This window comes from Malania oleifera, chromosome 4, assembly GCF_029873635.1.
Source record: "Malania oleifera isolate guangnan ecotype guangnan chromosome 4, ASM2987363v1, whole genome shotgun sequence".
In the NCBI taxonomy this organism is placed as follows: domain Eukaryota; kingdom Viridiplantae; phylum Streptophyta; class Magnoliopsida; order Santalales; family Ximeniaceae; genus Malania; species Malania oleifera.
The window spans coordinates 108351440-108477324 of NC_080420.1; the positions used below are offsets into that span (position 1 = coordinate 108351440).

General features: G+C 36.3%; 2 protein-coding genes across 5 annotated transcripts; both read left to right on the forward strand.

The window, feature by feature from the left end:
* Positions 1-50559: 50559 nt before the first annotated feature.
* Positions 50560-56436, forward strand: LOC131152833 (probable nucleolar protein 5-2). 3 transcript variants are annotated; one of them, XM_058104719.1, is made up of 9 exons: positions 50560-50687; positions 51121-51217; positions 51334-51375; positions 52381-52560; positions 52643-52807; positions 54356-54556; positions 54954-55451; positions 55528-55662; positions 55754-56436. In XM_058104719.1, exons 2-9 carry the CDS (start codon positions 51140-51142, stop codon positions 56150-56152), a joined length of 1698 nt encoding a protein of 565 aa, XP_057960702.1. In that variant the 5' UTR covers positions 50560-50687; positions 51121-51139; the 3' UTR covers positions 56153-56436. The 3 variants fall into 3 exon arrangements, with proteins under 3 accessions (XP_057960702.1, XP_057960703.1, XP_057960701.1); XM_058104718.1 differs by lacking the exon at positions 50560-50687 and adding an exon at positions 50703-50861; XM_058104720.1 differs by lacking the exon at positions 51334-51375 and having other exon boundaries at positions 50614-50687; positions 51121-51244; positions 52355-52560.
* Positions 56437-59916: 3480 nt separating this feature from the next.
* LOC131152832 (probable serine/threonine-protein kinase At1g54610) lies at positions 59917-117449 on the forward strand. Of its 2 annotated transcripts, none has more exons than XM_058104715.1 (8): positions 59917-60158; positions 60335-60891; positions 61163-61447; positions 61566-61883; positions 62526-62753; positions 71852-71952; positions 93224-93341; positions 116890-117449. In XM_058104715.1, exons 2-8 carry the CDS (start codon positions 60514-60516, stop codon positions 117214-117216), a joined length of 1755 nt encoding a protein of 584 aa, XP_057960698.1. In that variant the 5' UTR covers positions 59917-60158; positions 60335-60513; the 3' UTR covers positions 117217-117449. The 2 variants fall into 2 exon arrangements, with proteins under 2 accessions (XP_057960698.1, XP_057960699.1); XM_058104716.1 differs by having other exon boundaries at positions 60471-60891.
* Positions 117450-125885: the final 8436 nt, after the last annotated feature.

The window sequence follows — 125885 nt, forward strand, 5'->3', positions numbered from 1 at the left end:
TGGAGGAGTTAGGATTACAAGCTTGCCAAGGTGGAGAATTGTTGGAATGACAATCTTGTGCTGTAAGTTTACTAGAGCAAAAATCTGAGCCATCCATGCTGCTGGAAATCCAATGGTTGCTGTTGGTTTTGTATTAAGGGCATTTATGTATTTTTATAAGTCCTGTATTTTATGTATAAATAAAATTAGCAGTGCTGAGGTGAGTACATAGCAGAATAAATTATAAAATCCTAGGGTCTAGTTTCTTATTTTTTATGCTGGGACACGCGTAGACAGAAAATAGAGGAGATTAGATCGAGGGAGGCTAGGCTTGTAAACTAATAGAACAGATCTAAGATTTGGGGGGATTTTGGGAGAGTCGGGGAAACAAAAGTAAGAGGTCGAGAGCTCTTGGCGGGTGCGAAGAGGGATTTCTTAAGGTTGTTCTTGGGATGATTCTTGGAGGATATCAGTAAGCCTAAAAGGTAGATCTGTGTGTATTTGTATTCATTTCCACCATTATTAATAAAGTATCTCCGAAGGTGAGTTCCTGCGATGGATGTAGGCCAATATTTGGGCCGAACCACGTAAATGTGTTCTTGTGTTTGATCTTGCATGTTTATGGTTTGTTGCTGTATATTTCCTTAAATCTTGTGATTGTTCAGTGGAGAGAAATTTTTCTTAATCAGATTTGGCAAAAGTTGGCTTCAATTGTGTTGTTTGTGCTGATCTGATTTCTGTAAAAGATTTGTTTAGAATCTATAAATAAATAATCTGCTATCAGGTTATATCACAACAAAAGGTATGTTTTAACTCATTTAAGTTTATTTATCTAAACTTTAAGCACAAAAGACCCGTACACACACACACATATATATAAGGCTTTGTTGTGGCCAAGAATGCCATACCTCCACATAGTAGCCTCTTGCTTGTTGAAAGTTCAGTCAGGAGAACCATAAAATAATATGAGTTTGTATACACTAATACACTTCTTATCCTATTTTTAGTTAGGTAGTGGAGGCCATCTTTAAATGGTAAACAACTTATAATTGCATGCATGGGCCAACCATAATAAAAACTTTTTACTTTCTTTGATATAAAATAAAATATTTTTATCAATGTAAATTAGTTGGAAAAAATAAATCTCAATCCTAGTGGTATAAGTATTAAGATGGGTGAACCCATATAGCAATTTTAGATAATTGCTTGTGCATATTATGATTAACCTAGAAAATTCAGTGCCTAGAGATCAACATAATTTATGTGCCACAATTTTATCAGGGAGTTATAGAGCGTGCATTTGGATTTTATAATCTATTTGATTTGAACATGTTTGAAATTTTTGTGTAGGCAAAAAACAACAATAACAACAACGACGACGACGGCATCAACAACAACAACAATAATAATAATAATGATAATAATAATAATAATAATAATAATAATAATAATTATAATACTTCTCCCTATGCCGCATTTGGTACTAGTGAAGAAGAGTTGACCTATAATCTAGAACTTATAAGTGGGTGGTGTACCCTTTTGCGCAATTCTAGATTCACTTAAAAGTGTAGTTGTTCCCATACATTAATATTTTTTATAAACCTTAAAAATTATGTACAAGCGGCTTATTACATCCCTCACATACACTTAATTACATCAATCAATTTTATGGTTGTAACACACCTTATAATACCAACAAGTTAATAGAACCAATACACTTGCATGAATAAGCAATAGCAAATGGACATAGAAATTACATATTGAAAATAACAAATGCAAATAAAAAAGTTATTGATAAATACATGTTGCTAAAAACAACATTGTGTATTTTAACGTTGTTAATAGTCAAATATTATGATAATGCAATTTTCTTCTTTAGCAATTCATGTACTGAAAAATTATACCAAGGAGGAGGTTTAGCCTACAAGGTCATGAAGTACAAAGAGCCAAATAGGCTCGCTAATAGAATGATCAAGAGTAAAAGGTTAATATGCCTACTCGGCAAAATGGCAAAGTACATATTGGCTCTACTTATAAATTGATAAATGACTTCTACTCATAATTGACAAATGAGTATTGCTCATAAATTTAAAAATAAACTCTACGTATAAAACATAAATGAGTTCTACTCATAACTCTACTTATAAAATTACAAATGAGTTCTACTCATAATTGATGGATGACATTTGCTTATAATTGATAGATGAGTTATGTTTATAAATGACAAATAAATTCTTATCATAACTGACAAATGAATATGAGATATGCTCATATTTAACAAATGAACTATTTTCATAATTAACATAATAACTTTGCTCATTAACAGATGAACTCTATTCATAATTGATAGATGAGTTTCTCTCTAAATTGACATATAATGTCCGTTCATAATCAATAGTCGAGCAAAAAAATGTGACTTAAAGTGCCTTTCAAGACTCAGTAATGGGATCATTTGACATGGGTAAAGGTATCCTGTGCTCCACATTACTTAAAGTTATTGATTAAAGGAGACCATTGGGTTTCCTTATATTAAAAAGTAATATTAAGTTGTGTAACTTATATACCTCCTAATACATATAGCTCGTACTGGTGGGGCTTGTAATTTTATGGGACATTGTGAGATTCATAAAATTAATTTATAAAAATAAACATTTCGTTAGAATAATTAAAAGTAATTCCTTCACTCATACAATTAATGACCATTAAGAATTATGGATGCACATACATCAAACTCTTTAACACATATCAAATTAATTACGAAAACTCATATCACAAATAAAAAGACCCCTAGAATTTCTTATACACAATACTAAATATGAAAACTCATATAATAAATGTAGTAACCTGAACCAAAAAAATAATAAATAAATAAAAGAAAAGGGAAAGGGGAAGAAATGAGGGAAATTGGTTTGGTAAAGGACCAAACCATCAACGGTTTTCCTGCAAGGGCAAACAACCGAGAGCATTACACGGGCAAAACAGGTTTGGTAAGTGGCCAAACCGTCGACAATTTTCTTGCAAGCTGGGCTACTTAAGGGCTAAGTAACATAAATTTTTTCATAACTCTCATTTGCTCTCCCTCTCTAATTAGGGTTTTGAAGACTCTCTCATCTCTCTCTCTCTCTCTCCACTAGGCCTCCCGAATCACTCACGAGTGCTCCTCGATTCTCTCTCCCTCCTTCCGACACGAAGGTCGTTGATCCTCAACTGATTTGAATAGTTAGATTTCGTGATTTTGAAGGTTTTAGACAGTTTTTTCATGAACAAGTAAGGGGATTAGATTATGTCAGTTATATTTAAAATATGAACCGATTGCAGTACATGTTTACAGAAGCAGTATATATGATTTTATAAACGAATCAGACATATGAAAATGGTTGTTTTGACTTTTATACATTTTGGGGGGGGGGGAACTAAAGTAAATGGTTTAAACATCTCCTATTTTCAGTAAAATATAAAGTTTGAGTTAAATTAAACCCTAAAGATGCTCATGCCCCTATTTTCAACAACTTGTATGTTTTTCATAACAGTTTATTATATTTATGATTTATCAGATAAAAATTGTGTGGCATGAGAATGGTTTATAATGACATAAATAAATAGAATGTTTATATAGTTATGATACAGTATGATATGATAGTTATATGCCGAGATGTGATATGACGGCTATAAGCCGATATGTGTTATGACGACTAGATGTCGAGTTTTGATAGCCGATTTTATACCGAGATAGTATATGACAGATATTTTACAAAATTATGAACGGCTTATGTTTTATATAGTTTTATGAAAGTGAATTCATGACTACAATTTTTATTACGTAAATTGTCATATATGATTTCAGAACCCTGAGGATCAAATGTGATATTATGAGCACGGTACCGTAGCTATGTTTTGGCCAGTAAGTGCAATCACACGAGGATGGAAGTGTGATGCGGGATAGTCGATTTGTGGCTAGTACTACTCCCGATGTAGTTCCAGGTGATCCTCCCGATGTAGTTTTAGGTATAAGGTAGGCACAATCGTACTTACCATCTTTTTCTGAATTAGCTATGATCGGTCGGCCATATGCTTAGCCCAGTCTTCGTGCCACACAACCCATCGTGGGGTGAAGCATGTTGATGGGAAAGCATGGCGATGCTACTTTAGCAGTACAGGGTGATTTCTTTTATGCATATATGGGCAAATTTACTATAAATGGGTTATATTGAGCCAATGGTATATTATTCATAAATTAAATGTATTTTCAGTATTCTAGGACAGTTTTAAAATACCATTTCAGATGCAGTTAAATAATGAAAATACTATGTTCACATGAAAACTCATACTAGCCACACACTGATAATAACTTAATCCACCTTACTGAGAAGTGTCTCGCCCCATTATCCATCTCATTTTTCTGGTCCTACAAGGAACCGTACCTAACTTATTGCAGGGCTGGGATTAGACTTTTGGGAGTGGTAGACAGAGCTGGTGAGCCATTAGTTATTATGCTTGTTATTTTTGGGTTGTAAAATATTGATAAGTAGTTTTATATGTGTATCCGGGGACAATTAGAACTCTAGTAATGTGATTGAGGTGTTTTTCTTCCGCTGTATGGTTTTATTTTTAATTATAACAGAACCACCCGATTTTCCCTTGTTAGGGTAAGTGGTAGTATTATGGTATCAGAGAATTTATTTCAGTACTTTTATTCACAAATAACACCTCGAGCCCACTCTCGGGTTCGGGGCACTACAAGTGGTATCAGAGGGCTTAGGTTGCTAGGTTCTGTAGAATATGTCAGATGATATTACCAGAGTATAGGTTTAAATTAGTACAAGGATAGGAATGGGTAGAATAGGAATTTTGAGTTTGTTTCGTAAGCCTAGAGACAGAATTACCTTGACGGACTTCTGTGATTTTCTGAATCAGTTGATGGGTTCTGAAAACCATAACAATCTATCAACGGTTTTGTTTTCGAGAAAGGAGCTGGAACTTGAAAACTAGAACGGGAATATAAAATTGGCAAAATATGTCGTGATTTAGGGGACATGATTTAGGCTGGTACTTAAAATTTACTAAAGTGAGTCTTTTAGTATTATAATAGCACCAGACATGTAGGATATTAAAATTTTAAAATCATCTCAGTTATCTCTTCAGGATGGATCCCAAGGATAATAATATGAACACCGAAGGAAGTAGTAACGAGGGGATGTTGAATGAGGACGGTAATGGCTCTACATTGGTAATTCTTCTAGAATTTCTTATACACAAGACTAAATATGAAAACTCATATAATAAATTATAAAAAACTTGGTTTATTTCCTACATAGTCTTGCTTAAACCAAGTTATTCAGAAATGATCATACCCATTAATCATTTAAATTTTAGAAAAGCATTCATTTTGAGGGGTTTCATAAAAATACCCACAATTTGATGCTTAGACAAATAAAATACAATTATAATTTATTTATCATGCACCAAGTCCTGGATATCGGAATTCTATGTCAATAAGCTTGCTTCTACCATGAAAAAATGGATCCTTCGTCAAAATACTAGTATATCTATTACCCAAAAAAAAAAAAATTGTAGGACTATCTTGTTGATGTTGTAAGACACCAAATATCCCTTGCAACCAAACTATTTGAGTAGCACTACTAATAATTGTAACATACTATGCCTCGGCCATAGAAAGAGCAACTACTTGTTTTTTTCCTTCAAGACTAAGAAAAAATTTTGGTAGCAAGATGAAAAGCATAACCTGAAGTACTCATTTGGGTTTTAGAGTTCTAACTCAATCATTATCAATGTAACCAACAAGCTCAGCTTTATTAATACATGTACAAAAAATTTCATGAGATTGTGAACCTTTAACGTATTTCGTATATGCTTAACCACTTGCAATGAAAAGTAAATATAATTTAAATTATTTTTTAAAATAAATAAAGATTAATGATATTTAAAATCAAATTTTTATTCATTAATTTATATAAATTTTTTTTCCGTATCTTCCCTAGGCAATCGGGTGATAATATAATAAATGTATTTTTTGTATTTTCTTTTTTTGTTATAATATTCTCTAATTCTCAACAAACCTTAAAGCATTACAATAATCTCATTATACTAATGTTTTTATAAAAATATTAGCCTCAAAATACAAATTCAAATTAAATATCATTCCTTGTTGAATTGTGTTGATACCATATTTGATCTAAATGGTTTATAGATATGCAGCTCATGTTTTTTTGTTTAATTTTACAAATTCATGATTGGAAAATACAATTCATTTCACATTTCTCATTATTTGGTAATTTTCAGTACTTCTTAGTCCCTCAATTCAGTCACACAATTCATTTCATATTTCTCATTATTTTTCTTTATAATTTATTCAATTTTGTGTTGTATCATATTGATGAAGAAAAAAAAAAAAGTAAGAAAAGAAATCAAAATCCATAGATATAAAAATGTCAAAAGTGGAATACTGTATATTTAGCCGGCGCAGATGCTGTGATATTCAACTGATCCAGATGTCGTGATATTCAGAAATATTATTATGATAGATTTTACACAGAATCATGAAACAGTATTATACAGTTACATATGAAATATACTATATGATAGCAGAACCCTAATGGTTTAGTTTAGTTTCAGAATACAGTACCGTAGCTATCAAATCAGGTAGTGCTACCATACGTCTCAGATAGAGTATGGGAGAGGGATAGTCGATTAAGCCCAGTGTAGTAGTGTGTCCTCTTGACAGTCTGAACCAAGTTAGGTAGGCCAATCGTACTTACAGACTAATCAATTTTGGCTTAGCATGGTAGACCAACCATAACTAGGTCTCACCTACGGGCCGCACAACCCAGTCATGTGGAGGTAATACATGACATCAACTAACTATCCATCCAGGGTATAATTTTAGTAATATACAACTATAGCAAATGATTTTTATATATATATATATATATATATATATATATATATATAATGAAATTTAGTATGATACAGTATGTTATGTTGAATTACGATTTATTCAGATTAATACAAAACAATTTTACCTGACTTGTCAAATGCAGTTAAATTATGTACAGATTTTTCTTACTTACCAGATACAATTTATTACGAACAGTATATATTTATAATACAATATTACTCATGTTGCCACACTTTGATATTAATTTATCTTCCTTACTAAGAAATGTCTCACCCCAGCAATACAAACATTTCAAGAAACCCCAACAGACGAGCGGAGCGAGCTCTGAGATAGGGGAGGTTGTTAGTGCTACCCTGGTTGAAGGGTAAGTAGTTGGATTGAGATCAAGATGGATTTTAGGGGTATGACCCTAAGATATTTATGGTCCTTTTTGAGATGTATATGTGTATAAATATGGTCATGGTAGAATTCTAGTATTGTATATAAGGTTGAATAAATCATGTTTTCCGCTGTATAGTTGTCATGTATGTATGGACAGGTATATCCCTGGTTTCCCTTGGGGTCTAGGTTGATTTAGTTTATATTTTATGGTATTAGAGTTATTGTTATTATTATTATTATTATTATTATTATTATTATTATTATGTGGAAAAAATAATAATAGCAGGATTTTCGGGGCATTACATTGTCGGAGCATGAGAATAGGATGTTCATATTTATTGATAACCCTTTCATTCCTAAAAATGTGAACACTAATCTTGCCATGTGTATCAAGTTCCAAATTTAAACAAATGCGAGAATAAGATGTCGTGGGCATCATATTTTCAGGAATCCTAAAAGATTTTGCGGACCAAATAACCTTCTAGGAATCTTTTGAATGACCTAAGGAGAAGTGTTGAATTGGAAAAAAAAAAAAAAAATGTTATAGGTGAACGTTTTTCTATTGTATCAAAAGATATATAAGCGCAAATTTTTTATTTAGATTTAATTGTTATATTATTTTTCAATTTGATAAAACGTATGAATTATATTTTAAATTATTAAAATACATTTATTAAATAATTAGATGACACAAACCGCAATTGAGTTAGAAGAAGACCATTTCCGAAGGAGGATGGCTATCGCTAAAGAAGATAATGGGAAAAGAGTAGTCTAGAGTCCACCTCACACCTATAGGGCTCAAATTAACAACTTGCGTAACCAATTTATAAGTGGCAAAAAGTTATCTTTCTTCACTTATCAAAATCTTTTTTTAAAAATAGATTCATTTTTAATAATATTTTTTTAATAACATGCCAAACAACACTTTTTTACGCAAATATATATATATTTGAAGTGATAAGTGGTGTCAGTATATTTTTAATAAGTGCTTTCAAATGGTATCCTTGCTCTCATGAAAAGCTTATTATGAAAATTATTTATATTAAGTACAGGTATCAATAAGTAATGTTTGGTTTACACTTAAATAAGTATTATTTTAGAAAGTACATTTCTAAACTACTTTTTTTTTTCGGAAAATAAATACTTTCTGAGAAGTAGTATAGGATTATTTATTATAAGTACTTTTTAAAGAAAAGTATTGTTTCAAATAAGTATTTCATCAAATAAGTACTTTTTTTTTTTTTGAAAAGTATTTTTTATAAGTGGTTTCAAAAATAAATATTTTCATTCTTCAGAAAAAGTACTTTTCGGACTAATAGAATTAATGAATTCTAATATCATACCCATTTTAATATGCACATATTATTGCACCACATAGCCTCATAATCATTGTGTAACTAATAAATGTTGGACAAAATGATTTTTTAATTAATTAATAAAAATAATAACATGATTTGAAAACAACAACCAGCTCCACCAAATCTTAAGTCCCACTAATTATATGTTTGACATGCAAATTGAAATAAAATAGAGTAGAATGGATGCAAGTCTACTTGATCTAGTCATTCTCTTTACTTAATTTTTCATTTCATTCTATTTCTATCCCCCAAATCAAAACACTCACAATCATACAAATAATATATAAAAATCATGACTCAATTTTAGAAATCAACCATAACATCATAAGAACAATTAAAAAATATATATTTTAACTTATTTTTATTGACAATGATTGAAAACAAAAAAAATTACAAGATTATGATCCAAACCTAAAAATTGATATTCAAAACTCCTATTTTTGGCATTCAATCATAGATAAATTATGAATATTAGGAAGAAGATTATAATTTTATGATTAGAACCCTGAAATTGATTTTCAAAAAGGAGAAAACCCATTTGATGAAACTACAAAAAAATAAAATAAAATCCTCTTTTAAGAATTTGATATGGCTCTACCATTGTTCAATACTATTATATGAAAATTCTTTTTCAACTATTTGAATGTATAAGATATGAATAGACAACCTAAGTCTAGTCGATGTAATATGTAGTGTTTGTTACAAAATCTATCTTAATTTTGTTTCTTACATGGACAGTTATAGAGAGCAAATCAAATATAGCTTCATAATTTAACTTTACACACATGTTAGGAATATGCATTTGTTAATATTAATTTTATTTTTTTACTTTCATGAAAATTAGATGTATGATTCCATAGGATGGTGGGCCAAACACAAATAGAAAGGGGAATTTCAATAGGAGAAAAAAGTCACATTATCTTTTGTGAGTTCTCTAACAATTACAAAGACCATCCCTAACCATTTTTTTAAATGAACTTTCTTGAGGTTTGATAATGCTATTAGGCCCATATTATGAGTTCCCTAACAATTTTAGATGTATTTCCTAACCTTTTTTGAAAAAAGTTGAATGAAATTTCTTGAGGTTTGCTGATACTATTAGACAACGTATAATTTTTCTTTACTCGCCATCTATGAATGCTATACCTCCAAACATGAAGAAAGGTGACGCCATCTTTATCAAGAAAATGGGAAGATTTATGATATTTGGATTTCTGGGAAGTCTTTTGTTCATTGAAATCTATGCAAAAATTCTCAATGCTTTAACTTAAACTTTAATATGTGAGAAGAGTCGTGGGTGATCAAGATACATTTATTCAATAAATCACCATCGTAATTGCTGACAAACTCAAAACATGTTGAAAATGTGGCTCATAATTGAGTGGAACGCATGCCCTAGGGAAAACATAGTGATGCAAAAAACAAGGACGCTAGTTGTAGGATCAAACCATCGATGGATTGATCGATGGTATGAGATACGGTTCGCTCTTGGTATCAAATTGTCGACGGTTTTAGTCTACAGCAGGAATAGTCTTGGCATCAAACCATCGACGGTTTCGTTTGGCACAAGTCACAGAATTTGAATCGGAAATCAGAAGATTGGGAGATTTTGGAGGATTTTCCCCCGGAGGATTGCTACATAAGTGTTTTAGTTATAGTATAAGTCTTCTATATGCATAGGGTTAGTATTTAATCAATATTTGTAACCCTTATTTGATCAGCTTGATGTAAGCTTCACATGTGATGGTAAAAAATAGCCGCTTGCTCCTGTGGACGTAGGCAAATTACTGAACCACATAAATTCTTACGTCGTGTTTGATTTATTGCTTTCCTTTTATTCATTGTTGTTGATTGTTAATTTCCGTATATTTATCGTTGAGTGCTTGCATTACTTGTTCTGGATTAATTAGAGTTTTTGAGGTCTTCTGCTACGCATTCGCTTCAACAATTGGTATTAGAGCGCCAATTTTCAACAATTGGTATCAGAGCTATTGGTTGCAATAACTGGGATCTATTCCATGAAGTTTGATGTTGGTAAGTTCAATGGAATGGGAAATTTCGGACTTTGGCAGAGGAGGGCTAAGGACTTGTTGGTGCAGCATGGTATGGCGAAGGCACTATAAAGAAAGAAGTTAGAAGGCATGAATGATACGAGTTGGAAGGAATTGGAAGCAAAATTTGTGTCTCTATTAGGTTTTGTTTGGCCGATGACGTGTTGTACCACGTCATGGATGAGAAATCACCAGCAGCGGTTTGATGTGAAGTTTGAGAAAGATGACAAAGCGTTGATGCTACTTAATTCCCTACCTACGTCTCCTACATACTAAAATTTGGTTACAACTCTAACATGGGTGAAAGAAACCATGGAGTTAGAGGATATCACGAGTGCATTGCTGGGGTTCCATCAGAGGAAAAACACCAGCAATGGGAGTTCACAAGGTGAAGGGCTCGTGGCGAAAGGTAATTAGGATTGTGGGAGAGGCAAGCTCTAGAGCGGTTCGAGTGGTAATAAAACTTAGTCATAGTTCAGGAGAAGAAAGGACATTCGCTGTTTTAAGTGCAGAAAAATAGGGCACACAAAACTAGATTGTCTGTAGTGGAGGAAGGGGAATGAAGAAGTTCAAGAGCGTTCGTCAAAATCTACGAATGTAGTAAAAGAAAGAAACTTAGGGAGTAGTGATTGTGATATGCTTTCTATTCCATCGAGTTCAGAATGCCTAGCGGATTCTTGGATCTTAGACTAGAAATGTTCTTTTCACATGACACCCAACGAAGCCTGATTCACCACTTACAAATTGGTAAGTTCCGGTTCCGTTCTAATGGGAAACAATGTTGCACGTAAAGTTGTCAGAATGGGGCATATCAGATTCAAGATGTATGATAGTATGGTAACGATGTTATGTGGTGTAAGGCATGTACCTGATCTATAGAAAAATGTGATATCATTGGGCATGTTGGCCTTATAAGGCTTAAAATCTTGTTTTGATGATAACAAATCAGAGAAACTTATAATATTTGGTTAAGTGATGATATTTCAGGACTCAAGTATGTGAATACAAGGTCAAAGTGCACATAAGGATTATTGAAAGCTTATACTCCAAAGAAAAAAGATCTCATAAATCTTATACTATTAAAGCATGGATTCAAAGATGATTTGATGAAGCTTAAAGTGAATTGAAGTTGGAATTCAAGATAGACTCAAGAGATGGAAAAAAACATGAAGAATTAAGTGCTTAGAATGTCAAAGTCTTAAGAAGTCTTTATGTAAGTGCTTCAAGCGATTTCAATATAGATGCATGAAACTCTTAGGTGAAATACTTAGATCTAGATATCTTTTAAAATACTTGAAAAATATTTTTATAAGGTCAAAAGTTATTTTAAAAAGGTTAAAATTATTTTTAGAATGAAAAGTATCAAAACATGATTTTTCAAATTCTATTATTTTTTCTATATCCACATTGATGTGCATTTTTCTCTATCAAACACTCCTTATCTTAAAAAGTGTTCAACATGAAAGTTGTAGGATTTTCTCTTAGATTTTTTTTATACCAAGAAAGTCTATTTTGGAATTGTATAGAAAAAGTTATGACGAAAATACTGAAGGGTGGTAGAAGTTGTTAGGCGACTGACCCTTGTCTGTTCAGGTGACTGACAAGTAAACAAAACTTGGTTAGGCGACTGACCTCTCAGGATTAGGCGTCTGACTCTATACTATGTTGCAAAAATACACTAAATTAAAGGCTCAGATGACTGATCCAACCCCGCAGATGACTAACCTTCGATTTTTCAAATTTAAAACAGCAAAGGAATGTTTCCAAAAATAGATTTCTTGGGCTCTAAACTCTTTCAATACTTGGGAAACACTCCAAGCAACTTGAGCAACATGAAAATATACTTTTTAACTCTATAAATAAATGTTGATTTCAAGAATTAAAACAACCCAACAAGAAAATCAATCTCAATTCTCATATTTTCAAAGCTCTCTCATTGAATACTCTTGCTCATACTCTTGCTGAGATCTTACTGATTTAAAGGTCATGGTTCTTGTGTTCTTATCTAAGTTTTACAATCTAAGAATGAACCCCAGTGATATCTTCTTGAGTTTCATTTTTCTATGCTGTGATTTTGATTGAAGTATATAGATTTCAATTGTACTAATCTACTCTTTTGAGGGTGTCATTGTACACCAAATTGTTTCTTGTTTCTCTTGTAGTTTTTGACGGTTCAAGGTTGGTTGAATCGTTGTACCGAGCGTGGGGTATCACTTGGAGAAGGGGCTCCACCCTAATTGAAGGAGGGATTGTAACAATTTGCTTCGCTCGTAAAGAAGCATTATAGTGGAATCTTTAGGTGGTCTTGCCATAGGTGAGGACGTAGGCGAGTATAGTCGAACCTCGTAAAATCTCGGTCTCACTCTCTACCCTTACTCTTTAAATTTCTGCATATACATATATAAATTGTGTGGTTATGTATTTGTCGACTTTTTGAGTCCGGTCCCTATGTTGATGCTGACAAAAAACTTGGAACTAATGTGTATGCCTAGTACTTGAACAGGTCAATAATTCAGGACACATACATAAGAGAGGTTTGATAGAGGCCAAAAAAGACCATAAGCACATACCCCTGGTGTACTCCATGCAGATTCAAGAGTAAAGTAAGAAAACATTTGTTTTATATTGAATGCATTTTGTTTTGTATTTGGTCTGTAATAATGCATGACATGCATGGTATGAATTAAAGCTTAGTAATGATTGTAGACAGACCATAGGGAACCATAAGACCCTAGGGATGGTCGACCGACGCCGGATTTTTAGGACTAATTAAAAAGCCTAGGCCATATATCGACACTAGGTCCCTACACAACACTTGGATAAATCCCCTCAATCTTACAAATCATAATTGTAGAGACTTGAACCCGTAAATAAGGAAAATGAATGAAAAAAGGGTAAAAAGGGAACATCAGTAGGGTTCATCGACGAAGCCAGTATATTCGTCGATGAAGTCCCTTCAGTTCTTTATCGCCGAAATTTAGAGCGTCGTCGACGAAAAATATCGAGCGAACCAAAAAAAATATCTGGATGGGGTTCGTTGATGAAGGTAGAGCTTCATCCACGAACTGAATGACTGGTTTGTCGATGAACACCGCTTCGTCGACAAATTTAACTCGGTCAAAGGATCTATAAATATCATTTTTGGTTGCTTAAGGGTTAAGAAAACCCAAAAGCTCTCTCTCTCTCTCTCTAGAACCAGCGAGTTCTCTCTCTCTCTCTACGATCCTTCGTCGTTCGTTGTCTGTTTCTATGATCGAAAGTTTCTGCGTGAATCAAGGGAGGAAACTCTACAGTTATAGCATATCAGATCATCGTTGATTTTCGGGATTTTCCCTAAAATCGAGGTAAGGATCTAAATTCGTTTTCGTTTTGGTAGATCTGTAGTAGATTGAATAATACTAAAGTATTGTTCTTCGATTTTTAGGTTTTGAGGAACCCGTGTCGTAGTTTTGGAGCAATAAGCTTGAGTTTCGATTCCGGGATAAAGGTAAGGGGATTTGTTTACATCAGTCCTTTTTAGAAAACTAAACAGTTAAAAAGTTAGCTTATGTTTATATGTACGTATTGACTGCTTATTTGCAAAGTTTCACCAGGCAAAAATGTCGGTTTTATGATTTTATGATTTTGGTAAAAATAAGAGTTTTGGCGTATAATCTCCAAACTTTTCAAAACTTCTTTATTTGGATTAATTTTAACATAGGAGATGTTTGAACCCCTTGTTTTTCATTTAAATGCTATTTATCGTGTTATATACTATATAGTGAATTTTTTTATCAAACGAGTGTGAAATATGATATGGAATGGAATATGTAAATCTGTTTAAATACGTATATGAACTATGGGAACAGAAGTTCCATTTTGTTATTTGAAAAATGTGGAAAACAAGTGTCTATTATATATCGAGCTATATACGTAAAAAGGGTTAAACCGATAGGGTGTGTGCTGGTTTATACCATAGTACGATTGAATGAGTTTGTGAAAAAACTGAAACTGTACATGTGATTTGTGAATGTGAAACAAGTTAATCCGTTTTACTATAAATTGTATATATGATATTTGGAAACCGCAGCTTGTTACTATTAGAGCCTTAAAAAGCTCATTGCTATATTAGAGCCCTAAAAAGCTCATCGTTATAAGAGAGCCTTAAAAAGCTCAACGTTAAGCACAATTGTAGTAATCCTAAAAAAAAATTAAAAAAATTTAAAAATAAAAATAAAAAAAATAAAAAGTATTATTATTAAAAAAATAAATTAAATTAAATTAAATTTTTAAAAATTAAAAATTAAAAATTAAAAAATTAATTTATTAATATTAATTAAATAATATAATATTATAAAGATATAATATATATAGATATACTAAACCTTCCTAAAGGATCAAAAGAACCTTCAGGATTCACGCAGTAGACAGAGTCTCCCCCCCCCCCCCATCTCCTCACTCTCTCTCTCTCCCACTCTCCTTCATCTCATCTCCGTTATTCGGCCGATCAAAAATCCAACAATACCATTGGGCTCTGCTCGCTGCCATCGACATTTCTACTTGAGCGGATATGTCGTGGGAGCAGCGTAGGCATATCTCCTGGGGTAAGGTCAAATCTCAAACTTATCTCAGTTTCTCTTAAACTATAAGCCCCATTAACGAATGAAAATTGTCAAGAGACTCATGGGGAGATTCTCTACAATCTAGCCAGAGCGAGTTTTTGAATCGGAGCTTTGGGGTACCAATCCTAAATCGGGGGTAAATTTGATAATTTAGGATTTTATTAGGCTATTTAGGGTATTCAAAACTTTGAGAAATTTTAGAAAAGTTACTCTAGGAATTATGACGAATAATATGGTGAAATTTGAATTTCAAGATTCAAGGGTTTTTGAACACCAGGGACGTAGGCTGGGGTGTTAACGGGTTTTTTCAGGAATCAGGTAAGGGGATTAAGTTAAGTCAGTAATTTTATAAAATTTGAATCAATTTAATTATTATATTTATATAAATATATTTATTTATTTATTCATTTGGGAATTTAAAGGTTATTTTGAAAACCAACCGTTCGAAATGGATTTTACAAACCTAGGATATATGGTATGGTATTTTTGAATAAAATGAACAATAGAAAGCTTGTTTATTTATATGGATATGTTAAATATGGAAAATCGTGCGGCAGATGATTTAATTTGTATAGATTATTGTATATTTGGATTTGAGAATTCAAAAACTAAATTGTTTGAGAAATATTGGAAATGCTTGTGAAAATATTGAAACTATTTATGAAATGCAGGAATTTGAACTAATGGCCAATGGTCGGGTGTTATTGGATTGGCCATGGGCCAGGATTATTGTTTGATGGCCGAGGGCCGAGTTTTAATTGATAGCTATATGTTGGATTGTGTTTTGTGGATGGGGGCCAGGTTTTTGGAGTAACAAGAAATATATGTGAATTAACGTTTTAAAAGGTGATTTCTATTATCTAAATTGCATGATATGCTTTAGGAACCCTAGGGACCAATGTATTATGAGCACGGTACCGTTGCTAGTTAGACCATGTGCACCCACACTGTCTGGATAGAAGTGTAGGGGGTCCAGCCGACTACCTGCGTGAGGTTGAAGTAAAGGCGTTGCACCTGCAACTTTGATGTGGATGCCTGCAGATGTGTTTGCAAAGAATGTTTTTTTTTTATTTTGTTTGGGCTGATCACCCAAACTTAGTCCAGCTTTCGGGCCGAACAACCTGTGCCTTAGTGATGTAAATGGCGTGTTTGTCACGGGGAGTGTCTTATATACATATCTGTTAATTTATGTGAATACGATTAATTAACAAGATAACTTCGAGGGCTTACTGAAAAAGGTGAGTGCCCTGGTAGCAATAATGATACTAGAGTAGAGGGAAGCTACTTGTATGGGCGGGTAATCTTCCCTATCCTCGGTCAATTGTGTGTGTGTGTGTAAAATAAGAATGTTTTCATAAATGTGTTTATCTGCTTAGTAAACTGGTTATTTTATGTACAATAAATGCATGCTAGCTGCACAGTGACATTAACTTAGTCTTTCCCTTACTGAGTTGTGCCTCACCCCTACTTTACAAACTATCTTTTCAGGAAATCCTAGAGATTGGGTCTAGCGGGCTAGAGGAGCCGGGCTAGAGGTGTAAATTTATGTAGGTAGTGTGTAGATAGAGATTTTATTTTTGTTTAGTTCTATGGGATGTAATTATGTGAGGATGGATATATTTGTGTATAAAGATAATTAGAACTCTGGTAATGTAATTTGGGGGTTTTATATTTTATTTTCGTTGCGTATGTGTGTTTTATATTTGATGAATAAGGTATCAGGTACACTGACATCACTAAAGTAGCACTTCGGGCCCACGTGGCGGGTCGGGGTCGTTACAAGTGGTATCAGAGCCTAGGTTTGTTAGGTTCTGCAGACTTCGAGGATTGATAATTACCAGAGTATAGGTTAAGATAAGATAGGGATATGATTAGGTAGGTTAAAATGGGTTTTGGTCTGGAAGCTTGGAGGCAGAAATCTATTGACGGACTTCTGTGACTTTCTGAATTAGTCGCGAGTTTCAGAAAACCATGGTAAACCCATCGATGGTTTTATTTCTGGGTTGAGAGACTAGAACTCAAAAAAAGAAAAAAGGTTAGAATGTTAGGATGAGTGGTTATGTGTGTGAAGTTAATGTTAGGATGGAGGTTTTCACCTCAATGATTTTTTGATAGAATTGGAGTATGAATTATTAAATTAGAACACGTATATTATATCAATTCCATTATTTCATATTTGCATTAATTATGTTAAAGATGAAAATTTTAAGTCGGGTTATATCCTATTTACATACCGTCAGATAGTGCCATTGAATCAGGTGCAACCCACTCGTTTGTATCTCGGGGATTTGTTAAACTATGTGGGTTAGCGGCTCAATTGTTAGAGACTGAGTTAGGAGTGGGCACACCAACAAGGTCAGTGTTAATATGTAGCAGGAAGATCAGAAATTATCCAGTAGAGATTCAGGGGAGAGTGTTGCCTGCTAGTTTGATAGTCCTTGATATGCATGGTTTTGACATTATTATGGGCATGGACTGGCTAGCATCCAGCTACGTGAGCATTGACTGTCGCAGGAAAGAGGTGGTATTTAGACCCCCTGGGGAGCAGGAGTTTGTGTTTGTCGGGTCGTGTGTGCGTTCGACACCACGGATCCTTTCGGCTATCCAGGAGAAGAGGTTACTTTTAGGGGGATGCCGGGGTTACCTAGCAATGGTGAAGGAAGCGCCAAAGGAGGAACTCAAGTTGGAAGATATCCTAGTGATAAAGGAGTTCTCTAATGTTTTTCCAGAGGATTTACCGAGGTTGCCTCCTGATCGGGAGGTGGGATTTGCAATTGATTTGATCCTAGGGAGAGCACCAATCTCCAAAGCCCCACACATAATGGCTCTAGCAGAATTAAAGGAGTTAAAGAAGCAACTATAGGAGCTTCTAGAAAGAGGGTTTATCAGACCGAGTGTATCGCCCTGGGGTGCACCAGTGTTGTTTGTGAAGAAGAAGGATGGATCGATGAGGATGTGCATCGACTACTGGGAGATTAATAAGGTAAAAGTGAAGAACAAGTATCCATTACCCCGAATTGACGACTTGTTTGATCAGTTTCAAGGTACGCAGATTTGCTCTAAAATTGATTTGCGATTTGGATATCATCAGGTGAAGGTTAGACTAGATGAGGTATCAAAGACTGCTTTTTGAACCCGATACGGTCATTACGAGTTCTTGGTTATGTCATTTGGGTTGACAAATGCTCCAACGGTATTTATGGATATGATGAATAGGGTATTCCACGAGTACTTAGACCAATTTGTTTTTGTGTTCATACATGATATTTTGGTCTATTCTATGAGCCTTAAGGAGCATGAAGCTTATCTGAGACTGGTACTTCAGGTGCTTAGGAAAAAGAAGTTATTTGCTAAACTTAAGAAATATGAATTCTAACTGGAGCAGGTTGCATTTCTGAGTCATATGGTATCCAAGGAAGGGATTTCAGTGGATTTGAGCAAAGTAGAGGTTGTAGTTGATTAGGCAAGGCCGAAGAACGTGCAGAAAGTCAGAAGTTTTCTAAGTCTTGCCGGATACTACTGCTGATTTGTTGAGGGGTTCTCTAGATTATCAAGGTCTTTGACACGACTCACAAGGAGGAGTGTGAAGTTTGACTGGACCGGCGAATGTGAGCAGAGTTTCCAGGAGTTTAAGCAGCGTCTAGTTACTGCCCTAGTGTTGACCCTTCCATTAGGTGAGGGTGGATTTGTTATTTATGGTGACGCATCGCAGAAGGGACTTGGTTGTGTTCTAATGCAGTAGGGGAAATTCATTGCGTATGCGTCTCGCCAGTTGAAGGAGTAAGAAAAAAAAACTATCCTACGCACGACTTGGAGCTGGTAGTAGTTGTGTTTGCATTAAAGATCTGGCGACACTACCTTTATGGTGTAAGGTGTGAGATCTTTACTAACCAAAAAAGCCTCAAGTACTTCTTCACCTAGAAGGAGTTGAATATGAGGCAACGTAGATGGTTTGAGTTGATAAAGGATTGCGACTGCACCATTAGCTATCACCCAAGAAAGGCGAACGTGGTAGCCGATGCATTGAGCGGGAAATCTGGGGGTACGTCAACCTCAGCAGTTATGGCTTCTCACCATATCGTGATGGACTTGGAGAGGTTGGGTGTAGAATTGGTAGAAGGGAATCATCAGGCATTCATTTCCAGTCTGGTGGTTTGACCGACTTTACGGGAGAGAATCAGAACAGCTCAGTTGAAAGATGCAAAGTTGATGGAAATTGTAGAGAAGTTACAGGATGAGCATCACACAGATTTTAATGTTGCTGAGGATGGAGTTCTCAAATTTCACACTCGATTGTGTGTGCCAGATAACGTTGAGATAAAGAAGACAATTCTGGGGGAAGCTCACCGCTCTCTCTATACTGTTCACCCAGGTAGCACGAAGATGTATAGAGACTTGCAAGAATCGTTCTGGTGGAGTAACATGAAAAGGGAAATTGCTAAATTTGTGGGTCAGTGCTTGACATGTCAGCAGGTGAAGGCAGAACACCAGAGGCCAACGAGACCACTTCAACCACTGGAAATCCCTACGTGGAAGTGGGAGCATATCTCGATGGACTTTGTATCGAGATTGCCTCCAGTGTTGCATGGGCAGAATGCCATATGGGTAGTGGTTGACAGATTGACGAAGACTACCCATTTCATTCCGGTTAGCACCAGTTATTCCATGGATAAGCTGGCAGAACTCTATGTTCAGGAGATAGTCAGAATATAGGGCGTGGCCGTGTCCATCGTTTTAGATCGGGATCCGCGGTTCACTTCCCGTTTCTGGAAGAGTTTGCAGGGAGCGTTGGATTCTCAAATCACTTTCAGTACTGCATTTCACCCTCATACGGATGGACAATCCGAATGAACCATTCAGATTTTCGAGGATACGCTACAGGCATATGTGTTAGATTTCAGAGGCAGTTGGATCCGATATCTGCCGTTGGTTGAGTTTGCATATAATAACAGTCACCAGGCCAACATTGGAATGGTACCATATGAGGCTTTGTATGGTCGCCAGTGCCGATCTCCATTGTACTGGGATGAAGTAGGCGAGCGGCAGATTTTGGGACCAGAAATTGTTCAGCATGCCTCTGCAAAGGTCGAGCTTATTAGGGAAAGGATCAAGACAACCAAGAGTCGACAGAAGAGTTATGTGGATACTCACCGATGGGAGCTAGAATTCGAAGTAGGCGATATGATATTCTTGAGGATTGCTCCGATGAAGGGGGTAATGAGGTATGGAAAGAATGGCAAGCTGAGCCCTAGATACATTGGGCCGTTCAAGATTCTAGAGAGGATTGGTTCGGCGGCATACAGGATAACACTACCCCCAGCACTGTCCAGGATACACAACGTGTTCCACGTGTCCATGTTGAGGAGGTATATTCCAGACCCCTCACATGTGATCAGTTATGAGTCGTTGGTGATTGGGGATACTTTAGCTTACGAGGAGGTACTAGTTTAGACTTTGGATCGAAAAATAGAGGAATTGCGTACTAAGGATATTCAGTTAGTGAAGGTGCTGTGGCGAAATCATGCAGTTGAGGAGGCTTCTTAGGAGTTAGAAACGGAAATAAGCCAGAAATATCTACAACTATTCAGCAAGGGCTAGTGCCAGATGGGTAAGGGTATGCTTGTATATGGAGGGATTATAATAGGTTGTGTAATTGGTTGTGTGTAGTTTTATTTATGGATAGTCTTTGGGAAAATTTATTATGGATATTGTAATTTCTCAAAGGCAGTATTGTAACCACGGTATTCTTCTGCCATAAGTGATGATAGTTAATAAACGTGAGGCGGGGCTATTATATCGGTGGCTACCGACTCTTCTATAGACAGGAATTGTGAATTAAGGAGATAATTGGTAATAGTTAATAAATTTCAAGGACGAAATTTTTGTAAGGAGGGGAGAATGTATTAATCCTAAAAAAAAATTAAAAAAAAACTAAAAAAGTATTATTATTAAAAAAATAAAATAAAATAAAATAAATTTAAATTTAAAAAAATTAAAAATTAAAAAAATAATTAGTTAATTAATTATTATTAATTAAATAATATAATATAATAATATAATATTATAAAGATATTATATATATATATATACACTAAACCATCCTAAAGGATCAAAAGATCCTTCAGGATTCACGCAGCAGACAGAGCCTCCCCCCCCCCCCCATCTCCTCATTCTCTCTCTCCCACTCTCCTTCATCTCGTCTCCATTATTCGGCCGATCAAAAATTCAAAAATATCATTGAGTTATGCTCGCCGCCACTGACATTTTTACTGGAGCGGATATGTTGTGGGAGCAGCGTAGGCATATCTCATAGGGTAAGGTCAAATCTCAAACTTACCTCAATTTCTCTTAAACTATAAGCCCCATTAATGAACGAAAATTGTCAGGAGACTCGTGGGGAGATTCTCTACAATCTAGCCGGAGCGAGTTTTTGAATCGGAGTTCTGGGGTACCAATCCTAAATCGAGGGTAAATTTGATAATTTAGGCTTTTATGGCTATTTAGGGTATTCAAAACTTTGAGAAATTTTAGAAAAAGTTACTCTAGGAATTATGACGAATAATATGGTGAAATTTGAATTTCAGGATTCAGGGGTACACCAGGGGCGTAGGCAGGGATGTTAGCGGATTTTTTCAGGAATCAGGTAAGGAGATTAAGTTAAGTCAGTAATTTTATAAAATTTGAATCAATTTAATTGTTATGTTTATATAAATTTATTTATTTATTCATTCATTTGGAAATTTAAAGGTTATTTTGAAAACCAACCGTTCGAAATGGATTTTACAAACTTAGGATATATGGTATGACATTTTTGAATAAAATGAACAATGGAAAGCTTGTTTATTTATATGGATATGTTAAATATGGAAAATCGTGTGGCAGATGATTTAATTTGTATAGATTATTGTATATCTGGATTTGAGAATTTAAAAACTAAATTGTTTGAGAAATACTGGAAATGCTTATGAAAATATTGGAACTGTTAATGAAATGCAGGAATTTGAACTAACGGCCAATGGTCGGGTGTTATTAGATTGGCCAGGGGCCAGGATTATTGTTTGACGGCCAAAGGCCGAGTTTTAATTGATAGCTATATGCCGGATTGTGTTTTGTGGCCGGGGGTCAGGTTTTTGGAATAACAAGAAATATATGTGAATCAACGTTTTAATAGGTGATTTCTATTATTTGAATTGCATAATATGCTTTAGGAACCCTGGGGACCAGTGTTTGTCACAGGGAGTGTCTTATATGCATATCTGTTAATTTATGTGAATTCGGTTAATTAATAAGATAACTTCGAGGGCTCACTGAGAAAAGTGAGTGTCGTGGTAGCAGTAATGATACTAGAGCAGAAGGAAGCTACTTGTATGGGCGGGTAATCTTCCCTATCCTCGGCTAATTGTGTGTGTGAGTGTAAAATAAGAATGTTTTCATAAATGTGTTTATCTACTTAGTAAATTGGTTATTTTCTGTACACTAAATGCATGCTGGCCATACACTGACATTAACTTAGTCTTTTCCTTATTGATCTGTGCCTCACCCCTACTTTACAAACTATCTTTTCAGAAAATTCTAGAGTTCGGGTCTAGCGGGCTAGAGGTGTAAATTTATGTAGGTGGTGTGTAGATAGAGATTTTATTTTTGTTTAGTTATATGGGATGTAATTATGTGAGGATGGATATATTTTTGTATAAAGATAGTTAGAACTCTGGTAATGTAATTTGGGGGTTTTATATTTTATTTCTGTCGCGTATGTGTGTTTTATATTTGATGAATAAGGTATCAGGTACACTAACGTCACTAAAGTAGCACTCCAGGCCCACGTGACGGGTCGGGGTTGTTACAACGGTTTCATTGCTTTATATATATTGGATACAGTGCAACCACACATATGATTTCTAGTGTGGGTATCGAGATAGTTAGCTTGATATTGGAGTGGCCATTGGTGGATTAATGGACCAAGTGGTACTAGTCGGACTACAGTAAATTGCATAACCCAAAGCCAAGGGGTAATGTGTTGGCATTTGTTATTATTGTATCTAAGTTGGACAGTGTTCTAAATATGCATATTTATGATTTGAAAACTAAAATGGGAAAAGTCATAGGTTTGAGTACCGGGCGGAGAGATCTTACAGTGTATGGGCCTGTACCCTACCCTAACCTCGGGAACTCTCGCTTGCAACGATGCTTAATTATCTATCGCAGGGATTTCATCCATATATCTTTTATATTACAGTATTGACAATATGCTATATATGTATCTGCTTTCTACTGGTTTGAATATGTGTGGTCACACACTAATGTAATATCTTCCACCTTACTGAGAAGTGTCTCACCCCAACATACAACTTTTGTTTCAGGTCCTACAATACATCGGTCCAAGTTGTTAGAGGGACTTGAAGGGTCGTTTTTTTTTTTTGCATACATAAGTGTTTGTATATGTAATAGACATAGTTCAAAATGTTTTTTATGGGATTGTAAGAACAAATTATGTTTCAAGTATGGATGTATATATTTGAGGATACAGTTAGAAAACTTTAGTATGTCTTTTAGATTTCCCATATGGATGTTTATGTTTTTCGATGTGCATGAGATTTCAGATCAGTATGAAACAGCCGTATGTCCCTATTCAGGGTGGGTTGTATATGTGTGTTTATTAGAGATAGGTATATTATACAGGTGTAATAGCACTCTGGTTCGTATAACGAGTTGGGGTGTTACAATAATTATGTAAATAGGGAAAAATTATACTCAAAAATAGGATCCATTTTTTAAGTTTGAAAAGGCTTTGGGTGACCGAACCTAGCACGTTGAAAATGCCTCGATCAACCAAATAGGTAAAAATTAAAAAAGGTTGAGTTGGCTTGGTCGATAGAACGCAAAATGAGTGCATTATTCACTGTCGACTGAACCATGAATGCTGACTTTTTCACCTTCTCCGAGCGCCCTAACGTTACATTCAAATATACCTTGGGCGATCGAAATGAGAAGTTCGGCAGACCGAACTATGAACTGGGTGACCAAACGTCGAGCATTTGGAATGTTTGGAAAATTGACTTAGTTCAACCACCCGAATCTGTCCTCGGGCACCCGAAGTTGAAAATTCAACTTTTCCAATTGTGAGTTTTTGGGTGACTGGCCCTAAAGAGCAGGCGACCAATCCTCTCGGGTTGCCATATTTTAACCGTAGTAATTAGGGTTAAAACTTAATTAAACATTTTCTAAAATCCCTAATATGCCCCTAACGTTCAAAAATCCTCCCAACTCTATATATAGCCCCTCATTACCCAAATTTAAATATGAGATTAGATTGAAAATCCTCTGAAAATATTTTTGATTTTTTTTTCATTTCTTTATACTCTCCTATACTTATTACATTGAGAATCTTTCAAGAGAGATTTATTTTAAGCATTCTTTTTGGCATTTATTTACCAATCAAATATCTTTTAACTCTCATATCTTATTTATTTTCATATCATATTTTGAGAGTGTTCTTCAAGTTCCTCCCACATCTTTCTTTGATAATTATTTTTAGTGGAGAAATATTTTCATTACTTATGAATCTTGCACATCCATTGCAAGATTCAAAAGCTCATATACTTGTGCTTGCAAAAATATTTTTTGAGCCAGAAACCTAGGTTCTCCTGTACTTTATTTGATAAATATTTTTGGGAGAAAAACATTTTTATTAGGGTTTGAATATTTGAAGTATTGTATTATATACATCTAACTCAAAGATTGCATAAGGTATTTTGAGAAAATCACATACTCACATGAGCTTATATTTCATATTATGTGTGAGTGTATTTGAGCTTCATATAGTATACATCAGCTTGCATTAGAAGCATTTGTTTGTACAAAAATTATTGATTATCTATTGTATTCCCGACAGGTTGTCAGAAAAGGGAGACTAGCCCTGTGAATAGTCACTGACTGTGTAGTGACCCGAAGAATAATAGCATTTTAATAATAATAAGAGGGAGGAAAATAGAAACAAAAATAGAAGGAGGCTGTAGATTTTGTCGACGAATATAGGGCTTTGTCGACGAGTGTATAAGGAATTTCGTTGACGAATATAGGGTTTCATTGACGAGAAAATACCGAGTGGGATTAGCTGCTCTGAATTTCTTCGACGAATACAGGGTCTTGTCGACGAATTTAATGAAGGACTCGTCGACGAGGTGACGTGTCTTGTCGACGAATCTGGCCCTATAAATAGCTAAAAACCGAATTTTTATCACATTTTAATGCTCCTCTCTCTCCCTACGTCTCTCTCTCCCTTCTCTTTTCGATTTTGGCCTCGCCAGTCGCCGGAGCGAAGATTTGAGGCTACCACGATGCTCCTGGTAAAGTTCTCTACAAGATTGTCGGAGCGGATCGTTGGGGAAACGAAGTAGGATTTCATCCCAAATTTAGGATAAGGCCTTTTATCCTATTTTTGGCCTTATGGTAGTTATAAGAAATGATGTAGGCGATGAAATACTGATATTTTGTTCTGAGGAATATTATTTTCAGGGTGTTGTGTAGGAGGCCCTGCGGGTGTTAGGCTAGTATTCCATAGGGGCTTTCCAGTAGTCAGGTAAGGAAAATATGTTATGTTAGGTATTTTTAAAATGTTATACAGTTTATTAAATTACGAAAATCATGAATTAAAAGTATCGTGTGGCTTGTGAATAAGAATATTGTATAAAGATATGTTTTACGATATTTCCGTATTTTGATTTTATGATATTTTAGTACCATGATTATACGAATATCAATATTATGATTATGCAGTTATAGTGTTATGATTTTACAGTTCTCAGATTATAGTACAATTTATGCAGCATCATGGTTATTACGATTATTTCAGAATCATGGTAAATCATATAGTTGTATATAGAAATACAATATATGGTATCAGACCCTGTTAGACTATGCAGTTACAGAGTACGGTACCATTGCTACGGATATTATGTTACTTTATGAGTGCAACCACCTATTTAGATAATACGTGGTAAGGTCGATCACCTAGGCCCTTGAAGAGGATAGGCTCCCCATCCAGATATGGGTTGAGGTGGGCAGATCGACTGATGGAGTATAGTGATTTATTCCTGGTTGGCCAATCAAGGTAAATCCAGCATACGGGCTGCACAACCCTGTCATGAGGGGGTAAGTCATGATATACAGATATCCACAAGGAACATTTTCAGTTATTATTATTACATATTTTGAGTTTTACAAAAACAGGGAATATACTTATGCATAATAGAAGTATTTTAAATAGTAAACTACGATACTGTAATGTTAAGCAATAGGGAAAGGGGGGTGAATTTTATTACTTATACCGTACTTACATATTCAGTTATACATGTTTATATGAAAACAGATTCCATGATATATAGTAGCTCATTTGCCACATACTAGTAATAGCATATTTCGTCTTACTGAGCGTTGGCTTACCCCAGTGTTGAATCATTTTTCAGGTGATCCAAGTCAGCAACAAGATCAGGCTCGCAGATAGAGGGGCTTTAGTAGTGCCCTATTAGAGAGTGAGTATATTTTTGGGGATGATTGTGTGTACCCTAGCTAGTTGAGGGTATTTTGGAAAAACAGTGATATGTGTATATCTTGGGAAACGTGTAGTACTCTGGTATTGTATGATATTGGTTTTGTATTGTGTATATATTTTCATATGGTTATGTCTATATGATTTATGCTTCTCGCTATATATATATATATGTTAATTAAGCAAGCCGTTACAGTTTGGTATCAAAGCCTAGGTTTGTTAGGTTCTGTAGACTATAGAGTGCAGTAGAAGCAATACCAGAGTATAGGAGAAGGATTTGAGGTTTGTTCGGTTGTCTGGGTATAGGATTTTCGTGGTGGTTTTCGTGTTTTTCCTGGGGTGACGATTTCAGGAAAACCATAGTAAACTATTGTCGGGTCGTGTGTCTAGGTGACAGAACTGGGTATTGAGTTAAGGTCAGGGAAGGTAATTAATTTTGAGTTGGTACAGGATAGGTGCGTAAAGGAGATAAAGTGCTTAAGTGTGTTTCTTGTTTTCAAGATGGACCCAGGAAATAGTGGCACGAATGCTGGGGAGGACAGGCCAGGACCTTCCAACATAGGTGGAGGAGATATAGATGTTGTACTGCGTAGTGTCACTTAGCATGTGATGACTGAGATGGCCAGGAGCACTGGGGAGCGTGGCTATTCGATTGAGCAGTTTATGCGTATGAAACCCCCATTCTTTGCCGGAGGAGATGACCCAATTGTAGTTGAGAATTGGGTCCAGGACATGGAAGAGACATTAGCAGTGCTTCCATGTACGGATGAACAGAAGGTAGCATTTGCCACATTTAAGCTGACAGGGGAGGCGAAGTGCTTGTGGAGAGCAGCACGTCTAATAAAGGAGCAGAGGCCGGTTCTAGTTTTGGTGATGTGGGACCGATTTAAGGATCTGTTCTTCGAGCGGTATTTCCCTACCATCGTTTGAAGTGTGAAGGCAGCAGTGTTTCTGCATTTGGTACAGGGGCAGATAACTGTATCCCAGTACGTGATTCGGTTTGTCGAGTTGTCGCGTTTTGCTCCACATCTAGCACCTGATGAAAAGAAAACAGCAAGGAAATTTGAAAAGGGACTGAGGCAGAATTTGTTTGAGCAGGTGATTGGTTTTAGGGCTCAGACATTCACAGAGGTTGTAGACAGAGCTGCGATTATTGAGAGTGGTATTTAGACGGGTGTAGCAGCTCAGAGTCAGAGGAAGAGGCCTGCACTTCAGGGTTTTCAAGCTGGCTCTAATAGGGCTCCATGGAGAGGAGGTCGCGATAGGGGAGACCAAAGGTAGGTGGCAGGACCTCGTGGGAACCAGGGTGCGCCGACTTACCTAGTGTGTCAGACATGCGGGAGACATCATCTGGGAGAGTGCCGGGTAGGCAAAGGTGTATGTTATCGTTGTGAAAGACCTGGTCACGTGATGCATGAGTGCCCAGGTTAGCAGGACCAGGTCCCAGCATCTAGGCCTTATCAGGCAGTTCGGGGAGGATACCAGGTGCCTCGGGGTGGCTAGTAGAGGAATGTGGCCCCAGCACGAGTATATGCTCTGATGTCAGGAGATACAGAGGTTGCTACGGATGTGGTGACAAGTACATTTACTATTTCATCATATCCAGTTATTGTTCTTTTTAACTCGGGTGCTACTCATTCTTTTATTTCTACATCTTATGTTAAATTATCTGAGAGTGAGACCCAGTCATTAGATATAGCACTGTCAGTAGCTACACCATCAGGGTCAGTGATCAGATGTCAGAGGGTATTCAGAGGCTATCCGATAGAAATTTAAGGGAAAGTACTACCAGCAGATCTAATTGTGTTTGATATGTGTGGGTTCGATATAATACTGGGTATGGACTGGTTGGCTACCAATCACGCTAGCATTGATTGTTTCTAGAAAGAAGTAATTTTCAGACCTCCAAGAGAACAGGAATTCAGATTCGTTGGTTCACGGGTGCATGCTCCAACACAGTTAGTATCCGCCATGCAAGCGGGCAGATTACTCTTGGATGGAAGTCAGGGGTTTATAGCATTTGTGAAAGACGCATCTGAAAATGAGTTGAAGATTGATAGCACCCCAGTGGTACGAGAATTTCTAGATGTTTTTCCAGAGGAGCTACCACTGTTGCCTCATGTGCGTGAGGTAGATTTTCCTATAGATTTACCTCTAAGGACTACGCCGATCTCTAGGATCCCGTATCGTATGGCTCCAGTTGAATTGGGAGAATTAAAGGAGCAATTGCAGGATTTGTTGAATAAGGGGTTTATATGACCCAGTGTATCGCCATGGGGAGCTCCAGTGTTGTTCGTAAAGAAGAAAGACGGGTCCATGAGAATGTGCATTGATTACAGGGAGATAAACAAGGTTACTATTAAGAATAAGTACCCTCTACCCCGTATAGATGATTTGTTTGATCAGCTCCAGGGTACACGGGTATATTCCAAGATTGGCCTCAGATCCGGGTATCATCAAGTGAGAGTAAAAGCAGAGGACGTCGTGAAGACAGCCTTCAGGACCAGGTACGAGTACTATAAATTTCTCGTTATGCCTTTTGGTTTGACGAATGCCCCGACCGTGTTCATGAACTTGATGAACAGAGTTTTTCACCAGTATCTAGATCAGTTTGTAGTAGTTTTCATCGATGATATACTGGTGTACTCGAGGAGTTTTGAGGAGCATAAGGTGCATTTGAGGCAGGTGTTGCAGACACTCAGGGAGGAGAAGCTTTATGCTAAGTGTAGCAAGTGTGAGTTCTGGATTGAGAAGGTGGCATTTTTAGGCCATGTGATCTCAGGGGACGGTATTTCAGTAGATCCCAACAAGATTGACGCGGTGATAAACTAGTCTAGGCTGAGAAATGTGCAGGAAGTCAGGAGCTTCTTAGGACTAGCAGGTTATTATCGTCGTTTTGTTGAGGGGTTTTTAACCTTGTCAGGTCCTCTCACGCGATTGACTAGGAAAAATGTCAAATTTGAGTGGGATGAAGAACACGAGCAGAGTTTCTAGGAATTAAAGTAGCGGCTCTTCACTGCACCAGTTCTGACGATTCCATCGGGAGGCGATGGTTATGTTATCTACAATGACGTGTCCTTGAAAGGGCTCGGTTGTGTGCTGATGTAGCATAGTAGGGTGGTGGCATATGCGTCCAGATAGCTGAAAGAATATGAAAAGAACTACCCTACTCACGATCTAGAATTAGCTGCGGTGGTACATGCACTGAAGATCTGGAGGCATTACCTTTATGGTGAGAGGTGTGAGATATTTTCTGATCATAAGAGCCTAAAATACATCTTTACACGGAAATAATTGAATATGCGGCAGAGGAGGTTGTTGGAACTCATTAAGGATTATAACTGCACCATCAGTTACCACCCAGATAAAGCAAATGTGGTAGTCGATGCACTGAGCCGTAAATTAGGAGACGCAGCACAGCTAGCAGTGGTAGTTCAACATCCGATTCAGATGGACCTAGAGAGACTTGGTGTGGAATTAGTGGAGGATGATCCTCAGGCGCTTGTGGCCAGTTTGGTTGTACAGCCTACGTTATATGAGAAGATTAAAGCTGCTTAGAGAGATGATCCAGACTTAGTGGAGGTGATAGCTAGAGTATAGGATGGTCAAGGGGAAGAGTTCAGTATTTCTGATGATGGGGCCTTGAGATTTCACACCAGATTATATGTGCCTGCAGATGATAGCATCAGGAGGACGATTCTAGAGGAAGCACATAGATCTCTATGCACTGTTCATCTTGGTAGTATGAAAATGTATAGGGATCTACGAGATTATTTTTTATGGAGTGGCATGAAGAGGGAGATAGCAGAATTTGTACTACAGTGTTTGATGTGCCAGTAGGTTAAAGCTGAGCACCAGAGGCCAACTGGTCAGTTGCAGCCACTTTTCATTCCTGAGTGGAAGTGGGATCATATATCCATGGATTTTGTTACTAGGTTGCCGCCAGCATTGCATGGTCAGAATGCCATCTGGGTGATAGTTGATAGATTGACGAAGACATCGCATTTTCTGCCTATTAAGATCAGCTACCCTATGAACCGATTAGCAGAGATTTACATACAAGATATTATTCGATCCTATGGAGTGCCGGTATCCATAGTCTCAGATCGTGATTCATGTTTTACATCACGGTTCTAGAGGAGTTTGCAGGAGGCACTAGGGACTCAGTTAGCATTCAGCACGGCTTCTCACCCTCAGACCGATGGTCAAACTGAGAGAACCATCAAGGTATTGGAAGATATGCTTCGTGCCTATGTGCTAGACTTTGGAGGTAGCTGGATTCAGTTTTTGCCGCTAGTTGAATTTGCTTATAATAACAGTTATCAGGCTAGCATCGGCATGACACCCTATGAGGCATTATATGGTAGGAGATGTAGATCTCCTCTTTTCTGGGATGAAGTAGGTGAAAGGCGAGTTTTGGGTCTAGAGATAATTCAGCAAGCATGTGATAAAATCTGACTTATTCGAGATAGGATCAGCACAGCACAAATTCGGAGGAAAAGTTATGCAGATACTCGCCGCCGGGAACTAGAATTTGGAGTAGGTGATCATGTTTTTCTGAGAATAACTCCACTGAAGGGGATCTTGAGATTTGAGAAGAAGGATAAGTTGAACCCTAGGTTTATTGGCCCTTTTGAGATACTTGAAAAGATTGGGTCAGTAGCCTATCGGCTGGCTTTACTGCCATCTTTATTTCGAGTTCATGACGTATTTCATGTTTCTATGTTGAGGAAATACGTCCCAGATCCTTCCCATGTCATCAGCCATGCAGAATTGGAAGTTAATGAGGCTTTAGCATATGAAGAAACTCCAGTACAGATTTTAGATAGAAAAGAACAAGAATTACGCAACAAAAGGATACCACTAGTGAAAGTTTTATGGAGAAACCACGCGATTGAAGAAGCCTCATGGGAGCTTGAAGATGAAATCAAACGAAAATATCCCCATTTATTTGATGGAATATAGTATTGATGTATATGCTAAGATGGTAATTTTATTTTGTTGAGTCCAGTGTAATTGTAATGTAGAGTATATGTTAGGTAGTATTTTGGTTTTGGGGGAATTCTTTTTTATGATTGTAATCTCCCAAAACTACCTATGTAACCACGGTATTCCTCCGCCATAAGTGAGGGCTAGCAATAAAATAAGTAGATCCTTTTATTTACGGGATGATGTAGAGTATAGATAGAGATTCAAATAGTAAATTTCGAGAATGAAATTTTATAAGGAGGGGAGAATGTAGTGACTTGAAGAATAATAGCATTTTAATAATAATAAAAGGGAGGAAAATAGAAACAGAAACAGAAGGAGGTCGTAGACTTCGTCAACGAACGTAGAGCGTTCGTCAACGACATTACATTTTGCGAATAATAATAGTATTAAGGAATTGCCAGGACTTATCGACGAATACAGGGCTTTTTCGACGAGTGCATAAGGAATTTCGTCGACGAATACAGGGTTTTGTCGATGAGAAAATACCGAGTGATGTTTTTGGCTGCTTTGAATTTCGTCGACGAATACAGGGTCTTGTCAACGAATTTAATGAAGGACTCGTCAACGAGGTGACGTGTCTCGTTGACGAATCTGGCCCTATAAATAACTAAAAATCGGATATTTATCACATTTTAACACTCCTCTCTCTCCCTATGTCTCTCTCTCCCTTCTCTCTTCGATTTTGGCCCCGCCAGTCGCCGAATCGAAGATTTGAGGCTACCACGACGCTTTTGGCAAAGTTCTCTACAAGACTGCCGAAGCGGATCGTTGGGGAAACGAAGTAGGATTTCATCCCAAATTTAGGGTAAGGCCTTTTAGCCTATTTTTGGCCTTATGGTAGTTATAAGAAATGATGTAGGCGATGAAATACTGATATTTTGTTCTGAGAAATATTATTTTCAGGGTGTTGTGTAGGAGGCCCTACGGTTGTTATGCTAGTATTCCATAGGGGCTTTCCAGTAGTCAGGTAAGGGAAATATGTTATGTTAGGTATTTTTAAAATATTATACAGTTTATTAAATTACGAAAATCATGAATTAAAAGTATCGTGTGGCTTGTGAATAAGAATATTGTACGAAGATATGTTTTATGATATTTCCGTATTTTAATTTTATGATATTTCAGTACCATGATTATACGAATATCAGTATTATGATTATGCAGTTACAGTGTTATGATTATACAGTTCTCAGATTATAGTACAATTTATGCAGCATCATGGTTATTACGATTATTTCAGAATCATGGTAAATCATATAGTTGTATATAAAAATATAATATGTGGTATCAGACCCTATTAGACTATGCAGTTACAGAGCACGGTACCATTGCTACAGATATTATATTACTTTATGAGTGCAACCACCTATTTAGATAATACGTGGTAAGGTCGATCACCTAGGCCCTTGAAGAGGATAGGCACCTCATCCAGATATGAGTTGAGGTAGGCAGATCGACTGATGGAGTATAGTGATTTATTCTTGGTTGGCCAGTCAAGGTAAATCTAGCCTACGGGCTGCACAACCTTGTCATGAGGGGGTAAGTCATGACATACATATATCCACAGGGAACATTTTCAGTTATTATTATTACGTATTTACATTTTTACAAAAATAGGGAATATACTTATGCATAATAGAAGTATTTTGAATAGTAAACTACGATACTGTAATGTTAAGCAACAGGGAAAGGGGGGGTGAATTTTACTACTTATACCGTACTTACATATTCAGTTATACATGTTTATATGAAAACAGATTCCATGATATATAGTAGCTCATTTGCCACATACTAGTAATAGCATATTTCGTCTTACTGAGCGTTGGCTTACCCCAGTGTTGAATCATTTTTCAGGTGATTCAGGTAGGCGAGCAGATCAGGCTCGCAGATAGAGGGACTTTAGTAGTGCCCTATCAAAGAGTGAGTATTGTTGGCTTTACAAGGCTTAAAATCTTGTTATCTTGTTTTGATGCTAACAAACAAGTGAAATTTAATGTATTTGTGTGAGTAATGATATTTCAAGATTCATATATGTGAAAGTAAGGTCAAAGTGCTCACAAGGATCAAATATGATGGAAGCAAGGTCAAAGTACTCACAAGGATCAAATGAAGCTTAAATGAGCCAAGACATGAATTACTTGTTGAAGAACATAAGGATATGAATAAGTTGTTGAAAGTCAAGGCATATTAAAGTCAAAAGATCCAAAGAAAGGCAAAGTAAGAAAGTTTAAAGAATATGGAAGCTTGAAGAAAAGATGGATTCAATCCAAAGACAAAGCCTGAAGACTCAAGAACTTAGAATGTTAATATTTTAGAAGTCTCATGTAAGTGCTTTAATGTTTAAAATATCGTCTGAAATATTTTGAAACTCTTAGGTTAACTTTTTAGACTTAGATACTTTTTAAAATACCTGAATAATATTTTTATAAGGTCAAAAATTATTTTAAAAAGGTTAGAATCATTTTTGGAATAAAGAGCACCAAAAAGAGTTTTTTCCCAAATGCTGTCAGTTTTTATAAAGTCGCATTGAGGTAAATTTTTCTCTATGAAAAACTCATTATTTTAAAGCGTGGTAAACATAAAAGTTGTAGGATTTTCTCTTATCTTTCTTTTGACACCAAGAACACCTAATTTGGAGTTATAAAAAAAAGTTATGTCCAAAACACTGAAATAGGGTCACCGTTGTCAGACATCAAAAAACTGTTCAACGGGCAAATTTTTAAATTTCTAATTTTTTAAATTATAGCCGTTTGAACCTTAAATATTCTAATAAATAAGAAAATTCTTTAAGGAAACTTTTGCAAGTTTGAAAGCCTATAAATACATGGTTTTGCAAAAAAAATAAAAAATCCTAAGAATTGAAAAATCTGTTTTAAGAAGCTGAAAGTACTCTTGTTCTTCCTAAGTTCTCTTGCTACTCATTGAAAAATTCTTTTGCTGAGAACTCTGAAGTGTTGATCCTTCTTCCTTTGAATTCCTACTGTTAATCCTCTTCTAAGAAGAATATTGGTGAATTCTACGCTTGAGCTTCATTCTATTTCCTATTGATATTTTACATTTAAGTATATAGTGCTAAAATTGTACTAACTTGCTCTTTGAGAGAGTTTACTTGTACGCAGATTTTATCTTATGTTTCTTGTAGTTCATTGACATTCCAAGGTGTTTGGATCATTGGCTAAGCAAGGGGATATTGCTTAGAGAGGCGGACTCTAGCCTATGTAAGGAGTGACCGAACAAGGGAATATCGTTTGGAGAAGGCAGGCTCTAACCTTAACCAAGGAATATTGTAATCAGTTTTGTTCCACCTGTCAACGGAACAGGTTTAGTGAATCCTTTGGTGGTTTGCCAAAGGCGAGGACGTAGGCTGGGTATAAGCCGAACCTCGTAAAAATCTCCGTCTCACTCTCTCTTTCCCTATTCTTTATTTTCAGTTCATATACAACTGCGTTGATGATTTAAATATCTAAATTATACATACTATGCATATTTGGAAATCAAGTAAACTTAAAATTCAATTTTGATTTGGGTTGCGGAAACCGAAAGGGAGTACGTTGGTTACACCATATCTTGCGAAAACCATACAGGAGTACGTTACTTGGTTAACACCCCAAAGATAAATTTACCAAGAGTTTATTTGAATTCTAAATATTTGGAAAGAGTGATTGGATTTATTTATACAGGGCTTTACTTCAGTAAGCATAGATTATAATTCATAATCACAGGGCTTATATAAACAAACAAACTATCTCAAGATCTTATATTACCAAAGTGCTGAATACTTTATATCTTGGTTTGGTTGTTTGTTGTTTAACTTGTACTTGGCAAATAAATTGATTGTTTGGTTTGAAGATTGTGTTTAATTGATTGGATAAAAGAACTAAGTTCTTGATTGATTAAGGAATTAAAAAACAAGTCAAGAATTGGTTAAAATAAATAGAAAAAGTTTAAGGTATTTTAAAAGGAATCAAAAGAAATTTTTAGAATCCAATTCACCCCGCCCTCTTGGGAAGCTATTCCTAATTTCAAGTATATTTTTGGGGATGATTGTGTGTACCCTTACTAGTTGAGGGTATTTTGGGAAAACAGTGATATGTGTATATCTTGGGAAAAGTGTAGTACTTTGGTATTGTATGGTATTGGTTTTGTATTGTATATATATTTTCATATGGTTATGTCTATATGATTTATGCTTCTCGCTGCTTAGGTTTTTGGTTGGGTTTTCCCTAGTATGGTATCAGAGCATATAGAATGTTATTATATATATATATATATATATATATATATATATATATATGTTAATTAAGCAAGTCATTACAGACTAGTTCAGACCTAGTTAAGAGAACTAGGTGCACCATCTTGTAAGGTGTTGTATTAGGTGCCGCTCCACCTACAAATGAGCAACCATAGTGGAATCCTCTTACTTGTTAGCTTGAGGTGGGGACGTAGGCAGTATTGGCCGAACCCCGTTAACATTTCTTGTGTCTGCTTTTAATTTTCGCAATTTAAATTTCAGCACTTGAATGTTTGTGTTTAATTATTTGAATATTTGATTGGGTTTTTGATTATATAGAAAGATCCTAGGTTTGTGTAATACTATTTTTGGAATCTAAATTGACTTAGGCACAAATTTTTTAATTACCCAATTCGCCTCCCTCTTAGGAATACACCAATTCTAACAGTATCTAAGTGCAGGAAGCTAAAATATTGAGATTAAGAAAACTTTTAATTTAAGGAAGTACGTTGATTGATCTTTTGAGGAAACCTTAAAGCGGGTACGTTGATTAATCGTTTGTGGAAACCTTGGTTAAAAGGAAGTGCATAAAATCCATAAATACAAGGTTTTTATCAAACTCTACACTGAGTTATACAAACGTTGAATCAAGGAAGTATTGTTGAAATTTATATATTGGTTAAATAACTTGTTGATTGGTTGATTGATTGACATTGTTGAAAGCATCTCATTAAGAATCATTGTCTTGTGTTAATATTAAGCGTGGATTGTGGTTGGTTTAATTAAGCATTAAAAATCAAATCATTCTTGTGTGTTTGCTAAGTTTACAAAAGGCTGTGAATTTGTAAAAAGATTTAAAAAAAACTTTAAAAATCCAATTCACCCCCCCCCCTCTTGGACTACACCTTAGTTTTCAAAGCACTTTGGATTGTAACAAGTATAGTTACAAGTCTGAAAGTGGGACAATAAAGTTGTGTAAAGGCATCTTGATGGTGATGAAGAGACAAAGGTTAGCAGGGAATCTTTATACACTGTTGGGTAACACAGTTGTAGGTGGAGTTGCAACTGAAAGTTCTGAGTTAGATAATACCGTTTTGTGTAAAACAACCAAAATGCAAGGTATTCTTACCTACATTATTTTGGATGTTTGAGGACCGGTGAGGGTAGCATCACAGGTTGGACATATGTACTCTTTGAGTTTATCACAAAAGGTCTGGGGTACATCATGCGGCACAAGTTAGAGATGTTTGTCAGGTTTAACTTGTAACTGAGGTGGAATACTAGATCGAGAGAAAGTTCCTCAGGTCAGACATTGGGGCTGATTACACTGGTGTTCAAAGAGTTTTGTGAGCATGAGAGATTGTATGCATGGATTGTAAGAACTCCTTGGTAAAATTAACGAGTATGACGTGTTTCTCGATTAACCAATCGCCAAAGGTATCATTAGATAGGAGAGTTGCAGGAGAGGCTTGGACAGGTAATGTGGTAGACTTCTCTGGTTTGAGAGATTTTGGATGTCTAGCCATGCACGTTTCTAGTGAGGTGGGATCTAAGCTTAGTGCAATGTCTGGACGGTACATCTTTCTAGGGTATAATAAAGATGGGTTCAAACTATGTGATCCAATGGCAAATAGGGTGGTGATCAGTGGAGACATAATTTTTGATATTAAAGCCATGGTGCAGTGTACTCAAATAGATGAAGAGAAATGGGTGCTAGAAAGCTGCAGTAGCAAGGAGCATGTTGTGCAGGTGGAGTTGGAGACTCGGGCATAAAAGCAGGGAGTTCTAACTCAAGAGACCTGCAGTTTCCCAGTATAAACTGAAGCAGAAAGGAGATTGTGATGTAGTTGGAGCAATAGACTCAGGGAAGAGATGACATCGTTCATATTGTAGGGAGTTCTAGCTTGGGAGACTAGCAAGATCACAATGGGCCTATGTGCACTACCAAGCCACCACTTGCAAGTATAAGTTTGATTACCCGATGTCTTATGCATTCATCACTACTAGCAAGGTTCCTATTATTTTTTAAGATGCGGTGCACAACAAAGGAAAAAATAGATGGACAAGTGCTACGGTAGAGGAGATAGAGTTACTTTATAAGAATCAGGTGTGGGAGTTGGCGGAGCTTCTAGAAGGGAAGAGGGTGATTGGATGCAAGTGGGTGATTATTTTGTTGTTTTATGTTAATGGCATGCCAATTATTGGGAAGATTTTGACTGAGGTTAATCAGTCTAAAACTCTGTTAAGAAAGGAATTTGACATGAAGATTTTGGGTGTAGCCAAGAGGATTCTTGGGTTGGAGACTAGCAAGGAGAAAGTTGTAGGGAGATTGGGATTATCTCAGGGTGATTTTGAGAACGAAACTGCAGGGATATTGTGGTTATCTCAGGGTGATTTGTGGAGAAGGTTTTGGAGAGGTTTAACATGGTTAAATCGATCACCGATGCACCGTTGGCGACTCAATTTAAACTATCTACCGCTCAGTACTCAAGGACAGACTACGATGTTCGAGTCATATCAAAGGTCTCCTATGCCAGTATAATGGGATACTTCGGCAGGCAACAAAGCAATCTGTTAGTTGTGATATTCGTGGATGCAGAATACATAGGGGACTTGGATGATAGGAGGTCTACAATAGGGTATGTTGTGGGAAGGCCTAATTGTTGGAAGTCCAAGGTATAGTCTCATGTTACACTTTCAATAACTAAGTCGAAGTACTTGGCAGCAGCGAATGCTGTCAAGATAGCATTGTGGTTTAGAGGATCATTCAAGGAGCTGAGTATTAAGTTAGGTGGAGTTCATGTTATCACTGACAAGTTCAAGCGTCGCTTGTGTAGGAACTCGAACCAAAAAAAAAAGAAAAAAAAAAAAAAAAAGAGAAAGAGAAAGAAAAAGAAAAGAAGGAAAACAGTTTAGGACAGGACCAAACCATCGACGGTTTGAGAAACCTCAGGAAAACCATCGGTGGTTTTAGCAGGGCAACGGTTTGGTAAGACCAAACCATCGACGGTTTCAAAAATCTTAGGAAAACCATAGACGGTTTCCTGCAGACCAAGGGCCTATAAATAGGAAATTTACATTTTTATTTCATTTTAACTCTCTCTCTCTCTCTCTTCTCTCCTAGGGTTTTTCTCTCTCTCACCCTTTCCCTAAACTGAGTCTCTCTCCCTCTCTCTAGCCCAAAGGCACTCCACACGTGCTCTTCGGTCCTCTCTCTCTCTCTCTCCTCCTGGCTTGTCGGTCCTCGTTTCTCAGCCAAGTTTAAGAAGCTAGGGTTTCCTTTGAAGGTTGTTGCCAGATTTTCAGGAACAGGTAAGGGGATTAGATTATCTCAGTCATTTTTGAAATGTGAACCAATTAAACTGAAGTATATGGATACAAGAATAATATGTATGATTTTCTGATTGAATCAGGCATATGAAAATGAGGGTTTTGGTATTATATACGTATTTGAGGAAAACTAAAGTGAGTGGGGTGATCATCTCCTTTTCCTAAAAAACATATGTATCGAGTTAAACTAAATCCTAGAGATGATCATACCTTTATTTGCAGCAAAATATATTTTCCCCAGGTAGTTTATTATATTATGATATATCACTCAAATCGTGTGGCATGAGAATGTTTATTATTATTACATAATTAAACCTGGTGGATTTTATGGTATTATATAGTGAAAGATATGGTTTTATACTAATCTCAGGAAATGTTAAGAATAATGTGGATTTATGAAATGACGATTTTATACTGCGTTATGATATGACGTTTTATACCGAGTTATGATATGACAAGTTCTATATAGAATTATGAATATGACGGTTTATACCGAGATATGATATGACGATTTTATACCGAATTATAATATGATAGGTTTTATACAGAATTATGAATATGACGATTTTATACCGAGTGGTGAGAATGAGATCATGTTACTATTTTTACTATGTAAATTATATATGTGGTTTATGAACCCTGAGGGTCTAGATCTTATGGAAGTTTGGTACCGTAGCTAGTGTGATATGTCAATGCAGCCACACTATTCTGAGAGTATTGGTAATTGGATAGTCGATTTGGCCAGAGAAGGGTTGTGTACCCCCCTGAAGTTCGGACCAGGTTGGGTTGGCAAATCGGACTTATAGACGAGTATATTGACTTAACCTAGTAGTAGGTCAGCCATGGCTAAGTCCAGTCTTCGGACCGCACAACCCGATCATGGGGGTTATTCATGATATAATATGATGGCCCAATAAGGAAGGTTCTTTATTCATATATGTAATTTATGAAAAATGGGCTATATTGAGCCGAAAGTATGGTATCAAGGAAAATGTATGTATTTTCAATCATATAAGTTTGAGTACAGTTTTCAAATGCCATTTCACTTACAGTTAAATATATGAATGTATTACATTCACACTAAAACTCATGTTAGCCACACACACTGATGATAATCTAATCCATCTTACTGAGAAGTGTCTTACCCTAATATCCATCTCATATTTTAGGTCCTATAGGGAATCGAGCTTAGTGTGCGACGGGGCTGGGATTAGATTTTTTTTGTAGTTATTGTAAATGCAAGCAAGACACTAGTTTATCATGTTTTTTTTATTTTGGGATGCAATATATATAACATGGAGACACATATGAGTAACTGGGATGGTTTAGAACCCTGGTAAAGTGTTTAAGGTTTAATTGTCTTCCGCTGCATGTTTTATATGAAGTGTATGGACAGGGGCACCCGAGACCCCCTTTCGAGTTCGGGGTTGCTAACATTACAGTCGTGATATCAAAGATTATTATAGGATTTATTTATGAAATAATAGTACTCCGGACCCCATTGGGTTTGGGGTGCTACAACTTGGACTTGGTCTACTTCACTAGGTGCTAGAAAGGAAGCGGTCCCAATCTACCAGCCTAAGTGGAGCAGCGGGGTTATGCTTTCAGATTTCTCCTAAGTGGTGAATATTCGCCAAGGTGAAGATTATTGGAGATGTGACTCATATTTGAATGAAACACATGCACCAGGAAAAGCATAGTGATACAAAGAACAAGGAGGCTAGTTGTAGGATCAAACCGTTGACAGATTGGTCGATGGTATGAGAGACGGTTTGCTTTTGGTATCAAACTATCAACGGTTTCAGTCTGTAGCAGGAACAATCTTGGCATCAAACAGTCGACAGTTTCGTTCGGCGCAAATCACGAAATTTAAATCGACGATTGGTAGATTGAGAGATTTTGGGATTTTTCTCTAGGGGATTGCTATAGAAGTTATTTAATTATAGTATAAGTCCTCTGCACGCATAGGGTTAGTATTTAATTAATGTATGCAATCCTTGTTTGATGAGCTTGATGTAAGCTTCACATGTGATAGTGAAAAACCGCTGCTTGCTCCCGTGGACGTAGGTAAATTGTCGAACTATGCAAATTATTGTGTCGTGTTTGATTTATTGCTTTCCTTTTATTCATTGTGGTTGATTGTTAATTTCCGTATATTCATCATTGAGTGTTTGTATTACTTATTTTGGATTGATTTTACTTTGCGACGTCTTCCGATGCACATTCGCATCAACAATTGGTATCAGAGCATCAATTTTCAACGATCATTAGAGGCATCAACTTTCCATCTATCAAATAACATAAGAAAAGCCTTCCTAACAAGCCCGTGGACACTCCAACAACATAAAAATAAATAAATTTAAACTTATCAATGATTTTTGCAACACAACTATTTATGCATTAGATCACCGATAAAAAACAATTATGGTTTCTTGAAAACCATATAGGTTAAAGGAAAATGGTTCAAAATTTTGATGAGGAAATGGTGGAGAAAGACTGAAAGACTTAGATGGTTACAAGAAATAGAAAGAGATGGATGGGAGAAGAAAGAGCATTTGGGAAAAATAGAAGGCCAAAAGTAGATTTTATACATTAATTAAGGCATTTTAGGGAATCAAATTTTGTCATAGGAGGACAATCATAAAAAAATATTTTTACTTTTAGAGGATTTAGTTCGTAATACTTTTCAAGATTTTCGAGAATGTAATGTCTATAACATCTCATTTTCACATTTGTTTATGAGATTTTGACATAATGGAAATATTCACATTGTTGAGAATAGAAAAATTCATATGAAACATGTTGTGTCGGGCACCCCACTTGTGTCAAACACCAATACTACAACTATTACTATTGAATATATAAGAAACTGAAGTAATGCAGAAACTAATAATAAAACAGTAAAAAGAACAAGACAAGAAATTAATAAGGTTCGGTATAGAATTACTTACGTCCTTGGGCGCCGACGATCAATCCACTACTTCTTGACAAAGTACAACTTTGAGTATGTTTTTCAAATGAAGATTTGAGCTCTTTATATAGCTTTAACCTCAAGTCCAAAAAACACTTCTCTCCAATGTGGGACAAATAATACAAAAAATTCAAAACAACTTTTTATATCAATGTGGAACTATTCTACCAATGTGGGAAAAAAAAACAACAAATCTCCACCTTGACGATAAATTCAACAAATTTTTCAGTCACCAACATTTTCTGGAGTTCCACATCATCGGCGCCTTCAAAAAATATTCATACTTGCAGGATATTGATCAAGTCCAAACAATGTTTGAATTTGATTGTTGTCACAATCATGGTTAACATATATGCAGGATTTTCAGTTGTAGCAATCTTCTGAAGAAGTATCTTGCCTCCATCAATAATATCCCGCATAAAATGAAACCGAACGTCGATGTGCTTTATTCATGCATGATAGACTTAGTTCTTTGCCAAATGAATAGCACTCTGACTATCACAAAATACAATAATGTACTTCTGAACAACTCCTTTTTCAAGTAAACCTTGCAACCAAATACCTTCCTTAACAGCCTCTGAAGCTGTTATGTACTCTGCTTCTATTGTAGACAAGGCAATGGTAGACTGTAAAGTAGACCTCCAACTCACTGGACCATTAGCAAATGTAAAAACATATCCAGTAGTTGATCGACAATTATCCAAATCACCTACAAAATCAGAATCCACATATCCAACAACACGTTGATCAATAGTACTATTTTTCTCAAATACTATACCAACATCAATCGTATTCATAATGTATCTCAAAATCCATTTCACAGCTTGCTAATGTCCTTTGCCCAGATCATGCATATACCTGCTCACCATACTAACAGCTTGTGAAATATCAGGTTTAGTACAAACCATTGCATACATCAGACTACCAACAACACTTGCATAAGGAACCTGTGACATATACTTATGTTCCTCATATGATTTAGGAGATAAAACTGCACTAAGTTTGAAATGAGGAGCAAGAGGAGTGCTTATTGGTTTTGACTGCTCAGACATGCCAAAACTCTGTACTACCTTCTTCAAATACTATTTCTAATATAAACTAACTCTTCCTCTCATTCCATCTCTGCGAATCTCCATGTCAAGTAACTTCTTTGCTTCACTAAGATCTTTCATCTCAAAGTCTTGATTTAACTGACTTTTCAACTTATTGATTTCTTCCTTATTCTTTGAAACTATCAACATATCATCAATATACAATAGTAAATATATAAAAGATCCATTTTGTAGTGTGCAAAAATAAACACATTGATCATGTTTAATTCTAATGTACTTCTGACCCATCATAAACTGATGAAATCATTTGTACCACTGTCTTGGAGATTGTTTTAAACCATACAACGATTTACCTAATTTACATACCCAATTTTCTTTTCCAACAACCTGAAAATCCATCTAACTGAGTCATGCAGATTTCCTCTTCCAAATCACCATGTAAAAATGCAGTTTTTACATCGAGCTGAACTAGTTCAAGATCAAATTGTGCTACCAAAACCAACAAAATTCGAATGGAAGAATTTTTTAACAACTGGAGAAAATACCTCTTTATAATCAATGCCTTCCTTCTGTGCGTAGCCCTTAACTACCAATTTAGCTTTGAAGCGAACATTATCTGCATCTAGAAATCCTTCTTTCTTTACATAAACCCATTTGCAACCAATTGCTTTCTTACCTTTGGGCAGCTGGGCTAGCTCCCAAGTCTGATTCTGATGAAGAGATTGCGTTTCTTCATCCATTACTCTTTTCTACTTGTCTGATTCAGAGTTCCTCATTGCTTCTTTGAAAGTGTAAGGAACATTATCATCCACAAATGAAAGTGCATAGGCCACCATATTAGTATACCGAGCAGCTTTTCAAATTTCTCATCTTGGTCTCTGAGAAACAATTGATTATTGTTGGTGTGAAGATTCTCGAATTGAAATCTCCTCTTCTTGTACACTATTCCCCACCGTAACTGGAGAGTTACCTTGTGTAGTCTCATTTTTCACTGGGTTTCCCAAAATTGTCTCAACCTCCATTTGTTGATGAGTACCACTGGTCTTCTCTTCAACTCGTGAATCCTTATGTATTGTTTTCTTCATCATCACAAGTTCATCAAAAGTCACATCCCTAATTAAAATCATTTTTTTCGTCTCTATACACCAAAGACTCCTTTGACTCTTGCACTTATCCCCAATAATATTGCTTTCTTGGCTTTTGGATCCAACTTAGATTCTTTAACATGATAATAAGTCATAGTACCAAATACATGTAAAGAATCATAATCACTAGCAGGCTTTCCAGACCATACCTCATAGGGTATTTTTCCCCCTATTGCAGATAATGGTAGACGATTGATGAGATGACACACATATTTAACAGCCTCAGCCCAAAACCTTTTGTCTAACCTAGCATTAGACAACATGCATCAAACTTTCTCCAGTAAAGTCCAATTCATGCGCTCTACCACCCCATTCTGCTGTGGTGTATCTCAAACTGTGAAGTGTCGAGTAATACCTTCATCCTGACATACCTTCATAAACGGGTCACTCGTGTATTCACCACCTTTATCTGATCTAAGCCATTTAATCTTTCTTCCAGTTTGAGTTTCAACTAATTTTTTCCCCTTAAGGAAAATATCACACACGTCATTTTTATGCTTCATAGAATACACCCAAACTCTTCTGGAAAAATCATCAACAAAAGTGACAAAATAATGCATACCACCCAATGAAGCTGTTTTTCCAAACAACTGTATGGATGTAGTCTAAAATACCTTAGTATGGTGGATTGTAGTGCCAAATTTCACTCTAGTCTATTTTCCCAAAATGCAATGCTCACAAAATTCTAGTTTGCATACCTTTGCACCTTTTAACAAACCTCGCTTAGTTAATTGTTACAAAGATTGTTCTCCTGCATGTGCTAATCGCATATGCCATAACCTAGTTGTATCTGAACCTACATCTTTCTTAGAAACAACAGCTGCTGAACTAATAACTGTACTATCTTGTAAATAATACAAGTTATTTTTTCTTATTACTTTCATCGCCACCAGCGCACCTAATTTAATTTTTAAGGTTTCATCTTTCAAAGTGATGGTGAACCCTTTATATTCTAAGGCACCCAATGAAATCATATTCTTCTTTAGGCTTGGAACACACCTAACATCAGTCAAGGTCTTAATAGTTCCATCTTGACATTTCAACTATATAGATCATATTCCAGTTGTTTTACAAGTATTATCATTTCCCATAAAAACAACCCCACCATCTAATTCTTCAAAATTTAAAAATCATTCCCTATTGGGACACATGTGATAAGAATAACAAGAATCCAAAATCCACTCACCAAAATAATGTGACGAAGATGTTCCTACAAGAGAAAAATCTAACTCACTTCCATCATCATTGGCTATATTGGCATTAGAATGTGCTTTGACCTTATTCTTTTGCTATAATTTAGGGCAATCTTTCTTTCAATGCCCTCTCTCATGACAAAACGCGCATTCATCTTTAGCAAGTCTCTCATGAGATTTACTCTTTCTTCCAGGCATACGACTCTGAGAACGTCCCCTTATTGTTAGTGCTTTTGCTATTTTCTTATAAACTCTTTGATCCTTCTTTCTACATTCAGTACTAATCAATGTAGTACAAATAACATCATAAGTAACTTTATCTTCCCCATACAATAAAGTGGTGGTCAAATGTTCATACTCATCAGGGAGAGAATTCAGTAACAATATGACTTTATCCTCATCTTTCACCTTTTCATCCAAATTTAACAAAATCGGCCAAAATTTTATTGAAAGCATTTATGTGGTCATTAATCGAAATACCTAGTTGATACTGAAAGAGAAACAATTTCTTTTTCAAATAGAGCCGATTTTTCAGACTCTTGGTCATAAATGTATCTTTCAATGTCTTCCACAATTTCTTTGTAGATGTCTCCCTTATAACACAATATTTCTGATTTTTAGCGAGACACAGACGAATTGTACCACATGCCTGACGATTGATCGTTTCCCAATCTCTGTCACCCATATCTACTAGTTTATCATCCAAAGTAATATTTAGTTCTTACTGATACAAGACGACCATCACATCACATTGCCACATACCAAAATTTTTGGTACCATCAAATTTCTCCACCTCAAACTGAGCATTAGCTATCGTCTTTAATGATGATGTCGAAACCAAAGGGGCTGGAGTTTGTGTGGACAAAGTTTCTTCTACTGTTGTACTAGTTTCTGTCATCTTCTATATATTCAATAGTAACCAACAAAACAAAAGGCCTAGGATGAATAGTACGTACCAACTATGTCTACTCTGTTTTATCCTATGAAATTTTATTTTGACCAGACCGATCTCTAGGGAGCGATTGAGCCGCAATGGTCTCTAAGCACTCACTTAAATAAGGTCTTTTTTAGGCATCAAACGTGGAATCAAGGATCCTAACAGAGGAACACCTCCATATTGACACTATTCAACCTAACTCTGATACCAATTGTTATGCCGGGCACCCCATGTGACAACCCGAATAATAATGGGATTTAAATAATAAAGAGGAAGGGAAATGGAAATAATAACCAAAGGAGGAAGTCGACTTCGTCGATGAAATTGCACTTTGGAAGGAATAACCAAAGGAAAATTATCAGGGCCTCGTCGAAGAATACAGGGGATTCATCGATGAAGGTATAAGAGGACCTCGTCGACGACAACAAGATTCATCAATGAGAAGATACCGAGAGAGGGTTTTGGGGAAATTTGAAATTCGTCGACGAAGGTGCAAGTTCGTCAATGAACTTTCTACAGGACTTGTCGATGAGGTGACGTGTCTCATCGACGAATCCAGTCCTATAAATATCAAAAACCCGGATTTAAACTTCAAAATTAAGAAATCTCTCACTCTCTCTCTCTCTCTCCCTTCGGCTCCCTTCTCTTCTCCGTTCGATTTTGGGCCAGATTTTTGCCAGTTTGAGGATCTGAAGCCACCACGACGCTCCTAGGGAAGTTCTCTCCAAATCTGCTGGAGCAGATCATCGGTGGAACTCCATTGGAAATCATCCCTGAGTTGAGGTAAGACTTTTTATGCCAAATTTGATCCTACTATAGTTATAGGAAATGATATTCGCATGAAAATACTGAAGTTTAGTACTATGAGTTTTCATTTTCAGAGTATTGATCAGGAAATTCTACAGGTGTGAGTCCAGAATTTATAGGGGCTTTTCTCAGTAGCCAGGTAAGGGAATAAATTAAAGCAGTTATTTTCCATGCAAATTTATTATTATGTATGAGTAAATTTATTTTCAGAAAAGCATGTATTATATCTGAATATTACAAAGGAAATGCACGTTTGGGAAAATACTGCTATTATATTGAAATGTATATATATGTATGAGATGCCAAAAATTATAATTTTTAGAATACAATGTATGGCTTTATATAGCAAATGTGTAACATGAATATTATTTTACGTGAAATGTATTACGATGTGACTTTGTTATGAATGAAGCTTGTTTTCAGGAATATGAAATGTTATAGTACAAATGATGTTGAAAATACATGATAATTGATTTATTTTTAGAATGATATATATGAAATGTTCAGCGTGAGGCCGTATATATGAAATGATTTCGGCGTGAGGCCATATTTATGAAATGTTCGGCGTGAGGCCGTATATATGGAATGATTTCGGCGCGAGGCCGTATTTATGAAATGATAAAAAATGCTATAATATCATTTATTATATGTTATCAGAACCCGGATGTTAGTTTGGTTCAGTTCAGGAGCACGGTACCGTAACTTATAGATCAGATATATATGATCAGATTGGTGCTAACCATCCCATGAGGGGGTGGGAGATGGATAGTCGATGTGACTTTCAGTAGAGTGTGGACGTCCACCTAGAGGTCCGGACCAGGGTGTGGCGGGCCCATCATACTTACAAACATTTTTGACTCGACAGTGGTCGGCCAGCCATTGTTGGGTCCCGCCTTCGGGCTGCACTACCCGTCATGGGGGGTAATACATGACATGAGCTAACTATTCATCTTGGGCGTGCTTTCAGTATTATTAGCTATAACAGACATTTCATGATCAGTATGAATTATTAGAAAATATGAAAGTATATGATTATTCCACCATGTTATAATGTATGTTTTTAGATATATGAAATGTACTGAGTATATATAACTGTAATAAATATTCATGTTGTCACACAACTGTATTTACTTTATTTTCCCTTACTGAGAAGTGTCTCACCCTCGAATTTAATAAATTTTTCAGGAGACCGTGAGAGACTGACGGGGCGTCGCCGCCATTGAGTTTATTGAGTTACCCTATTAGGAGGGAAAGTCTTGTACTAGGATCATGAGATTTTTGTTGTATGATCCTAGGTTTATTTTGACACTTTTGGAGATTGTATATAAACACAGTATTACGGAATTACAGTAGACTCTGGTATTATGTATTCTATGACTTTGAGAATGTGATTTATATTTACTGTTGCTTAGGTTTCCACTGTGATTGACAGGTGTCCTTGTTACCCATGAGTCTGGCTTGACTATTCTATTTAGTATGTTTCATTTTATATTAAGATTTTTGAGGTCATTACACCTAAATTTTGTCAAACACCAATACTACAACTGTTGCTATTGAATATATAAGAAATTAAAGTAATGCAGAAACTAATAATAAAACAGTAAAAAGAACAAGACAAGAAATTAACAAGGTTCAGTATAGAATTACCTATGTCCTCGGGCGTTGACAATCAATCCACTACTTCTTGACAAAGTACAACTTTGAGATATGTTTTTCAAATGAAAATTTGAGCTCTTTATATAGTTTCAATCTCAAGTCCAAAAAAACATTCTCTCCAATGTGGGACCAATAATACAAAAAATTCAAAACAACTTCTTATACTAATGTGAAACTATTCTACCAATGTGGGACCAAAAACAACAAAACATGGTATCCTATTCCTACCATTTGGAAAGGATAAATTTCATGGGAGTTAAATTCCCATTGAAATCATAGTTCTTGAAATTGGACCAAATTATCCTCACTATTTTGATGGTTGGACATCAATGTCCGCTAATATAATATTATCATACTCTATTTTTACATTTAAAATAATAAATTATTATTAAAATATAAATAAAATTATGTGCTATAATATTTAGTAAAATAGTTAGCATTTAGATACTATATTGTATTGCTCTCAATTATTTCAATTAATTGATTATTTAAGTGTTAAATCTTTTAATATCCATGATTGTTAAAATTTTAGGACATGAGTTTAATTAAAGCATGTAGTTTTAGAAGGTTTTTTTTTGTTCAAAATATAATTAATTTTAATTTATAAATTACATACATGTCAAGATGCTCCTTGGATTTTCATGTTGAACTAAACATTGATATTGAAATTATATATACACTTTTGAAAATATTCCAACTAGTCAAACAAAAAATATTTTGACAGTCCATTTCTAAAAATAAAATTCTAGAGAATGTCATGTTATGAAAATATTTTTGATATTATAATCTAAACACCTCTTTAGATTAGTTTAATTTAATTTTGAATTGAAAACCTATTGTTATTATTCACTAAATTGTGAGTTTCATAAACTTGAGTTTTGGCCAGGTGGTTCATATATTGACTCACTACAGGAAGATCGAAAGTTCAATTTCTTTTGAGAAGATCTTGTTATATTTTTTAAATTGAGGTGGGGATTAGGAGGTGTTTGATTATACTATGTCATAATTGTCTTTATTTGCTGGGGTAATAGACACTGATCTCCTTTAAGATTTGGTAAAAAAAACGGGATGTGAGATATTAATCATACACATCTCCTGATGTTTTAAAATTTTCGAATATATTTCTTAAAGCTTGTAAAAAAGGTACAAATCTCTTATTATATTTTACTAAAGAACAAGTTTTTTGAAAGGTGTTCTATATCTCTCTTTTTAAAAAATATCAGAGAAAGTCTGTGACATTATTAAAAGTTTAAAAACAGTTAATAAATTTTTTTAAATTTTAAAGAGTGTCTATCTCTTTTTATAATGTATTTTACCGTTATTTTTTAACGAAAAAGAAAAATGCCCAATGTTTGGATCGGCTAGAATTTTGGACCAACCCGACCCATGAACAGCCCGGTATATCGTTTATGTATCGGGGCGGGTAGCCATCGTCATAAAACCCTCAGGTCTCTGCGCTTTAAACCCTAGTTCCTCATCGCCCCTCCTCTCTCTCTCTCTCTCCCAGTCCCTCTCCTTCTTTAGCAGCGCAGAAAAGAGGTAATCGCTTGGATTTTCAGTAGTGGTGTTCTTTATGTCTTCATTCGCTTTCGAACATCTAATTTCGGTTCGGGGACCTTGAATCTATCTTTTGAACCAGCTGTCGGCATCTGTTTTTCTGTGTGTATTCTTTGCGATTTTCTCTTTGAGTGTTTGTTCAACTAGCTTGATTCTGTAAGTTCGTTTTGAACGGCTGACTTTGAAAAACTACCAATTTGTTCTGTATGATCAGCGTTTTAAAGTCGTGTGCGTGTGTGTGAGAGACAGAGAGAGATTTTGTTCTGCTATTATGTGTTCTGTTGGCTCTGGTATTTCATGAGTTTTTTTTGTATGGTCACTCTTGTGATGGTTTATGAGCAAGTAGATTGAAATGATAAAAAAAATAATTCTGTTGCTTATTTGAGCGGTTGCTGACAAAGGTGTTAACTTGTAGCTGTGCTTGAGGCTTGAAAATGCTTGTGTTATTTGAAACTCCGGCCGGCTTTGCGCTCTTTAAATTGTTGGATGAAGGGAAGTTATCTAAAGTTGAGGTAATAAATATTCAACTTTTAATAGTTGTATTTTATTTCAATTCGCATGAGATTTATTTGCTTAGCTTGGATATGTGTGATATTATTTCTAATCATTCTCGGAATTTGTGTTGCAGGACTTATGGAAAGAGTTTAATACAGCAGACTCAGCTAGACAGGTCAACTTTATGCTTCTTGACTGTCTCTTTCTCTCAATCTCTGTGTTTGTGTAATTATTGAAATAGAATGCATATTCTTGAAATATGTTAAGCGATATCTAGGCTGCAAACTTCGGTGAGGGATAGGATGTTATTTTAATGGAAGGGTTATTTATTTTAAATAAATCATTTTTCTTTATCCCTGGAAAACTGGAAAACGAAAGAAAAAATCATTAAAAGAAAAAAAAACTAAAAGTGTAGGATGCCTATTTAGTGTTTTGCTGCAATAATTGAAAAATTCCAGTGCTTTATTGTCGGAGCAAAAGACAATAGTATGAAAGCAGGAGGTCAAATGGGGAAGGAAGTCACATCCATTTTTTAGCTATTATAGGCATGAGTGTTAGTTTCACTAGCCCATGTAAGTTGGCTGGGTGTTGAACACCAGGATTTCAAGACAACTCTTAACTTTGGTATTATTGTTCTTATGACTTCAAAATAAAGCTAACTTCAATATTGATTATAGTTACAAAGGTGTTTGTAAGTTTTGTACATCCGTGTGTTGAAGCTGATAAGGTTAAATGCATTTTTTAAAATAAAAAAAATATATAGATGTGGAGATGATGGCTTTGGAATATTGAGGCATTAGTTGTGATTATATAATCCTGATAAAAAAAAAAAAGTAAACGGTGCATAACTACAAAGCTGCCTATAAGACACGGGCTATCTTTTCTCTTATTTTTTGTTTGTTGTTTAAAATTGCACATATGTTGTTTAAATTACAATTCACTCACTATGCTTGGCATATGGTTTTGTAATCTTTCCATGTTTATTTTTTCCAAGTTTTCTTGTATGCCCTTATCATGGATTAACATAGGCAATCTGTCATAGCAGTTCTCATTCTTAATTTGCTATTGTCCTGAATTTTCCCGATATAGGAATGATCTAGGAATTTTTAAAAAAAAATTATTGGTTCTAGGTTTAATTCGGCTGTGAATTTTAGAATTGGTTGGTTTCATATCAATGCAGGTAGTGAAGCTGAAAGCTTTTTCTAAATTTGAGAACACCTCAGAAGCTTTATCTGCTGCAACCTTGCTGATTGATAGTAAACCTAGCAAAGGCCTGCGCAAATTTTTGCGTGCTCATTGTGATGGTGAAATGCTAGCGGTGGCTGATTCTAAACTTGGAAATGCAATTAAAGAGAAACTGGTCTGCTAATACTTGTGTGATTTGGTTCACTTTTATTCCTATGTACAGTTTGTTCCATCTAAGATCAATTATCATAATGCAGCAAATTGAATGTGTTCACAACAATGCTGTCATGGAGCTTATGAGGGGGGTGAGAACTCAGTTAACTGAACTCATTTCTGGTCTGGCTGTTCAAGATTTGGCTCCAATGAGCTTGGGCTTATCCCACAGCCTGTCCAGATACAAGTTAAAATTTAGTCCTGATAAGGTTAGTTTTCTTTTTGTACTATTTCATGACCTCTGAGTATATTGTTAATTTTGATTCTGTCAATACTCTTACACCAGTCAGGACAGTTTCTCAGCTTCACTCAGCTCAACTATACCCTTATCCTGTTATCTCTACTCTGTAACCAAATTTCATTTCTCTCTTCCTGGAAAGTGGGCCAGGGAGAAGTATAATGTCTACATTTTGGAAATTCCAATGTAAAAAGCACATAGATGATATAGAGCAATGAAATATCGGTAATTATGTGGGAAATGGACTTCATAGCAGAACTTCACCAACAAAACTTTGTGACCTTTTGGCTGAGAGAATATTCTCATTGCTTCTATAACTTCTTATTTATGATGGACAATAAGAAGAAAGTGAACTGAGCCTTCATGCACACACAAACAGACATCCTTAGTGGTTGATACTTGTCTAAGTTAACATTGTTGCATGATATTAGGGGATTACAGAAACAGCCTCTCCAAATTCTTCGACATGTCCTTCCTGGATCCCTGCTATGACATATTGACACGGAGCTTGTGCGTTGGAGGTTATATATTTATCTAGTCGTTGACCTCTTTTACTTGGTGATTGAATCAAGAAACTCCTTGCAGAGAAAAAAATAAAAAATAAAAATCAAGAAACCCCTCGTTAAAAAAGTGAAGCATTAGGTAACTCTCCTTGATGAGGCCTTGCCAACACAAGAAAAAAAAAGGTTTAAGTTAAGATCAAAATTCATTAATATTTGTTTGAAATTTGAACTAACAGTTTTGCATGATATCTATTAGGGATGCATGTTGATGACCTCTTATTGGTCGCAAAATCATGATAAAGAAACTGCATGTAGAAAATGTGAAACAGTTATCTGTGGTTCCTGATGAGACTACTTTTGCAGGAAAAATAAATAAATAAATAAATAAATAAATTAAGACAAAATTACACTAATCAATTGCTTGATTGGACTTGGTTAATGCTTCATCAATTGCCACATATGTTAGAATGTAACCGTCATCTCTGATTCAGCTGGATTACTGTAGGTGATCATTTGTGGTCGATTTTCCAATTAGTGGAAGCCTCACTTGATGTGATTTGCTTTTTGATGAGAGGAGAGAAATACAAGTTTGGCTTTTTTTCTGCCTTGAATTAGTTATCTACTTCTGTTTGCAATGGTAATTTTTTTTTTGTCTCCCATTTAATTATTCTGTAAACTAGACTTCATGTTATTTTGTTTGCATATTTTACCTATTGGATCTCTATCTCTATTGTGTCTTTCTGGGTAGATAATAGTAGATATTCCAAGATAAATTATATGTTATTTGTCTATTCGAAATCCTTATTCTCTTTTGTTTTTTGTTTTTGGTTTTTTTTTGGGTGGGATTGTATTCTGGCCATCAAGATTTGAAGATAAATGTTTATCAATTTTTTATTCTATTCGTTTTTTTATTTGTTTAATGCATTGTCTTTCTGTTTAAAATTTCCTTGGATTGTTAGTTATGCCATCAGGTTTCCACGGAACCTTGTAATCTAACACTTGCTGTTCTTCTTTAGGTGGATACAATGATCATTCAGGCCATTGGTTTGTTAGATGATCTTGATAAAGAGCTGAACACTTATGCAATGAGGGTACGAGAATGGTATGGTTGGCATTTTCCAGAACTCACAAAGATTATACAAGACAACATCCTGTATGCAAAGGCAGTGAAACTGATGGGTGACAGAGTAAATGCAGCAAATCTTGATTTCTCAGAGGTATTGGCTGTCAACCCTTGGTTACGTCTATTATAATAATAAGAACCAACTTTCTGATATTCCTATCTAATGATTGGGCATGCTTTTGTACCACATGCTGTGAACTTCATAATTCTAAAACCTGGCTAGGCTTAGACCTTGGCTGTGCAGTATCTTCCTGTGCACTAGATTTCAAGTTCCCTACAGTGTATCACTTCTCAGACTTGGAAGATGAGCATTTTTGGCGTGGGACTCATGACCCCCATGGGGCAGCGATTGTATTATTGGTACATAATGTTGATCACATGATCCTGTTTGGAGAAATAAGATGAAGATAATCAACATATATCTTATATTTGTTTAATTTCCTCTTACATGAGTGATCATTTATTCTTTTCCCCTGTTCAAATCTACACAGATATTGCCAGAAGAGGTTGAGACGGAATTGAAAGATGCAGCTGTGATATCCATGGGAACTGAAATCAGTGAGCTAGATTTGATGAATATTAAAGACCTTTGTAACCAAGTTTTGTCTCTTTCAGAGTACAGAGCCCAACTGTATGATTACTTGAAAAGCAGAATGAACACAATTGCCCCGAATCTAACTGCTCTTGTTGGAGAGCTTGTGGGTGCTCGCCTTATTGCCCATGGGGGCAGTTTGTTAAATCTTTCTAAGCAGCCTGGGAGCACAGTTCAGATTCTTGGTGCTGAAAAGGCACTTTTCAGAGCTCTGAAGACAAAGCATGCAACACCCAAATATGGGCTTATCTACCATGCATCCTTAATTGGTCAGGCTGCCCCGAAATTCAAGGGAAAAATTTCGCGTTCTCTTGCTGCTAAAGCTGCATTGGCAATTCGGTATGATGCTCTTGGGGAAAGTGTGGATAACTCTATGGGGTTGGAGAATCGAGCCAAGGTAATTCAGATTAGAGGTTGGATTTACTTGTTTTTCCTCTTATCTTAAGGCTTTTCTCACAAATGAAAATTTGTAGCTGGAAGCACGGTTAAGGAATCTTGAAGGCAGAGAATTGGGTCGTTTTGCTGGTTCAGCTAAAGGCAAACCCAAGATTGAAGTCTATGACAAGGACCGAAAGAAGGGGCCAGGGGCAATGATAACTCCAGCCAAGGTCTGAGGTTCAAACAGTTTATTTCATTTTGTTTTTTAACTGCATTTCCTTTGATAAGGCCCATAAGATTAATACTTCTGCTTCCACGTAGACATACAATCCTGCAGCAGATGCAGTTCTTATGCAATCTGCTGGAACTGCTACTGAGAAAGAGGAAGAAATGGTCGTGGTACAGATGCAGGATGAAGCCCAGCCTTCTCAGGCTGACAGACTAGAAAAGAAGAGAGACAAGAAAAAGAAGAAGAAATCTGATGTCCAAGAGACAGATTTGCCAAACAGTGCAGAACCTGAAGTTGAAGAGGTGGTGAAAAAGGAAAAAAAGAAAAAGAAGAAACATTCGACTGAGAATGCCGATCTACAGGAAGATGGTGAGAATGCTGAAGTTGGGGAGAAGAAGAAAAAGAAAAGAAAGCATGCTGAGCCAGACGAAGCAGAAACTGAAACGCCGAAGAAGAAAGAGAAGAAGAAGAAGAGAAAGAGTGAAGATTGAGAAGTTGGAGTTAAACTGTCAAATTCAACAATTTTGGATTATCTCAGGCACTGGCTGAACACTTATTACCTGTAAAATTTTACCCCGGATGACAGTTTAAAATTTGCCAGTGAGATATGAAGTTGTTTCTAGTGTATTATCTGATCTCTTGCTGAGGACGGTTGCAAGAAGCTTGTTTGGAAGAGGTTACTCATTAACGGAGTTAGGTTTTTTCTTTTTAATGTTTTGGGGTTGATCAATTGGATTTATGTTTTTAATTTATTTTTTAATCTTCATTCCTGGCATTTGATGTTTTTCATTTTATTAGTTTCCTCCACTGGCATGGCCAAAATTACATCCTTCCTTGTAGAGGCTACTTTCCTCCCCACTTCTGCCTAGCCTCTCTGCTCCATCTTTTGCCTCGTAACAAAGAGGAGATTCTTCGGTTCTGAATTTTTTTTCCCCAAACTATGGGTAAGCATGGGCATGTCTTCTGTAGAATTATTATATGTATATAATGCAGGCTCATGATGATATGGGTCTGCTTGCAGGTATTGAGTGAGTGTAATAGTGTGACTTCACTTAGTTACTGTTACAATCACTCGGTGCTTGCCACGTGGGCTCGTGTCATCGCGCCTGTTCTTCAACCTTTTCCATGAGTTTTGAGGTTCAGATTAGGTTATATATCACCTCTGGCCCCCTTGGGATGGGGCATAATGGTTAATCCTCCTTTGAGGGAGAAGGCAGATGGAGTCTGCAACGCACGAAAAACAAGAAAAGGTAGAATTGTAATTTGATTTGCTGATTTTAAGAAAAATAAATTTAAGATTTGAATTTTAACATGTCTGAGAACTTTAGAATGGAATACATTGCAATGAAATATGGATCTTTATGATTTTACATGGTTGTCATTATTTTTCTTTTTGTTTGATTTTGATGTAGTAAACATTGGGTTAACAGTTATAAGCACACATATGAACGTGACCTGTTTCACGACTATATTCTTAAAAATTTTAAGGATATTATAAAATAATATTACTTAGTTACGAAGATATTTTAGAATAACTATGAGCAGTTATAAAGATATATTTGACATAATTATAATGATATTTTGAGATAATAATATGTAGTTATATAGGAATATTTTAGAACTATTATGAATAGTTATAGGAATTAATTTGACATACATATATATATATATATCTATATATATATATGTATATATCAAGTGAGAAATTTCTTTTATAATATTTTCTTTGTCCCTCTGCTCTTTCCACTTAAACACCATCTCAAAAAAACCTCGCAAGACCCGAATCTTGTTCGTTCAATCAAAAGACGACTTTGAGGTTATCATCTGAACCGCCTTTAGAAGACAAAACTCGTTTATGGTAATAGAAGTACAAAATTTGACTGAATTTTATCTAAATTTAAAATAAATTCAAATTAGGATTTGATTATTGGAGAAGATATTATTATTAGGACAACAGAGGAAGCTGGGTATCCCCGACAGCCACGGCATCATACTGTAGTCTGTGGATGTAATGGGGGAGCGTACAGATTAATATATGCGTCTTGTGTAATCAGCAAAACCCTTTTCTTCGAGTCTCAGTTACGCTCAGAAGTGAGGGAAGGGCGTTAGGTGCAAAATCAATTCTCTCCCCCTGTCACTGTTTGCCCGATGCTTAGAGCTCCCAGCAGAATCATCTCTTCCCACTTCTTCTTATTCCAATTCATGATATTTTAAGCCTTTTGACTTCTTAATCAATACAAGTGAAGTGTATGCAAGAAGAAGAACTTGTATTGGCTATAATAACAATGATAATGGTGAGTGTAATTATACCAGTGGGAAGCATATTGGAGTGCCTCAAAATGATGCTGCTCCTGTCCTGCTGCTGCTGGTGATGTTAAGTTTTTAGGTTGTTAACTACTGTTACTATTGCTACTACTCATGTGAACTTTCACCACAAGTCACCATCTTCCCATCTCTATACATTTTACTTTTGTTTTATGCCTTCCTTCAGCTCCTAACTATATTAATATTATGCTAGGGTTTCCTTTTTAAGTAGTAAAATCCCATCATCTTCTCATAATATATATATAATGAAAATTTACCATTTGGGGTCTGTTTGAATCGAGAACTTTGTCTATAAAAAAGAAAAATAAGAAGGAAAACTCGTTCTACTGTATTTTTTTTTTTTTTTGAATATCGCCGTGTGTCCACGTGCGTTTTACGCTACGTGACTAATCCCACATCCTGTGGAGCTAGCCCCACAACACCACAAGGAGAGTAAATTCAGGAGCCCAAGGAAAGAATTGAACCTGGGAGGCTTCATCAGCTGACCGTCAAGCGGCACTCCCAAGAAGCGACCTTGCCACCTAAACCATACCCTAGGGGCGTTCTACTGTATTTTTTGTCTATATCAAATAATGTCAAAAGTGAAGATTTTTTCTAATATGATTCAAAATTAAGAAAAATTAAGTGTTTATGATGTGTAAAATCAAATTTTGTCTATTGGTTTGGTAATTTTTTTTTTAATTTTTTTTTTTCTGAATTTCCAAGATAGCCAAACAAAATTGTTGTCCTTAATGTATTTTAAGTTTCAACACATAGTGTTTATGTCCCACCACAAAATAAAACTAAACTAAAAAAACACGTGAATGAAGTGGGATACTATGTAAGTCAACGCATATATTTTGTAAATTTATAAAAACCGAAATCCAAGGTTTGACTTACATAACGACCCATTTATTTTTGCTAGTGGGGTCCGCATATATGGCACACACTAATTTTTCACAATAATAACAAAAAACAAGGCTAAATAAATATATAATTATTGAAACTAGTTTTCCTAAAATGGGTGCAATGAAAAAAAAAAAAAAAGCCCTTATCTGTGCCAAATAAATATATAATTATTGAAAGTAGCGTCAGGAAAGTCCGTTACTTATTATTATTATTATTATTATTATCATCATCATCATTTCATGTTGACATATTCGTACCTATTTATTATTTTAATGATAAAAAGTCATATTTGAAAAAAAAATAAAAAGTTGTGGGAGGATCAGTCTCTTCCTATGATCATATACCTCTACAAAAAGCTACTAATTCATCTAAGTCAAGTTTTTTGAGTTTGATTTTTAAGAATATGTTTGAGATAATGTAGGTTATTGAAACTTATAACCTTACTTTTATAAGATTTAGGTGCACACATAATGACAATAAATTTTTAGTTTTTAATTAAATTTTATATAAAAGGAGTAGAATCAAATATTATAAGACGAGCACGTAACCCTAGATGTCTTACTATGCAGACAATCGATAACTTTTATAATTTCTTTGTGAAAAAAAAGAAACATCTTTATAAATTGTAAAATCAATGTGGCACTTTAATCCTATCTTCATTTTGCTTTAAAAATATTTATAATGTGATTTGAAATTATTAACGAAAATTAAACAATGTGGCACTTTAATCCTATCTTTATTTTGCTTTAAAAATATTTATAATGTGATTTGAAATTATTAACGAAAATTAAATAAGAAGTCGTTGATTATTTTTACGCATTTATCAAAAAATTAAAGAGAGAGCATTTGAATTGTTTAAAGTAAACTATAAATTCAACAATTAAAGTTAAAAAAATTATATTTCACTATTTAAAAAGCATTGAAAGATTATTAAAATAGTGTTATTTTGATTAGATTAAATCTCATGAACTCTCACAAATTAAAAACTTTAATTAATTATGTAAAATTTGATATAATTAAACGACATGACCTAATAATTATTAATCAAAAAATCCTTACGAGGAGAGGTTTTGACTTGCGGGAACCAGCGGCCATATATAACGGCGATCTGTTGCTTAATCCTTCTCTTGTCGGAAAAGCCCAAAAAGAGCAAAGCAGAGCAGAGAGAGAGAGAGAGAGAGAGAGAGAGAGCGAGCGAGAGCGAGGGAGAGAGTTGAGTAATCTGCTCACACAGAATTCGATTCTCTATCAGAAGCTTACGAATCTCTTCAAGATTCAATTCAAGTAAGTATAATCCCACTTCGCTTTCTCTCTCTCTCTCTCTCTCTCTCAGGCGCTCGCGCAAGCGTGTGTGTGTGTGTGTGTGTGTGTATAGATTCTTTTATGGCTATCTACCGAGTTCTGGATCATCTTTGCTAAATTGGGTTCAATGATTTGCACGCCTTTTTTGGTTGTTTCAGTACAGAGATTGCTCAATTGGGGTGTGAATTCGTGGTTTCTTTGATCACACACAGGGAGAGAGAGAGAGAGAGGGAGAGAGCTGAGTAATTTGCTCATTTAACGGGTTTTTTTACTTGGGTACTGGTTGATTTGTAGCGATTGAATGAACATGTTGAGAGATGAGGTTTAAGAACAACAAATGGGGTGTGTTCTTGGTAGAGAAGCCTCCTCGGGCGTAGCTTCGGAGGCTAAGGAGGAGAGGAGGGAGAAGGAGAATGAAAAGAAGGAGGAGAAGAGGGTGGAATCTGATGGGAAGTTAGATGTTGGTGTGGTGGAGGCTCATGGTAATGCAGAGGTCGCGGAGGCGACCCAGACGGAGGAGAAGCAAGGTGGGAGTCGACGGCCACGGGGCGATAGAAGAAGGTCGAGGACGAATCTGAGGTCAGGTAATCTGCCAAAGCATCTTCATGGAGAGCAGGTTGCAGCCGGTTGGCCATCTTGGCTCTCTGCCGTTGCTGGGGAAGCTATCAATGGTTGGATTCCTCGACGTGCAGACACTTTTGAGAAAATTGATAAGGTAGGTATTCTTGTTTGTGTTAAATGGTAGCCTATGCAAATCTGGCGTTTGAGCAATGGACCATGCTAAATGATGGAGCAGTATGCTTTTAAATTTGCAAGATTATGGTTGAAAAATAAAGAAAATTGGTGAGCAATGTTATTCAGGATGGGGACTCAAGATGGAAGATGTATGGCATTCTTTTTTCCGTCCGCTTGTTGTTTTTCTAGTTAACACATTTGGTTTTCTTTTTTTGTTTTGCTTGTTTGGTTTTTTTTTTTTCCAATGGTAGATTGGGCAAGGAACCTATAGCAATGTGTATAAAGCTAAAGATATGTTGACGGGGAAAATTGTTGCACTAAAAAAGGTCCGCTTTGACAATTTGGAACCTGAGAGTGTGAAATTTATGGCTAGAGAGATTCTCATTCTGCGTCGATTGGATCATCCCAACGTAGTGAAGTTAGAAGGTTTAGTTACTTCGAGGATGTCCTGTAGTTTATATCTGGTGTTTGAGTACATGGAACATGATTTGGCTGGACTAGCTGCAAGCCCCGGTATCAAGTTTACGGAGCCTCAGGTTAGCTTGAAATTGCCTTTACATGAAGAAATCAGGGCATGCTTCAGTGTGCTTTCTTTTGGCAGGACAGGATTTCTGGAAGTTTGATATTTATTCGTAAATATATGTCTCCATACAGGTCAAATGTTATATGCACCAACTTCTATCTGGACTTGAGCATTGTCATAACCGCGGGGTGCTGCACCGTGACATTAAGGGGTCAAATCTTCTTCTTGATAATGGAGGAATACTTAAGATTGCTGATTTTGGATTGGCTTCCTTTTTTGATCCTAACCACAAGCACCCTATGACTAGTCGAGTGGTCACTTTATGGTATCGACCCCCAGAGCTTCTCCTAGGGGCTACTGATTATGGTGTAGGTGTGGACCTCTGGAGTGCAGGCTGCATTTTGGCTGAGTTATTAGCTGGCAAACCTATCATGCCTGGTCGCACAGAGGTAGCTATTATGGTTTATTTTTTTTTGAAATTTCAGGTTTCATTTTGCATGATTTGCAACTCTCTGAATCAATATCCAATTTTCTATTTTTTATTTACTATTGTCTTGCTTATATTTATCATGTATCATCTGTAGTTTATGTTTGTTAAAACTTGAGAACATATTGATTGAGGGATTGATGTTGACCAAGGAGTGTTTGCCTGGGTTAAAAACATGCAAAAGCTAAAATTTCTAGCATAGGAACAATTTCGAGTATGATTCAACTTCAAAAAGGTAAAAAAAGAATGGTCAAGGTACTCAATAATAGAACATAATGTTGGTAATGTATCAGTTATTGAAGGGCATCAGCATTCTGTGTTGGATTCTTTAACCTTATGTCCAATTTATTCATGGAGCGTTGTTGCATTATTGGTTCATTTGTTGTTTTCATGTCAATGGTTCACTTTCTTGAGGTATTCAAAATGATCATTTTCCTCATGCATCTCGGATTAGATATTTGAAGTTTGAATATAGCAGTACATAGCACATCTTGAGCAGACCTGGTAGTTTATGATGTTCCCAGAATTCATGCAAAAGCATGCTATGTATCTCGAGTGCATTTGCATTTTCTATTGATTTTAACCTCAATTTTGTTTCTCTTAGGTGGAGCAACTGCATAAGATATACAAACTATGCGGTTCACCCTCTGATGAGTATTGGAGAAAGTCAAAGTTGCCGAATGCAACCTTATTCAAGCCCCGAGAGCCTTACAAACGTTGCATATCAGAGACATTTAAAGACTTCCCTCCATCATCACTTCCACTTATAGAAACTCTTCTTGCAATTGATCCAGCTGAGCGTTTGACAGCAACTGTTGCATTGAGAAGTGAAGTGAGTTCTTGCATAGTTATGACCATTCTTGTTGTTGTTGCTTTTTTTTTTTCTTTCCCATTAGTGTCATTCATTGACACTAATGTAGTTAGAAAGTCTCTATCCTCGTCCCTGTGTCCTGTTGCATATTCCTTTCTTTAAAATTTAAACAATTCTGAATCTCTCTTGAGGAGATTATTGATCTATGTTGTGTGGTATTTGTTCCTAGTATTATGGTGAAAATTAGCCCATGTTGCTGACACAATAGAGTTAAATATGATCGGAATCTTCTATAAATGAATTATATTCAATCTTCAAAAAGAAGGTGTGGTTGGCTGGTGGAATAATCAAAGGAGTAAAGATTACATCCTATGTGTAGGAAGTGTGAATGTCAATGGAGAAATCTGAAGCCTAGTTGCATTAGCCATGATCTATGGTGAAATTTTATTGAATCAGAAGGTATTAGGTTCAGTATCTACAAAGAAAGAAAAGCCTTTGGGAACAAACTTCTCATGTTTTCTAAAGATTTCAAGTGTCGAACTGTGGGAACAAAGTTCCCCATTCTGTAGGAGAATATCAACTGCCAAACTGTAATGGTAGTCACTGTATTGTCGTTGTAATGTTAGATCTGTGGATGATGAGGGTTAATGAAGAAGTTGGAGCGAAGGGATGCTTAAGATGCTCTTCCCCCCCCCCCCCCCCCCCCCACCCTTTTTTTTACAAGATTTTTGGATAAGTGATGCTTAATATGGTATTAATTGGGAGAGACACAAATCTGCAAGTTATTGACCAACAAAAATTTGCTACAGTCCAAATACTCTTGTGAGGTCCTCATTGTTTTCTCATTTGAAATAGTGATAATTTTGTAATCTTTATGAACATATTTTAAGGATTAGGGACAATGAAATATGCATGCTTGTCCCAAAAGCACTTATCTGTGCTTTGGGGATGGTTTTTATGATGTAGGACAAGAAGCAAGACCGTGGGAAGATCCATGTTGTAGGCTACTTAAGAAGAATTGGATTGATAATTGTTGGGTTTAATTAGTAGTTTATTATGTATTTAGTTTAATTATTATAGTATTATGTGTATTTTGTTGGCTTGTTTGTAATATTTGTGTAAAGTAGGGGTTTGTTTGTAATTCATGTAGTTTTAGGGGTGTGTGTGTAATTTTCCGTGTTTAGGCTTTCCTATAAATAGTGTGTGAAAGCCATGTTGTAAGTTAGATATGCTGAACAATTTGAATTGAAGTGAATGTGGGTTCCCCCCTTGGTATCTCCTCTCTCCTTCCTTCCCCTTCCTCCTCCTCTTCTAATTTCTCCATGGCTGCAGAACCTTGATGCTTGCATCATTGAAAAAATTCGGCCTCAAATGTTGAAGTGTTGGGAGGATCAGAATTAAGAAGCAAACTTGGATTCTTCGAAAGCTAGTGCTTGTATAAGACAAGGAACCATGCTTCATTGGCAGTACCGTAGAATTGATTTGAGAATTAGCAGCAATGAACTCATCAGGGGTGACAAACTCTACAATAGGAATGTTTGAAAGACTTTGGATGTCTTCAAACACGTTCACTGCCTTAGTTGTAGTGTCTTTAAGTTGAGTAACTTTGACATGATCAATAATCTCAGATTCTTTGTCTTGGCTACTTGGTAGAGCAGACTTCAAAACGATTTTCTTCCCATTACAATGGAAGGCATATGTGTTCTCAAGCCCTTGAGTCACACCCAAATCATCCAACCAAGGAGAACCAATGAGTACATGGCTAATCCTCATAGGCATGATATCACACCAAACATAATCAAAATAGTCACTCATTTGGATAGGAACCAAACATCTTTCATAAACATTAATGTTAAGAATTATCAATCCAAGACATCTCATAAGGCTCTGGGTGAGGTTCCGGATGAAGCTGCATTCAAGTGACTTTATTTATGGAAACCACATTCGTTGGACATCTTCCATCAATAATGATTTTGCAAACTTTTTCTCCGCATTTGAGAAAGGTGTCGAAGAGCTTGAGATTGTGCCCAAGGCATGATAAATGGCATTCCTTTGTCCTATAATTTGTCACCATGTTGCTGAATTTATGCATATATATATGTATGCTGCAACTATATATCACAACCCTTTAACACAATTTCCCACAAGCCTTACTCCCAATTTCTCAAAAACAATCTTTAATACACCTTTGAAATTGATTGTCCTGCTGTAATGAAACACATTTACAAAGAATACTCACCAATTACAGCAACAAAACCTGATTCTTAATACTTGAGTGACAGTTTCTAGGGTTTTGAGCTAAAAATTACTGTGCTTTCTTGCAATGTAGTGTCCACAATCAAAATATCTTCTTGCAGATCAAAATATCCTGGAGGAAATCCAAGATCTTGTGGCTGAAGCAATTTTTCGCGAGACTGGAAATTGCAGAAAACTATGGAAGTTTCTCAGTTGCAGGTTGCCGGCATGTGCACCGCTGATGAGGCACTTCCGGTGATGAAACTTTGGTCGAGGGGAGATCAGGGGTGAGGAGTTTATTGGTGATGGTGGTGTGATGAGAAAAACACAAGAGATCAAGGTTTTTGAAGTGCCGACGACCAGAGAAATTTTGGCCTCTGCGTGGGGTTCCTCTGGTGGTTGGACGGCAATGAAATTTTGAGGGTAAGGGTTTCAGGGGGGTTTTGTTTTTGATGGTGTGGGTGGTGTTGCAGGATGGTCATCGGAAAGTGGTGTTCGAAATCTGGGGACATGACTGGAATTTATGAAAAGTTCAGAAACTGCTGAACTGCTTTTTGGTTTTTCTTTTTAACTGAAATTCAGAGAGAGAGAGAGAGAGAATTAAGAAACTGAAGGGGATAAAAGAAGATGGGAGGTTGGAGGAGTTGCTGGGCAGAAACTGCCAAGAGACAGCCACAGAACTCAGAAATGAGAAATAGAATTGAGAGAGGTATGGGAGAGAATTAAAGAGGAGGAAGAAGAGAATGAGAAGAGAAATAGAGAAGAAGCAAGAGGGCAGAAGGCTGCTCAGCAGCAAAGGATAAGGTACAGAGCAGGAGATCAGAACAGAAAACCAGAGAACAAGAAGAGAAGAAAGAAGAAGTAGCAGCATAGAGGGAGCTGAAGTTACAGAACAAAGGAGAGAAGGAAAGAAGAAGAGGAGGAGAAGAAGAAGCAGCAGCAGGGAGGGAGGAAGAAGTTGAGGAGAAGGAAAGAAGAAGTTGCAGCAGAGGGAGATAGGAGTTGCAGAATAGTGGGGGAAAGGAAGAAGAGAAGAAGAGTTGGGGAGAAGAAGATTGAAAAGAAAAGATGGGGGAATTGAAATGGAAGAAAGAGATTGTGGTTGGGCTCTGATACCAAATGATGCAGGGGCGGCATCAAGGTTCTGCAACCATGGAGAAACTAGAAGAGGAAGGGGAATGGAGGAGAGAGGAGATACCCGCGGGGGGACTCACATGTACTTCAATTCAAATACATCAACAATTGACTACAACATGGCTTTCACACACTATTTATAAGAAAGCCTCTTTACATGAATTACATATAAACCCATAAAACTACATTACGTTACAAATATACGCATACTTTACACAATATTACAAACAATCCCCAAATACACATAATCCTATTATAATTAATACTAAACACACATTGAACTACTAATTTAACCCAACAATTATCAATCCAATTCTTCTTAAGTAGCCTACAACATGGATCTTCCCAAGGTCTTGCTTCTTGTCCTACATCCACTTGTTAATGATTATTTTAGTCATTTAGCATTATTAGTGTGTAAGTGGTATGTTTTAAGGGTATTATGTTCATTAAAATGTACTTCATATATGTTATAAATATTAGGAGAGACATATCATTGTGTTAGGTCTTTTGAGTTACCTAAATTTTCAACATGGTATTAGAGCAAGATCCAACCTAAACCCTACCACCACCACCAAACCAATACCAAACCCTAAACCCTACTACCAAACCAAACCCTAAACCTAATCAATCATATAGGAGGATCAACTGCAAGGGTTTAGGGTAGGAGCCTAGAAACCAATCTAAGATTGCCAGGAAACTTATCCATTGCTAGAAAATACCTTGGCCATCTCTGCCTTTCTTAAAAGCATCAAAACCCTTCCATATTTCACAAAACAACCACATAGTTAACAACCACAGCCCCAAAGCTGCTTGAAGCAGTTCTATCCTATATATTTGGTAGTGCAAAGTAGCCATCATTTGTTGATGTTTATTCTTGCATTCTTTGTGCTTCCCCTACCCTTGCATATAGTGCTTTAACCCATGGCTCTGAGAGCACAATAGTTGCCACATAGGGTAATTTTGGTTTTCAACCAAGCAGCCCATAAGTGGCCTTGGTGGAAGAAATGGATAAGGTTGAAGCACTCCTCGCAAGTGCACTCATTGTAGATAAGGATATCATATTATTGAGCAGTGTTGAGATCTCCACTGTAAACCTCCTTGTGTTGCCAATGCAACCACCATAGATTCCACGCCTTTGGGCCCAAATGGGGAGCAACATACTATATCTATTGTGGAGGAAGAGTATTCCAAATTCAGTATCAAGCATTGCAACAAGCTTCTCTTGCCATTGCATCCATTGCTTAGACAACTAACCCTACAACTTGCCTGTCATCTAGTACTTCTCATCGTAGTCCTTAGGTTATAGATTTCGGATGCCACTACTCATATCACTAGTATACCTAATTTATTCTCGACCCCTTGACATCCTGAAAACTTACTGTGTGTTATTCTTGTTGATAGGTCTCCAACATCCTGAAAATTTACCTCGTGTTATACTTGTTACTGGATCCACTAGTGTTGTTAAGGGGATAGGGACTATAAATCCCACGTCCTCTATTTTGGTTTCTTTTGTTTTATATTCCCAAATTACCTTTCAATCTTATATCAGTTAGCAAGATTAGCAAATCCATAAATTGTTTTACATTCTTCCTTGAATCTATGGTCATTTAGGATTTGAAGATGAGAAAGACGATTAGCAGAGGTCATGAAGCTGGTGGAATTTATCACTTTGAATTGCTATCTTCTTCTACTGCTTGCAATGCTGCTACCACACCACTTCAAATCCATTGTCTCCTTGGTCATCCTACATTGGAAAAGTTGAAACCACTAGTTCCTGATTTGAGTCTTGAGTCTTGTGTTTAGTCTTGAATGCATCTTGTCAGTTAGAAAAGCATCATCATGTTCCTTTTTCTTCCCGAGTCAATAAACAGGCAACAAGCCCTTTCATGTTAGTCCATTCTAATGTTTGGGTCCTAGTGGGGCTGTGTCCAAGTTGGGTATTCGATACTTTGTAACCTTTGTTGATGATTATTCAAGGATGACTTGGCTCTATTTAATAAAAGATCATTTTGAATTATTTCTTATACTTTGTGTCTTTTTTTTTGAAATAAAGACTTAATTTGGTTTGCCAATTTGGATACTTCGAAGTGATAATGCTAAAGATTACTTTAGTACACAATTCACTACTTGTATGACTTGGTTTGGTGTTGTTCATTAGTTATTTTGTGCCCACACTCATCAGCAAAATGGTGTTGTAGAAAGGAAAAATAGACATATTCTTGAAGTCACTCGCACCTTGGTTTACCTTCTCATATATTCAGCTCATTAGATTTGTGTCCTTTGTTCCTAAACTAACCACTGGGTGGATAAGTTGGATCCTTGTGCTATAAAATGTCTTTCTAGGTTACTCATGTACTTAAAAGAGATATTGTTGCTATAAACTTATAGTTATACTTTGAATCGCTTTTTTGTTTATGTCTATTGCTGCCAAGAATCATATGGCTTTTGTTAAACCGTCCTTCGACCGCGACCATCTGAAATAAATTAAACAAGAATGGTTTGGAGGACCTAGGGTGTACTCTGGGGGATCACTCCGTTGCCTAAGTTAGGGAATTGGAGGTTCGGATTGCAACAGTAAGTGAAGAGTGAGTGAGAATGAGATGCTTACCTCCTCTTGGAGTCCCTTTTTATAGTGGTGGAGGTTGACCCTCCATCAATTCGGCATTGATGGGCACATTATTGTGCTTGTGGGGGTTATAAAAGTTTTATGGGTATTTATGTGGAGGTTTTAAGTGCTGTTTTGTAATCGTTCCCGCTCATGAATAAGTGTATTGAATTTTGCGTGTCAGCTATGCAGAGGTGTTAATGGTGGTTTCATAATTATTCGTCCTTATGAGTGTGGATATTTTGGGTATATCAATGTCGATGTTACCTTGTTTGAGTCACACCATACTGCTCATAGTCTTTGAGTGCTTTTGACCTTAAATAAGTCTCTTCCTTTGCCAAATCGTCGAGATTCTAGTTTATTGTCGCTACCCAATAGTTTGAGTCCTTATCGTGTTGATCATTCTAATATGTAGGTGTATTCATGACGGCGGCTCTGAGGAAGAGAGTTCCCTCTAGATTTTACTGCTGTGTTGTTGGCTTCCTTGTTTGATGATCATATTTCCCATGATGTTGATCCTCCCATTGTTATCCAAAAGGATGAACGCACATGTACATGACATCCCTTCAACTTTGTTTGCTATGATTTCTTGTCACTTTTCTATTATTGTTTTGTTACTACTCTATCCTATGTTGTCCTTCTTAAATCTATTTCTGAAATCTTAGCCCACTGTAGGTGGAGGAATGCAATGGTTGAAGAGATGAGTGCATTACAGGACAATGATATTTGGGAGTTAGGGAATTGGCAACTCTTCCTCCTAATAAATCTTTGATTGGTTTCCATTGGGTATATATTGTGAAAGTCAACCTTGATGGTTTTGTGTGTTGCTTGAAGGCACGTATTGTTGTTGAGGGATATACTCAGGGGTATGGTTTGAATTATTTAGACACGTTTTTCTTGGTTATTGAACCTACCTCAGTATGTTTATTCACCTCCTTGGCCTCCACTTGTCAATGGCCTCTGTATCAACTTGATATGAAGAATGCCTTCTTGCATGGTGATCTTGAGGAGGAGGTCTATACGGAGCAAGTGCTTGGGTTTCTTGCTCAGGGGGAGTCACGCTTAGTGTGTTGGCTAAAGAAGGCATTACATAGCTTAAAAAAGTCCCCCAAAATATGGTTTGGTTGATTTAGTGTTGTAGTATTTGAGTTTAACCTTCGATAGGTGTAGTGGATCACTATATGTTTTATCCTTACACTCCATCGGGTTGGATTCTTCGTATTGTGTTTTTGGATGATTTTGTAATTACAGGTGATGATGATCAAGATATTCAGAGCCTAAAACATTTTCGATAGATTAAGTTTCATACTAATTATTTGGGACTATTAAAATACTTATTGGGTATAAAAGTATCCAAATATCGTATGGAAATTGTTTTGTCACAAAGGAAGTATGTTCTTGATCATTTGGATGAGATTGGGTTGTTGGGATCCAAACCTGTTGATTCACCCAACGATCCTACCAACACATTAGTGTTGGATATGGGTGATTTGTTGCTTTACCCAAGAAGGTATTGGAGACTTGTTGGAAAGTTGAATTATCTTACAGTCATTTGATTGAAATTATCTTTAGCAACACGGGGTGTGAAGTCAATTTCTGGATTCTTCAGGACAAGTCATTGGGATGTAGTAATTTGCATCTTAAGATATTAAAAGGTGCACCTGGGGAGGTCTCTCATATTGAGATCAATGCTTCACTTATTTTAGGGACATGTTGATGAAAATTGGGCTGGATCACCTTCAGAAAGAAGATCCACAATTGGGTACTGTATCTTTGTTGTTGGTAAATGGTAATTTGGTTTTAGGGGGAGTAAGAAACAAACTATAGTGGCTATATCAACTTCTGAGTTAGAGTATAGGGCTATGGTTCACACTACATATGAGCTTGTTGGGTCGAAAAATGTGTTGGAAGAATTGGGTTTTCCACATTCTCGGTCTATGGAGTTTGTGTGATACTCAAGCTGCCATTCATATTGCATCCAACCTAGTCTTCCATGAGCAAATCAAACACATTGAAGTTGATTGTCACTTTCTTCAAGAGAAACTTGTGCAAAAGCTCATTACAACCACTTCTAAAGTCCAATATTCAGCTTGCTGGTTTGTTTACTAAAGCTTTGGGGGATGCTTGTGTTCAATTCATTTGTAACAAACTAGGAGAATATGGTATCTATGCTCCAACTTGAGGGGAGTTAGTGAGGGTATTATGGTCATTATAATGTACTTGATATTTGTTATAAATAGAGGGCGAGACCTATCATTATGTTAGGTCTCCCGTTTTACCTAAAATTTCAACAATATCTTTGGCGTCCTTACATGTCTTTGTATTCCTAGGAATCTTTCAACATGATGCTCTTTCTTTTGTGCGACGGACTTTGACTGCTTTGTATGAGGCTTTCGTAGTTCTATAAATTCCTTCCTTTCTAAATATAGGTTTCTTTTTTCTTTTTTTTTTTTTTTTTTTGCTGATGGCAAAAATGTTATGCCTCTATCTTTTGTCATTTTCTCGACTAAACTGGATCTACACTGTGGATTATGTATAGTGTACACTGGATAGAATTAAGCAATTTACTGGATTTAATTACTCTACCTCTTAGTACCACTGCCTGAAACCTCAGATATTAACTGACTGAATGGATCCAATATTGAATCTATATAGCCGTGGATATTTGTCCTTTATCATGAAAATAATATTTGATGGAAGGAGGGTTGGTAGCCAACACTAAGTAGTTGGGCTTAAGGCTTGGCAGTTGACTCTATTACTTCTGAGGATTTTTTAATCAGTTCTCAGCTTCTGCCCCCTTTCAAATATCCCGCTTGCATGAACATAATTGAGTTTATGGAAATGAATGATTTTTGTGGAGGGATTTCTTGAAAGGCGAGGTGAATTAGTGTTGTACACAGGTAATGTATGTTCTAGCGTCGACTATTTATTACCATTGTAAAGCACAATGGTTTCAATGCATATTGAAATCATAATTGATAATGTCAATAATATATTTCTTGAATCCTAAAGAGGATTTTACACAAAAAATGAGTAGAGAGTTTTAAATTCTATACGAGTCCAGAGTTATACATATCTATACTATGTGGCAGCTTTTTCAAATATGGTGCCCATAAGCCTCATTTTCTCCTTTTCCCTGTTGCAGTTCTTCACAACCAAACCTTATGCTTGTGAACCATCAAGCCTCCCACAATATCCTCCAAGCAAGGAGATGGATGCCAAGCGAAGGGATGATGAAGCTCGAAGGTGTAGATCACTTAACTTTACATCAATCAAGTTATTTAACAAGCTATTTAACTTTATTTGTTCATAGAGTTTAATAACGAAAGCCACACATATTACCCTGGGTGATAGTTTTTTATGCCTTATGGTTTAATCCCTTAATGAAAATTTATTTTATACCTTTGTGGAACAGGGATTGTTGTTATGATCCTTGAAATGGCCTAATTTCATATTTTTGTGACTAATTTTGACAAATAATAAATTTGCAGAGTTTAAAAGCCAACAAATGGAGTTTCTATTTCAATTACTTGGATCAAAGAAACCTAATTAAGAGTTACCACTTTATTATGCTACGGTCATTGATCCCACAATCCGTATACTAATAAACTTTAAAAGCCAACAAATGGAGTTCCCATCTCAGTTACTAGGAACAAAGAAACCTAATTGTAAGTTTACTTTTTGTTATGCTAGGGGCATTGATCCCACAATTCAAAATTCCAAATTTGGGGGGCAGGGGCTAAAAGTGAGAAAGTTTTAGGCATTCATTTTTGCTGGCCTAGACTAGTTTCTATGTTCATTTAATGGCTTCTTTTTGATTCTAAGAACAAGCCAAGCCAAAACCTAGAATCCAAGTTTGAGAGTTCCAAAGCTTAGAGCAAATAAGTGTACATTTGCATGGATTCAAGTTTGATATATATATATATATAAATCATGGAAGCAAATTGAGTAGCATGACAAAATTGGATTGAAAATATATATATAAGCCAATGCACGAGTCTCCCATGCCAGATTGTGGTTGAGCGCAATTATACACAAGGACAGGACAAATTACAATTGTCAATTTTATCTAATATTGGATTGAGCTTCAGCTAAGCCCAAACATCCCACTATAATGCACATAGAAATCAGAACCTGAGTAGTTTTTTGCCTTTGTGACATGAATGACCCCTTTTAATTTTTTATAGAAGATTAAGTGTGCTTGAAACAATCTTTCTTTTCTCAAAATAATTCAATGAGAAAAATAAGCTTGGAAGAAAATGGTGAAGTGTGGGGTGCTTTCAAAAACAAAGTCCATTGATAGAGAGAACATTTTCTTAAACTAAAAGCAACTCAAACTTGCAAATTTAAGTTACACGGACATTCATATGTGAAGAAGAGAGGACTCTCAAATTTAAGGACCACACAATGTGAGACTAAAATCGGAGAAGTGGTGCAAGGAATGCCAGTGGTCTAATGACATTGTGGAGGCTTCAATTGAATGGACGAAGCTGATGGCACAGAAGCAACAGCAACCTGGCTTTGACACTATTTGACGCTGTTTTTTTGTGAACAATCACTTAGAACTCATGGGTAAAAGCTAAAATTCAAATTCAATTAATTTGATTCCAAAAACGAAGCCTCAATGTGCTTACAATCCTCATAAACCAAAAATTAAAAAGACATACCTGCTAAAAATAACTAAGTGGAAAATGAAATCGAATAAACCAAAATTAAAAATCTCCTCCTAAATGGGGAGTAGGACAAATGGACTGGTCCCCTTCTCCACAATGGACTACTGCCTCCTTTCCTTCCATTATTTAATGTGGTCCTTTGCCCCCTCAAACACTCTGACAAGATTTTGCATATTGATATCCTATGAGTTTGCGCAATTGCTTCGTCCAAAATAATTGGTGTAGGATCAATACCCCACCTCCAAAACAAAAAAAAAAAAAAAAAAACAAAGGAAAAAAGAAGCTATTCTAATAAAATTTTATCTCAATTTCTTCTCTCACTAACAAGAGATCTTTTTCATCTTAATCATATCAATCATTCAATGGATATGGCACAGCACATTATGTGACCATATTTCACATCAACATGGGACCGGCCAATGTATTAGGCATTGTAGCATGCTGTTGGTGATTGGAAGGTATTACAACTTTTAATCAATGATGTGAGAGTTCAATTTAAGATGCCACTTTAGCATGTAAAATTGATTAGTAAAACTTGAGTATGTGAGGCATTTCTTTGAAGTAACAACAATGTTGATGCTCATGAGGCCTAATCCATGTGGTAAATATTTGGGGGTAAGAGAAGAAGCCCATTTTGAAATATAACTCCACCTAGAAGGGGGAGGGATAGACCCCATAATAACTTAGAATGAGACAGTAAGGATTTGACAACAACCTTCTTTTTGGAGGATGTTGCTCTAAATCACGTGGAATGGTGGAAGAGGATTTATGTAGTCGACTCCAACTAGTGGGACTTACAACTTTGATTTTGTTGTTGTATATTCTTGTTGGATTTTTTTTTTTCCCTCTAGGCTACAATGTGCAGTATTAGAACCAAAAAAAGAAAAAAGGGCTATGAATAAGAGAATGGATAACATAGAAGATAAGAAAAATTAAGAGAGAGGAAAAAACTGTAATTGGCTAGTGGCTTCATATGACTAATTTTGTAGTTCTTAAAAAAAAGCGGAAAAAATTGTGAACTTTATTTTTTGTGTTTTAGATTTAGTTTATTTGGAAATTTGGGGACTTGGTTGGAAGTTATAATTATTGTATTATGTAATTAATTGCTCATTCTTTATCTTCTTGATTTCTTCCTCAATATTGCTACTGCTTCCTCCTAAAATAATTTTATCTACTTCATTCCTTTTTTTTTTTTTTAATGGTATTTATTTTAGTTTTGTCCTCATATCCCAACATGTACTTGAAATTGGGTTGAGGTCATGAATAATTCATATATCGTGGAATGATTGTCGTAGTGGTATATTTGTCTTTAATTAATTTATGTTAATTACTGAGTGAAATGACTATATTAAAGTCAAGAACATGCGTTAAAAGTAATTGCCCAGGTAATTAACCTTAATGACCTAATATTAAGGCTCCATCACTATGAGTGATGGCTTAAGCTAGTTGATTGGAATGTTATATCTCCCCTCCATCATCCCTTCCATCATCTTCTTCTGCCAGGTCAGCAAGTCCATGATGCTGCAGTCATTGCTGCAGTTAATGATTCTAGCCTAAGAAACAGTGGTACTGGTATAATTTGCAAACATGGCATTTAAAAACTTTACAACCGTGTTAACTGGGATTTGGACCTCATGGATTTATATTTGTTTCTTCAGCCATTCTTATAAATTATTCCCATCATGGCTTTTTCAGTCGTTTTGGGTTTTAATTTGAAGTGATTCCTTATATCCTTCCCGATTCATTTTTTCTGTGATGAAGATTCTTAGTTTTTTTTTTTTTTTTCTTTTTATGGAATTCCTTCGGCACTGTTAGCTTAAGCTCTCCTAGCATCTTGCACCTTCTGTTTGTGGATGACACAACCATTTTTTGTGGGTGGAGAAATACTTAATTGCTTTATTTATGTTGCATTCTTTGTCGGGTGATGATGTGAATGGTGCTTTTAGCTGATATTCTTGGTTACAAAGAAGGGAAGCTCCTGGAAGTTCAAGTGTAGGCTTGATAGCTAGAAGACGCAATATTTACCTTAGGATGGAAGATTAATTCTGATCATGAGTCTGATTGGACGTTAGATCTATTGTTGACTTCAATAGGGCACTCCTCACTAAATGATTATGGCATTCTGTGATATAGTTTTTGGAAGACGGTGATCAAAGCTATGGCCTGCCCTAGGAAGTCTTATGGCAATTGCCTTTGGAAGTCTACCAACAAAGTTTGGCAGGAATTCCTATATCAAATCCAAATTGACATAGTGAGCAACAAAACTATTCTTTTTGGAAGGATGAGTGGCTTAGTAGCTTTTTTTTTTTTTTTGATAACAAAAGAATTTCATTGAGAATGTACAAGAAGGAGAGAGTAAAGCGTCTTGTTTCAAAAATCTGGGTAACCGCAGGAAAATAAAGAAAGACAAAACAAAAGGATCGTTAGAAACAACCCAAAAAAATCAGCAGGCCCTGTCATTTAAACAGGTAAAGCCAATTACGCTGAACTTCTGAACCAAGCATCACCCAGAAGTTCTCATTACCCACAGACCAAAGAGAAGCCAAATGTTGAATCTTCTCCCAAACCAGTAAATGTAACAACTTCTTCCCAGAAAAAAATGCGTGTGTTTCGTTCCATCCACAAACCCCAATGGACAGCAAATAAGGCACGAGTCTGTAACTCCTTACCCTCCTTTTTCATGCCAAAACAAACAAAATGAATTGCCAAAAACTCCTCCACTGTCTTTAGGAAAACCCAGCATTCCCAAAAATAATTAAATAACTTGTTCCTAATCCTCCAGGCAAAATCACAATGTAAAAAAGGATGTGAAGCAGTTTCAGAGCTATTAAATCAAAGCACACATATGTCCGGAGATAGAGCCTTTAAAGGTCTTCTAATCTGTAGCAAGTTATTGGTGTTGATCCTATTAAGCACAGCCAGCCAGATAAAAGCTTTGACTTTAGAGGGAACTTTGGCCTTCCACATAGTTTTATAGAGAGGACAAGGAAAAACAGAGCTAGTCAAAAACTCACAAAAAGATTTGCAGGAATAAAACCCTGACGGGTCCAAGGGCCAAGAATGACTGTCAGCTTCCAAAGATACTAACTTCTCCATCTCCTTATCATTCAGTGGTCTCCAAAGTAAAAATCCCAAGAAGTCACCTAGTTCCACAACGAAAGAGGACATAGATTTATCCTGTTTTGAGCTTAATTGAAATAGGTGAGGTAAAGAGGTGGACAAAACATTATTCCCCAACCATAGGTCTTTTCAAAAGAGAATATTATAGCCCCTACCCAATATAAAGTTAGTATGGGAATTAAAGAGGGAATAAATATGAGTGATGGCTTTCCATGGACTCTCTTAAGAACATCTAAGACCTGAATTGGTATCCCACCCATTCCCATTAAGTCGAGATTTACTTTTTATAACTTTATGTCACAAGGGAGTGACCTCTAATGAAAAACTCCAAAGCCACTTGGCCAAGAGAGTCGTGTTTTTAGACACCAAATAATCAAGACCCAACCTTCCCTCCTGTTTAGGCCTAACAGACCACCCCCACAACTCACTAAACGATATCCCTAACATCCCCCACCCCAGACCAAAGGAAGTCTCTCATGATTCTTCTCAATCCTACTAGCCACACCCACAGGTATTTTGAAAATAGATAAAAAAATATTACGTGATACTAGAAAGACAAGCTTGAATGAGAGTAATCCTACCTCCTAAAGAAAAAAGCGCACCCTTTGAACCATCTAGTCACTTAGCCACTCTCTCAATAATAGTGTCCCAAAAATAGCGGATTCCAAAGGCATTCCTAAATAAGATAATGGCCAATCCAAAGCAACACAACCTACCTCCAAGGCTAACTCCCCACCTTGCTCCTCCGACAAATGAACAGTGGCTATACTGCTCTTGCCCAAATTGATCTTAAGCCCTGAAAAATAAATATGAAGAATCCCTAGAATATTCAAAAATATGACCTATGATCCTTTAAGGAGAAGATAGTATCGTCAGCAAACTGAAGATTCGAAATCATAGCCTCCTCCCCCCTTACTTGCAAGCCTTTCACTAAACCTCTAACCATAGCTCTATAAACTGTCCTACTTGAGGCATCAGCCACTAAGACAAACAAAAATGGGTAAAGAGGGTCTCCTTGTCTAATCCCCTCGTAGCTCTAAACCAAGATTAGGTTCCCCATTCACTAACATTGAATAAAACACATTAGACATGCAACCTTTCATCCATCTCTGCCATCTCTCATCAAAACCCTTCTTCATAAAATTCTTGTCAAAAAATTCCAACTCACCCTATCATAGGCTTTCTTAAAATGCAACTTAAATATTAATCCCTTCTTCTTCCTTCACCTAATATCCTCAACAACTTCATAAGTGATCAAAATCATGTCCACAATCTGTCCTCAACCCCCCCCCCCCCCCCGACCCAAAAAAAATCCCACGAAAGCGCTTTGGGCCTTAGTAATAGTCTTATCAAGAACCACACTCAACCTTCTAGCTAGAAATTTAGTGATTATTTTATAAACACTAGAGACTAAACTAATAGGTCTATAATCGGAATTTGGAAATGTTGACAAGCGTGCTTTTCTTGGGCACCAAAGTTATGAAGGTAGAGTTAATGCTCTTGCATAAAATTATATTACAATAAAATTCATTAAAGACCTTCCTCAAGTCATCCTTAACCACTGTCCACCAATCTTGAGAAAAAGCCAAATTAAAGCCATGCAAACCTAGAGCTTTATCCCTATTCATTGCAAAGACGACAGATCTTACTTCCTCTTCCTCAAAAGGTCTCTATAACCAAGTTATATTATCACCAGACAAGGTCCCACTCTAGCCCTTCCTCCATCAATCTATAATCAACTTCCTCAGAAAATAGATTACAATAAAAATTAGTGATCTCCGAAGCTATCCCACTATTATCTGAGATAATCCCCCCCTCCCCATAAAAAACACACTCAAAAAGCAACTCCAACTTCCTAATAGAATTCCTCCTCAAATGACCAGTTGCTAACCTATGAAAAAATTTAGTGTTACAATTGCCTTGTCTTACCTATTTAAGCTTCTCTTTTGCCTCCAACTTCTCATTTCCTTAAAGATCACCTCTTCTAGCTCACTCTTTACGGATATTCTTTTCAGATCCACCTCCCCCGAAGGATTGAAAACTTCTTCCTTACTATCTAGCTTAGCCAACTTACTTAAAATATGGGTCTTTATAAGCCTAATGTCCCTGAACACCTCCCTATTCCACTCCTTTTATTTTTCTTTCAGCCTCATCAGTTTCCTTTTGAATCTAAAACCTTCCCAACCCCTATCCACCTCCTCACCCCAAGACTCCTTGACCAAAGTTTGGAAGGTTTCATGTTCCAGCCACATATTTTCAAATCTAAAGGGAGTAGGGCACTAAGGCACCTTCCTAGATTCCAGCAGAATAGGAAAATGGTTAGACGTGGCACTAGGAAGGGTGACTTGCAAAAGATTAGGGAACTCACCCTCCCACTCATTGGAGAAAAAGAACTTATCAAGTCTACTGGGCAGCCCTAGCCCTGCCCACCAGCCAAGTAAAGTTTGTGTCACTCAAAAGGAATATCCCTCAAGACATTCTCCCTAATAAATAGATCAAAATTATGCATTGTAGGAGTAACCTTGCCTTCCCCCTTCTTTACCTAGGGAAATATCACTGCATTGAAATTTCCCCCCACTATCCACTTAGGGGAACAAAAACTTGAGACATAATATAGCTCGTCCCAAAAGGAGCTCGTTAAAGAAGGCCTAGAAGGACCATAGGCTAAAGAACCCACTGTTGGACCCGATTTCTCACCTCTAACAAGAGAGAAAGAGAAAAGAAACCCGCTAGAATGTCCAATATGGATATAATACGGGTATCCCACGCCACTAGAATGCCCCCTGCCGATATCTGAGAGGGTAAAAATACCTAGTCCTTATTGTGCCCTTCCCAAATCCCCGTAATGACCTTCCTATCAACTAATTCAAGCTCAGTCTCCTGAATCAAAACAATGTCAAGAGACTAAGCAAAACCTCCTTAAGAAAGCTTCTTTTCTGAACATTCCCAAGACCCTTACTGTTCTAGCTTATAATCTTCAGAATTTAACTCGTTGCACTGCCCTAGCGAGACCTTTTTTGTGGCAAACAAGATCAAAAGAAAGAGAGGACTAAGAGGGAAGGGGAAGGATACCTTTTCTTGATTTGGATGAATTATGATCGCTTGGAGGAATAACTACCTCTTCATCAATAACCAACCTAGCATCATGAGGATTTTCAACTAGGTCCACCTTTTCAAGAGTATACTCAGGAATAAGGGGCAAAGGCCCCTTTTCAATCAATGCTATGCTTTGGTCTAGGTTGTGCTTTATAGTATTAACACCCTCTTGCTCAGTATCAGAAGGCAAAATAAGAGTATCATCTCCTAGATGTTGAGTGTCTTGTGAAGGAAATGACCTCATCTTTGGTAACTCCTCATCTTCAGTAGCAAGAGTTCTTTTTGAGAATTGGTCCCAATCACACTGTCCTTCCATATCTAAATATGTCTGTAGTTTCTCTATTTCCAACCAAAGTTGTTCATTTTAACCACCTATGTGGAGGTCTTGACTGCTATATTGAATGCAAATTTTGGACAAATAAAACACCACAAGGCATAAAGTGATTTTTTTTTTCAATTGCAGAGAATTTTATTACAGAGAAAAGAAATAATTACAAAAAAATAGAAGAAAATATCACATGGAGAACAAGGTATCCTCCAATGAGACAACAAATCACTCCAATCTCTCAACAAGTTTTCTATGGAAACATTTCTAAAAAAGAATTTGCAAAACAACATGAGGACACAACAAAAAATCAATCTATATTGCAGACGAAATGATGCAAAGTAGTGACACCCTTAAAAACTCTAGTATTCCTATTTAACCAAATACACTAAATGATAGCAAGAACTGTAGTGCCACAAAGTCTTCATCTCCTTACGCTTCTCAAACTCTAAACATATTAGCACAAAATGCATCCAAAGGTGAGGGACAGACCGAATTCTCACCAAGAACTCCAAACAAGCTATTCCAAAAAGTCCATGTAAAAGGACAATGTAAGAACATATGTGAACAAATCTTCACTCCTAAAGCGAAGGATACAAACATCCGGGGAAAAGGATAAAAGTTAAAAGGATTAGATCATTGACATCAAATGCTGGTGCATTAGATAGCCACATGGCATAAAGGTGGTTTACCACACAACATTCTAGAATGGAAGTGAGTTAAAAATTAAAAAAAGAAAGAAGAAGAAGAAGATGGGATTATAAAATAAAACGAGAGCATAAGAATGGATGGTGTGGCATTAACTATCTACTTCATCTTCTTTTGTAAAGAGGGGAAATTTGGCCATACAAAGGAATAGATAGTCAAAAAATGTTGGAAATGTGGGGTAAGTGTGGTGTAAGTGTAACTGCCCACTTCCATTTCTATAAAAGCCATGCAAGGGCAATGGAAGGGGAAGTCCATGGGTCAAACAAAGATGTTCACTTTCTGCCAAAAAAATTCTTCATTGGTTGAAAGGAAGGTATTGTCAGTTTTTGGCCTTTAGAAAGAAATTTGGCTTCATGTAGTTTGGAAAACAAAAATAAATACGCATTATATATATTTAATATCTTCTTTGCCAATTTGTTTAGTAATTTCAAGGTGCCAAGATTTCAAGTAGACATTATCAGAAGAAAATAAAGGTTCATTTTGCGATCCTTGCATGGATGCAAAAAGCATTGGGATTTGAACACCATGATGTTGAAAGCATCAACTCATTAACTTTGTTTCTGAACATTGTTTGTTTTTCAAAGCACCGATTGATATTCAAGGAATTAAATTTGAAATTCAAGATGTGCATAACATCACATAATGCTTTTAAGGATCAAGATATTGGATGCTTTCTAGGAATTCATATTCCCAGAAAATCAATTTTTTTTTTTTAATTTGTGACAAATAGCTCTCAATGAATTTCTTTGAATGAGTTAAAATTCTAAATCCATTTAAGCAATCCTTGAAAAATTGCAATCATGTGCATGGGCTGGAGTTAAAATTTTTTTGTGGTTTATGTTTCTTCTAAAATATTGAACAATACTTTAAATAATTAAAATAAAAAAGCAAGAAATGAATCCTTCCCAAACTCATACAAAACAATAAAGCGAGCACTGGTCATCAATTGAGAGCACCAAGTTTAATCTTAAATCATGATTTGAAATCAAAAGCTTCATTATGACAAATTTTAAGTCAATCTGGGAAAGGCCTCCTTACTTTTTCGTATAATTAACCCAATGAAAAATTAGTGTTTTGTTATTGAACTAAGTTAAATTAATGAGCTTTAACCTCGTGCCAATTTCATTTCCATGAACTAATTCTCTCTCTCTCTCTCTCTCACAAATTTCTCCTCTCCCACTTTGCATTTGATGCCATGGGAGTTCCTGCAGTAGCAGATGCTAAAGCGATCGCTGTAGATCAAAGGTAAATCCTTCAATATGCATTTAGATAAGGTCAGTGAGATCGCCTCTTTGCTTGTGGTCGAGAAAAATGTTTCTCATAATAGGTGGGTTCAATTTTCCAGGAAGGTTTTGTCTTGGTTCGTTGATGGCATACCTATGTTCAGTCAATTGCATAGGGGGTTTCAATCTGTTCACTTGGTTATTATGAAGATTTGGATCCCAATTAAATGGACGAAGGTAGGAAGTTTCTGGAGTTACGGTTGGGATGAAAAGGGAAGAGGTTTTCAGTATTTATTCCTCAGTGTGAAAAAGGCGATGGTTGGTGAAATTTCACGAGTGTCTTATGTGAGTTAGTGAAGGATTTTTGTGAGGAACTTGGGAGTGTGCATGCCGATTCATGACACAGATTGTGAAGTTAGGTGGTGTTGGAAAGCAAAAGTCGTGTAGGGGAAGGTTGTGGCAGTCATGTCCATTGGAGCTGGATCTGAAGGTTGGGGAGCAAGAGCTGTGTTGTTGGTGTGGAGACGAGTTGCATCTGGATGAATCATAGGCCATCGCAGATAATCCAGTTCCGATCGAAAGGTACAAGGAAGATAGGGTTTTTTATGGGGAAGAGATGATTAGAGAGGCAGCTAGGGTTTCCAATGGAGCTGAGATGGTCAGAGGCGGCTAGGGTTGTGTTTGGGGAGGAGGCAGTGAAAAGATTTGGGCCGGGTTGCATGCTTCTCATTTTGGACTTGGCCCAGGTAATTGAAAAAATTGGTATCTCATTTCTAACTAAACTGGACCAACTATTTGAAAGGGCTTATTGTTTAGGAAAGGAAGATATGAGCTGCAGATTGGATCCTAAGGAAGGCACTCCTATTATGGACTTCCCACAAAAAGGTCTTGTTGATAAACAGATCCATAATTCATAAATTAAGGGCCCAAGTTCTGAATTGTTGGGTCCAGGTAATGGACAGGCCCAAATGAGTGCTCCAACTTCCACCAAGACAAGTACTAGGAAGACGAATAATTTATCTTTTGGTAACTAAAATGTGTTTAAGCCTCTAATTAATAAAAAAATATTATTCACCCTTCAATTACTAAGGATGGGAATTAAATTGTCCAAGAGTCGGAGGAAGTTTGGGATGTTAGAAGGCCAGACTTGTTTCAAGAATGTGGTGATAAAACTGTGTTTAGGCCTTTAAATGTTTTAGAAGGTGATATGGAAAAGAGTAAAAGAGAAGTGGGGTTGGGGTGCTGAAATGAAGAAGATATTAAAGATAAGAGAGAAAATTCTAGTGATTCAACTATGAAGATATTATAAGGAGACTCTAAGGGTGCGTTCAGTATTGTGGAAGTTCCTCAAGTTGAAAAGTAATGAGATTAGAAAAGGTAAGGAGGTGATCTCCCAAACTTGTGCTAATGCAAACAATTGCCTTGTTCATATGTTAAAAAATACTAAATACATAAGACGAATGTTTCTCACTTTATTTAACACAAAAATAATAATTGACAAATGGTCTTCAGGCAGACTAAAACAATTAACGTTGACTAGTTAGAAGTTTCAAACTACATTGATTTGATCCTTATGAAAGGATACATTGGCAACCTAAGTACTTCTATACCCAAGAAGTATTGTAATGGTTTCACATCTTTGGTTTGAAACTTACTATGTAGAAAATGATTTAGGTCCTAGATACCTTGATCATCATCATTAGTGGTCACAATATCATCCATATACACAATAAGCAGAATCCTGTTGAATGGAGAATGGTGATAAAATACAAAGTGATCTACTGTACATTGGAGGAGGCCAAATCAAGTACTACAACACTGGATTGACCAAACCATGTGTTGGGAGGCTATTTTTAACCATATAATGATTTCTTGAGTCGACATACTAAGCCTAACTCCTTATGAGCAACAAACTAGGTGGTTTCTATTTATAGACCTAAACCTTAACATCATCATGTAGGAAGACATTCTTCACTTCTAACTGATGTAGAGGCCAGTGACAAGTAGTGGCTCAGGAGATGAACAAATGTACGGTGGCAAGTTTTGCGCTTGAGGAGAATGTGTTTGAGTAATCCAAACTGTATACCTAAGTATATCCTTTGACAGCAAGCAAGCCTACAATACCGTTAGGATCGATTTTTGCGGTATATACCATAGTTGTTAGAATCTTAAAATTTACGATTCAATTCAATTGATACAATTTGAATCACTTCTACACCAAATCGATTCAAATCTTACTAGCAAATCTAAACAGAAATGAATCATTGTTGAATCCATCGATTCACCTCATGAATCTAACGATTTGATTGTAATCTATCGATTCACACGATTCTAGACCTATCATATCCTGACAAGTCAACTAGTTTGAAACCCCCAAAATAAAATTTCTTTTTTTATTGCTTTTATTTTTGCACAATTACCATCACCATTCCTTGTCTATGTAAGTTTTGTACTAAAAAAGAGGAGAAAGGAGAATTTTAGGTCTCATGTTGTCTTCACGAAATCATTCTTCACTCTAGGAGGAATATAGTGTTCTGCCATTGAGAAGAAATGGCAGAGCACTCATTGGCTATGGTGGTACTCTTGTTTCATTGTGTTGTTAAGATTTAGTTGGTTTTTTCAGTATTTTGTTCAATTATTATCATTTTTTGTTTAATTGTTTTTTTTTTTTTCTTTTAATCCAAGAGAGAATATGCATGCAATATTATTATTTTTTTAATTGTTGATAAACACCAAAAATTCAAATTTTTATCATTTTGTTTCTTGATTCCTTCTCTTAAACAAGACAAAGTTCATTTTTTTATTAATATTTCTTGACTCATTCTCTTACTTATTATTTGTTTAGGGAAAAGCATACAAATGAAATATGAACTTTTTATTGTCAAAATTTAAATGTGTTTTACTATTTTGCTGCTTGTTTGTATATCAATATATTCATGTCATTAGATTTGATTTTGGAAATTTATATCGAATGTTACGATTTTATTCGATTCTCGATTCCCAAAATTGGAATTTTGATTCACGGTTCGAATCTCAATTTGACTACTATGGTATATACCCATTGACAACCAATCACATATTTATTAGGAGGAAGAGATACTAATTCCCAAGTGCGTGTAAATGCATTCATCTCTTCAACCGTTACACTCCTCTATCCATATTGGGCTAAGGCCTCAGAGATAGATTTAGGAATAGCGACATAAAATAGAATATTAGTAGAATAATAATATGAGGGTGATAAGCGGTCATAAGAAATGAAGTTAGAGGTGGGGTGCTGTTGTGTACATGTGCATTTACTGCCTTGAGCCTGAAAGTGTGGATTCTGTGTTGGCTGCATTGGAAATGCGAGGCAGTTTACCGTGAAGATCCCAACACTGTTCAATCATACGACCTCCTCATCCAAAATGAATGCACTTGCAAGGAGGGCCTCTGCCTTGTCCATCTCTTTCACCGTGACCACTTGAACCACCTCGAGAACTTCTACTACTATTTGGTTGGAAACGAAGATCACCTTGTATAACAACGCCATCATCTCAAGACCAGGGGCTGAACTGCCAGATGCAGGGGCTAGGGAATGTGTGCTGGAGGAAGCATGAAGAACACCAGAATAAATGTCAGCAAAGGATGACTACTTAGCACTACCAAGATCTGTAACCAGACTACCTCAAACTTGGGTTTCAATGCTGCTGGAACTCGAAGAATTGTTATTAGCTCCCTTTGTTGTTGCATCTCGTGAACATTGGCGGCTATGGTTGCACGATGTGAAGTTCCTTATGGACATGCTTCTTCCGTACATAGTACCCTACTACACTCTCGTCTCCTTGTTGTAACTAAAAGTGCTCCATTAGATCATACATACATGTAATCTCACTAGAATATCAGAGCTTGACATAATCCCAAGTCTCCTTGTACACATCCAGATGCATGTGCCTTGTGCAATTTAGGTCTCCAACAAGTTCCACTAGAGGGAGACAATCAATGAATCGTCTTGAATCCACACTTTTTAACTTCTATTGTCAGATGGCTGAATTGGAACTAGTGTTCAGATTTACGTAAGCCTGAAATCAGAACAAAAATTCTGAAAAGATGCTTCACGTGCTGGCGTGTGGGGATGGAGTTGCCAGAAGTTGGCCTGCACATGGGGGCTCCTCTGTTGATGAGATTTTTAATGCACTTATAGATTGGAGGGTTCTATGATTATGGGGTTGGTTTTGTTAAATATGGTAGGGTTCTTAAGATTCTTAAAAGGGCAGCGACATCCGGGAAGTTTCTGATGACTGCTGCATTTTCCAGTGACCCCTGGACTTGTTTCTGATCTCTAGCAGTTGATCCTCCTATAATGGCAGATTTGCGTAGGACGATTAGGTTGAGGGTTTGGTTTGGCAGTAGGGTTTAGGTTGGATGTTGCTTTGATACCGTGTTGAAGTATTGGGTAAAACGGAAGACCAAATCACAACGATAGGTTTCTCCCTCTATTTAAAATATATCAGTACATGATCAGAACATATTAATAATGCTAATAACCAAAATAACCATTAATAGGAATAAACAGATTATCCAACCAATTGTAAAATGCTTACATGATGGCAAGAGCTTGAATAAATTACATACTAGAATCAAAGTGTGTTTTTCTTGTATAAGGGATTGTAGTGATGAATTGGGAGAACCACTTCAATAAAAACCATATGATATGTGATACAGGTTAAACAATGTGAGCAACTAATAAATAATACTATTGACCAAAATTTTGCTAAACATGCTGGAATCTAGAGGAGAATGTGAACTTGATGCCCCTTGTTTATTAGGTTATAATTGGTATATGGAACAATTTGACAATCTTTTTGGACTTCTATATGGCGTAAAAATTTGGAGTAAGTTTGGGCTATGGAAGAATTTGGCGATCTTTTTGAGGTCCTACAAATGCTAAAATTAGAAGAATGGGGGAAGATGACGTTGAGAGTGGATGTTTTGAGGTTTCTTTTTATTGCAATACTCATTATCGAGAGCCCCTTAGAAAGTTAATTGGAAAGCGAGGACATAACCTGGAGTGTGATTCCTCTTGTGGGATGCCTCTTGGCATCGATCTAACCACAGACAACTTGAAAGCTACTAAGCAGAATGGGTGCTATTTGTGCAAAGGGAATGAAGAATCCATCAACCAGGATCCTTATGTTGCTTCTTCATCATACTTTGGGAGGTTTGGTCCATGCCTTCTTGTGTATAATAGGTGCATCAGAATCGGTATTAGATGAGTTAAACAACTTCAATCCTCAGGCAGGAAAGAGCAGGAGCAGGAGTAGGAGCAGAGATTTTTGTTATAATCCTTGTGCCTTTTTTTGGATTAATTGACAGAAAAAATATTGTTGAGATTTTGAAGGGTGGATTCTTTACTTAAGAAGCCTACGACCGAATGGATCAAAAGGCTCTTGTTTTTGGATGGGAAGGGAGTATATTTACTGTAAATCCTTTCTGCATTTTGTTGATGCTTTGACTCTATGTGGGGGCCTTTGATTTCGATTTTTCTTCACCTTTTGTGTAAAATGCATGTACATGTGATGTGTTGCACTCCCTTGGTAAAAATAAAACTAGACAAATGCACAATAATCAACTCTTATGTTCTATCTTACCCATAAATCTGGGCCAATTCCAAGTTATATCTTGTATTAGAACTTGTCAATTGAGCATGTGAGGATTCGTGATTTAAAAATTTTTCAATTTTCTTTCAAAGCATTTTTTGTAAGATAATTCAGAAAAATAAATAAAGTTATTTAAGACCCATTGCACAAGGCTCCCAGACCACCCTAGAGAGGGTAAGATGCACATAATCTTACCATCATTCTTGGAGAGACTGCTTCCATCTAAATTACTCAATTCTCAAATAAGAAGCTTAAATAGAAACCTACTATGTCAGATGTGCTTGGGTTACTCGCTGGTCTGCTTGGAAAATCGTGCTACAATTTTAGTTCCAGCCTTGGTGGATTGGTTATAGGGTGGATTCTTGGTGGGCTGACTCTTGAAACCTGGAATCAAAATTTTGGAGGCCGAATCTCTTGTATTCGAATCAGAAACTACCCAAGTCTTGGAACTACACCAAAACCTGTCCTTCAAGGCCGTTGGAACTAGATCTACTGAGACCCAATGCTCACCCCTAGTGAATGTCCACGATTCTTCTTGATCTGTCCATTCTTTTTGTCATGCGTTAATGAATTTTGCATGACGAAGCCATCTTAGCCAATAACAATGAGTTTTGACATTGACTTTCTGTCATATGCATGTAATTCTGGTGTAAGATATTTTATTTTACAAATTAAAACACAAGAACGAGTTGCCTTGATTTAATCCTTGTCTAATCGAATGAATATGATCCTACAGCAAGATTTCTTTCCTTTTTTTTTTTTTTTTCGGGATTATAAACCTCCATTAAAAATTCCTATTGAACCAATGAAAAACTAAGACAAATTGGTGTCACATGCTGTTATATTTTTATGGCTATAAGGATTGCCTTTGCCTTGTTTGCTTGGATGCCAAAATGGATGCACACCCATGAGGTGGCAAGATCCCACCAAGTCCTATCATGTCATACTTATCTGAATGGAAGAAAATACTTATGGATACATTAAGGGGTCCAAGCTTAGTCCACAGGGCAACTCACAGTCCTGCACACAAAGTGCTTTCCCAAGGACACACCTGTCCCAAGCATAATGGTCATTAAGAAAACACATCCTGAATGATGCAGGGGTTGTGCTCACTCCCCACAAGAATTGAGGGTCACTCTCATCCTCTCAGCACAATCCTCAAGTAATGATGTATGCCATTAAACTTCAATAAGATGAAGCACTTTGTTAGGTGGAAGGCTATATTGCTTAAAAAAGAAATACTTTATAATCCACGGTGGTTATGTAGGGAATGTAGTGGATGCACCTCTCAACCTCTTGTTTGAGAACAACACAACACTATATTTCATAGTGCAGTACATGGGGCTCTGAATGCCTCATAAGCACCCTTCATGTATTCTTAAAGCCTACCCCCAATCATCCTTGCCTTGGGGTGCTCACTTAGTGTGCACCATGGATTGGGGTTGGCAATAAGCTCCGCAATGTAATGAGGAGCATCTTGTGTTATTCACTCTTAAGTGAGGAAACATTAAGATGTCTAATGAATCCTACTCCACTTTTTTACAAGATTGTCATCCTCATATATTTATGGAAATGGTACTAGGTGTAAAATCCGTTGTTTGTCTATGACATGCCTGTGGGTAATTTCATCATTAATCTGTGATTCATCCATGTTGCATCCATGAATACTCCAATGCCCCTCCAAGCTTCTAATGTTTCTCTAGGCGTGTATCATGTGCTTTTTGTTCAAACATGAACGAAGAACACAAGATGACACTCTCGCCAACTACATCCAACAATTTCCTTACTGAATAAAAACACATATGCTCTCAAGTGCAACAACTTTGACTAGCTGAATAGCACATGATAGAAATAGTGAAGGCTCTTTGAGTTCGACTCCTCTGAACAAACTCAAAATCAACATCACTTCCCGAACTCAAACCCAATCTCCTCGAAGATTCACATTGAGATACACAATCCTTCAAGAAAAATCAGACTAAACCTCCAAAATCTTGGAGATAACTTTCAAATTGAGATTCATGCTTCTTTGGGGAGCACAATTTGAATTTTGTGATCCTTGAAGAGAAAAATCATTTTTGAAGTACTCATCCAGGCCACATCATTATCAAAAGTCTTGATAATGGATTGGTATTCCTTTCTTATCCAATAGTCAGAAACTCCCCTTGCATAACATTATGCCGGCAGCAGCATGTTGGCTCAAAGGAGCTAGAATGTTCCCATTTGCAGCTTTCAAGCCTACAGTTTGATGATGACCCCCCCAACGTCCAATCAATGAAATCTCAACTCTGGATGCCCTGAAAATGATGGTCCATTTTACAACAATCTTTATCTTATGCCCTACATTACCAACTTGAATGACTGGGCTTCCTGATTCCCATTCACAAGTAACTTGATTCGAAAACCCCCTGTGTACTAAAGAATCATTGTGGTGACAGTCTCAACTCTTTGTTCTTTCACACTTCTACTTTTGTAGCTTATCAACTCAATGTCTTCGTCATCTAATGTGGTATCATACCCCTTTAGAACTTCAATCCGTGTGCCAATGCTCTAAACTCACACTCGAGTGCCCATTTCCAAGAGCCATGACTTAGTTGTTTGCTACTAAATTCATATTCAAGTGCTCCCTAGCAAAGTTGTACGAAAGCCACTAAAAGAATAAGACATGGCCCTTTTGTACACATGATTTTGGTACCTTTTTGGAAAAGGTTAGCTTAAGGCCCTTGGGCTAGAATATGGACAAATTTCATTTTGTCAATTCTTTGTATTTTTGGTCTTCTGTTGCATTTCGTAGGAAGCTATACCATTAAGCTCTAATGACGTTCCAATGGATCCCCATCCTTCAATGAAAATTTAAGGATTCCTATGTGGCTCTAAGTCAAGCAGAATCTTGGTGAATGATTCCGCATTACCTGTCTTCCATAGACCCAACTCATCCATGGACTTCACCTTTGAATATGAAATATGAATGTTCAGATTATTTCCATCAATCACATCTTTTATCTCAAATGTCAACAGAATAGAACAAATCACACAATGTTACCTCATTCTTGTATCCAAGGTGCAGGATAGTCTCAAGCATCCTAATTGCGTCAAAGTGGCAACAACAAAGGTATAATTTAGTCCATTGAAACTGAAGTATCGATAATAGGATGGGATCACAAATGCACACCAAAAAACAAATTGACCTTATCTTCTGAATATCAGACTTTGAGCTTAAACTATGGAGTGGATGCAACTAGTGTTAATCCAACTTCACATTAGTAACCAGATTTTCATAGCCGTAAGGTCACCTATGTGTTGGTTTGCCTGGATACTGCAATAGAAGCATGTGCAACAAGATCCTGCCAAATCTTGTCCTGCAATGCTCATCCAAAGTTCTATAAGCTTAGCTGATTGAGAAACTCACCCAAGTGAATCTTATACATGAAATGCTTCTCAAGGACACTCTTGTCCTAGTTATAGTGGTCAATGAGGGAACAACTTTTGAATGATTAAGGGGTGCTAACTCCCCTTATGCGCCTAGAGTCACTCTCATATCAACAACATAAATCCTTGGGTAAGCATATATGTGGCTAAACTTTCATAGGCCCAATTGGTACAAAGATGACACTCCAATGGACATTGACAGTAGCTCATCTTTAGTTCTCATTGGAAAGTAGTGCGTGACATAATATTCCACGTGGAAGCTCTAGGCACTCCTCATGGATGCCAAGGGCACATTGCCTACTCCTAGGCTCTCCTTGGGGTGATCACTTAGTGCTCACCACACTTGGTAGGAAGCTCCCTAGGTACTTCTCACAAGGAGCTTTCTTTGCTAGTCTAACTCTAGTAGGAGAAAACATCAAGGTGTTTTGAGTCAAGCTCCACTCCTCTTATTACAAGAATGGGACCCCCATATATTAGAAATATCAATTAGCCATCCAAGTTCATCTATGACACCTCTTTGACAGACTCCCTGGTTCCGTGATTTATCCATGACACATCCATGTGCAGCAGTACCCCTCCAAGACCTCCAATGCCCCTTTATTCTCTTAGGTGCTGCATGTGCAAGTCATGGATGAAGGAACATGAGATCATTACACCTGTCATGCCTACATTTTGTTAGTGTTAGGATTTTGTTGTCTTTTATTCAATCTCAAAATGGTATTGCATTCTGGTGTAAATATATTGCTTCCCTCCCTAAACCCTAAACTCCAACTTTGGTGCTGAAGAGTTACAGGTTTTTTATATTTTAAATTTTTTTTATGCATCAACATCAACATCATAGTTAAAAAGGTGAATTCTTTTGGAGACTAGAGGGCATAAAGAGTGCGCTGGATAATTCCTGCATTTTTTGTAAAATTTTTGGATGTTTTTGTTGTTTGGACTTTTGTTTTCGATTGTGTCGATTAGATAGGAAAACAGCCACTGGCCGGTGCATTCTTTTTCCAATTTCATAGCAAGTTGCTTCTGAGACATTACTTTTTGCATTTGCATTAATGCTGTTAGATTACTATACCAAAAACCTAAGCTTAGGTTGGGGGCCAACAATGTATATCAACCTTTAACACGCCCCCCACATGTGCAGCCTGACAGCACATGGAGAGAAACACACGGCAGATAGCACCCATTACAGGGAATATAATAATTTTGTAAACGCCAGATAATAGACGTGGCAAGAAGACTAGAACCCAGGACCTCTTGGTAACTAGCTCTAATACCATGTTAGATTACCACTTTACCTAAAAGCTTAAGTTGTTAGGTTGTGGCCCAACAATATATATTAAGCTTTAGCAAATGTTTTCAAAGTATTTCTTGCTGGTTTCCCCTGTTTCCAAATTTAGAGTTCAATAGTATAGTTTTATTTTACATGCTAGTCTTTGCACATTGACCTTAACATCATAGTTGAGAAGTTGAAGTTTTTTTGAGGCTTTAGAAGGCATGAAGATTGTATTATAAAGAATGCATTAAATGTGATTTGAGTGAATTAGAGTTTGCCGTTCTTTTGATTCACCAAGGATATCCTTTATTTTAGTTGTCACATCAGGTTTTTTTTAGGAATTCTAAGGTTATTCTGAAGCTTGATTGTGGAAGAAGCAATTGAAAAGTTCTGACTTTTTTTTCTAGAAGTTTGCAATTTGATATCATGCATGTGAACCAAGTTCAGTATATATATTGTAGATGCTTACTATGTTTGATCTCCATGTGGTTAAACTTGCTTCTGCTGTTTTCTCTTTGCAAAATATTTAAGGTTTAATGCTCAACAAAGATTGAGATAGGTTGAAATATGACGAAACATGATACAAATGATTATTATGCCAAAGTAATGGTTCTGAAAACCTAAATGCACATCAAAGTTTGCATTGTTTTTTCTGAACCAAGCCTGTCACCTGACTGGCATCCCAGGGTCTGAAATTGTACTTGACCTAAGGTTATCCATGCACTTTTTACAGCTTTAGTATTTCTTTTGATACTTTTTCCCCCTTTTCAATTGTTAAATAATCTATTCCCATTGGTTACTTTCATGCATGTGAGTTTGGAGCTCCTACCTGACATAGGTTGATGTAATAGTCATTGTGTTGCAATTGTTTAAGATGCCCTTACTGTAAATTCCTCCCACCCTCCCCCACCCCCACTTCCACTTCTTTTTTCCACGTTTTCTTCTATGTTGTTCAGTTGTTCCTCTGCTGTGCATGTGCTTCGATTTTTTATCCATGACATGTAGTAGTAATGGTACAAAATTTGATGCATTTCCAGGCTGAGAGCTGCTAGCAAAGCCCATGGTGATGCTGCAAAGAAAGTACGTACACGTGATCGTGCTGTAAGGGCAATTCCCGCTCCAGAAGCCAATGCAGAGCTTCAATATAATATTGACGTATGTCTGATACATTGCTTCTATTTATCATTTGTTTTTATTTTATGATTTACTACAACTACATATTCAGCTATTTTCAAGGTTGTTGAAATTAGGGTCCTACATAGGATCATTTGGGTGGTCTGCAGGATTGACTTGTAGGATTTGTCAAGGATCATAAGATTCTAATTGCTGCATAAAGAAAGCATTAAAAACTAACTCAAAAAAAGACATCTGAGAGATTGAGAATGGAGCAGATCAAGGGAGAAAGTGGAAAATGGAAAAAACAAGAGAATGAATTGAGTGCAAAAGAAAAACTGCAAAACTGGACAAGCTTACTCTTCAAAGAAAAAATTTATGGAAGCAGTAGAAAAGGAACAGCTACTAGTTGCTTTTCTCTACCATCAAACAAAATAAAAATTCTTAAGAAAGGAAAGAACGAGAAGAGCTGAAGAGGGGAAGAAGAGGAAGAAAAGAAGAAGAAAAAGAAATGAGAAGAGATGTGAAATGATACAGAGGACAGGAGAGTTGACGACGAAGGGATGCACAGCATTTTCTTTGATGGTGTACAATCTTAGACAGTCAGACTTACTCAAAGAAGAAGAAGAAGAAGAAGAATAGGAATAAGAAGAAGAAAGGAGAAGACATACCTGCATGCAGTCGAAAGCTGGTGCAACGGTCAATTGAGGAAAGTGGTGCTCTGCTCTGCTCAACAGCTCAAGTGCTCTCTCTCTTGACAAAGAAAATTTCACTCTGCAGGCTCCCAGCTTTGGTGCCCTAAATTGAAAGCAATTGGCCGAATTGGACCTAATTCAAATGGTTTGTGGCCTTAAATAGTATATTGAACCACCTCCCCCCCAATAGACAAAAAGGCCCATTGAAGAAATAGCTAAATAGGATCAGTAGGATGCCAAGTGGGATCGTATTCCTAATATTCTACCGATCCCATTATGATCCACCCCAATCTTAACTGATTCAAATTTCATATGCATCTCAATAAATGGCACATGATCCTACAATCTGGATTGCTAGTTTAACCATGGTGATTACTGTGCAATTTTGGCCGGATAAACTTCCAGTAGTCGGTGTATGGTATCTGTTACCATTTGTGTAATGTAGAGAGTGCACATATTTTGAATGATTAATGAGATGGGACTAGGCAGTGTTTTTGTAGGTGGAAACTTAAAGCTGGTTGCTTTGCCTATTGCAAGGTGAGGCATTAGCCCTGCGGTTTTGGGGTATGATCTTTTAAACCATTAATTTTCTTTACATATCACAAAAATGAGATATGTAAGGCTTCAGGCACTGATGATTTCACAAGAGCTTTTTTTAAAGATAGGAGGTGATTAAGGAGGATATAATGGGGTTTTTTCATGAGTTTCATGGTTATGAGGTGGTTTAGAGGAGTGTGAACTTTACTTTTATTGTTCTTACTTCCAAAAAATATCACTGTAGTAAAGCGAACAACTTTATGCCTTTTGTTCAGTTACCAGCCTTTATAAAATTTTCTTTAAGGTTGTCATGGCAATGAGCAAGAGTCACTATGACGGAGTAGTATCTCTGATGGTCAGTCCAGATTTATTATACAAGTTGGGTTGGGTTCCCACCCAACATGGGGGTTTTAATGGAAATGTTTACTACAATGATATAAGGCCACTTATTCTGGTGGGCCGAGTCTTATCAATCCTAGATAAGGGGATCAGATTTTGGTGCTGAATGTTTAGGTCACAAGAAGTGCCCAGCAATCATGCCTAGCAGTCGTAAGGTTCAATTTTCAAACACAAGTTTCCAGATTCAAAAGTCTGTAAGAAGTAACAGTACAAAAGGCGATCTACCGAAGTGGAATGGGGTTGATTTGCAAAAGGTTGTGAGAAGAAGAATGTTGCTGAAGTGCAAGAAAAGATTAAATGATGTAGGACCAATTTGCACAAGAGAGTGATGCAGGAAAATAGAGGAAACAATAGGAAAATAACCAGGAAATTAGAAGAGGAGAAACAAACACAAAACTCAACACAGCTGAATGCTCAAAATTCAAATCTGTTCTGGTTGCACATCGAGCCTTTATACAGGTTTTCTCGTAATACTAAATAAGAACAATCTCCAGGAATTAATATCAAAACCTAATTACTGTAAATCCCCAAAAATTAAAACAAAACATAAATGTAAAATCTTCAAATTATAAAGACCCTAGATAATCTACTAGATTATTAGCTTATAAAATTCTACTACAAATACACTACAAAAATAGGGAAAATCCTTAAAATAATAAACTAAAAGTTTTCCCAAAAATCCTAAAAGTGGCAAACATTTTCATCATAGGCCTTGAAGCTCATATTGCCTCATTTTCCCTGGGTTGGTAAAAATTCAACCTCTAATTCGAAAAACTTGAAATGGAAGGATGAACTGACCAACCAAATGAACTTGCATTGGAACAGAATGATCTGTAGGCTGAATATGGGTGCAAGTGGATGGAGGCATTGAAAACATTGGGAATGATGAATTTCACATTCATGATCTCACTCATATCTTCAACCTTGAACTCAATTGACTTTCCCTCCAAGGATGGTTTAATCTCTGGAATTTCCACTTCCTCAAGTTCCTTTGTGGATTCTTTTGGCTTAGATGCCAATTTTGGAATGTTCATTGCAGCCTCAAATCTTGTTGCTAATACATCTGGTTGCAGCTCTGGTTTTGACTGGAGCTCGCTAAGCATCTTCAAAGGCATCTTGATGCAGGGGCAGCTTCAAGGTTCTGCAGCCATGGAGAAATCAGAAGAGGAAGAAAGGAGGAGAGGAGATACCTGGGGGAAAACTCACATTCTATTCCAATTCAAATTCATCAACAACTGCCTACCATGGCTTTCGCACACTATTTATAAGAATGCCTAAACACATAAAATTACACTCATACCCCTAAAACTACATGAATTACAAACAAACCCCTACTCTACATAGATATTACAATAACCCCCTAATACTCATAATCCTATACTAATTAATAGTAAACATGCATAATAAACTACTAACTAAACCCAACAATTATCGATTTAATTCTTCTAAAGTAGTCTCCAACATGGATCTTCCTAAGGTCTTGCTTCTTGTCCTACATCACATCTCCTTTTCTTCTTAAAAAGTAAACTCTTGTCAATCAACCACATTTCATGTTTTTAAAATATTAGGTTGATTGCCTAGTTCAGTACCTCTAGGAGTAGTTTGCTCGGTTGTAACTACACCTCTTTTATCCCTGTATCTAATTGAGTGATTACTTCTGTCTGTTGATTGCAAATGTCTTTGATTTCCTTCTTGAAATATTGTAGATCAAGATTTCTTTGTTCAGCGAGAACATGTATCTCTCTCCAGATTATAGATTCAAGCACGTCTCACTGAATTGGCTCTAAATGACCCTTAGTAACCATTGTTGGTCATGCTGGTTTGAGTACAAGTGATGACATTTGGGATGCACGAGTGATGGTAGTGCGATGATGAGAGCATTGGGGACCAAATTGAGGCTGTGCAGGTTAGGGAGTTGACAAATTCTCTTGTTTCAATTGCACAGAAAGATGGAAGGTGGAATAGCCATGAATCTACGATGTTGGAGATGTGCAGCAGGCAGCTTCCAGTGCTGCAACTATTGCTGGCGATGCTTTGATGATAATAGTGCTCTGGTTTTGGCCTACAATTGAAGTGAAAGGAGATTCCAATGATTGATTCATGAGTTGTTGAAGATCTGTTGGTTGGGTGCTGTGGGTGGTAGCTGAAGGTGTGATTACAATGGCTAAGGTCTTAGATGTGGCTGGTAAGACTTAGCTGAAGGTTATCTAATGGTTTGGCTGGCAGAGGTGAATTGTGGTTTGATGATGGTAGTGGGGAGGTCGAGATGAGGCTTTGATACCAAACTGATGCAGACCTGATAGACACAACAATGGGATGCAGGAAAATAAGAGAAAACTAATGGGAAAATAAAGAGGAAATTAAAAGAGAGAATAAGAATGGAATCAAAACTCAGTTAGGGCCAAAATGCTCAATATTCCTATCTGTCCTCCATGGTTTTTCAAATTACTAAATAAGTGAGCGATCTATAGGAATTAATATCAAATACCAATTAATGAAACATATGATCAAATCTGCAAAAATTAGAACAACGCATAAATGTAAAATCTTTGAATCATAATGACCCTAGGTAATCTACTAGATTATTAGCTTATAAAATCTTACTATAAAAATGCTGCGAAAATAGAAAAAATCATTAAAATAATAAACTATAATATTGCACAAAAATCCTAAAAAAGGTCAAATGTTTCCATCCATCGCAGGCCTTGAAGCTCATATTGCATTGTTCTCCCCACCTCAATAGAAATTCGACCTCCAATTTAAAATACTTGAAGGATGAAGAATTGACGAACATAACAAACTTGCATTAGAACTATATATTCTGCATGCTTCAAAAATAAATATGAATACAAGTGGAGGTGGCACTGTAAACAAACTTATCGAGAACGATAAATTTTACATACACGATCTCACTCACGTCCTCAACCTCAAACTCAATGGGCTTACCATCCAACGATTTAACCGCAATTTCCACCTCCTTTAGTTGAAAATGATGCAATATGAGCTTCAAGCCCTGCTATTGAAATGTTCGACATTTTTAGGATTTTGGGCAATCTTGTAGTATGTTATTTAAGATTTTTTCCCCCTTTTTGCAGCATTTTTTTTGTAAGACTTTATAAGCTAATTATCTAGTAGATTATCTTGGGTCTTTATGATTTAAATATTTTATACATATGTTTTAATATTTCGTTATCTTTCATCAATTTGGATTTGATACTAGTTCCTAGAGTTAGTAATTAGTATCATGAGAAAGCCTACGTAAAGACTTGATGTGTGACCGTAAAAATTGTGTCATAGATGTTAAAATAGTAAGTGATAAAATCATAAAAATAAAGATGGTCTAGGATAAGGGATAATAAATGCCGTCAGTGCTTATGCTCCTCAAATAAGCTAAGCAAAAGACCTTACTATACAATTCAGGGAAGATATGGATAGTATTCTACAAGGGATATTAAGGTCTTAGAAAATATTTGTAGGAGTTGATTTTAAGAAAGGACCAATGACATGACCTTTAGACTTTGCAATTTCGTATGATCTCATTACAAAGAATAGTTGCTTTAAGAGGAGAGAAGACTTAATAACCTTCAAGAGTGGGCAAAATAGAAGTCAAATAGGTTTTTTCTTTACTTGGAGGGCAGCTCATTTATAACAAAAAGAGTTTAAGTGATATATATATATAATGAAAGAGAGGGTAACATAAATCAATGCAAGATAACTAGGTGATAGAATCGAAGGGGAGAAAATATGATACAATTTGAATGGTTTAGGCAGAGGGGTTAGGGTATTCGATGGCTTTTCTCCCCTTCGTGCGCTTGGTGCCATGAAAGCTTCTGCAGTAGCCGTTGCTGAAACGTTTGATCCAGATCAAAGGTGAATCCTTCAATCTGCGATTAGATACGGTTGGAGGCTTCACATCCTTTCTTGTTGTCAAGAACAATATCACTCGTAGCAGGTGGGTTAGGTTTTCCAAAGAGGCTGTGCTTTGGTTCGCTGATGGCATATCTACTTTCAATTGTACGATCAGTTTGATTGGGTATTACAAATCTGTGGATGTCAATTAAATGGACGAAAGTAGGAAAAATTTTGGAGTTAGGGTTGGGATGGAAAGGGAAGCAGCTTTCAGTATTTATTCCTCAGGGTGTCAAAGGCGAAGGTTGGTGAAGCTTCACGAGTACCTTTTGCGAGATAGCAAAGGGCTTTCTTGAGGAAACCGGCAGTATGGATGCAGATAGCTCTTCACGAATCACGACATAGATCATGGAGTCAGGTGTTGGAAGGCAAAAATCGCGATGATGATGGATATGGTTGTCAAGCCCATTCTATAAAGCAATGAAAGTTGGGAAACCAGATTTGTGCCACCGGTGTGGAGACAAGTTGCATCAAAATGAATCTAAGGTAGTCGCTAATCAGTCGATTTTGATTGACAGGAGTAAGAAGGAAGTTAGGGTTTGTGATGGAGAATAAACGATTAGAGAGGCAGCTAGGGCTGCGTTTGGGGAGGAGGCAGTGAAGAGATTTGGGCCGGGCTGCATGCTTCTCATTTTGGACCTGGCCCAGGTAATTCAGAAAGGGGGTATTTATTTTTTCACTAAATTAGGCCAATTATTTGAAATGGCCCAGTGTTTAGGAGATGTTTGTACAAGCCTCAATTTGGATCAAAAGGATGGCCCTCCTCATATGGGCTTCTTGCAAAAGGGCAATGGTGATAAGCAGATATATGGTTCAGAAGAGAAGGTTTCTTGTACAGCTGTGGTGGCTCCGGATAATAGACAGGCCAAAAGTAATGCTCATACTTCTCAGAATATGCGTACTGGGAAGAAGGAAGTTATTGCCTTTGATAATGGTATTATTATTCAACATCTAGTTAAAAGTAACAATATTCAGGCTACAAGTATTAAGAATAAGAATCAAAATGATGAGTTGAAGGAAGTTTAGGATGTTAGAAGATCAGATTCGGTTCAAGAATATGGTGATAAATCTGCATCTAAGAGTGGAAAAGAAGAGGGTTTGTGGGAGAAATTAGTTGACTGTCATATTTATACTAATAAATTTGAAGGTAATAAGGTTTATGCTTGTCAAAAGGTGGCTTGTTTGGGTGCTAAAATGAAAATGATATTTGAAGATAAGAGAGAAAATTCTAGGGAGTCTACAACTACAACAAAGGTATTAAGGAGAGATTCTAAGGGAGAGTTTAGTATTGTGGAAGTTCCACAAGTTGCGAAAAATGCCAGTGGTTTTAATGAGACTAGAAAAGGCAAGGAGGCAAAGAAATGAGGGGATTTTTCAGATCCAGACAGTGAGGATAATAGTGATTTTTATTATGGAGGGGATTGTTGTGGATGAGATATGAGAACAATATGGGTATGTTTCGAACTCCTGTGACGAAATAGGAAATTTATCTTATGTTCATCCACCCCTGTTGGAAGGTTCGGAGGGAGTATCAATTTTTGATAATGATGGGTTGGCGAATACGGTGCAACGTGGGAATGGAATTTTGCCTACACTAGTGGAGGAGAGCCCAAAGAGGATCTAGAAGCTCAAATTCTATTGGATAAAATGGATTTAAAGCTAAGTGAGTTTGGAGGAAATAAAGTGCATTTGGATATTGGAAAAAATCGAAAGGTGAAGGGCCAAAGGAAATTTGAAAGTTTGAAGAGTTCGGTTAATTATGATTTCTTGGTTACATTCGTTTATTTCTATTTGTGATTTTGTGTGCTTTTTTTTTTTTTCTTTTTCTTTTAACTTGGTGGACTTCTTATCCCCACAAGTTGTACCTTCACTTCTTTTTATCTAATATACTTTCTTTTATTATAGAAAAAAATGATACAATTTAAAGACAAAATGATCAAATATGGTGATTGGACTGATTCACTCGAAAAATGAGCAGTTCGGAAGTTATCTCAAGTATAGGAGTTCAGTCGTGTAATACTTAACCCAAGGACCAGATCGTCTCCTCAAGGAATGCAGTTTAATTCCAAATTTTACGTAATTCCAACCGAAAATAAGAAACAAAAAGATCACTAAACACAGTTTAGATTCAGGTTTTCTAGTTTGTTGAGATTTCTTTAATGAATTAAAATAACGTGCAATTTAAATTCTAAATCCTAGCACGAACTAATTTTAACAATGAGAAACGGAAATCCTATATTTAATAGTCAGGCAAGAATTGAAACACGCGTTGAACTTCGGAAAAAGATTAAAAACAATAACTTTAAGCACAAACTTAAGCATGCAATTAAAAACTCAATCGAACACAAACTCAACCAAGAAAAACCAAATTTTTGCAATCAAGAACTTGAATCAAAATCAAGACTTTAACCACTAAACAATAACTAAATACGATAACAAATTTCGGACTTTAATTAAATGAGCTTAATCTAAATAGAACCCAATAAAATTTAGTTTTAAGGAAGACAACTAATTTAAGTCCTAAAAAAGATATTTTATTCTTTTTGTATTTTATTCTTTTTTTTTTCAAGAAACCAAACCGAACTTTTAATCAAATAAAAATTAACTCAAACATAAAAATTAAATCTAATGCTAATAATAAATAAGAAGAGAAAGATAATAAATAGACCTTAATATTATACGCAAACAAGATTAAAAATTAAAACTTTAATTAAAATTCCACTAAAGAAAAAAATAACAAGTATTCAAATATTTAAAAGCAAGAACAAACAAAAAAAACTAAAGCACAAAGAAGAAAGAAAAAGAGAACGAAAGAGAAAGAGAGAGGGAGTAAGCTGGCTGTGGGGGTTTTGATGCAGCAGCAGGTAGGGGGGTCTCCAGCAACAGGGCAGCACACGGCAAGGCAGAGAGGGCTCAGCAACAGCAAGCGGCACCAGAGGAGGCTTCTCGGGTTGCAGGATAGCAGCAGCCAGCAGCGGGGTCACGTATGGCTTCGGGTCTTCACGGAAACACAGCAGGGGCTTTGGGTTCAGCACAGCAAGGGAGAGGCTTCTGCAAGGGTCTCAGTTTGCTGCACAGCAGGGGAAACCAGCAGGGGAAGCTCCACAGATGGAAGAAAAGCTGGCCACAGCAGCCGGAGGAAGAAGAGATGGCAGCTAGGAGTTCTCGGGTTGTTGGGTACACAGCACACAGGAGCAGCAGTGGTGGTTTTGGCAGGAGCAGGGGAGAGTAAAACCGAGAGGGAGAGAAAAACGAGAGAGCTGAGAGGGCAGAACAGAGAAAGGAAAAGAAAAGACTGAGGAAGAGAGAAGAGAGGGGGAGACTGAGAAGAGGGTGAGAGTTGAGAGAGGAGAGGCGCTGAAACAGAGAGGGAGCCGAGAGGGAAAAGATAGGAGGGAAGAGAGTTCAGAGAGAAGGGAGGAGAGAAGAGGGAGAGGAGATGATGAGTGAGGCCGGCTGGGAAGAAAGAAAGAAAATATATATATATATATAAGGCTCCCGCCCCTTTCCTGGAAACCCTACCAGCGCACAAGCAATGCAGCCGGGTCAAATCACTTTTTTTTTTATTATTATTTTTTTCTTTTCTTTTCTTGTTTCTTCTTTTTTCCTTCTTTTTGTTTCCCAGCAAACATGCCCGAGTTTGACCGTCTTAGAGCCCATATCTCTCAAAGCTCGAAATACGAAAGTCGTAGAGCTCTTCCTCAACTTTCCCCAAAATTTTGAATCATCTCGATCGGAGCTCGGACGAGAAAGTTATGCACAGAATACGAAATAGTGTCGCTTTCAGCTTCCAATAATTGCCTTGCGATAAAAAAATACAAAAAATTCATAAATTATTCAATAAAACCCAAATATTATAAATAGGACACAATGTTAAATTATTGAGAGTAATTAGATATTTAATTAAAAATATACGCCTAAATGTATGAATTAAAACACCTAATTACGCAATTTAAGTGCGTAATCATGGACAATAGGGGATAGTGTAGATGCAAACTTTCTTTGGAGTAGGATAGCTAGCTCTAGCAAAAAGGTAGCAAAAGAAATTTTAGGTGAATAAGGAAGATTCTCAGCTAGTAAAGAAAGTTGGTGGTGGGATCAAGTTGTCCAAAAAGACAAAGACAAAAATCATTTGGTATGAAACATAGAAAAAATATAGAAGCATGAGGCAAGAAAAGATTCAAAAAAGGCCATTGGTAAAGCGAAACATAGAACTTATAGTAACTTATATTCTAGATTAGATATAAAAGAAGGGTGAAGAAACATATTTGAACTTGCTAAAGCTAGAGAAAGAAAGAACAAGGATTTTAGGTAATGTAAAACATATAAAAGTGAGGACACCAGTGTCTTAGTTGAAGAAGAAAGATGGAGATGTTACTTTATAAGCTACTTAATGAAAACCAATTAGAAGGCTTGAACTTGGAATTGAAAAATAAGGAAAATGCTAAAGATTCGATATTTATTTGCAAAACTAGAGTTAATAAAGTTAAGTTTGTATTTAAGAAGATTGGAAATGAGAAAATTATAGGACTTGATGACATCCCAATTAGTTTGGAAATGCCTAGGTGATAACGGAATTATATGATTAACTAATCTATTTAACAAAATTATAAAAACTAAGAAAATACTAGACGAATGGAGGAAAAGCACATCCATACCTATATACAAAAATGAAAGAGAAATTCAAAATTGTAATAACTATCATGGAGTTGAACTTAGTCATACAGTGAAATAGTGGGAAAGGGTAATTAGACAAAGACCAATGTTAGAAATGAGGGTCTCAAAAAATTAATTTGATTTATGCCTAGGAAATAAACTACAGATAGACTACAATTGCTACCTATTTTTAAAAATATTCGTGGAAAATTTAGGGAAAAAGAAGGATTTGCATATGGTTTTATTGACTTAGAGAACTCTTGTGATAGGGTACCTATGGAAGTTCTACTATGGGTTCTAGAAAATAAAAGAGTATGCAGCAGGTATATTGATGTCGTCATGGATATGTACGATATAGTGATGATTAACATTAATGACTAATGTTAAGAAACAAGTTGAGAGTCTTAGGGAATTTCTAATCACAATAGGTGTGCATCAAGCATCTGCCTTGAGCTCTTATTTTTTTGCATTTGTGATGAATGAAATTACTAGAAGTATCCTACATAGGTTCCATTGTGTATCTTGTTTGTAGATGATCTTGATTGATGAAATTAGGAGTAGAGTAGAATCTAAGTCAAAATATGGAGAGGATTGAGGAACTTTAGAATCTAGAGGTTTTAGTATATGTAGAAATAAGACATAATATAGAGGAATATTAGAGAAAAAATTAGACTTGATGGTCAAGAAATTAATAGCACTAGTAGACTTTGATACTTTGGATCTATTATGCATGCTAAAGGAGAAATAGAAGAAGATGTAATGCAAGGTTAAAGTGGGTTAGGTAAAATGGAGAAGTGATGCAGCAGTGGTGTGATAGTAGAATACCCTTGAAATTGAAAGGAAAATTTTATAGGACAACTACAAGACTAGTTATGCTATATGGATTAGAATGTTGGGTAACTAAGAAACAACATATCCAAAAAGTAAAAGTTGTCGAAATGGGAATGCTAAGGTGGATGAGTGGTATAACGTAAAAAGATTAATTAAGGAATAAACATATTCGCAATAATTAGGCATAGCACCTGTAGAAGACAAGATAAGGGATGAGTGGCTCAAATGGTTTAGGCAGGTGTAATGTAGGCCAAGTGGTACCAATGAGCAATGAGCGAGCTAATTACTGTTAGTGATAGTAGAAGGGGTAAGGGTAGACCTAAAATAACTTGGAACCCCCCCCCCCCCGGCGCGGTGGTAGGGTTGTTCAAAGACCACCCAACCCACCCAAACCAACCTAACAATGGTTTCAAACTGCATGTGGGTCAATTGGCGGGTGATCTAACTTGAATATGTGGGTCGGGTTACGGGTTGAGTGTGCTACTCACCCAACCCCACCCAAACCAAATGTAAATAACATAAGTGTAAAAAATATATAATAATAAGGGGACCTAAACATATAAGTAAGCTGGTTGATACTTTTTTTTTCTAATGAGAAATCCCATATATATATTTAGCTTGAATGACACTTTCATACTAGTTTTGTCAAGGTGACATATCTTATTATGTTTTGAAAAATTGTAATTTCGTAGTCCTTTGCTTTAATTTTTCTTGTTCTTCCTCAAAAAAAGCTAAACCACCAATCCGACCAACCCCCCCAATAATTGAACTAACCCAAAACAAACCAAATCAAACCATATAGATAACGATTCAACTTAGCTTTGGATTTTCACTGAACTGACAAGGTTGGGGGCCCAAGCCAGCCCATGAACATCCCTACCTAGTGGGAGTGTGAGACTTAAGGTTTGGTTTTTTTTTGTTGTTATGTGTAACCATGAAGGACGGATTGGAATTTAAACGCTTCAGCCCTAATTGACTTTTTTTGTCATTTTATATCTCTTTTACTTTCCTGTTTATTTTAACTATTATTTTTTCTTATTTTCCTGCATCCTTCTCTTGTGTCTATCAGTTTCATTTGGTATCAACACCTCATCGCAATCCCCCACCACAACCACTACTCACCGTCACTCACCATCCTCTGCCTTTGAGCATCACATACCTGCTATCATCATTCTCCTCAGCCATAGACACATATCTTCTCAAATTGTCACTGCCCCAGTACCAGTAACACGAAGCCCTTCCCATCTTTCATTCATTAACCAATACCCCTTCCAAAACCCTACCTGACCCCAACCTTCACCAATTATCACATTCAAACCCCAATTCCTCCTCTTCAAACAACTACATCAAAAAAATAATCCCCAAACAATCTATCACATGCAGAGAATGCATTTGATTTGCAGCATTGTGGGGAAAACAAAAGAAGTCTAGAATTTGTTGCTGCTGGGCACTGCCAGAAATGAGCAGAGGTAGCAGAGAAAAAAAAACTAAAATTCTGCTGCTGTGCCGCTGTCGCCTCCAATGCAACACTGCCATCGTCCTCCTTGATTGAGAAGCCCAACTAGAAGATCTTCAACAACTCCTGAATCAATCACCAGAATCTCCTTTCTCTTCAATCATGGGCCACAATCAGAGTACCATCATCATCAAAGGCTCGCCATGAATGTTTGCAGCGCCACAAGCTGCCAGCTGTGCCTCTCCAACATCGCAAAGCTCTTTCATTTTCTGCCTTTGTGTGCTATTGAATGTGAGCCAAATCCCTAATGAGCAGCCTCAATTTGATCCTCAATGCTGTCATAGCCACCTCACTCACACTCTTGTATCCTACTGTCATCACCCATACCCAATCCTTGCCTGCAACCATGGTGACCAAAAATCAATTTGAGCTGATTTAGCAAGATGAGCTTGAATTAACTATTTGGAGAGATATTCATACCCATATTGATTTTTTAACAAAGAAATGTGGATATACATTATTTCAAGAAGGAAATCTCACATATTCAAAGTCAATTGTTAGAAATAATGGATCTTTTAGAAACAAGGATAAAATAAGTTGTAGTTACAACTAAGGAAACTACTCCGACACATACCAGACAATCAACTTGATGTTGTTTACACTCACAACGTGGTTAACCAAATGTAGTTAGTTGTCGATGAAGAAAAAGAGAGGTCTACGGAGATGCTTAGTGAGCCCATGTCAAAACCAGAGTTGCAACCATTTGTATTTGCAAATAGCAATAGTATTTGAGGGTGTAAAGAACATTCCAAATTGACGTTTAAGCCAACAGAATCCACAAAATAACTTGAGGTGGAAATTGTTTGTGGAATTTATCATTTTCAATGCCTCTGCCCACTTGCATTCTTATTTATCTTTGGAGCATGCAGATTATATCGATCCAATGAAAGTTTGTTTGGTTGGTCAGTTCTTCATCCTTCAAGTATATTGAATTGGAGGTCAAATTTTACCAACTAAGGGAGAATGGTGCAATATCAGCTTCTAGGCCTGTAATGGAAATGTTTGAAATTTTTAGGATTTTTGGGCAATCTTATAGTTTATTATTTGAAAGATTTTTTATCCCTATTTTTGCAATATTTTTTATTGTATGATTCTATAAGCTAATAATCTAGTAGACTGGGTCTTTATGTTTTAAAGATTTTACATTTATGTGTATTTTAAATTTTTGTGGATTTGATATTGTGTTTCATTAACTTGGATTTGATATTAATTCCTAAATATTTTTCACTTATTTAGTACTTTGAGAAAGCCTATATAAAGGCTTGATGTGTAACCATGAATGACATACGGAAGTATTGGGCGTTTCAAGCATTCAACCCTAACTGAGTTTTGTCTTCATTTTATTCTCTCTTTTTTACTTTCCTGTTTATTTTCCTATTATTTTCTCTTGTTTTCATGCTTCCAACTCGTGTCTATCAATTCAGCATCGCTAAGTAGTACGTGCAAGGCAAGCAAAATGTTGAGTTCAGTGGTTGGGGACACCATAAACAGTGCTTAAGTATATATTGTGGAAAATGATGGTGGAAGTAGTGCAGCAAGTTTGGAAAGCTAGCCTTTTTGTCAAGGTCTAGCAACGTTTATGCACGCCAAAATGCTATAGAGGCGGGTGTTGAGATTTGCAAAGTTTTCAACGAAAATGACTTAATTAGGAGGTGTACGACCAAAAACTTTACAAAGGAATAATGATGGTAGTTCTACTCTCAGAGCCCGATTGATTTGAGGGAGGGATTAGGGGAGATGGTTGATGAGGGCAATTTGTCAATGGAAAATGGTGCAATGAGTCTATTTAAGAGAGTAATTCTAATAGTGAATTTGCATTCGATGGACATTGTTAATGGTTTTTTTAGTCTTTTGGTGTTATTATCATTAAGTGTGTTAGTATGTTAATTAGTGAGAATTAGTAAGGGTATTATGGTTATTGGAATGTATTTGATTTTTATTATAAACAGAGGGCTATCTTTGACCTAGGTCATTCATTTAATAAAAGTCTCAACATTGTATTAGAGCATGATCCAACCTAAACCCTATGCCACTCAGCTGTCATCGGAAAACACCCTCCCAAAAATTGATGCCCTTCTCAAAACCACCACAACCCCTCATTATTTTACAAAACCCACCATATAGCCAAAAACAGAACCCTCTAAAACATGGCCCTTCAAAATCCCATCGCTGGAACCCTCCCCATGCACCACCACACGCTAGGCAATTGTCGGCAATCCCAACCCATGCATGCACCGGTGCATGAGAGATTCTCACCACCTTTTCCTGATTTTTTTCCGCCATCATGTTCTCATTCCTTCCCTAGATCATATCATCAAGATATCGGGCATGTTTTTTGCTCAAAGATCCAACCTTTTTCGACCATGCACTCGTGGTAATTGATTAGTTGTTGTTCGATGTTCCTTAAGGATTTCTGTGAGTTTCTTGGAGAAATGTCAGTGTTTATAAGTTGATTTTTGAGGCAGTGGCAAGTGTTATATCAGTTTGTAGGTGGTTCAGCTTGTTTGTGGTTGTTTTGGTGCTTCGCGTCATTTGTGGTTGTCTTGATTAATTTTGATTGGTCTTCTTGTTTGATAGTGGTGTGGCTAGTGGTTTATGAGTGTTGGGATGGAGTCTATGTATCCCAAAAACATGTTTCCTTCATCGCTCCAACAGATAACAACTGAAATTTTGGATGGAAAGAATTATGTGTAGTGATCTAAGGTTTTTTGGGTTTATTTAGCAGGATTAGGAAAATCTGACCACTTGCTCCAATATGATTCTTCTGATGACAAGAGAAAAGAAGTGTGAATTTAAGAAGATGCTTTGATTGTTTCCCTCTTGTGGAATTCAATGGAGCCCCTAATTGCACGAATGTGCATACATCTAGATACATGCAAGGAGATTTGGGATTATACCAAGCTTCTGTACTCTAGCAACATTACATGTATGTATGATTTATCCCATGAGTACTTCCAGTTACAACAAGGAGGTAGGAGAATTGCAGGGTATTTTGGAGAGATGAAACATGTTCATAAGGAGCTTAAGATTGTGCAACCTGTAACCACCGATGTTCGTGATATGCAGAAGCAGAGGGAGCAAATGACAGTTCATTGAGTTCTAGCGAGCTTGAAACCCAAGTTTGAGGTAGTCCAGTCCCAGATACTTAGTAGTGTAGAGTTGCCATCATTTGTCGATATTTATTCTTGTGTCCTTCGTGCTTCCTTTGGCACACACTCTCCAGCTCTTGCATCTAGCTCTGAGAGCTAGTTCTCTACCAAACAATCGCATAAGTTATCGAGGTGGTTTGAGCAGTCGTGGTGGTAGAGATGGACAAGGTAAAGGTACTCACAAGTGTGCTCTCATTGTAGACAAGGTAATCATGCTATTGAGCAGTGTTGGGTTCTCCACGGTAGACCTTCACGTTATGCCACCACCCACTCCACACCTTTGGGGCCAAGTGGAGGGCAACATACTATATTTGTGTAAGAGGAAGAGTATTCCAAGTTCTAGCAATATCAAGCATCACTACAAGCTTCACTTCTTTTTGCATCTCTTGGCCAAACAGGTAATCCCACAACATGCTTGTCATCGAGTACTTCTTATCCTAGTCCTTGGGTTATAGACTCCACTACCACTGATCATATCACAAGTTTACCTAATTTCTTCTCTACTCTTTAGTATCCTAAAAATTTACATTGTGTTATTCTTGCTGATGGATCCACCAATGTTGTTAAGGGAATTTACTTTGAATCCCACTTCTTCTGTTTTTCTTATTTCGGTTTTGTATATTCCCAAGTTTCCTTTCAAATTTATGTTTGTTAGCAAATTACCAAATCTATGAATTGTTCAGTAACATTCTTCTTTGATTCTGTGGTTATTCTGGATTTGAAGAAGAGGAAGACGATTGGTGGATGGTGTGAATCTAGTGAACTTTATCAGTTTGAATCGCAATCTCCTTATATTGCCTGCACTACTGCTGCCACAACTCTCCAAATTCATTGTCGCCTTAGTCATCCTTCATTGGAAAAGTTGACCACCTAATTTTTTTTTGAGTTTGTTTCTAATCTTGATTCATTGTTGCCTTAGTCATCCTTCAATTGGGAAAGCATCATCATCTCCCATTTGCTTCCAGAGTTAATCAAAAAGCTGCAAACCATTTCATGTTAGTCCATTTTGATGTTTGGGGTCCTAGTAAAGTTGTGATGAATTGGGTTTCCAATACTTTGTATCCTTTGTGGATGATTATTCAAGAATGACTTGGTTATATTTATTAAAAAGATCGTTCTAAGTTATTTCATATATTCTGTGCCTTTTGTTCTGGAATAAAGACTCAATTTGGTTCGCTAGTTTGAATACTTAGGAGTGATAATGCTAAAGAGTATTTCAGTACTTAATTCACTTCTTATATAACTCAGTTTGATATTGTTCATCAATTATCCTGTGCCCACACTCTTCAACAAAATGGGGTTGCAGAGAGGAAAAATAGACATTTCCTTGAAATCACTTGTACCTTACCTTATTAAATGCATGTACCTAAAGTGTTTTGGAGTGATGTTGTACTTACTGTTTACTATCTTATCAATAGGATGCCATCCTGTATAATACTTGGGATTTGGTATCTCTTCCTCCTGACAAGTCTGTGGTTGGTTGTTGTTGGGTATACACTGGAAAGTCAACCCTGATGGTTCTATGGTTCTTCTAGAAGCACGTATTGTTGCTAAGGGGTATACTCAGGTGTATGGTTTGGATTATTCCAAAAATTTTTCTTTGGTTTCCAAACTTACATTGGTACGTTTATCATCTCCTTGGGTACCACTTGTCACTAGCCTTTGCATCAGTTCGATGTGAAGAATGCCTTCTTGCATGGTGATCTTGAGGTGGAGCTCTATATGGAGCAACCACCTGGGTTTGTTGCTTAAGGGGAGGCTTAGTATGTCGGCTTAAGAAGGAACTATATGGTTTAAAATAGTCTCTAAGAGCACGATTTGGTTGATTTAGTGTTGTGGTACTTAAGTTTGGCCCTCGACGGTAAGCAGTGGATCACTTGGTGTTTTATCTTCATGCTTCATTAGGTAAGATCCTTCTTATTGTGTATGTGGATGATATTTTTATTATTGGTGATGATGATCAAGGTATTTAGAGCCTTGAACATTTTCTAAAGACTAAGTTTCAAACCAAAGATTTGGGACTATTAAAATACTTTTTGGGTGTAGAAGTATTTAGATCTCATTTGGGAACTGTTTTTTCACAAAGGAAGTATGTGGTGATTCAAACCGGTTGATACACCCATGGATCCTGGCAAGAAGTTAGTGTTGGATATGGGTGATTTGTTGCCTAATCTTTGATGATACCGAATATTTTTGTTGGAAAGTTGATTATCTCACAGTTACTTGGCCAGACATATCTTTTGCAACAAGTGTCGTGACAAGCGTTGGAAGTCAATTTTTGGATTCTCCAAGGAGAAATCATTGGGACGCAGTAATTCACATGTTGAGATATCTCAACGGTGCACTTGGGAGAGGTCTTTTATATCGAGATTAAGGTCACACTTACATTCAAGGATATATAGATGCAGATTAGGTCGGGTCGCCTTTCGACCAAAGATCCACAACTTGGTGCTATATCTTGGTTGGCTATTATTTGGTTTCTTGGAAGAGTAAGAAATGGTGGCCCAACCAAGTGTTGATTTAGAGTACAGAGTTATGGTTCTCACTACTTGTGTACCTGTTTACTTGAAGAACATGTTAGAGGAATTGGGTTTTCCACATTCCTAGTCTATGGAGTTGATGTTTGATGATCAAACTACTCTTCATATTGCCTTCAATCCATTCTTTCATGAGCAAATGAAACACGTTGAAGTTGATTGCCATTTTTTTTGAAAGAAATTTGTGTGGAAGCTCATTACTACTACTTATGTGAAGTCTGATATGAAGCTTGCTGATTTGTTTACCAAAGCTTTTTTTATTGGGGGCGGAAGCTAGGAGCATATGATATCTATGCTTCGGCTTGAGAGGGAGTGCTAATGGTTATTTTATTCTTATTTGTGCGCATTAATATGATAATTAGTGAGAGTGAGTAAGGGTATTATGGTCATTAGAATGTATTTGATTTGTATTATAAATAAAGGGAGAGACCTATCTTCGAGTTAGGTCATTCATTTAAAAAAATCTCAACAAAAACTTATTATTTTTCCTCAGATTTAGTGGTTGACATTGCCCATGTGTCCTCAGATTTAGTGGCTGACATTTCCATGTGTCATCATCTCCTTTTATAGAAGGTAATCCTATTTTTGAAGGTGATGGAGTGGGTAAAGTTGCTTTTAAAGGTATTATAAGTGAGTATTTTGTCTACTCCTATCTCTCTTGTTAAAGAGTTGAGTGAGAAGGATATTGAAGCAAACAATTAATGGATAGGATGGGATCAGTGTTTTAGAAGGTGAAGGCGTAAGGTGAGGCGTTTTAACCCTAAGATGCAAGGTGTAAGCCTTAAGGCATTAGGGCATAAGCCTTTTGAGACTTTTTTTTTATAAAGATAAAAATGTGTAAATAAATCACATATATTTTTAAAATAAAGAAAAAATGAAGAAAATTATAAATGTAATGTAATAAAAAAATCAAATATAATTTGCAAATCAATTTTCAAGCAATCAAAAATTGTTGACTTACATCCACTATGCAAATCATGACAAAATATACCTATGACATTACAAAGGTAAAATTATTCTTAAGATCTAAAGTACAACTCTCAATTATTTTGGAAAGATTGAGGTCAACAATTTTAGAAATCAACTTATAATATGACATTTCTTTTATGCAAACATGAAGTTAAAATTTTCTAACAAATGTAACTTGAGAATCACAAACCCAAAATACATAAGCATCAACTAAAAAGGTGCAAAAGGCATGCCTTTTGTACAAATGCGTAAGCCTTAAGGTGTAATATGTTAGTTTTTTTGGGATTTGGTATTCTAGATTGAGCCTCAAGGTGTTTTAGGCATGCCATGGCTTGAGGCGAGCCTTGATTGAGCCTTTTAAAACATTGGATGGGATTGTGGTTGTTTGCATGTAAAGTTATGACGAATGGTGGTTAGAGTGAGATTGAAAAAGGTTGGCATGAACTAGCTAGTCTAGTGTTCTACAAATTATGACGCAAAGTTGAATTACTTTGGGACAAGTTCTTTATTTTTTTTGGTTTCTTTTGAGGTTCATCCTCCTTTAGCTTGTAATCATCTCTTTTCATTCTCTATAAATTTTTTTTTTTTTTCAAAGGTGTTATCTTTGGAAGCATTTTTTGGGTGACGCAACAGTGATGGCACAAAGTGCTTTCATAAAGAATTGACTGATTCTTGATGTTGTGATGTAGCAAATGAAGTGTTTGATGATGTGAAAAGAAAGGGCAATAGGAGTGTTGTTTTAAATTAGATATGCAAATAGCCTATGATAAGGTGTGTAGGGTTTTTTTGGATAGGGTGTTAGAAAGGAAGGGTTTTGGGTTTTGGCAGAAATGGATAAAAATCTGCTTGATTTCTGCAAACATATTTTTTATTGTTAAAGGATAGCCTTAGAATTGCTGGTTGACGCACGTGACACTCTCTCTCCGTTTCCATTTAGAAAAATGGTTGATGTGTTGAGCACTTGGAGCATAATGGTCTTGCATGGTCAATGGTTATATGGCTTAGACATGTAGGGATGAGATAGAAGTATCTCATCTTTCGGTTTGTTGGTGACACCTTTTTATATATTAGGATCAATGAGAGAGAGAGAGATGGATTTACATCTTTAGCTGGTGGCACTTTTTTGTCTTGGCCTCTTATCTTATTTGCGTCTTCCTTTGGAGGTCAAATCTAGATATGTGTCTTTTTTTGGTTTCGATGGTTGAGAGAGTGGCTAGAAGATTGGAGGGCTAAAGAGGGCTTGCATGTCATTAGGGGGTTATATAACACTCATTTGTGCGTGTCTTTCAAACATCTCCATTTATTAATTGTCTCATTTTAAATTCTTGTTTATGTGGCTAGGTGGTTCAACCTTTCGAAACATGCCCCTTTTGGCTCAAGTTATTAATGTGGCGTTTGGTTTGCAGTTCCTAAGATGCCCCCTGGTGTTGTAATTCCTTGGGGTGGCAAAACGGGTCAAAACTTGACGGGTGACCCGTGACCCGCCCATTTAAAACGGGTTTGGGTTTATGCAAAGTCAACCCGTTTATAAACGGGTCAACCCAGGTTCGGTTCGGGTTGGGTCACCCGCCCTTATATATATACATTTAAACAAGTAACCCTAATTTCTTACCCACACGCACTGCCCTCCGCTTTGCCCAGCACACCGCCCACACCCCACACCAAGATTTCATCTTCGATCTTCCTCTTCTAGGCAACCTAGGCACCGCAGCACCAGCACGCCGTCGCCGTCTCTCAAGAGTCAAGCCTCGCAGACGGTAGATCCTCTCGCCTCTTGCTGCTGCTCTCCTCTCGGGCCTCTACAGATCCTCTCGCCAGTCGCCTTAGTCCGTCTCACTCTCAGTCTCCCTCTCACTCTCAGCCTCAGTCTCCATCTCATGATCTCACCCTCAATCTCCCTCTCACGATCTCACCCTCAGTCCCCCTCCCTTTCACTCTTAGTCTCCCTCTCGAGTCTCGACTCTCACTCTCAAACCTCGCTCTCCCTCTCTCGACTCTCTCAGTCTGTGCAAACAATTTTATTTATAGATTTTACGTTTTTTTTTTAAGATTTAATAAATAAAATAAGGAGTACTTTTCTTTAAAAAATAAATTAAAAAAATTAAATATATAATTATTTTTTTAAATGGGTAACCCGTGACCCGTCCCGTTTATTAAATGGACGGGATAGGGTTTACATGGTTGTGACCCATTTACTTCAACCCGTTATAGCCCGACCTGCTTGGACCTGGCCCGTGAACCCGTTTTGCCACCCCTAGGAATATTGATGCTTAGGATACAGCATTCTTGGGTATATAGGATTCCCATGTTTGGTTTAGAAGCATGTTATTGATAGATTCCTAGCATGATTTTAATTTGCGGGTGCAACGTTTGTATTTTTTTTTTTTTAATGATTTTTTTACCTTTTCTTCCCATTTTTTCATTTTCTGCTTCATAAATCAATCTTGATATGCTATGTGAAGGAACAGTTATAATGAGGATGATAATTATTTATTTTTTTTATATTCACAATATGTGCATTAACTAACAATTAGGTATGACTGCTGTTATGTTAAAAATGTATATTTTGACAATATCTGTAATTTGATATTTCTTTTCTATATTGTTCTACTTCAATCTTATTTTCTTCTCTAGTTTTTATCATGTATAAGCTGTTAATACTTCATTTTTTTAATGATAAACTTTATATATGATTGTACTATAATTGTAAATCTTCTATGTTGTCCAAATTTTATATACGACTATAATTCATCCAACAAGAAAACAGGACATTCAAACGAGACAGTTGAGGATCATAGAGTTTAGATTACAATGTAAAACCCTGAAGATGTTACATGTAGGATCATTGACACCCCCTTCAAACGAGACAGTTGAGCACCTTTTCCTGCACTGTTAGGAGGATATGTAGCTTTGGAGACGGCTTCCCCCCCTCCCTCCTTTTTGTGATGCATGGGTGACCCTGCAAGCAGTGAATGACTTTATCTTGATGAAGTTTTGGGGCCTCGGTGTAAAGATAATTTTGTGGACTTGTGCCTTGTGTATAGTCCTTCAGACTTTGGATGGAGAGGAATGCTAGAATTTCAAAGATCAACCAACACTTCCCTATTTGTTATAGGGATGCTAGGAGTTTTAGATTTTCAAAGATTAAATAAAGCCTTCCTATTTGTTAGAGGATGAATCGTTTTCCCTGCTTCCCTTTGGGTGTTAGAATTTGAGATGTTTGTGGGGTGGGTTTCTTCGACTGATTTGCCACAGAAATTGAGGGGCTACACTTCTTTAATTATTTGTTTATTTTCATTTTCTGGAGAACATTTGGGGAGGTATCTGACTGATTTGTGGCGGAAATTGAGGGGCTACGCTTCTATAATTCTTTCTTTATGCTGTATTTGTGGGAGCATGGATCTCAGACCATGGATTTGGATTTGTTGGGTGGATTTAGGCAAGTTCCAATACAATTTTATATTACATCTTATCCAAATTCAAGGCCTCTCCAAATATAGAGTTAGTATCATTTGTTTGAGAACATTGGAGATGTTTGACCTTCTTCATTAGTGAACTCTTTACCTAAAGAATATATAAAAATATTTTATAAACTTAAAAAAGTTTTAAGTTTGAGAAACTAATCAAATTGGTAGTCATTTTTTTTTGTCAGTGTTCCCAAAATTTTCACAAATCATCCATAATTTATCAAAATATCCTTGGAGTTGAAATTCAGGGTTCAAACCCCTTAACTTAAACTTTTGTCTTGGTAAATTTTTTTTATTGAAGGTAAAGACTACAAGAAGCATAAGAATGGTATTTGAAATTTTATACAAAATTGAACTCAAATATTAGCAACGATACTTTATTCATGACTAAATTAGTTGTATTTTATTAAAAATTAATATTTAACTGATTTATGAATTTGATTTATATTTATGGAAGATGTTTAATGTGATCATTGTTCCATAGTTACTACACTCTATACTCCACATATTAGTCCCTAATGCATTTTAGTTGCTATATTTTAGTTCCAAGTCTTGCATTATTATGTCTATTAACAATTTTAAAGTTTTCATTTTTAAAAAAATTCTATATGCATTAATCAGCCCATATGCAAGTGAACAACTAGGTACTGGGACCTGATAACTTGCTAATAGTACAAATTGAGCACCAAATTTTTCACTTGAATTGTTTTGTTGTGAACGAAACAAGTAATGACTGCTCTTTTGCCACAAAATTTATCTGCTTTGATTGATGTTGAGGAAGCTCATCTCTATTTGATACAAAGTATTTCTGGTATTACAGGCATTTGTGCCAGCTACATACAATGCCAATATGCCTAGCATTGATTTCAAGCCATTGACTTATCATTGTGTGAATTATTTCACCATATTTTTGTCTCTTATACAGCGACGGCGTCTAATTACACATGCAAATGCAAAGAGCAAGAGCGAAAAGTTTCCTCCACCCCACCAAGATGGGGCGCTGGGCTTTCCCCTGGGTTCTTCACATCACATTGATCCTGCACTTGTTCCTCCTGATGTTCCATTCAGTTCCACCTCATTCGCTTATCCCAAAGAGCCAGTCCAAACTTGGTCAGGTCCATTGGCTGATCCTGGTGGCATTGGTACCACAAGGAGAAAAAAACACCCAACAAGCGATGCTCGAGACGCATCAAAAACAGCAACCCAGAAAGATAAATATAGTGACAGTCGGGTTAAAGGAAGACGAGCATAATCTAATTCATCTGTATTCAGAGGAGAATTTCATTCATATTTTTTTTCTTTTCTTTTTCTTTTCCATTTTTAAAGATGAAGCATTTTTTAAGTCCCATTTGTTCTGGTAGCAAGAAGCTTCCTTGGTTATGTATATTTTGATTTTTTTTTTTTAATACATGTGTTGAGAACTGAACATGGTTGAGATTAGTGCAAATTTTAATAAAAGGATTAAAGCTTCATTTCTGTTTTCAACTCTGAGAATGATTCCCTGAAATATTGCACTTTTGATATAGAGAAGTAATTCTGATCTAACCTGCCTGCAAAACTATTTACAAGTGAGTTAACAATATCGAATCTGCAAAATTTAATTCGACATATGAAAATCGGACGCCTCATAGGATTTTAAGGCACTTCAATCAGAGGTTTGGCTGTATTTGGGTTAATGCTATGGAAATTCGGTTTTAAAAAAAATTTGCGTTTTTTAAACTTGATTTAAGAATGGCTTATTCACATGCTTTTTTCTTACAAAGGCTAAATATCCCATGTTTATATAGATTATAGAGTTGCCTTTTCATTTTATAAATGATCCTTGAATGTTCTTGTATCCCTTGATGATATCAGGGCACCATTCTGAACTTTTATTTCCCGTGTTAGAGATCTTTTTGCTGAATGAACTGTTGGTATTTATAATTGTTTTGCAGTGGTAATAATTATTTTGTTGAGCTTATATTCTGTTCATTATTTTATTTGTTATGAAATTCAGAACTTCAACTATGGGCTCAGCATGTCATTATAAGTCTTTAATAATGATTTCAAGTAGATGCAACTTTGCATTGACACAATGCATTGATAATGAAATTATGGGAGTCATGAAAATGAAACTTTTGGTGTGCTTGTAAGCGGTGTTATGTGTGCTATCACTATCAATAAGAAGGGCCTAATTGACCTCTGCTGTGCACCAAATTGTGTTAGAGAGACGCAATTGCTAGTGACTTTGCTGGAATCACCTTTTTTCTAGTATACATGCTTAATCCTCAGAACAAGGCATGTTTATATTTTAATATGATTCAGAAGAAACACTCCCTCAGGTATCCCAATGTCTAAGAAAAGAATCCATAAAATTAAAGTAGTAATTCAATTTGGACAAGTTTTATGGATGCATGTGTTGCGAATATATTCACAAGGGTGGATTTTGTAGTACTTCAATGAGAAGGATTTTTACTTGTGAACACGAGGGATATATACAAAACTCGATTATGTTAAGTCTTATTCCATTCAAACAAAAAACTTGTTAAAACAAATATGAAGCTCATGCCATAAAAAAAACTTTTATTTAATTTGAACTCAAATAAAATTCTTAATGTTATAAGCAGTGTGTAATGGTCCCACATTATAAGTGCGCTAGAGAGATTTTTGGATTTATAAGGATAGTTTTGGTTCCAATTACGTGAGACGCCATTAAGAGGACAACAACGTGAGGTCAGTGGGTTAAAGCGAAAAATACCTCCCTAGATTTGGACCAAGACCGTGACATTTTGACATTGAAGCCATTCTAGGGGAATGATAGTTCAAGCTCCAATTACATGAGACAACTTATTTAGAACAAAACCATGAGGTTAATGGGCCAAAACGTACAATACCTCAACGGAGTTAAATCAAGACCATTACACAATACTTAATTTTGACCTACCTGCCCTACTATTTTGTTCCATTCCTATTCAAGTCATAAAAGATTGGATTCTTATGAAATAAGTGTCATTTTCTAAGATGACATCTTCACATAAAATCTTTCTTGAATGTTTTTTATACACTTTTCTTCACTTCCTTTCATATTTAATAACTTCTAATCTACAATTGCATGCCAAGTGCTCATTCCCAAATCATCCATTGATCCCTACTTTATCAGTTTTTGTTGCTTCAGGCCAATCTTTCTCATATGAATCACTACTTGCCAATTCACCAATCTAGTTCCTCCTAAGTCCCATCATTTGTTCCTCTGGGTAAAATTAACTCTACAAATGCTCCTAACAAATATATGGATGAAGTTTGAAGCTATATATATGGGCTTCATCTTCCATTCCTCTTCAACAAACCCTAAATCTTTCTAGTTTCTTCCTTCTCAATTTCTAATATCCTTACCTTTCTTAATGTAACAAGCTATTTGAACCTTAACCCCCCCCCCCCCCCTTCCCAAGAGAATATGAACTTACACAATCATCTTTGGAGGAGAAGAAGAGTGGCTTTAGTTACCAAGAGAGAGCAAAAACTTGAAACTTGAGCTTCACAATACTAGGGACAAGCTGACACCTTATTTGTTAATTGCTTGACTTGAAATTTGTGTTTGATCCCTTGGTATTTATTTGTTATGCGTAAATCCAATTGCTTTCCATGACGATGACATAGAGGCTTCAAGGAATTTCCCATTTATTGAACAAGAGAAACTCTATTCTCATGTATATATTGACTTATATGTGTTCCTATCTAGGGCTTTACTAACTTGCAAAGGCCTTTCCCAATTTGGTGTATATGTCCCAAATGCTTTATCCTTTAAACCTAAAGGAAGAATAAGTTTTTGAGCCCATCCTCTACCTAGAATCTTTTGGGCTTGATTGTTTTATTATATGCATTCTTAGCTTCTTCTTTTTTTTTCTTGGTTGCCATGTGATTTAGCTTTGATTTGGTGTTACTCAAGGTGATGGATGTATACTCATATCTTCATGCTACCTCGGGACCTTATTATGATTTCTGATGGCAAAAACAACATGATGTCCATAAGTTAGTGGATAGGGAGAGGTTCTTGTACTTATCCTCTAATGTTTTGTATGCTCACGATAGCTTTAACAACTTGACCTTGTTGAATAAGTTGTTGTCAATCACCTTCCGTAGGTTTCAAATCATGATTTTGTTAGTCACATTCATCTGATCATTGGCTTGTGCATGATTAGGGGATGACCTCAATATGTTAATGTCAAATTTGTAGGTATGCTTGAATTCTCCAATCATTAAAGGCAAAGGATTTATCTTAGAACCCAACCAAAATATGATACCCCCTTTAATAAGCTTGATGATTTCTAAGTCTGCCATACTTTCTAGATTTTAGCCTCCACCTATTTCACAAGGTAGTTAGAACCACAACGTATTGGAATATCTTATCCTTAGTAGGGTATCTAATTTCCGTATTGTGTTCAAACCCCAACCACTAGAAAGCCATAATTTATAATGGAATGTAGCTTATCAGCAAGTGCCTTAAACATGTTTTTAATGAGAATGAGAACCCTTTGAATAGCCTAACCAATCCTTTAAAATGGTTGTCCAGTAATACCCAAGTTTTTTAAGTACCAAGTGCATCTTTACATTAAATTGATATGCTCAAAATTCCTTTTAAGAACCTCAACCATGGAAATTTTGAGGGGGTTCTAAGTACTCTTTTTGAGGTATTTGAGATCCCTTTTATAAAGCTATGCATAATCATCATCGAAGACACTGCTTAGCATTAAGCTTTAAAAGTGCCACTAGTAAGATGACTAGGGTTATTAAAAAGTCTACAGTTGGTTTCGTTCCATTATACTAGTTTTAACCGTAAAGACTTCCATAGCGAACCTCCTTATTTGAATGGTTGATAAGTCCATTCTTGGTGAGGTAATCACTTCCATGAGTATGCCTTGAATATTGAACATTTGTCAAGTACAGGTTCAAGGTTGTACTACTTCATTTTTATTTTCCTAATAAGATAATCACTACTTAATCACTCATGGGAATCACTATATATATTAACCATTAATATTTAGATTTCTCTTAGTATTTTTCACCAAATAATGAGAGCCTTACTCTCTATTGAGGTTCCATTGAGTTTGAAAGACAACTTTGTTTGATACCCCTTCCAAGACTCTATGCTTGAAAACATTGGAGAACAATTGAACCTAAGTTTTCAAGGTGCCAAGCTAACAAACAAGTTCTTCATCATATTAGAGATTTCAAAGGCAGGGCGGCGATTGGGCACAAAGTCATCTAAGGTGTGCCCTTACATTGCTTTTTGTCATACATATACTAAGCTCAAGAATATTAAAGCTAAACTCCACCTACATATTTGTTTCTTCAAAATTATCCATAATAACATATATTTAACTAAGACAATTTGAGAAATTATATGTACTATTGAAGAAGATAACTAGTGCCTTAACTTGGTTACCACAAAATAAAAATATAACTATAGTTTTTCCTATTGAAGAATACTCAATTCTCTCTTTTAAAGCCCTACATAAATAGAATACATCTAACTATGGGCATCCGAACGTTCCCCAATATAAGCAAACTTTGTATGTAGAACTCGATAGCAATAGATATAACTCCAATGGCTCCCCATGTGTAGGAGGTATTGTTATTAGAGGGTTCAAAAGATAACTCTTGATCCTTTTAAATGTCTTTTCATGCTTTTTTTCCATTAGAAAACTTTTTTACCATTAAATTTTCTAATGGAATTTAAGTGTCAATATTAAAGTAAAGGCTCTAGTTTCTCCTACAACACTAGAAATTAAATGGTATATAAGATTGACCTATCTTGGGAATCTTTGTAGTTCCTTATTTTTTGTTGGAGGTTGGTCTATACTATGTGTGATGACCCAAAAATTTGTTCTGATACCAACTGTAGCGACCAGAAAATTTTCTTTGATACCAACTGTGATGACTCGAATTTTTGCACAACGAAAGATCTCAAATATATTTACCAAAGTACTTAAAATCTTTTAGTACAACAATATCTCCAATATCAAATATTATCATCTGTAAAATTTTAAAACATTAAAAAATACAACTAATCTAAGATCTATTCTAAATAACTCTTACTATTCCACCCATGCTTCCACTACGCTACTCTGATTTTGATTAGGCACCTTAGGGTATCTAAAATATATGAAAATAATTGGGTGAGACTCTTCTTAATAAGTATGGACTAGATTATTATCAGTGTGAATAAAATGAGTTTTAGTGTAAAAATAATTTAATAATAATAACTATTAAAACTGCATTTGAATAATTATAAATCAATTGTATAAAATTAAACTTACTTTCTTTCAAATCATAACTTAGGTCTAATAAATGGGCCTGATCACATAAATATATAAATATGTATAAAAGACTCCCTTTGGCCTATGACTATCACGTGTAACCCCCATGACCGAGTTGTGCGATCCGAAGACTGGACATAGCCAGTTGGTCGGTCAACCAACCAAACTAAGTCAAATATCATATGTCTACAAGATCGATTTGCCTACCATATCTTGGTCTGAAAACAATTGGATATTCCATCTCTACTCAGGCCAAATCAACTATCCACCGCCAACACTTCCACAACAGTATGTCTGCACTAATATCCATCTCTAGCTATTGTACCGAATATTCACCACATTGAGACCATCAGGGTTTTTAAACATATAAATATAATTTATGCTATAAAAACATTATCATAATCTCATATACATAATCCCGCATAAAAATCTCAAACTTACTCATGATTCACAATCAAACACGTAATAAATATATCATCATAAAAATCTCAAATTTGCTCAATTATGAAATGAAATAAATAAACTCATGTCACACGATTTGTATAACAATTATAATTTCATAAAATACTGAAGATAATGTTTAAAAATATATTCGGGTTTATTTTAATAAAAATGCGGGTATTTTGAAAAATTTAATCCCCACTATATTTTGAAAAATTCCAAATGTGATCAAATCCCCGCAGTATAATTTAACTCAAATATATTTAAATCAAAGCTGACATAATATCCCCATAATCATATACTGAAATTTAATCAGTTAAATTTTAAAATAAAAATTGACATAATATCCCTATAATCATATGTTCAAATTTATTCGGTTAGATTTTTTTAGAAATAAGAACCTGACATAATTTAGTCTACTTACACTAACCCTGGAGTGGTGCCTATGGCGTGTAGATGATGAAATTTTTCCAGTTAAATCATTGAAGAGTGAAACTATGACCTGAGAATGATGTTCGCTCTTCAATTTCACAGAGAAATGGAAGAAAAATTAAGAGAGAGAGAGAGAGAGAGAGAGAGAGAGAGAGAGAGTGGGGGGGGGAAGACTTCTTTAGGAAGTCTCCTCAACTTCCTATATATATATTATTTAATTAATTATTATTTTTATTTTATTTTTTAAAAAATTACTACACTAATTACGTATAAATATTTTTGGGATCGTTAAGATTATGGCCTTGTACTTGTTCTTATCCACCTCACTACTTTCATTACTATAGTAGATTAGGAAACCCAAAAAAAATTCTCCGCTCACTCCAAAGGCTATTTTAATGGATTCATTTTTAGTCTATGATATCTCATCCTTCTAAAACTAAAATCAAGTCATGAAGGTAGGTGGTTTTCAAAGGCATTGAATTTGACCACTGCATCATCAATATATACCTCCATGAACTTGCCAAGAATATCATGAAAAATCAAGTTCATAACCCTCAAGTGGTAGCACCAGTATTTTTAAGCTTGAAAGATATTACCACTCATTTCAATATATGCCAATAGAATAAAGCCATTGGAATGTCGGCTTAAGAATGTCTCGCTAAGTAATGAATATCTAATTGTAGCATTAGCATCCATCCAGAAGGAAAGCATTTCATGTTTTGACACTTCATCAATTAGTAAGTTTACGTTTGGTATTGAATATTCATCTTTAGTGATGACTGCATTTAAGTTCTAAAAGTCTATGCACACCCTTCATACACACGCGCGCGCGTATATACACACACACATATATTAGACTACCATTCAACATACTTGATTGTTTGAATAATTATATTCTAGCCTTTAAGAGACGTACTATTTCCTTCTTCACTTTTTGTGTTACTTTGTTTAACTTCTTCATCTAAGATTGTTGTTAGACTTGGTGATATCCCAAGAGAGGGTGAATTGAGTATTTAAATTTTTAGGTCAAATATTTAATCCGTTTACAACCTAAATCGAACCTGAGTTTAGTGTATGTAAGACAATCACAAACAATGCATAAAAATAAATATACAAGTGCGGAAATTTAAAGAGTGTAGGGATGGAGAAAACAAGACCGCGATTTTACAAGGTTCGGTTATACCCGCTTACGTCCTTACCCCAAGACAACCACTCAAGGATTTCTACTATTCACTCCTCCAACGAGGCGGAGCTACCTCTTACAATCCCTCCTTATAGGCGGAGATACCTCTCCAAGTAATATCCCCTTGCTTGGCATGATTCCAACCCGAATCGTGAAAGTAGAAAGAAAAATACAAGGGTTTGTGTACAAAGAATGCTCCTTAAAGAGCTGATGAGTACAATGAAAGAACAAAATTAATACACTCTTAATGAATAAGATTTGAAGCTCAGTAGAGTAGAATAATGTTCTCTAAAGTATTTTGAAAAATAAAGTTAAGAGAACTTGCAAATGAAGTGAAGGATATTTCTCAATATTGCTTAAGGATTCAAAGATGTTCAAAAGTGTTCTCTAACTCTCTAAGCCTACTACTTATAGGCAAACTTGAAATATAGCCGTTTTATGGTCATTGGAGAGTTTAATATATATTTTATTTTGAAAAATATGACTGTTTTTATAGTTGTTATGGGTTTTTTCCCGCGAGATCCGGTCGATTGGACTGAGGTTTGGTCACACAAACAGTGGGCGATTTCTAGAATAGAAATTTTCGATCGCCCGACCTTATGATCCAGTCGCCTGGATCATGCTTCGTAAACTTTGGTCGCCCGGACCAAACATTCGGTCGCCCGATTGCCTTCCAATCTTGGGTTTTTGGGCTTTTCAGGGTTCAAACTTATTTTAGACTTGTTGAAATTTTTTATTAATTTAATAAAATGATTTTCCATGACAAGGTTAGGTCCCTAAGGTCCATCTAAGGTCGGGTATGAGCTTCACTTCAAATTCATTAAGACATGTACGTACAATCAATCCTAAATGCAATACAATTGAAAATTCTTTAAGTCTTCAACTCTTACTCTTCAAATACTACATGGATTTTGCTAAGTGTTCTGTCGTTGAATGCTTCATGGTTTCCATTTTGCATCGATCATTGTGCTTTCTCAAATCATCATTCCTGTTCACATACTTAAAGCACAAATGAGATGCTTTGGTTTGTCATTTATCAAAACGGGATCACGCTCAAAAAGCCAACAATCTCCCCCCTTTTTTTATGATGACATATACACGAGCAAAATGAGGTAGCCTGACAAGCCTTCCCTTCACAATATGGATAAATTCAAAAAATCGACAATGTATTTCATTTCAAGCATATTCAAATGAAGACTTTAGAATTTTTTCAAGTTGAAAACTTTTGAGTTCAGTTTAGATTGCATTTAGCGTTGAAAATGACTTTGAAAAGATTTTCAAATAATTAAGTCACATGATACACATATATAGCAATAGTTGTGTAAAAATATCATGTTGTGTCTTAGGAATACTGTGGGTTAAGAAATAGGTGTTGAATAACAGTCACAGTAAGATGGGTGAGTATATTTTGTATTTTACTCATATATTCTCCCCTTTTTGAAATTTTCTCCCCCTTTTGAATTCTAAGCCAAACTTAAAGATAGATGAGTATAAGTTATGAATTCTGCTCTTTTGCTCAAATATTCTCCCCCTTTTGACATCATCAAAAGGTGTGAGGGACAAGTAAAA

Coding starts and splice junctions, on each gene's coding strand:
- LOC131152833 (XM_058104719.1), top strand. CDS start 51,140: ATGCTTGTGTTATTTGAAACTCCGGCCGGCTTTGCGCTCTTTAAATTG. Junction 54,557..54,953: donor CAAATCTTGATTTCTCAGAG/GTATTGGCTGTC, acceptor AAATCTACACAG/ATATTGCCAGAAGAGGTTGA. Junction 55,663..55,753: donor CAATGATAACTCCAGCCAAG/GTCTGAGGTTCA, acceptor GCTTCCACGTAG/ACATACAATCCTGCAGCAGA.
- LOC131152832 (XM_058104715.1), top strand. CDS start 60,514: ATGGGGTGTGTTCTTGGTAGAGAAGCCTCCTCGGGCGTAGCTTCGGAG. Junction 61,448..61,565: donor TCAAGTTTACGGAGCCTCAG/GTTAGCTTGAAA, acceptor GTCTCCATACAG/GTCAAATGTTATATGCACCA. Junction 61,884..62,525: donor TCATGCCTGGTCGCACAGAG/GTAGCTATTATG, acceptor TGTTTCTCTTAG/GTGGAGCAACTGCATAAGAT.